Source organism: Pangasianodon hypophthalmus, chromosome 7, assembly GCF_027358585.1.
Source record: "Pangasianodon hypophthalmus isolate fPanHyp1 chromosome 7, fPanHyp1.pri, whole genome shotgun sequence".
Classification (NCBI taxonomy): Eukaryota; Metazoa; Chordata; class Actinopteri; order Siluriformes; family Pangasiidae; genus Pangasianodon; species Pangasianodon hypophthalmus.
In genome coordinates, this window is record NC_069716.1 from 20,916,679 (window position 1) to 21,060,857 (window position 144,179).

At 38.1% G+C, this 144,179-nt stretch overlaps 6 protein-coding genes across 7 annotated transcripts in view; 4 read left to right on the top strand and 2 right to left on the bottom strand.

Moving 5' to 3' along the window:
• Window positions 1-264, bottom strand: part of gm2a (ganglioside GM2 activator) — a 2,989-nt gene extending 2,725 nt beyond the window's left edge. Inside the window, exon 1 of the mRNA XM_026917513.3 lies at window positions 15-264. Within this exon, the coding sequence (XP_026773314.3) occupies window positions 15-116 (102 nt within the window). The 5' untranslated portion in view covers window positions 117-264. The remainder of the gene's footprint in view (window positions 1-14) is intronic.
• A 21,759-nt stretch (window positions 265-22,023) lies between these two features.
• Window positions 22,024-61,547, top strand: fat2 (FAT atypical cadherin 2). 2 transcript variants are annotated; one of them, XM_026918345.3, is made up of 24 exons: window positions 22,024-22,264; window positions 25,126-28,419; window positions 29,123-29,434; window positions 31,174-31,232; window positions 32,106-32,417; window positions 32,608-32,818; window positions 35,352-35,491; window positions 36,393-36,668; window positions 37,633-37,843; window positions 38,624-42,670; window positions 43,393-43,589; window positions 43,741-43,894; window positions 44,378-44,611; window positions 45,213-45,602; window positions 49,137-49,348; window positions 49,854-49,991; window positions 50,209-50,352; window positions 51,710-51,907; window positions 52,047-52,836; window positions 53,418-53,572; window positions 56,313-56,730; window positions 57,535-57,685; window positions 58,156-58,673; window positions 58,834-61,547. In XM_026918345.3, the coding sequence occupies exons 2-24, from the start codon at window positions 25,149-25,151 to the stop codon at window positions 59,307-59,309; spliced, it is 13,014 nt and encodes a 4,337-aa protein (XP_026774146.3). In that variant the 5' UTR covers window positions 22,024-22,264; window positions 25,126-25,148; the 3' UTR covers window positions 59,310-61,547. The 2 variants fall into 2 exon arrangements, with proteins under 2 accessions (XP_026774146.3, XP_026774145.3); XM_026918344.3 differs by having other exon boundaries at window positions 22,024-22,243.
• A 6,996-nt stretch (window positions 61,548-68,543) lies between these two features.
• On the top strand, window positions 68,544-77,175 carry mtnr1al (melatonin receptor type 1A like). The gene is made up of 2 exons (XM_026918264.3): window positions 68,544-69,350; window positions 74,194-77,175. The coding sequence occupies exons 1-2, from the start codon at window positions 69,098-69,100 to the stop codon at window positions 74,961-74,963; spliced, it is 1,023 nt and encodes a 340-aa protein (XP_026774065.3). The 5' UTR covers window positions 68,544-69,097; the 3' UTR covers window positions 74,964-77,175.
• A 1,545-nt stretch (window positions 77,176-78,720) lies between these two features.
• Window positions 78,721-115,131, bottom strand: slc36a1 (solute carrier family 36 member 1). The gene is made up of 12 exons (XM_026917440.3): window positions 114,319-115,131; window positions 111,432-111,540; window positions 111,020-111,137; window positions 110,843-110,933; window positions 110,518-110,606; window positions 109,202-109,291; window positions 107,438-107,522; window positions 106,495-106,713; window positions 103,954-104,052; window positions 103,670-103,836; window positions 101,231-101,400; window positions 78,721-80,804 (listed from the first exon to the last, which is right to left on the bottom strand). Exons 2-12 carry the CDS (start codon window positions 111,457-111,459, stop codon window positions 80,536-80,538), a joined length of 1,425 nt encoding a protein of 474 aa, XP_026773241.3. The 5' UTR covers window positions 111,460-111,540; window positions 114,319-115,131; the 3' UTR covers window positions 78,721-80,535.
• Window positions 115,132-115,546: 415 nt separating this feature from the next.
• On the top strand, window positions 115,547-118,414 carry atox1 (antioxidant 1 copper chaperone). Its single transcript, XM_026918224.3, has 3 exons — window positions 115,547-115,706; window positions 115,911-115,983; window positions 117,743-118,414. The coding sequence occupies exons 1-3, from the start codon at window positions 115,701-115,703 to the stop codon at window positions 117,865-117,867; spliced, it is 204 nt and encodes a 67-aa protein (XP_026774025.1). The 5' UTR covers window positions 115,547-115,700; the 3' UTR covers window positions 117,868-118,414.
• A 10,364-nt stretch (window positions 118,415-128,778) lies between these two features.
• sparc (secreted protein, acidic, cysteine-rich (osteonectin)) lies at window positions 128,779-138,783 on the top strand. The gene is made up of 10 exons (XM_026917857.3): window positions 128,779-128,919; window positions 134,240-134,309; window positions 134,853-134,879; window positions 135,217-135,304; window positions 135,720-135,841; window positions 136,100-136,220; window positions 136,798-136,931; window positions 137,722-137,870; window positions 138,045-138,193; window positions 138,283-138,783. The coding sequence occupies exons 2-10, from the start codon at window positions 134,253-134,255 to the stop codon at window positions 138,309-138,311; spliced, it is 876 nt and encodes a 291-aa protein (XP_026773658.1). The 5' UTR covers window positions 128,779-128,919; window positions 134,240-134,252; the 3' UTR covers window positions 138,312-138,783.
• The last annotated feature ends 5,396 nt before the right edge of the window (window positions 138,784-144,179 follow it).

The window sequence follows — 144,179 nt, forward strand, 5'->3', positions numbered from 1 at the left end:
TGCTCCACTCTCACCTTGGATAATCTCAGGGGTCTGCTGATCTGCACAGCACATGTTCCTTCCTTAAAAAAGACACCAGCCGTCCAGAAAGCAATAAACAGAGGAATGGAGATCATTGTTTTACAATTTAAAATGTAATCTGTATCTAGTTAATGTGTACAATTTCATATAAACTTAAAACCACAGCTGCACGCTTCTCTTAGCCCAGTGCTGTGCACACCCACTGAATGGCACAATATTTACACCAGTTACTCTTTAGCTTCTTCCGGTTATGCTGTGTGGAGTAATGCAGAGCCCTCTGCAGGCTGGTGGAGACCTCAACAACAACAACAAAAAATTAACCAACATAGCTGAAGTGACCCGTTGTGTTTACTCTGCTTCGCCACAAGATGGCGACATTGCACTGATGTGAGCTCTCCTGCCTCAGTGTGGAGAAGCAACTGAACATGCTTCCCAAGTGGAAAAAAAGTGTACTGTAGGAATTATTCAGATTAAACTGTTATTTCACTAGGAAGACTTTTACAGAACAGTCTGTTGGAATATCATTAAAAAAATACTTAATCAAGAAAACTACCATGCACTGTTATAAAACTTTTTCATTTTAACATTGTTTTTCCGTACAAAATCGAACAGAAATCCAATAATCCTCTGTGATTTCCTTCATGGGGCACAGTGGCTTAGTGGTTAGTACTGCTGCCTTGCACCTCCAGGGCTGGGGGTTTGAATCCAGCCTCTGCCCTGTGTGTGCAGTTTGCATGTTCTCCCCATGCTTTGGGGGTTTTCACCACATACTCCGGTTTCCTCCCCAGTCCAAACACATGCACTGGAGGCTGATTGGCTGTTCCAAATTGTCCGTGGTGTGTGTGTGATTGTGTCCTGCAATGGGCTGGCACCACATCCAGGGTGTCCCCCACCTCGTGCCCCGAGTCTCCTGGGATTGGCTCCAGGCTCCCTGCGACCCTGTGTAGAATAAACAGTACAGAGAATGGATTAATGAAATTTCCTTCATATTAGAAACTTAGAAATATTCATATTTAGAAATTAAATGGAAACTTTGTTTCTGAATAAAAAAAATATATATATATAATGAATATAAATGTGTGTTTTCCCATCTAGCAAGCTTACAAGGTTTATAAAAGACAACTGACATGTACTATGGGGTCAAAAAGTCTGAGAGCACTAATGAGTCTGAGAGCACTAATACTAGTGAAAATGCTTGTATTTTGCATTCTTTTCCAATTTAATACACCAATTTTCATTACAAATTAAATTACTGACATCAACTCGAGTGAAAAGTACAATCTTTGAAATATTTATACGAATTTCAGAGTTTGTTAGTATGTGGTATGTCCCTGTTTTGCTTTAATGACTGTATGAACTCGAGCTGGCATGGACTCCACAAGTTTGTGCAAAACCTTATGATCCATTTTAGATCAAATCTCAGTCTCAGACTTTTGGACCCCACTGTATATATAATCATGACACATCTATTGACATATATGTATATCAAGAAGGTTGTTCTATGGGACTATGGGATATATGACATGCCGTGATTGGGCCAGGTGGGCGGGGCTTAAAGCATTCTTCGAAACTGCAAGCTTTCACATAATGAAGAAGACACAAAACGTGAAATAGACATATTTTCGGTTAGTTTTGACAATTTAGTTTTTATTAGTGCGGTTTGAAAGGCGTGTTAAGAATGTAATTTATTTTTTAAAAAAGCTGAAAAATGATTGATATGACCAAAACTGTCGTTTCTACTTGTAGTATCTTGCCTTTCCATTGATGCCCACCGATATTCTAAGTTCAAATCTCCATTATAGCTTCCACCTCTGAAAAACAGAAACCCCACCAAGCTAAACGACAGAAAAAGATCTTATTCATTTACGGATCCTGTGCTGCAACTTTGTCTTAAGGCGGTATAACGGCCATATGATCGCACTGCACGTGCGCATGAGTCACCTTTAATCTCGCCGCGTGAGAGCGCGCAGGTAAATGCCAGCCCATATGGACACAATAATCTCCTCACGTCTACTTTAAAGAGGAGCAGGTCACAAACCACGGAAGGATACTGACAGACACTTTCAAAATGTAGATGTACATTAAATGTAGATTCACATGTAGATTGTTGCAAAATGTAGATGTACATGAGCGACGTTAGCAAAACTGGGGCATCAGGTTATGATAAGATGTAGCTTCCTTTATGTGGGCTATGAGGAAGTAAGAGTGGAAAATGGAACAGGGGTTCTTGATTTGAATATCTACATCTGACAGTTCACATTCAAAAGTCGTGGGCAGGGTTGAATCTGAAAAAGAAATTAGAAGGTGAATAAAACCCACAACACAGTAGCCTGTAGTGCTGTTCTCTCTAAACCCTAATGTTGTCTTTACGTACCCAGTCATATAACCATGACTAAACATTACTTAAAATCTTGCCTTTTGTACCCATAAATCAAAAATCTAAATCAAAATGTAACTTATTTACCTACAAAATACATACACTTAAGATTTCAAGTGTTATGAACTCAAAATCATGATTCATTAAAATACCTCACGCTGGTTTTTCTTTGATGTGATTGGCCATTCAAGGAGTTCTGCCTAGCAACAAGAGAACTAATGCACTGATTGGTAGATAGTTACAAAAGGCGGACCTCTTCATCTTGTCTGTTGCTGGTATTGGTGTAGTGAAGTTCATCATGAGTGGGAGAGACCACTATGTGTGCGTTTAGAAAGAAATGGCAGTCATGTAGAGGATGTTTTGTAAATTAAATTACATTTTGCTAAAAAAAAGTGTTAATTTCCCCTATGTATGGAGATTTTTACAACACCCTATTTTTAAGTACACTTGAAATGAACACCAAGTTAAGTGAACTTAATTATTGCAGTAAACCAGTTCCCCGGTAGGCTAGTGGCTAGCATGCAGCGCTCTCACAGCTGTGGCCTGGGTTTGATTCATGGTCAGTAAGCTATAAAGTACACTATGTGAATACCAAGTTAAATGAACTTAATTATTTAAGTACAGTCTACATGATTACTAAGTTAAGTGAACTTAAATATACAAGTTTTGGGAGACCCCATTACTCAATTAAATTGAGGGAATGAGTTTACTCAATCAGTTGAGTCCTGTCAACATGTTAGGGTTTTCCCACCAAAGAAGTTCATTTCCAACCTTCTGTTGCTCAATATTTCTCATGTAATTTTGGAGATTAACTATAATCTGATTTCAGGTAGAGCAGGAATGACAAGAAAGATTTTTTTTTCTGATGAGAATGCTGACAGCTAACAAGCTAAATGAGGCAGTTTGTAAGGTTACAGTCTGAACCTACTTTTTAATGGCAATTAACATGCTATTTGTCATTCTATTACTTTTCCATTGCTTTTACAAAATATATTCAACAAAAATCCAAAAAAGAGTAAAAGGGTATTAAAAAGGCTAGGTTTGTTCTACTTTTCTCTACTTGACCAAAAAATAGCAAATTGTTCTTTCTGGCTGTAAGATGCAGAAACTCCAACTATACCCAACATGAATGCAAAAATAACCTGACTATCTGACCCAAATACAGAAAATCTGACTATCTGACCTGAATGCAGAAAATCTGACTATCTGACCCAAATACAGAAAATCTGACTATTCATCCTGAATGCAGAAAATCTGACTTTCTGACCGGAATGCAGAAAATCTGCCTATCTGACCCGAATGAAGAAAATTGGACTATTCGTCCTGAATGCAGAAAATCTGACTATTCGCCCTGAATGCAGAAAATCTGCCTATCTGACCCGAATGCAGAAAATCTGCCTATCTGACCTGAATGCAGAAAATCCACCTATCTGACCTGAATGCAGAATATCTGCCTATCTGACCTGAATGCAGAATATCTGCCTATCTGACCTGAATGCAGAAAATCCACCTATCTCACCTGAATGCAGAAAATCTGACTATTCGCTACCCAAACTATCTGACTATCCTGAATGCAGAAAAAACAAATTAAAGTCTAAACAGTGATGAACTGCATTGTCATTACCACATATGAGTCTGTCAGAAGCTTGAAAAACCTATATAAAACAGATTTTATGAAGGTAACACCATAACTGTGACATGAACTGATAGTGATAAAACTACTTGAACTGATAGTGAGAAAAGTCACATCCTAATTGACATAGCCAAATGTTAATCATGAAATGATTTTACTGGATTTTACTTTTATTTTTATTTATATATATTGAGCAACTATAGAAATGGGGTTAAAACATAATGTCAATTTTCACCACATTATTTCACTTCATACATAAACTTTATATTATATTATAGTTGAGTGTGCACCTCATTTATCAAGCTGGATAGGAATGGATTTATTTGTAAAACATTCGTATGAGCAATTACACAAGAAATTTGATATTCATGTAATATATTTGGAAAAATGTTCTTATCCTACTTGTGCTCCTGAATGTGTGTATTTTTACTCATAAGAAGACTAATTAATGTAAACCTCAACTGAGCAGCTTCAACTCTCATCATCTGCAAAGGAGTTACTGCATTTTAATATGCTGATTAATCACTTATTTATTTCAGTTACACACAAATGTCATATTTTTGAGAGATGCCGCTGTATAAAGGAGGGCCAGTCTGTGCATATAGTAGCAGTACGCTGATGCGGTGCAAATGGCAGAATTGATATTCCCATTAGCACATGCTGTGGAAGGACCAGATATTTAGAGCCAGATATGATTTTTTTTTTTTTTTGTCAGTTCTGTTTACCCCAGCATCTTCTATTAATGCAGTGTTGGTGTACCTTACCATTATTGGCCTTTGGTGTTGGTCTACTATACCATTATTGGTCAAAAGTAGAGAGCTCTGTAGTGTATAGTGAACACAATGCCTTGCGCTCTCAGACAGATTTCTTTTGTCCTCATGGAAAAAAAGAGTGTATGGACACTAAATGAGAAAAGAGCAAAATTCGCACAACAGTGTGATATTTTTGAGTCCAGGCATAGCACAAAGGAATTGTGGTCACGCCTTAAACTATTGTGCTCTTGCTTTTTCATAGTAAAATATTATAGTTTGCTGGCCGTCCTTAAACCAGACTGTCTTTTACAGTGAGCAGATGCTATGGCTCCCAGAATCTTCTTCTATAATCTCTTCTTTGTCCTCATTCAAAATCCAAATGAAAACATACCTTTTCTCTCTACACTGTCACTCTACAGTAACCTTAAATGTGAGCTTTATGGTGCTTTAAGGCACTTTATGAATAGAAGAACTTCTTCTTCCTCTTCTTCTTGTAACTGTTAAAATACTACTACTACTACTACTACTACTACTACTAAAAAGTATTATTGTTATTGAAGCAGTAATAGTAGGAGGAGGAGGAGAAGGAGGATGAGTATTGATCTTTAGTAGTTATAGCTAGCAAATAAAGGTTATAAAATTGCATTGTTCTTGTTGCAGTGCTGCTCATGACCTATTGCATTTGTAGCCACATAAGTGACACCAGGACCAATTTCCCTAAAGCAGTATGCTAGCGCTTCCACGGAAAATTGTTCATGTACATATGCAGGCAAATACAGACCTTTTCTTATAAATTTATTTTCACTTACTGTTGATTACTCAAGGCATCTACCCATACATACAAATAAGCACTAATTTGGTACTCGCTTTTATAAGCTTCCTGCAGTCTAACTCTATTGCTTGTGCACCTGGTTATGGGTTAAAAAGTGAAAAGCATGCTACAGAGCTAAGCTCACAGTTGTCCATGATAAATCCATCCATTGTGGTGATTGAGCAATAGCAAGAAATATATATGCCCACATGAGGAAAATGGCTGGGGCCTTCAGAGGGAGCAGATAATCTGATCTCTCATGTTCTTTATGTGAAAAAAGAAGGGAGTGAAGGAAGCCCTCACTTTAAGATACTAATCTATGCTTACATTCCATATTCCCCTAAATCAGGGTGCTCATATATCACCTCTCATGTTAAGCTCTCATGTATACATTTCCATCACAAGAATCTGCACTATTATGATGTTATCACAACTACCACAGAGTGTAGAAAATGAAGGAATGTATTGTACTGTTGTGACACTGACATCTCTGTAATTTGATGTGTACAGTCATTAAAAGGGCACTGTAGATGCCTGCATCCTTGAAAACTGAAAAGAGAAAACTAAAGAGAGGACAAAATTCTATTCTCAAATGAGCTAACATCAAAAAAGAATAAAATTGCAAACTGCACTTTGTATGAGCAAAAAGATATGCAAGAGATGACTTTTACACATTTTCGTGTATGACTTTGCAGAAATGTATTGATATCTGTCAACATGCCACAACTTTATCTTTTCCACAGAGGATACTTCTGTTCCCTCCCTAGAAGGCATTGAATATTTACTGTCAGATCTTTTACCCTGGATGTGTGTGTGTGTAGGCAGATTATGTATGACTGTTGATGCTGGGGTATTTCATGGCCACAGGTGTCTCCAAAGACATCTGCACTGCCGTGTGCATTCCTCCTTATCTGGCTGGTTGACCCCCAAGTAATCACTTTTTTGCCACTATCAGGAAGCAGACATAGCTTAAACACAAAGCCTCTTTATTTTAAATGTTAAACCGTAGCACTTAATCTTATCCAAACCTTACACAAGTCACACTCTGACCGCCTGCCCCTCTGCTACATTGTCATTACCATGCAAAACCGATATCTAGGACCAAGGCTGTTCATCCTCAGCCCAAAACCACAGTGACTGTATTTGAGCATTTCCATGTTCCTAACACTGATGCATGGAAGGAACATTTTATTCTGAAAATGAACAAAAGATGACAAGGGACATCAGTCCTGTTTTGTGATTAATTTTAGTGAGTAATTTGATTATGTTAGTGGTTTAATGAAGTAAAATATAACATTTAAAACAATGGGCCTTATTTATTAAGCTGGATACGAATGGATTTATGCATAAAATGTTCGTACAAGCGTTCACACAAGAAATTTGGCATTCAGAAACATTTGTTATACTTGTGCTCCTGAGTGTGTGGAAATTTATGCATAATACTGCATATAATAATGCATAATACTAACTAATGGAAACCTCTACTTGATCGACTTCAAATCATATAATTTGCATGGTTACTGCGCTTTTAAATATGGAATATACTGTCAAGTTTAAATTGCTTATTTTATTACAGCGGACTCCCTTTTCCTTTCTTAGAGAAGTGCTTTAGAGTCTCTATCAAAAACATATCCTCATGCCAGTTCACTGTGATGTGGACTAAGAATACCATCATGAACATTTTGTGACAGCCAGTAGTTTTATATTATGGGCATTGTATATATATATATATATATATATATATATATATATATATATATATATATATATATATATATATATATATGTATATGTAAACACACACACACATAATTTTATTGGAATAGTAGTGAGTCAAAATCATTTCCACTTCTGCCTGTCAGGCTTTACCCTGACCGTTCATTTCAAATCAAAATAAAGCCCACTTCTGCCTGTCAGGCTTTATCCTGATTGTTCATTTCATGCTCCCACTGTCTGTACACTTGAACATTTACGGAGTTTGGTGGGCATCACTACATGCAAATGAGCTGTGTTGGGAACACCATTTGCACATTACGGGCAATCAACATACACAAATGAGTACGAAGAATGTCAGCCTTTCCGAAACCTTTGTAAATCTGGGAATAGATTCTAGTTCAGTTTGGCTTACACAATCATTTTCACACAACTTTACTAAAAGATGGACAAATGAGGCCCATTGTTAGCACAGGGTGTCAACACAGAGACAAAACAGATTTTAATCTTTGGTGGTACAGGAAATCTTTCTTGAGAATTTGAAACAACAGTTATCAACAGTGAAATACGTTGGCTTATCACCATGTAATGCAAATCCAGAAAGTGGAAGTTCCTGCCTAAACCAGTTTTCAACACTGCCAAGAAACATTGGGGGCTACACGACAGGCAGCATGCAGCCATAACACACACCTGTACACCAGCACACTGTCTTATAATAATCCAGAGATTTAAAGGGGAAATTGTACTGGATAAACTACTCATTGTGCTCTGGTACATTCTCTTTGTCTTTATATAATTCACGGGAATACTGTATTAGTCATTACTTGTATGATGAGAATGTAAATATGATGAGAATGTTCACAGTCACCAGAGCTCAATCCAATGAACACCTTAGACAGCGCTACTGTTCCAGAGTAATGCAAATCGAAGCTTTTCTGCCATCTTGTAGTGGCCAGACACCTAACTAAGACACGTCGTGTTTCTTTTCCTTTAATGTGTCAGCTTCTTTTTGAACACTATCCAAACATAGCAGAACTATTAAAGTTTTCAGTAAATCATTTTAATATTTATCCAGTTGGTCCAAACATTGATTACATGACTTCAGAGTGCTGAGAGTTTCCTTGGTTCCTCAGCAACATGTTTACCGAGAAGCATATGGCAATATTTCCATAAGAGAACAAAGCAATCCTAATGATCTGTAAGCAAGTCATATAGGGAAAGAAAGGGAAGAAATGAGTGTGTGTGTGTGTGTGTGTGTGTGAGAGAGAGAGAGAGAGCGTTTGTGTGTGTGTGTGTGTGTGTATCTGTGTGTGTCAGAGAGAAAGAGAGAGAGAGAGAGAGAGAGAGATAGAGGGAGAGAGAGATAGTGTGTGTGTGTGTGTGAGAGAGAGAGAGAGAGAGAGAGAGAGAGAGAAAGAGATAGAGAGCAGGCTGTAGTGTGTGTGCGTGTGTGTGTGTGTGTGTGAGAGAGAGAGAGAGAGAGAGAGAGAGAGCATTTGTGTGTGTGTGTGTGTGTATCTGTGTGTGTGTCAGAGAGAGAGAGAGAGAGAGAGAGATAGAGAGATAGAGGGAGAGAGAGATAGTGTGTGTGTGTGTGTGTGAGAGAGAGAGAGAGAGAGAGAAAGAGATAGAGAGCAGGCTGTAGTGTATGTGTGTGTGTGTGTGTGTGTGTGTGTGTGTGAGAGAGAGAGAGAGAGAGAGAGAGAGAGCAGGCTGTAGTGTGTGTGTGTGTGTGTGTGTGTGTGTGTGTGAGAGAGAGAGAGAGAGAGAGAGAGAGAGAGAGAGCAGGCTGTAGTGTGTGTGTTAGGCCCAGCAGGTCTGCTGGGTGTTTGATTGTATTTCCTGTGCATGCTGTGTTGGGCTGAATCCTATCCCCTCTCCCCCTACCTTCCTCCATCTGCCTTTCCTTCTCTCTCTCCTCCTCCTGTTCCCTCTTTCGCCCTCATGCTGGCCTACACCCAGCCACAGAGGAGCCTCCCACTCCTTTTGGCTTGCCCAAGCCAGGAGCAGGTGATAGTGTTGTCACGTCAGGCTGAATGCTCTGTCCTGCCCTTCCCCCTTCCCCAGTGTGTTTCTCTCACTACTGGAGTGTTGAATGACAGGAAAATGAAAACATGGATGGGGTTCACGTGTCGAGCGGACGGACATGAAACAAACTGCACACACGTTGATCAACTGAATGACATGTGGATAGAGTAAAAAAAAAAAAACGTATTTTAAAAAAAACAGCGCTTCCAGCTTTGTGACGACAAGAGTGATCACGATTGGGGTGCCATGTAACCCTTGTACTTCTTAAAAACGAAACTTTCATTGACACATCTCAGGCAACTTCTCTCTCTCTCTCTCTCTCTCTGCCTCTCCTTTTACAGGGTTTCTTTTCTGTCAGTGGCTGTATTTTCTCTGAAGTGAGTAAAGGTTTGAAAGAAACAGATTCTGTTTTTTTTAGAATTAACAAATACACTAACATAGTTAACTGACTATTGGTAGTTAACTAACATAATAGCACAAGGACATTGAGGGCATTTTAATAATTTTATTATTGTAAATTTATAATTTACATTCAGTCTATAATTAGGGTAACAGGGACGTACTTTCAAAATAACCTTGCGAGTCAATATCACAATATCACTGAAAATAAAGAAAAAAGAATGAGATAACTTACAGTTTCTGTTCCCATAGTTTTCCACAAAATTCAGATGATGCAAATTCTTATTGACTTGTGGAATATTCCAAATATTTAATAAGGGTGAATGTATTCACAAGGTTTACAACTAACAGGGTTGAGAGCATGCACGTTTAATGTTCAAGCTTAAGACATTTTCTATAACAGCAGCTCAGATGTTGTCAGGCACAACTAAAATGTATATTTTTCATAACTTATAACAGATGCCTCATGGAAAAGGATGGTTCAGGCAAGAAATATTAAAAGAATTCACACTTTAATGCAAAAATAATAGATTTTTGAATATACACATAGGTGGATGTGGACACTTGAGCTTGTCTTTTACCTTATCTTTAAATACATATTTGTAAATTTAACATCAGTGGGACCAAATGGCACCCTGACCATGGAATCATACACAGAATGATCTGTAGAAAAAAAGAATGTACAGAAAGTCTTAAGCTTGAACATTAAACGTGCATGCTCTTTCTCCTCCTCCTTGTTGGAACACATTTTTAATTATGGGCTTAAGTCCTGCATGAATGAGCAGCACTCCTGAGGAGCTCGTTGGTGGATAGTAAGACAGGATCATTGTGAGCAAGTGAGGATAAAATACGGATTATGGAACTCTGTCTCTGTGCTCTTTGGTTTTATCCTAATGGGGGTTTTGGTGAATGAGATTCAGACTCACATCCAATAATTACATCCTATTCAGTTTGCTGCACAGTGCGCGTGTGGAAAGGTCTTTGTATTTTGTTGAGGAAGAGATTTTGCCTTCCCATACACTAATCCGATTAAACATTAAATGATTGTGATGTCAACAAAGAGTAAATATTGTTCATTACAGTGTATTACAGCAATTGCACTTTTGCTGATTGAGCATTATGTTAAAAACAAAATTCTTCTAATCCACAGGTTTATCTTTCTCATGTGACTATTTCCATTTTCAGTCATATAAATTATCTGGCAAGGATTTTCGAGAATAAACCTTCAAATGATCAGTTGTGTCAAATCACAAGTGACAAAGTAGCTGTTTTATAAGTGAAAGTGCAGAATGTGGTTGTGCTGTGAAGACTTGGCTGACAACATTTCTCTGAAGTTTTATCAACAGGCTTAACCCAGTGAAGTTTCATATTTCAACTTCAGCAGTTCAGCTCGATCCAAACACAATCATAAACAACATTACATGCCTTGAGGAGTGCTGAAAAATACATTCCCATTTGATCTACTTTTTTGTGTGTCAGCAAACACGTCACAGTGTTTGACAATAACGAGCTCAATCTATCCACTGTGACAGACAAAAGAGTCCTGTTCACAGAAAATTGCTCTCAGCTTAGACAGAAAAGATTGTCTAGCAGCATTCTCCTGAATAGAAATTGCTTCAGGTGTTCTGTTTCACAGGTTAGTCTACAGTCCCTACACTTTCCTAGTTCTTTGGAACTAAATGTTAAGGAAACCTTTTTTTTCACATGTATTAAAGTATAGCACAGTGCTGCTGCATTCTTGATTCTGATCGTTCAGAAGTTGTTGATTCATTTTCTATAACAGCAGCTCAGATGTTCTAAAACATTATTGTAATGACTTACACTGGGACTTGTATGGTGAACGTCTCCACTTAAATGGATTTAAAATGTGTAATTGGTGATATGCTGAAGTTTTTGGAAGAAGTCTTGAGTGTCAGAGTTTTGCAACAGTCAGAGGTCCAGCTGTAACTTTATATATTCCAACATGGAAAAGTCTTCAGGATAGAGAGCTTTGCAGTTTCTCGGTAACAAGACGAACTGCATTTTTGTCTTATTAACTTCAAGAGGAAGAAAAACAGAAAATGGTGAAAACATTGTTTATAGCTGTTTTGACATAAATGACAACAGGAACTTGTCTTACGGCTGTTCCTCGACATTAAATGTATCTAGTAAACAAAGAAAAAGTGTTACGTGTCATTCTTTAATTAATAAAAAAAAATGTTGGCAATTTGCTGTGGCATAAGAGGAATAAAACTCCACGGTAGTAACAGCATCAAACCATCAGTGATTATTCACCAATAGCAGCAGATCTGTTTTATTCCTTACATGCAGTATCTGTTAATATGGTGTGTTTGATTATGTCATAACTGAGCATTCTTTTTTGAAAATATATACATTAAAATATCTAAATGATTAAATGCGACTGTGACACTATATGCCTCTCTATGTTTACAATTCCAGTAAATGAACTAACTCTTTGAAATAAAATTCGGAATTGAAAAGGTACAAAAGTGATAATCACCATAATCATGAGAAGGAGTCCCTTCAGATTAATCTGCCTATTTAGAAACAGCTCCAAATAAAGATCCAAAATTCCTAATAGTATTTCTCAAAATGATTGTCCAATGTTATTTTCTGCTTAGTTGTTGACAAAACCTTCATTATCATGCACAAACCAGGGGTGGACAAATAATTCATTAAGCTCCAATGTGCTCCAATGTGCTTTATAGCCCAGAATCCTGATTGACTAGGCTAAAAAATGGTAGCTAATGTAATGTAATAAAGGCTGGCCAGTTAATTAGAGAGTTAAGTATAGAAATTCCTGTGTAGTGGACATCTCAGCTATAGTCTTGCTGACTTTATGTCCTTTTCTATCCTTAGAAAAGGATAAGAAAGTGTCTGAGGTAGTACATCATGTTAGCATGCTTGACAAAAAGTCAGCAAGTCACTGCCAAGATTTGGTTATGAACACTCTTCACATCGCACATAAAAGATATTCAAGTCTGGTTAGCGTCTTTATTTTTTCTCAATAGGTTTAACCACAAGGTGACTGTGTGTAGTAAGCAGGAGAGTTATACGATGACTTTATGCTTCACTTTAGTTTGCTTGGTTTTGTCAGTGTTCCACATACCAGCGTGAATGGGATCTATGTCATGCGTAACCTGACTAGTAAAAGCTGATGTGTGTATAGTGAAGTAGGTGGTGGGATTGAGAACAAGTAGCACTAGCTATAGTCACAGCATCGAGGTGAAGCACATTTTGTTTTACAGAATATACATAATAAATCATTTGTTTCGCAAAAGTCAGTAGCAAGTATGTTTTTTTCTCTGGTTGTTGAACACAAGAAAAAAAAAAACTGGTGACCACTAGCCTACTGAACCTATGAATAAAAAAATAATAGCCAGGATATATAATTTTCTTTTTGCAGATGCCCGAGCTACTGATTTATCGTATACTCCTGTATAAACAATTGGATCACTGAGTGACAATGTGACAGTGGATCACTGAGTGACAATGTGACAGTGGATCACTGAGTGACAATGTGACAGTGGATCACTCAATGTCAATGTGACAGTGGATCACTCAATGTCAATGTGACTGTGGATCACTGAGCGACAATGTGACAGTGGATCACTGAGTGACAATGTGACAGTGGATCACTGAGTGACAATGTGACAGTGGATCACTCAATGTCAATGTGACAGTGGATCACTCAATGTCAATGTGACTGTGGATCACTGAGCGACAATGTGACTGTGGATCACTGAGCGACAATGTGACAGTGGATCACTCAATGTCAATGTGACTGTGGATCACTGAGCGACAATGTGACTGTGGATCACTGAGCGACAATGTGACAGTGGATCACTCAATGTCAATGTGACTGTGGATCACTGAGCGACAATGTGACAGTGGATCACTGAGTGACAATGTGACAGTGGATCACTCAATGTCAATGAGACTGTGGATCACTGAGCGACAATGTGACTGTGGATCACTGAGCGACAATGTGACAGTGGATCACTCAATGCAGTGAGACATTATGAGACAATTACCACATCTGTTAAACACGAAGCAAACTGGGTGCATATCTGTCAATTGTTCAAGTGATCAATGAAGAAATGTTACAAAAAGCCTTTTAATTAAGCATATGTGTGTAAATAATATGAGTAGCATTGATTTAGACGTACTATAGTACCTTAATTGTTCTTATACCAGCTTGCTTTTATTTAAATTTATTTTTTAACATTGAGTCAACCAAGTATTTGGATTATAACGTGACTCCTTCAAACACAGAGACAACCTTATTACCTGTGGATTTACTTTCAACAATAGTTTAACAATATTTTGGCATCAGAAACTACAGCCTGTACTTAAAACCTAGGGGCACTTTGTACTAGAAAACCCACCTACTGGCATGTTTTTGGGAGGTGGGAGGAAATAGGAGAACCTGGAGGAATCCCACTTGGACACAGGGAGATCATACCTATACATAAACTCCACACAGACAGTAACCTGAGCTCAGGATTGAACCAGGAACCCTGGAGCAGTGAGACAGCATCAGTAACAGCTGCACCACTGTACTGGCCTACTCAGATATACAGTAGCTATTGGAATATAGTCGTTATTCAATACTCCCATCTACAAATTAGAGATCATTCTGCCTATGAATCTATTTTCAATTCATGATTTTAATTAATGAACCACTAAAGTTACACCAGACATAAATAGGAAATGAGTAATTTTAGCAGGTACTTATGCAATCAGCTGTGATGCGATCTTAAACAGCATTGTCTCGCTACACATTTCTTAATATTCGGCACTGTCCTTTATCCCACTTCAATAAATTCCTCACCGTCTGTTATGTCAAAATGATCTGACTACATGACCTACAGTAGTTGCATTTTGAGGTAACATTTAAGGGTGAGGCCACATGAGGCCACATGAGACTGACATAAGCTCATAAGCTGACATAAACCGACATGCACTTAAAATCTTTATAAATACATAAAGATATACTCTAACAAATATCAGCTGTCATAAAGCCTTTTCAGAAATATTTTCTGTCAAGCCCATATTTATAAATCATAATACCTGTGCTTATAATTCTTTGGATAATTCCTTGTAAGCATCTTTGTAAACACTAATAATGTAGTAGAAAGCTATTAAATAATGCTATAAGTAATTCCTTTATAGCTTATATTAATGTCATAACGCAAATGTCACTATTAAGTATAATGCCATGTGGTGCAATGTATGTTTATTCTTAATTGATCTGGAATTAAGTATTTCTTTATTACATTTGACAAATAAATAAGTTATAAATAAATAGTGTCTTATAACTTGCTTATAGTAAGGACTAATTTAATACATTATTTATTTCACTTTAAGCACTCAGTAATGACATTTAAAATATTTGTAAAGTTTTCATAATTGTTAATAAATATTGCAACTGCTTTAAAAAGACTGAGAGGTCATTATTAGTTATAGTGTTTTTGCAGTATACTGCACATTAGAACATTATACAGTAAGTTAAGGAATTACTCAGAGCACATTATTAGAGCTTTATGAGCCATTATTTAAGTTTATGAAAGCTCTTACAAGGAATCGTTTCCAACTTAAAGAACTGTATGCACATTTATAAAGTGTCTTTTCTTTTTTTTTTAAATCAATTTTGAGATGAAGTTGACATAATACCTGATTAAAGTGACAAAATCTTTGATGATACAGTGTTGTGTTAAGACACTTTCCTAGCTGACTTACATTAGAATGACTGTGGCTCAGTGCACTTCTTGTATATCAGTGTTTCATAATGGTGATGACTAGAGACCACTGGGGGAAAAAAGAACAATATTGAGCACTTTAAAAAGTCTTCTCAGTCAAACTAACACAAAAACATATACAAACTCACAATCATATAACAAATACAAATCATATTACTATTGGCTATTACTCAGTCATTATGGTGTTATGACATAAGTCATAAGTCATAAGTTTTCACAGCAATCTTCTCCAGGGTGAATCTTGAGCTAGGGTTATTCTTGTGTAATGTTTCACATGTCTCCTCTGGTTCTACAGTTTCCTCCCACTATCCAGAAACATGCGGTAGGTCAACTGGCCACTCTAAATTACCCCTGGGTGTGAATGAATGTGTGAATGTGTATTTGCACTGGACTGGTGTCCGATTCAGGGTGTGTCCCTGCCTGGAGCACAATGTTCCCGGGATAGACTCTTCCAAGGATCCACCACAACACTGAGCTGGATAAAGTGGTTACAGAAGAGTAATGAATTAATGAAATGCATTTTATATAATGACCCAAAAAAAGATACTTGAATATGTCATTATAGTATTGTGGGTTTGCATCATGTAGCCATACACATGCATTCATTCACAAGTAGAAATTAGTAGTAGAGAGTAAGAAATCAGATTCAGATTTATTATCACGTCACAGTTTACATAGTTACTAAGTAAAGTAAATTCACAATTTATTTATTTACAGGATGATGAGAGTTAGTGTCAAAACCTTCAGTCTGTTATAGTGCCAAACAGCAGGTTTTCATGTTTTTGTTATCGCCAAGTGCCAGCTTGAGGAGACACTGCAGGGAACCTTCTGGAAAAGCACATCTTGTACATTTTTTCCAAAAAACATCATTCAACAAGGCAAGTCACATCATCATCATAATGTGATTCTGACATGTCAGAAGTTTGCTTAACTAAAAGGTCATAACCTTCTAAAAGAAGTCATGTGTTTTAACACAGAATGTGTCTTAACACCACCTTGCGTTATGGAGAAAACCTGACACAGATGTTCTGTCAATTTGACACAAACATTGACAAGTCTTTATGACATCTGACATCTGTTGAAATAAACCTTAAATTTTTCTCATTTAAAGAAAAATTTCATTTAAAGGATGAATATAGGTGTCATGCTGTCTTTTGAACACTGGCCTGTCTTTTCAACACTCTTACTCTCCCAACTTTCTATTGACAGTTTACAGTTTTTCCTCAAGCAAAAGGACAAAGTTCTTTTTATAAAAACAAATATAGATCACAAATTTGCATATTTTGATTAAATAATGCATTCAGCTTAAATTTTCCAGGTACACTAAAGATAAAGCATTTTTATCATAGAACTGAAGCCTTGAAATGTGTTTTGAAAAATCATTATTTTTTTTAGGTGGATGTGTTAATTCGTTTGAAGGCACTGAACATGGTTTGGAGAAATATTTAATACCAACTGAGAAAAACTGTATTCACTGATGACCCAACCCTTTCTTGGCATTCTCCTTGTTTTATTATGACTTCCATGACTCAATTATGCTTCATTCTTAGGCCCATTTTTGTCACCATCTCTAATAGTGTAGTTTATCTGGCATGTCTGGGTAATATTAGTTAGAACACGCCTGCCAACATATACAATATTAAAAAAAAAAAAAAAACCTGCAGGAAAATGGTTGTTTCTTGTCTGTTGATGCTACTCCCGTCTTGTTGACACCCACACTCTACCTAGCTTATTTTCATATTGCAGTGGAGGAAGGGAAGCAACACAACGACTGGTATGGACACACGCCAGTATGCAGATCATTACTTTTTAGTTGCTGGCATTTTATTTTCAGTTTTAGTGGCAGATTTATTATTAACATTTACAGTGTTTAAATGTTAATGTACAGTGATAGTTTTTCAGCATTATCAAGTATTAATACAATGAAAATGAACATAATGTAAAAGCAAAGTGAACATAATTCCAAAAGCTTTATTAGTTTTACCCAGTTTTAGTTTTTGGGGAGGTAGGATCATATGAGGTCAGTAGTTTATTGGTTTATAGTTACAGACACAGTGAAAAGCATTTTAAAAAGGTGCATTAAAAAGGTACATACTACACTGGTAGAAGAAAAATTATGAACATTTATGAGGAGTGCACTATTGTATCACTAAAAAAAGAGTGTACTATTTGGCAGTTAATATTCTGTATTCCCTTTCCCATTCCCTGTTATCTCTTTATACTGTCTCTCCAGTAGTTTTCTCTGCCTTCAAATGTCAGTTCACTGAAAAAAATTTTTTTGCTTCTTTTTTTGCATTAACTGCATTTTGCATAATGATTTTCTGAATTTATTCTGTCCAGAATGAAACTAATACTTCGACAACATCGACGAAGGGTATGTAAACAATGGATTTTTACCAATCTGTTATCAAAGTATGATCTGCGCTTGTTCCAACCATTCCCTTATTTTCAAGTCACCCTATGTTCACACAAGCAAGCAGCAAGGTGCTCATGTCTCTTGTAGTTTATCTCTCGTGGGTGTGTAGCTAACTAGACTGCTAGTTGTCACTTGTTGGCCTGCACTGCCCAGCATTTAAAAAAAAAATCAGATAAGAAATGGTAGTAACTATATATATCTTCTAGAGCTAACTAGTTAAATACAAATTACATAATGTAGTAATGATTGTGGAAACTGGTTGTTTGATTTACATTTTATGTGCTGGGCTTCATACTAGCTTTTCTGGCAGAGCAAGCAAGCAAAGCAAACTAACTGTGCTAGTTATGTACACTCACCAGAGGCACCAACACTAAAAAAATAAAACCTTGGATCAAAGTAAAGAAAACTGCATTAACTTTGCTTTGCTAATCTGCTAACAAAGCTGAGAAAACAAAACAAAACAAAAAAACACTGTAAAAAGCTGACACAGTTTTTTAAGACTTTGATCTAAAGTATAATTTTTTCTTCCAAACTTCTTGTCTCTATACATATTAAATGAGAGTTTATAAATGAGAGTTTTCTCCGATTTTTGCATGTTAAATAGTAAATGGGACATAATTACAGGTAGGAGCTAAATTCATGACCACAAGTGCCAAAGGACTGATCTGAGGAATCATTCAAGCCAGTCATTTGGATTTGTCGCTTTACCACGTCATATCTGATTTGCACATATGCAGTTGCATGTTGCTTTGTCGCTCGATAGTGTGAATGTACTGTCTGGTGTTATGTCTCTCATCAGTTTCTGACTTTCTCCTCTCAACCTCCTAACTTGTGCTGTCCAGACGCTCATACAATTCAGAGTCTGTCTATAGTTCAATCTGATAGTGTGTTCCTAATGTACCAGCTGTATTTTGGGTAATTATGTGTGGCAGTTTAAAAGTAAATAAGATAGCAATGGGTGAAATCACAATTACAATTCATGATAGCCACAATTCAACTGATGACGGAAGGTGTGAAGGTATGATCTCTGTCTGTTTAGTGAAATAACAAACCTAATAAATGTCTTTTCAGTTTTAACGCTGCAATTCCTTTAGCCCTTAGCGAAAAGATTTTAAATGCTGATTGCAGTTGGATTATACAGTTTTGGAGAAGGAAAAGAGGCAGCTAAGGAGGCATTGAATGCTATTTGAGATAGTCTTGACACTACTAACACACTGCTGTTATTAAGTGTCAACTGTCAGGAGGGCAGTGACTTGCCTATAGCAGCCATGTGGTCAGTGATTGCTGGACACTGTTTATTTGGTGCAGACAGCTGTGACCATCAATTATCTCATCACTCTGACAGACACCTGAAAGCCTAGTACAGATCTAACTAAAACTGATTGAACTAAAAGGGAGAGAAACTATTATATTATGTATTATCTCTCCCCTGCATGCACTGATCATTGTGTTTTCATCCTTTGGTCTTCTAAAGCAATGTTTCTCAACGTGAGGCTCATGAAGCCTTATTTAAAAGCTATTATATTTATTACTATGTTTTTACATAGTTATTACGCCTGATGGTGGCCTGGTTACTTGAATTGAATGCATTTAATCCAAACCTCAATAACTCAAACACAGGTAGGACTATAAATAATGTAGATTTGAGTGTGTTCTGTGAGTGAAAAGTCTGGGAATAAAAAGCTCTATGGCTTCAGTGAATAGCCAGAATAATATTCTACACATTTAAATAATGAGCTTTATTCTAAATGTAACTTTTTCAATGTTCATCAAATAAATTGATACTGAGTCAGTTTAGGGAAATTATTTTACAGTTAAAAGGGGTTTTGACTGTAAAAAGTTTGAGAACCCATTGCAAAAATCTTTTTTATGCCACTGTGGCATTTTTTTCATATGCTGATTAATCATAATAGTCTAGGAGAAGATCTTTCATAAACAAGAAGAACAAATACAGTATTATGTTCAACTGATGATGAATTAATAGTATTAACCAACTGATGTGACAAATCTTATTCAAGTCATAGATCATGCAACGTCTAAGAAAGGAAGAGGCATTATTTGTGGGAAGACATGTCAGGACATCTGACAGAGAATGAGAGTGAGAGTCAAAACATTCAAACTCTTCTTTTAAATCCAAAGAATGACTTCTTTTGATAACTAACAATAAGCCTCTCAGTTATGAGGCGTATTAAAAATGTCTTCTTGTCTAAATAGTGGGTTTAGTGATTCATGGCTCATCTATTAATCAACATCTGAGATTTAAAGCAAACAAGCCAATGCTTTAGGAGATTTAAATCACCAAGAGGCAGCAGAGCACAAGTGAGTATACTGTTGTGCTGGTATGTACTTCAAATGCTGCCATGAAAACAGGCTCTGATCCACTCCAAATATTTTCTTCATTCAAAGCCATTGCATAAACTGAGATGCAAGTTCCTCTCTCTCTAAATTGTCCTATCATGCCCTAAAGGATGCACATTTTTCACTCTGTCTTCAAAGTGCACTTTTGCTAGGTCCACCTGCTGCCAGTGGCCCGATGCCCACCTTCTGTTGAGTCTTATTTGTGGGCCATGCATGCTTGCTTGCTGGGTCCATGTGCTCATCCACATCCACTTCCACTCCATGGTAGGAGTGTAATGCAGTGACACTCTCTGTGTCTGTTTTGTGCTTCAAATATCCATATCTGTATTTGTATACAGATTTAAACCCCGAGTGTGCATGGCCTAACTCACTTGGGGTTTAAAACCGAATGCTGGCCTAACAGGGGTTATTTTTATTATTATTTTTTGGAATTAAACTTGAACCCTATCACTAAATCCCTGGAAACACTAGAAAACACTGGGGAAAAACCCCAAAGGTAGAAGTACCAGCACTGTCTTTTTTTATATTGGCCTGCAATATTTTCTAATGAATATAGTTAGTTCTATTTTTCAAAATATATACAACCTTGTAGTCTGAATGTGGATTGTGGATTGTGTGGAATGTGGATGAACGTGGTCTTTGTGTACCACAAGCTTCGAATCTGACTCCAAGCTTGATAGTAAAAACCTCTTGTTTACACAACATGTTGTGTCCAGGGGGATCCTAGTCCTGATGCACACCTCTACTCTCAATTAAATGCCTTGTGAACTTTTCAGGAAAGCTTTCTAGAAAAAAAAAATGTATGTAAGTGCGTCTCCCATTCATATCTGTATATAACACTTTATCCGTTCATTTCAAATAACGCATTCATATTTTATTACATTCCTACTAAATTTGGCACCATACCCGGTCTGTGATTATATCATCTCATCTTGGATAGACAAATGGGGCTAAAATCTGAGACCACCCCCTAACAAAGCTCTGGGGTTGACTTGACTTTCCAGATTAAAATGGCTGGGAATGAAGCTGCTAAAGGTAAAACAGATCCTATCAGCACATCATTCTCCCTGGGCCATTGTGACTTGAGGTACGATAAACCTGAAGTTTAGAGTTATCTCTTTAGAACCTGCCCAAGTCTTACACACTTCACTCAGCAACTAATCTAACCAGGAGTAGTAGGCTTTGTTTACATAACAATAAAATGAAGATATTTAGCTTTAGGGTGTAAGTGGTAGCAAAGGACCCAATAAAAGCTCACTTTCTAGTACCAGTTGGGACAGCTCTATTTTTAAATGTATTATTAGACTTACAAACTAATTCTGAAATGAATTTAATGCAAACAAACGTTGTATCAGTTGAACATTTTAACCATTCATTGAAAATCCTGAAAGCTTCTATTGGATTTCACAAAACAGTCTCTTGCCTTTAAGGAAATTTAAGCTCTCTGATTGTAATCTTGTAGAGAAAGGAGTAAACTTTTTAAAGGTGTGCATTAAAGTAATAAAAAAGCAGACCGAGAGGCTTAATCCTTACTACCTGCATGGTACTGTTCTAAAAAAGGTTTTGCGTCACACACATCCACCCGTGGCCCAAAGCCAGAATGCAGGAAGGTACAGAGAGAGAGAAAGAAAGAGTGAGAGAAACAGACATGTGCCTGGGTGACTGCTTGGGTGTTGGAGAGTGGAGGAGGGTGGAGGGTAGAGGGAGGGACAGATTGGGGAGGGATGAATGTCCTGGGGGAAGAAGGTGTCTCAGTAGAACGGCGCACTATACCACTTTTCACTTGTGTAAAAACAGATCAGCCGGTGCAAGGAGCCCAACTGTTGGATTTGTTGGGATTCTTTACACCTTATTTTAAACTACATTATGGACAAAAGACAACAACTTGTAACGCCACACTGGAATCTGAAATTACCAAAGCTCTAGGGTGTTGCAGGGAAGGTTCCATGAGGAGTTTCCACTCAGGACCTTGGGTACGTCTACTGTCACAGTAGGTGTGTGTGTGGCTAGCGATTTTCAGTACCTTTATATCTACTTGGTTTTCACTGATTTTCTGACTGGATGGTTCCTCTCTATGGTTAAGTAAAAGACAATAATGGGATAATTTATCTGGTCTACAGTTTTGTGAAGAGAAACTCAACGAATAATTCATTTTTCTTTGTGATATTACAATTTGTGTGAAGGATACAGTGTGTGTGACTTCAGAATTTTGGGAGTTTTAAGAGTACGCTTAGACTCTAAAGCAATCTTATAGAAGAAAATACAAATTATACGTGACTGTTATGTAAACTTGCAGCAGTTGTAATATTTGTAACACGTGTGTCAGTTACATAATACATGCACAAAGAATTTACTCTGGATTAAAATAATTCACCACACAGAGCAGACACCAGTGATCGCTCTATCACTGCAAACCGATCTACATGCAGGGTTGAGCTGACCTGAGATGCACATCGCAGATAGCAGCACTGCAAATGATTTAAACGGCCCACGTCTCTCCGCTTCCAGTCCAGACACATGGTTTATTTAAGCTAATATGGACTCCAGAAAAGATTAGAACAGCTCCTGAGTTAACCAAATACTTGAAAATGTATAACAATGTGCACAACTCGAGTTGTATGTTAGTCTAGAGTAGGGGTGAAGTTAATGTTTGTATGTTTTCTTAACACCTTGTTCATAAGAAATTGAACAATATCCAACAACATCACTCCTGTTTATTCAAATTTGTACACATTTCTCAGATCAGGTTTGTCCTTTTGTACTAAAAGCTAAAGATGACAGGATGGTGTAATTGGTAAGTAAAATCATTGACTGACTTTTTTTTTTTTTTTTTTTTTTTTTTTTTTGATGAAACAGTTTGTCCTAAGTGTCCATTCTGTGGTCTGTTCCTGGTGATATGGTCATTGTGGCACTGGGTGTGGAGACAGGTACTAATCCTGTGTTAGGTGCATTAAGTCGAAGCAACACAATGAAGTCGCTAATGAAGTTGCTCTACACCCATTATGCTACGTAAAATCTTAATCTTGTGATATTTTTTGCTAGTTTCTTTTTATAATTTATTATCACAGCCAGTCAGGTTGAAAATTCCACTTACAAGGTGCATCATGACAATCAGGAACAAGAATCCAGTAGTAGGTCTCTGCTGTAACCACATGGCCTCCTGCTTCTCCTGTAGAACTAGCATGATAAAGCCTGTGAGACCTATAAAATTTATTATGTGTATAACACATAATAAACCAAATAATTAAACCACAATAATTAAAATATAATATATAATATGAAGGCTCAGCTATATTGAAAATAACTAGATGCTAATGGATTCGATTTGAAACTACCATCCCGGAGTTTGATAGATACCACTATTGCTAGTACTAAATTTCATTTTTGCTTTTCATCTTCACTTATAGGTTCTTAGCAAGTTCTGCACTTATACACAGTATATACACAGTGTAAGTGGAATAAAAAGCCTGCTAAGAATTTTAGATTATCCTTAGTGTATAACATGAAGACATGGATATATCAAAAATAATGCTAATGGGCTCAATTTGTAAGAACCATCCCGGAGTTTGACAGATATCAATAGTGCTAATAACAAATGTCTTAAATCTTCACTTATAAATTCTTTTTATATATAGTATAAGTGTAGATAAAAAGCCTATTAAGAATTTGAGTTTTTTCAGTGAATAATATGAAGCTATAATCAAAAATAACTACATTTTTAGCAGGATACACAGTATAAGTGTAGAAACAATTCCTGCTAACATTTATAGATTAGTTCTTAGTATGGCCTACTTTATTTAAAACTCATGATGTGAGCTCTGTAGATCTGGAGCATAAGAGTGGTTATACAGGGTAAGCCTTTTTCTCTCACATACAAATGGTTAACATAATACCAGTATGAAGGAGCAGAGCCAAGATCAGCACTGTGAAACATTTTTATTCATATCTGCCTTCATGGTGAAACACGATCTATGGGGTTAAGATCTGGTCTGAGCATGTGGCTACAGGTAGCTGATACTGTAGACTGTGACTTGGAGCAAGAACACATGACACATCCTGTTACTAACAGATATGTTCACTTGCTCACTCACTCGCTCTCCCACTTTTCTAACCTGAAATTGCCCCCGGGGGGGTTCACAGTTTCACAAATACAGCCCACAGTTTATATTCCAATTATACAGGCAAAGGTAACAAGGAAACACTCAAATGTTATCAGGAACAAACTCAGTTTAAAATGTATTTCGAAGCAGATCTCCATAAGTAATGCATTTATGATGGTAAGGGTATAACTCATGCGAAACATATGGTTCGACTCATATCTTATACAAAGAGAAAAAGAAAACCGAGTGAAAAAAGTAAATGGGGGAAGAACTATAAATATAATTCAGTATTTTTTTTTTTGTTTTTTTTGGGGTTTGGGTGTTTGGGAGGGGGGGCGGCGTTCACAGGGGTGAAACCCCAGGAGACAATATGCCTATATACTTTTTAGGAGTGAAATGATCAGAGCTAAAGAGCGCAGACCTGTCGAGCACACGGTACTTCATAAGTTCACACAATAAAATGTTGCTTTTGTCAAGGCATGTTAGAACAGGAGTGCGAATACCTGCCTGTGGGCTTTTACTTGGTGTGTGTGTGTGTGTGCGTATGAGAGTGTGTGTGGTATGTGTGGGGTGAGCTGAGTATTAAATATTTAATATGTATTTAATAACTATGGTATGAGTGCATTTATACTTAATAAAAATCTAATTATCAAGTCTACAAGCATTTGTGACCCTGATCACAGTGAAATTCTCATTATCACACATGCACACACACACACACACACACACACGCTCACTTTTCTTGTCTTTTTCAGGTCTGAGGGTCCATGAGGAGCCAATGAGAATGGCCTTGACAGACAGGGCTAAACTGCTTAGCCTTATAGCAGTCCTACTGCACATATCCAGATGTCAGGGGAGCCTTGATAAGGACAGCTCTCCTCTGAGGTTCACCCATCACTTATATAATGCCACCATTAATGAGAACTCTGCCCCCCGAACCTACGTGGAGAGCCCAGTACGAATGGGCATTGTAGTTTCTGACCCTTTATGGAACATCAAGTACAGAGTTGTTGCTGGTGATGAAGATGGCCTTTTCAAAGCAGAGGAGTTAACCGTAGGGGATTTCAGCTTTCTGAGGTTAGCAACTGGCAGTGGCAACTCTCTCTCTCCTGTATTGCTCAACAGAGAAGTACGAGATGCCTACACGCTGACTGTTGAAGCTACAGAGAGCACCTATGAGTACCAATCGAGAACAAAAGTACTGATCCAGGTGCTTGATAGAAATGACCTGAAACCCCTTTTCTACCCTGCTTCTTACAATGTGGTAATCAGAGAGGACACTCCGGTGAAGTCCAGTGTGGTGAGAGTAAGCGCAACAGATGCTGATATTGGTAGCAATGCTGAGTTTTATTACTCCTTCACCACTAGATCACATCCATTTGCTGTCGATCCTTTCACGGGCACTGTCACACTTGTTAAAAGGCTTAATACCAGTCTGAAAGAAAGGTATGATCTCACAATTTTGGCTGAGGACAGGACAAAGAAAATCTCTGGGGTCCAGAAGTTTGGAAATGTCGCGACGGTGGTTGTAAATGTTGAAAAGGTCATTGACAATTTTACTCTTATCTCACCTCTCAATTCAGATGCTCCTCAAATGGATGCTGAAAAAATAAATGTGAACATCAAGCTAGAGCCCCATGTGAAGGCACGAGCTGCCTCTCTGAATATAGTTGCAGGGGATCCGGAGAAAAAATTTGAGATTATTCCATCTGCCTTCCAGGGTAGTGACTTTCAAGTGGTCTCAATAAAATGGATTAACTGGGCAGAAAACACACTTGGATTAAATTTTTCCCTTCAGGTGAAAGACAGAAGTATTCCCCCTTTGCTAACACCAATTAAGGAAATTCATATTCCCGCTCCTCAATTTACCTCTCTGACTTTTGATCAGAGAATATATCAAGTAACTCTTAGTGAATTTTCCCCACCAAAAACACATGTACTTAAAGTGTCTGTCCAACCACATTTAGCAAATGTCACCTACCATATCAGAAACAACCCAGATAGCCACAAATTCAAAATTAATCCCAAAACTGGCATTATTGTCACCTCTGAGCATCTCGACTTTGAAAAGAAATCTCATTATGAGTTTGATGTCACAGTCAATCCTGGTGAAACTGAAGCTCACGTCATAGTCAAAGTAACTGATGAGAATGACAACACTCCTACATTTACCTCACCCTCATACCAGGCCACTGTGCAAGAAAATGTTCCGATAGGAACTAGCATTTCAAGAGTCTCTGCTATTGATGTGGACAGGGACTACAATGGTTTTGTCACCTATGCAATTGCAAACACAGCTCCACTACCTTTTGTCATAGATCCATTAACAGGAGTCATTTCTACCTCTGAAGAGCTTGACTATGAGCTAATGAAAAGGTGGCACCATCTCAGGATCTGGGCTTCTGACAGTGGAAGTCCCTTTAGCCGTGTCAGTGAGTGTGCTGTGACCATCACTATGATCAACATCAATGACAACATTCCACTTTTTGAAAGAGTGGAGTGCAATGTCTCCATACCACAAGATTTAAAAGCCGGAAAGAGCATTGTTGATATTTTTGCAGTTGATTATGATGAGCTAGAGCAAATACATTACAGAATCCAGTCAGGAAATGAGGATAAATTATTTGCAATTGACGCTGTTACTGGCAACATTATTCTAGCTCAACCTATCCCCAGTGAGATTCTAGCAACAAAACATCCTTCATTTACCCTACAAATAACAGCAAGTGATGGAAAATATAGCACTGAGTCCACTACTGTCACTGTACATATAACAGACAAAGGAAAGGAAGTTACGAGACACTGTCAGGAAACCGGAGTCTCAAGGCAGCTGACTGAGAAGCTCATTGAAACAATCAAGCCTGTCCTCTCTGCCCAAGAGGAAGAGACCTTCTCTGATGTCCATATAATCAATCATCACTCTCCAAAGTTTGATCATGCCATTCCTAGCTCCATTGATGTCAGGGAAAACTTTGCTCTCAATGTGTCTATATTACAATTTAAGGCCACCGATAATGACAGTGGCTTTAATGGCAGGGTTGTCTATGCAATTTCAAGTGGGAATGAAGATGGATGTTTCACAATTGATATGAACACAGGAGAACTGAAAATCATCTGTCCATTAGACAGAGAAACAAAACAATTCTATATTCTGAACATAACTGTGTATGACTTAGGTACTCCACAAATATCTGCTTGGAAATTGCTTGCTGTCAATGTCCTGGATGTAAATGACAATTCACCATTATTTACTCAACCAAGATATGTTCTGAGCATCCCTGAAAACACAGAGATTGACAAAAGCATCTTTAAAGTGCATGCAGTGGATACTGACCAAGGTGACAATGGAGTGATCAAATATTCCTTGTTAACATTTACTAACTTGTTCAAAGTTGATGAAATCTCTGGGGATGTGAGCGTGAAAGGGAATTTGGACAGAGAGACCTTCCCCAGATATGACTTAAAGATTGAAGCCAGGGATGAAGCGAAAGAGGACCCTCAACTTATCTCAATAGCAGATTTAGTGGTTGTCCTCGAAGATATCAATGATAATCCTCCTGTTTTTGTACCTAAGGTCTACAGGATTAAAGTTCCTGAAGATGCCCCTCCAGGCACAGTTCTGTTATGGGTTGAAAGCTATGACTTAGATTTGGGCAGTGGAGGCACCGTAAGCTATAATCTGAAGAACGGTGAAGGAGGCACCTTTTTCCTGGACACATCCACAGGTTTACTCACTCTTGAGAAAGAATTGGACTTTGAGAGAAAACAATTGTATAATCTAACAGTTCGCGCTGTGGACCATGGAAAACCCAGGTCATTGTCATCCTCATGTTTTATAGAAGTTGAAGTTTTGGATGTCAATGAAAATCTGAATAAGCCAGTTTTCAGCTCATTTGTACACAATGCTACAGTTATGGAAGATGCAAAAATTGGTACTTCAGTCCTGACCCTGACAGCAGTGGATAAAGATCTGGGCAAAGATGGAGTCGTTAGATACCACATTCATGATGGGACAGGACTTGGAGTCTTTATCATTAATGAAGAAACAGGTACACTAGATTACTGCATAATGCCATATTCATAATGATCTATTCCACTCAGCTGATATCTTTCACTGTATTCCTCTTATATCACAGCAACTCACCAATGATTAAAATTTTTATTTATTAATAAACAACCCATCGTATATTTTAACCACATATAGTTACATTTATGTTGTGGAACGTCCACATGACAAGTTAGTTCCTGCTGGTTTTGTCACCCAGAAATTGCAAATCGACAAATTGTCTGTTCTCCAGGAACACTTTCTGAAAAATAAAAGCAACACCCTTACCTCTTACTGTTACAAAGAGCTGACTCAGGACACTCCTTTCACATTACTGTTAAATATTACTGTTAAATATTATATAACTATCTCCAAGCTTCACCATATCAATGAATATATGGTTTTCCACTGTCACTGTCAATTAGTTGTTACTATGGACACAATAATGTATTAGAATGAGTGCATTAATATAAACTCTGAATTACAGCCAGCACTATTGCCAGAGCTGCTACTATAGAAAATTAATCAACACCTTCTAACCAATCAGATTTAAGAATTCAAAAGTGCTGTGGTATAAAACCTGATAATATCAGGCAAAGATAATGCTTGAATGTGATGATCAAAGAGTAGTTACAGTAGTGATCCTACATTATTATGTGTAATACACCACAATTCAGTAACTGAAACTGTACGACTCTCTGTTGCAGGAGTGATTCAGCTGGCAGACACAGTGGACAGGGAGGCTGTAACGCACTACTGGCTGACTGTTTATGCCACTGATCTGGGCACTGTTCCCCTGGTGTCCTGGACCGAAGTCTACATTGAAGTTTTGGATATCAATGACAATCCTCCTGAGCTGTCCCAACCCATCTACTTCGCTTCAATCCAAGAAAATTTGTCCAAAGACAAATTTGTGTTGAAAGTGGCCGCCACAGATGTGGACAAGTCATCTGAGGGGAAGATAACATTCCAAATCCCAGATTCCCAGCGGACATATTTCAACATCAGTTCAAAGACAGGTATTAGATTACTTAAAGGACTTTCATTTTTACTCATCAGCCATTTAGCAAATTTATTGTAACGTAATTGCAGTGATGAGTTGTGCAGAACTTATGTTTTCTGTTTTGCGACAATATATTTTATCGAATGTTCCAAAAACCTATTTGAGTAGAAAAATAACCTACAGTGTTTGACAGTTCAAACAAGTTCAGGCACAAGCTAGGTGTAACCAAGGTGTGCTGAAAGAAGAACATAGACTTAATAATAAATAATTACAGTGTGTAAAACTCTTATTCTATGGAAAACTTTAATGCAAGACCCTAGAGCATGCAAAAAGCTTCTAAAACACCTTATCTCTGGCCTTTGATTACAACAGAGCTTAGTCAGGGTCTTTGAAGTGTGTCTAGAAAATTAGAACAACATTAACCAACAACACAAGCTTGTACTTGTCTGTTCACAGCTTCTCATTTCTTTGTTGCTTCATAAGCTCCACCCCAGGCTAAACAAGACCACGCACAACACACTCCATCCTGCAAAGAGGACATTACAAAAGTCTATTGCACATGGAGGGGAAGCTCCAAATCACAGACTGCGGGTCTGGTTAAGACAGCTTCTTTGTGGGCCGATAATTTTAGAGCAATCTGCATCACTGTACTTTGAAGCATTGTATGGCAGTCTGTACTCTTATTGTCAGGTTGTGAAGTTTAAATGACTAAAGAAAAAGTCAGACAGTTGGTAAACACTGCACGCAAGACCAAAGGATCAAGAATTATAAGTGGCTAATGTAAAGGTGTGATGTCTGAAGCGAAATTGGCACAAAATAGCAAGACATTTAACTGCTTTCTTGTTCAGATCTTTTCCTAAGGCAGATGGGGCTGGATATATCAATAGCTCCATGTTAGAACAAGGCCTAGATGACTCATATCCACAGAGACCAGCGTGACGAAGCTAACCGCCTTAACGGCTTAGTGTAGCAAAATCTTTTCATTTAGGATAAGAATAATAAGTGGAATTGCCAAAGACAAAACGAATCTGGAGTGGATTGGTATTAGATCCTTGTCTTCAACTGACTCAAAGTAACACATTGTACACTAGTGTAAATGGTGTAATTGAAATGTCTGGTGTGTATTAATTTTATATCTAAATTTAGGCAGGAACTTCAAATTTGCTTCCTGTATATTTTATAAGCTTTCCCAAATTGTGGATATAATGAAGTTGCCGTCATTGTCCAGGTGGATGGTAATGCTAAAACCACGCTTTCTAAAATGACACCTGCCTAAATACAGAGTGGTGTAAAAGCCCAGCAGGGTTTGTTTAGAATGCTGTAAAGGCAGAAGCTCCCTGCTGGTATCTGCTTCTCTGTCTTGTAGAATTCACAGCATGAGATGTTTACATATTGCAATGCTGATAAACTACTGTTAACTGTGCATTTTATTTTCTTTTATATTTCTTATGTGAAAAAACTGCCAACTTAGCCAGTGGCACCTCTGTGTTTCTGCCAATGTAGCTCCCTGATAATAATAACAGTTTAATAGTTTAATAGTAATAGTTTCTTTATTGTTACTGGAGAGACTGTGCTTTGCCTTTGACAACTGCAATAACTTTGGACAGCAGATCTAGATAAACACTGAAAACAAAACTGTAGGAAGTGAGAGTGAAACCCTCATTTTGAGGTTTACAAACAGGTGTGCCTTCCTTCCCTGAGCGCCATGCCATTGATTACCCTCTCTGCTTTTTTCCTCTGCCTGTGTTTGCTTAGGTGCGATCAGCACTGTCTCAGCCCTAGATCGTGAACAAAGAGCAGAGCACATTATTGAGGTGAGCTTGCCTGCTTATTCTTTCTAACTTTATTATTTATTTATTATTAATTGGGTCACAAATCTGACCATTTTTCTTGCTGTTCTTATTGTTAAGCTTAATATATGCTTTTACTGATTTAAGGTCTTATTCAGAATTGGCAACTTAATTCTAAAAAGTTTCATTAATATTTATGCTGGGAAAGTTGTACAGACTTTGGTCTAGCATGCAAGAGTCTAATAAATTACCAATATATTGCATATCATATATATCATATTTGTAATTATCACATTAATTATTGAAAATTTGGTTTACTTTAACATCTAAAATGTTAACAGCATCTAAAATTTAGTTGCTGTGATTAATTAAACAAATTAAAGCCATTAACATTGTCACATGCATGTATTTAATATTGGCTTCAAATGGCATTCCATGGTTATTTGAGTGTATTTATAGCTTAAAACATAAATTTCAGCATGTCATATTGTGGTTACATCAAGCTATCAGACAATGGTGCTGAAGTAATAATGCTCCTTGCTCTAGCCAATAATGTGCAAGAAACTCTTGCACATTAAGAAATCCGATGCACACATATCCCTCACAAGTGTCTGAATAGCACTTAAGCCCATAGTTACATCTGAGGTCTGAATACCCATGTGTGCAATTTAAGTATTAAATCTTAAACTTAACTCAACTCTGAATACAGCCCTCATTGCACTCAAAACTGGCTCTAATAAGCAGTTTGGTCTAATTAAGATGTACCTTAATAAACCAAGAATGGCCTTGGAAGCTAATGGGACCTAAGTGGATCATAGAATTCAGCTACATGCTATACATGCAAAATAGCCTTGCTCCTCTGAAACATGATCGCTGGTGTTAATCCTGTTTGTATAGGTGATTGCTTCGGACAATGGAGATCCTCCGCTGCGCTCCACAGCCACAGTGGTCATTCAGGTGCTAGATGAGAATGATAATAGCCCTCAGTTCAGTCACAAGCTCTTCCAGGTCAAGCTGCCTGAGTGCCAGGACAAGGCATCGTCCCAGGAAGTCTACAGGATGATCGCACGTGATAAAGATGAGGGGCCAAACAGCCAGATCACCTACAGTCTGGAAGATAGCGTAGAGGGGCGATATGAAATCCACCCCACCACAGGGGTGGTGACTGCCAGGGGAGTGTTTGCACAAGGCAACTACAACATCCTAACGGTACAAAATAACAGTGAATATAACTAATAATGTTGTTAAGATTTCCTTCTGCATATTTTTTAAAACTCACAGTGTGTTTTATACATTTAGTTAGCATGATTAATAATCTGACATTACAATGAATTGTATTTTTTTAGGAAAGGGGACCCTAATTCAACCTAGTCCCTCTTTATCTTCTCTCATGTCTCAGATAAAAGCCACAGATCATGGCAGTCCTGCGAGAATGTCCAAGACACGTCTGGATGTTGAATGGCTGCCACAACCAGAACCCAGTTCAGAGTCTCTAGCTTTCGACGAGGCCCACTTCACCTTTGCTGTCATGGAGTCAGACCCTGTCACTCAAATGGTGGGAATCATCAGCACTGAGATCACAGTGAGCCTCCTCTTGTTCAACATTGTAGGTGAGTAAACTGATATCATCCTGTCATCCATTTCAGCATGCCTCAAACCACAAACAAGACAACCTGGTGAGAACACAGTCCACTGTTTGTGTCAACATAATCCTGCGTCTGTCACAGCTGCCAGAGCTGGCAAACATAAAACAAATAAAAATGTTGTAGGAGCATTTTGTTCTTTAATAAGAAGAGAGTAATGCTTGATAAGGATTATAATAATCCATATGGGTGTGATCATTGGCTTTAAACAGTACTTCTGTGCTGGTTTAACAATGCTAATCAGTGAAAATAATCATATATTTATAACAGGCTCCAACATTCAGTGGAAAATTAATACAATTCATGGATTGAAATTTGTTCTCCCCATGTCTGTGTGGGTTCTCCGATTTCCTCTATCTCACAAAACATGCCGGTAGGTAAATTGGCTACTCTAAAACCCACACTAGGTGTGAAAGTGTGTGCATGGTGCCTGTGATGGACTGGTGTCACATCAAGGGTATATTTCCCCCTAACACCCAGTGGTAGGCCCGACATCCACTGCAAACCTGACCTGGATAAGTGATTACTGAAGATGAACAAATGAATGAACAAACGAATGAATGAATGAATGAATGACACTTTATGTCATTTTTAAGCATTTCTCTGTTTAAATTGAGACAAGAATTGAAAAACAAGCAGCTCTACATTTACATCAGGATTAAATAATACCTATTTCTCCCTTTTTTCAAAGGAAGTGAAATACATACTGTAGGCTATGTTGCATATGTTGTGTGTATATATGTATATCTAACATTAAAAAATTATATTGTGGGATTTAGTAAATTATTGAACAGCTTTATGAATTGTGAGAAATTGGGCATCTATGTGATAATGAGGAATTGCTCTGCATAGGATTGGTTACTATGCTAAACTTAGAAAAGATTGTAGATGCAGTTTTCTAGTTTTCTATTTTGCAATTAAATAATAGCTAAGCAAATGTTAAAGGCTCATAATAAAGTTTCATTATGCTAATATCTGCTGTTGCTTTCCTTTCCTTAAACACTAGTGATTTTTGTGTTAAGTGCATTATACATAGTATACCAAGGGTTACTGGCCATGTGCTGTTGAGTGCTTAGCTGTAGGTATCCAAACCAGGAGGCAGAGTTAACCATGCCATATTTTCTTAGATGGCAGGCCAAAGTCCCCAGTCTCCCAGCGGCAGGGTGACCAGAGCTATCCAAATGCCAGTGATCAGCATATGATCAGATTCCAACCACCTGCAACTCCTCAGATAGAGATGAGAGTCAGGAAAATAGGCAGCAGCCGGAGAAGGAACTGCCAGGGACAATTTATGATAAAAGATTGCTACTACAGAAAAAAAAAAAAAATTAACAACAAGGCTCCAACCACTGCAAAAGAAAAGTGAAAACCTGAAGTAATTCTCTACATACGGAGGATGTTACACAGTGAAAAAATGCTATGAATATGAATTTTCTACATAGCACACATAGTATGTTGCCTAAAGCTATTCAGTGTCCTTTGAAATATGCTGAAGCCCAATGCATTAATCTCAATGGTCACTTCTGAGTCTATTTAAATGAACTTAGCTTATTAGAAAATATGACAACAAGTAAATATAACCAATTTTCCACAGCTATTTGATAGAAGTGCTCTACTCTACTCTATTTTCTAAAAGTGTGTGCCTTCACGGTGGCACTGTGAAGCCTCGACCCCTGCCTACTGCCTAGGAGAAGACCTACTTATTGGTTAGAAACAGAGACAAGTTCAAACACATTCTTTCCTCAGAAATGCTCTAAAATGAGTCAGCTCAGCAATTAAACAAAATTTGTCAGAGCCACTGAATCGGTAAAAGGAAATTCACTCTACAGAAATCCATTCGGAGTTAATGGAATATTGTGAAATAAATTTGAGGACCACGCAGAAGCTTCAGCCTTTCTAAAATAAGACCAACGATCCTTCATAAGGTGGATTTCTTAATAAACACCATCTGCCAAAGCAGGCATGAGTTTACCCCTACTGGTTAAGATGGCTGGTCTGAGCATTTGCATGCCAAATATTTTCCCTGAATCAATTGTTTTTCTTTTGAATCCTTTTAACTGATGGAGAACATTTTATATAACTTCGTTTGTATATAATGTAGAAGACAGAAGTATTAGTGCTGAAAGTCATAATAGTTGATGAGCTGGACTTTCATGCACATACTCTGGAAAGTGCACTAGTTCATGCATGTAGATGGAATGTGCTTTTAAATGAGGCTCATTGAGGTCTACTATGCTAGAGTGGATGTCAATTAAAGAGGTTGACTGTGGACAAAGAATACGCCAGTGACTCTGTTAAACTGGTTTTGTTTAGTTCAATCTGGATGGCAAATCATCCTGTGCCTTATTGTCATAATATTTTGCGCGCTTCACTCAGCCATACATTAAAGTATGCGGGCTCCTACAGAGCTCTGCTGAGAGACAATGACAATTGCCCTTCATATGCCCTGGGACTCCTTTGCAGTTTCCGGTGCTAACACAAATCTGGTGTCATCTCTTAGGTGGCGATGAAGATCAGGACTTTTACATTGAGAAGAACACTGGGAGTATTGTGATAGCTAGGCAGCTGGATGCTGGCAAAAGATCTAATTACAACCTCACCGTCAGCGTTACGGATGGGTTTCAGACCATAACAACTCAGGTAAGATCATGTGTACAATTGATATGAAGATGTTATGATAACTCACTATACATATCACCCTCACAAAACAGGGAGTCTTTTTTTTTTTTTTTTTTTGCCTCTGGCAAAAAATTTAATCTGACACAAACATACATAAATTTTACCGGTATTTTAAAAGACTGTCATGTATGTCACTGTAGATAGTGGTAAAAAATAGTATTGGGAAAAGAAAGGTAATAGTATCGCTACATTTAAATACAGGACAGCTGGCACAATTGTAACATGGCATATTTCTAATACAATTTTTTTCCTGGTACAATATCTCCTTTTGGTTTCAGTGAAACTGTACAGATAAACAGATATGGGTAAACTTCAACTTCATGAAAAAGCAAACATATGAATAGTGTTATGTGGGAAGTATGAAGTCTGTAATTTAAATCGTAATTGAGTAATTTAACTCAAACCAAAAAATGGTAACGTCTCTCCCATACTTATTTTTAGCCATAAGAAAAGGTTTGCCTAGCTAGCAACGCTTTTGTTAACAAACTTTTTGTTTCCCAAATATCTAGCTTTGGATATGCCCTAAAACCCATTTCACAAGAAGAAGAACTTGAAAAATGAATATTTTCCTGACAAATAGTGAAGAAATTTCACTACACGGGAAAAAAAAAACCTAAAACAAAACACACATGAACAATTTAGTTAGCTAGCTAACAAACCCCCTAATAGCCTAAAGAGAGACAATAAATTTAACAGTAGTCATCACTTTACAGTTTCTGAAGGTTTTTCATAATTTGGTATTGGTATTTTTTTATACTGATAAGTAAATGAAGTCTTGTGAAATACTCCCATCACATTAATATTAGAATTTATTTGAACAAACTTACAAGCATTGCATTTTTTTCCCTCTTATCAAACACAGGCATACATCCGTGTGCTTGACATGAACGAGCATCGACCCATGTTCCTGAAGAGTATGTATGAGGTGAGCGTTCCTGAGGACACAGCTCCATGGAAAGAGATCCTGCAGATCAGTGCCCAGGATGCAGACACCAACAGCAGGATCATTTACTCCATCCACAGCAGTCTCAACCCAGACAGCCTCAAACATTTTCACCTGGATCCAAAGAGTGGAGTTCTTGTCCTTACCGAGGAGCTGGACTACGAGGCCATCTCCACACACAGTCTCCTAGTGATGGTAAAATAGTTTTCATCTCGAAACGTTAAAAATAAGCTGACAGAGCAAATTTGTCAAAGAGCTATTAGATGATAATTGAGCAATTATAATTGAGGAATAAGTGTTGGGTCTGGGCCCAGGCACAGGGAATGTGGCTTGTGTGTGGTGTGTGCAGTGTGTGCATACAAACAAGTTTTAGATCCAACTATAACCAGCACACAAATGAGAGGATACAGGACATGAATTGTCATAGCTGTTTATAAGGGATTGTTTCACTAATGATTTGGAGTCTACACACTATTCAAAATCTTGTCTCTGCATGCCCATCTGTAATGGAGACATAAATGGTAAATGAAATTGAGCTATCTGCTATTCATATGGAAATTTCTGTGGCTCTTTCAGATGTCTTCCTGTTCAGATAGAGAATTGCACACATATAATTGCAATTCGTTTTAATAAAAAAAGTGAATGTGGGCATAAGGGTGAATATGTGTATATATGAATATGACTGAGGAAAGTATTTCCCCCAACATTACTACAGATTTAATTAGAACATTTCTAAATAAATAGAAAGCAATTCTATAAATAGAATTAGAAAACATAGTAGTATGAATGTTTAATCCATAAAAAGGTAATTACACTTAAATTAGTGACTACAAATAACTATACATACAGTAGGTGGTTACTGATATTGTTGTTGTTTATTTCTATCAACAAATTGTAGTCTTTGATCAATAATAGAGTCATTACTTGAATGTGCTCTGACAGATTTGTGAAATTTGTTTAATTATAGTTACCACTTTCTGCCACTAATATTATTGAAATATTTAAGATATATATGGAATTTCTGGAATTTCATGGAATTTTAGCTGATGCATAGCCAGTGTGTGGCTCCCTAAGGGACCTTGGGTGACTTTCCGGATGTTAATCAAGACTCAAAGATGAAAAAAAAGAACTCTATACTTTTTTTTTTTTTTAAATTCAGGTTCGTGATCAAGAGATCCCTGTAAAGAGGAACTTTGTGAAAGCAGTAGTGCATGTGGAGGACTGTAATGACTACACACCTACATTCATGAGCAACCATTATGAGGGAAGCATCAGTAACTTGGCTCCAACTGGGACAGAGGTGCTTCGTGTCAAAGCTTTGGATAAAGACAAAGGCAGTAATGCTGAGATTGTCTATTCTATTCACTCAGGTAAAAACATGTCTGTGGTCTATATTTTGTATATAATATACATTATGTAATAATATATTATATTATTATATTAATCAGCTATGGTAAAGCAATCCATATCTATAACTATAGTGCCTTAATTGCTAGCAAGTGAAATATAATGACTGAATGCTATCTAGTATCATAGATACACTTCAAATGCACTGGAATGAAGTAAATACTTTAAATAAATGCTTTTTGATCTAATCTCTAACATATAATAGAAAACTAAGTCATTGAAATACATTTAAATTACATTTATTTACAATTATGTCATTTGGCAGACACCCTCATTCAGAATGACTTACAGAAGTGCTTTGAAGTCTCTATCAGTAAATATATCCTCATACTGGTTCACTAGGTCAGGGACTAAGAGTACTATCAGTGTGAAAACCCTGTGGGAGAGGTTAGTATAGCATGCAAAAACACAAGATAAGGATTTTTTTTAAATAACAAAATGCTAATTTAAGTACTTCATGAAGATGCAGGTCTTTAGTTGTTTTTTGAAGACAGCCAGTGACTCAGCTGTTCGGAAATCTAAGGGAAGTTCATTCCACCACCTAGGCGCCAGAACAGAGAAGAGCCTTGATGCATGCAATGTACAGTCATCAAGATAAAAGAATTCAAGGATTCAATTTCAAATATGTCCTTGGTATTCGCACATAAGCTACAGATGGAGAAAATATAAATTATGCTGAGAAATTCTGGAATTTTTCTTTAAGAAACTTAGTAAGAATGTATAAAATCAATTCTTTTCTCCAGGAGGGAATGCAGAAGGAGCTTTTGACATCGATCAGGAGACAGGAAGCATCCGTGTGGCTAAGTCATTAGACAGGCTCTCCCAGGAGCAATACCAGCTTGTGGTGAAGGCCACTGACCAGGGCTTTCCCCAGCGCAGTGACCTCTGCCCAGTCAATATCCATCTTAAGCTGTCTCAGCACACAGCACCCAAGTTTACCCAGGATGAGTACTTCACTGAAATAAGTGAAACTAGTGCTTTGGGATTTTCAGTGCTGTCTGTCTCAGCTAGCTGTCCTTCTGCTGTGAACTACAGGATCAAAGATGGTGACCCTAATGGGACTTTCCACATCAATTTAAACTCTGGACTTCTATCAGTCCAAAAAGCCCTCAATTTTGAAGAGTGTATCTCTTACCGACTCCAAATAAGAGCCACAAATACAGCAGGAGTCTCCTCAGATGCAGTTGTTTATGTGTACATCTTAGATGAAAATGACAATGCCCCTGTTTTTCTTCAGGGCAGTTACTACGGGCAGATCAGTGAGTCTGCACAAATAAACAACATGGTAATGGGAGAGAACAACACCCCACTGGTCATCAAGGCCTCAGATGCAGACAAGGACTCTAACGCTCTGCTGATCTTCCAAATCCAAGAGCCTGAAGCAAAGAAAGTATTTAAAATAGATCCAAGCATGGGCACAATCTCTCTGATATCTGCACTTGACTTTGAGACTGCACCTGAATTTAGCTTCACAGTTCAAGTGCGGGACTCGGGAGAGCCCTCTTTAAGTGCTGTCAAACCATGCAAAGTCACCATTCGTGTCCTGGATTTTAATGACTGTCCTCCTAAGTTCACACTACCTGTCTATACAGCTTCCATCATGTCCCCTGTTTTTAAAGACATGAAAGTCATCCAAGTAATGGCCCATGATGCAGATTCATTGGTCTTGTACAGTATTAGTAATCACAACGATGCATTTAAAATACATGAATCAACTGGAGAAATCTCAGTGAATAATGGGTCTGACTTTCAGTCCTATTATGAGCTCAAAGTTATAGCCTCAGATGGTGTATACAAAGACACCACTTTAGTAAATGTCAATGTCACTCAAATGCAAAGGACTAGTCTAAAGTTTGAGGACAGGATCCATGTTGGCACTGTACTTGAAAACACTACATCTATAAAAACTTTAACTGTACTCAGAGCCATGGGCAGCTACCTCAATGAACCATTGATCTACACAGTTCTGAACCCAGCTGATAAGTTTTCAGTGGTGCAGTCTTCAGGCGTACTGCAGACAACTGGAGTTGCCTTTGACCGGGAGGAACAGGATGAGTATGACGTGGCTGTGGAGGTCCGAGACATGAGAAATCCACAACGTATTGATGTGACTTATGTCAAAATCTATGTAGACGATATAAATGACAACACACCCATCATATCAAACCTTCCCCATACTCTTATGATATCTGATGAGACAGAACCAGGGGATGTTCTCTTCCAAGTGCTGGCGACTGATAAAGACACTGGTGAAAATGGATCTATAATATTTACACTAGAGGAGCATTTCAATCTCTTTAGGATTGATCCCTATCTTGGAGATGTGTCTCTTCAACGACCCCTAGACTACGAGACATTGAACAAGTATGTGCTTACTGTAAGAGCTTCAGATGAAGGAGAGCCTTGTCTGTCATCAGTAGCAGAACTATATGTCCAAGTGCAAAACCGTTCCCATCCAATATTTCAAAGTCTGTTTTACCCTTTACGACTGCCTGAAAACATTCCTCCCTTCACAAACATCCTGCATGTGCAAGCAAAAAACCCGGAGGGCTATCGTCTTATCTACAATCTTGAAGATGAAGAAAATGCCACAAAATATTTTCACATTGACTTCAAAACAGGCATGATAAGTGTCACTGACTTTTTGGACTATGAGTCTCAGACAAATCACTTGTTGACCGTTCGGGCCACAGACTCTATAACTGGCTCTTTTAGTGAGTCCAAAGTACAGATAGATGTCGAGGACATCAATGATAATGCTCCTGTTTTTGAGAAGCTTACCTACAAAGCAGAATTGTTAGAAGGTCTTCCAGTTGGCTCATCTGTAATACAGGTCTCAGCTTTTGACAGAGACTCAGGTAGAAACAAAGACTTAACCTATGAAATAGTTGACACAGGAAAAAATGAAACAGAATTTTTCAAAATTGATCCACTCAGTGGTCTTTTGCTAACATCACAGGTCTTGGATTATGAGACTACACAAGAATTCCATCTGAAAATCATAGTCACAGACAATGGTACACCACCTCTCAGCAGTGAAGCTCAAATTATTGTGAATGTTTTAGATGTCAATGACAACCCTCCGAACTTCAGTGAGCCTCAGTATCGAGCCTCACTGGATGAAATGGCCACCTGTGGACATGTTGTGATCAGAATCCAGGCCTCAGATCCTGACAGCAAGGACAATCTCCAGTATAAAATTCTCTCAGGTAATGAAGAAAGGTACTTTGCTATGAATGAATCGTCAGGTCTGATCTCATTTTCCAATGTTTGCAAGAGAAATTTGCATCCTTTTTACAATCTCACTGTTGCTGTTTCGGATGGTGTGTTCCAAACGACTGCTCCGGTAAACATTGAAATGACCAGCAGCAACAGGCATAGCCCATACTTCAGCCAGGATGTTTATGAAGCCGAACTGGCTGAGAATGCAGAGGCAGGAACACGTGTAATTCGCCTGGCTGCTATTGATCCTGACGATGGTCCATATGGCAGTGTAGATTACACCATTATCAACAAGCTAGCAGATGAAAAATTCAACATTGATGGTGAAGGACAAATTGTGACCTCTCAGCCTTTGGACAGAGAGAATCCCTCACAAAGAGTGATTGCCATCAAGGTCATGGCTAAGGATGGTGGGGGAAGAGTAGCTTTTTGCACTGTGAAGATCATTCTTACGGATGAGAATGACAATGCGCCTCAGTTCAAAGCCTCTCAGTACCAGGTGTCTATTAAGTCCACAATAAATAAGGGTTCTCCTGTTATTCAAATAATGGCTTATGATGCTGATGAAGGCAAGAACGCAGATGTCACTTACGCAGTGGATGAAGCTGAGGAAGTGACCGAGGATGTGATTGAGATTAATCCCTTTACTGGTGTGGTTAGTGTCAAAGAGAGCCTGGTTGGCATGGAAAACAAGATCTTTAATTTCAAAGTCCAGGCTCGGGATGGAGGAATTCCGTTTTACAACTCTACCGTGCCAGTCCAGGTCAAAGTAGTCCCTCCAGAGGTCCCTCTGCCAAGGTTTACAGAACCACTGTACACATTCTCAGTGTCTGAGGATTTCCCCATTGGCTATGAAATAGGTACAGTCAAGGCTGATGCTGACACACCACTCATCTATAGCTTAGTAGATGGCAACACTGTGGAAAGCAACAGAGAACAAGTGTTTGCTCTTGATGAAGACAGTGGAACCCTTGTGGTGCAGAAAAATATTGACTATGAGAAGACCAAGTGGTATCAGATTGATGTTATTGCTCAAGGTAGTCACAATGGCACAGAAGTAGCTTCTCTAGTATCTGTTAACATTCAGGTTCAGGATGTGAATGACAACCAGCCTAACTTTGATTCTGACCTGTACAAAGCCATACTGGCTGAAAATATGCCTGCTGCCACCACAGTGATCCAGGTAACAGCTAATGATCCTGATAAAGATGCTAATGGAGAGGTGACATACACTCTGGAGCCAGACATAGATGATATCAGTGAGATCTTCAGCATTGACTCACAAACGGGCTGGATAACCACCATGAAGGAGACAGACTGTGAATCCAAACAATTGTACAGGTTCTATGTGGTGGCCACTGATCATGGAGGCAGTGTCAGGCTTTCCTCATCAGCTCTTGTGGAAGTGAAAATCACTGATGAAAATGATAATCCACCTCAGTTCACAGAGGAAGTCTATCACGGGTCCATCATTGAGAACAGCAGGCCTGGGGAGCTAATAGTCGTTCTGACAACTACAGATAACGATGTGTCACCTGACAACAGACAAGTCACATGCTATATAACAGGTGAGTACCATCATGGTCCTAGGAATCAAGCAAAATAAATGTAGATGTTAGTTATACCTGCACATTCATCCAATCAGTCAATGTCTATGACACAGCACAATGCTTAAACATCATCAAGTGAAGTCAATAGCTTCAGTTCATCTTTACATCAAACATCAGAATGTAGAAAAAATGATATCTCAGTGAGAACCCATATGGCATGGATGTTGGTGGCAGATGGGCTGGTTTGAGTACTTCAGAAATGGCAGATCTATGGTCAGAAATGCCTTGTTGATGACAGAGGTCAGAGGAGAATATTAATAATCTTATTAATAAATCATATCTGCCCAAGGAACTGCTGCTCATTGGAAGTTTTTAAAAAATTTTTTTTTTAACATTCTGTGTAATTACTAGAAACTGTCGTGTATAAAATTCCAGATGTTTTCTAAAATTAGGTTCTGAAATATTCAAACCAGCCGATGCCATGGTCAAAGTCACCAAGATCTCATTTTTCCCCATTCTGAGGTTTGATGTGAACGTTAACTGAAGCTCTTAACCTGTATCTGTGTGATTTTATGCATTGTGCTCCTGGCACATGATTGACTGATTGGATAATTGCATGAAAAAACAGGTGTACAGGTGTTGCTAATAAAGTAATTGCTGTGTTAAATTATTCAGTCAAATATTTTCTGGACACACTTGGTATTCTAAATGTTTATATTTTGTGCCTAAATGCTTTAAAGATGGAGACCCACTGGGACAGTTCTCAGTCACTGTTGTGGGAGAAGAGTGTAGACTTATTTCAAAAGGGTCACTGGATAGGGAAATGAAAGACAAACACACCCTAAAAGTAATAGCCACAGATGGAAAGTTTCAAACTGCTGCCGCAGTAGAAGTTCATGTTCTTGACAGCAATGACAACAGTCCATTGTGTGAACAAGTAAGTCATGCATTATTATTCAAGAAGTACACAAAATTAATCTATGTTACAACTAATCAAACATGAAATGTAGAAAAAAACTGTGGGCTGTTATGAGCTGAATATAGCTAAAGCAATTTAATGTAAAATTTCCTCTTGGTAATTCTTCTAGTTGCTTTACACTGAAGCAGTCATGGAGAATTCCCCACCAGGACTCTTCATCCTGAAGATCTCTGCCTCTGATCCAGACATTGGCACAAACGGACAAGTGTCATTTACTCTTCATGGGCCAAATGCAGACAAGTTTCATCTTAACCCCATAACTGGTAAAATGATTTCTATATATTGTCTGCTTTCTTGAAATTCTCTTGATTTTATACACTAGATGAAAGGCTGGGTATTTAGACCCTCACCTTTTAAAACATTTTTTAAAACGTTTTTTTCATCAGTTATTGTATAGTTTATCTTCATCTGACCTGACCGGTTCCAGTGATTCCTGTTTAAGCCCATTATCTTCCTAGAATGGCATATCAGGTTCCCAAGATCAAATCTAAATAGTTTGGAATTATGTTAAAGGTCATCCTGGGCATGAAGGACTAATCATTGGATGTACATATAGTAGTATTTTGTGTAAATAGGCTGCCAGAAGAACATAAAATATCTGTGTAGAAGGACTTTCCTGGAAAAAAAAAACTAATGTTGAAATTTACTTCTTGAAAACTTCTAAAACTTTGAGGTGTTTATATTCTTTGTTACTGCCTAACTTTTCACAGTAAGTCATGACACAATAATGTCTTTGTCATAAACAGGGGAGCTGTTCACTCTTGCCTTATTGGACCGGGAGAAGGAAACAGAATACGACTTGGTCGTCAAGGCAACTGATGGAGGAGGACGTTCGTGCCAAGCAGACATTATACTTAAGGTGCAGGATATAAATGACAACCCACCACAGTTCTCCAGCGACCACTATGAGATAACAGTGTTCGACAACACCACTGTTAGAACACCTATTACAGTCATCTATGCCAAAGACCCAGACACAGGTATATACACAACTACTGTACATGTGCTTATGAAAAATGGCTGTAAAGCACAATGATTCACACGCAATCCAATTAACTAGCTGTCTCATCAAGCATATCCAAGATGGTTTTCATTGGCATCAACAAAACTGAACAAAAAGTTCATTTAAAGTTAGAGTTTGCTTAATGCTTTTATTTGATGGCTCTATGACAGAGCAGAATGAAGCAGAGTAAAGGTGTGCTGTGTTTGATCTGGGATTGAGAGTTGTACAGAGAAACACTAAGGGAGTGTCAGAACACACCTCGTAATGTGTGGGAACATGCATAGGATACAGGATCTACTATAGCTCCTTGCCCTGGGCTCCTATTTGTTTGTGAACTACCTTGACCTTATTTGCATACAAAGCAATTTTAAAACATTTTAACATTTTTTTTAATGTAATGAAACAATTTCAGATTTTTAACACATTCACAGATTGAAACACAAATTTCAAATGCACTAAGACACACCATCCGACAGTTCTGATTTAATTCATATCTTTTCTACTTCTATTCTGGAAATAGAATAGAAGAAGAACTTTGCATCCTTTATCTAAGATGTCCTCTTCTCACATATTACCAGGTATAAACTCAGAGGTGAGGTACTCCCTGCAAGGAGCAGACAGTGGTTTCTTCTCTCTGGATGAGATTTCGGGTATTTTGCGCTTGGAGCACTCTCTGGCTGATGAGGGTCAAACCACCTTTGAGCTGAGAGTCAAAGCCACGGACAGAGGTCTTCCTAATCATCTCTACTCCTTAGCCAGAGTCACAGTCAATGTACTTGATCTGAATGACTATCAGCCTGTGTTCCTGAGCTCTGAGTACATGGCTGAAATCCCAGAATCCTTGCCTGTGGGGACAGAGGTAATTAGTGTTTCTGCCCAAACAAGAGATGGCACTGGCAGCGAGCCTGTCCGATACTCCATCATCTCTGGCAACGAGGACGGAAGGTTCCAGATGAACTCTGAGACAGGTGAGGCTACTTGATATTTCATATATGTCTGATATTACTCTGCATAGGCTGGTCAACAAAATGAACATAATATGAGAAATAGTTCCCTGCGTGACTACATATTTTTACCAATGAGTATCTCACATTAGAAATGCATGAAAATGATTATTTTGATTATTATTTAATGACTAGCTATACAGTATGTTACATATGTTTTGCTATGAGGATTTTGTAATTTACTTAATTTATTCCTCTAGTCTACAATAATTAGATTTTTAGATTAAATAAGACAGGACATGATGATAATGCAAAACTAGTAATAATTTCATTACATTTTATTAGTCTTTATTGTATTATATGGTGTATAATGTAATCTTCACAAATGTAACATATTCTAATTTATGTGGAATTTACTGCAAACATGTTATTTATTTTATTTTTTTAAATTTATTTTTATTTTGTATTATGTATAACCAGAAGCAAAAGTACAATGTTTCATGCAAGTAAGTAATAATCCATGATTCAACTGCAGAATGTAACATAATTACTATGTTAATTTAAATGTGACCTTTGTGCAAACAGTATTTCATAATCCATAAACAACAAAAACAAAAAATATAGGATTACAAAACACTAAAGAGATAGGGAGCGTAGACTCTTTTGTCTACTTTTGCCCTCACAGGTAAGTTACGCTGCACCTACTGAGCCTGCCAAGCTTCTTGAGGATTAGTAAGGGTAGAGCTGCAGAGCCTGTACTAACATGCTTTTGAACTGTTTGGCTTCTCTTTCATTTTATCTCCGTTCTCTACCACCTCTTAAAGCTCCCCCTCCTCCAAATCTCCCTCTACTCTCTCAGAGGTTTTTTTTTTTTTGACATGACTTTTCTTTCTGGATTTAGACAATTAATTTATGACATTTTTCAGACAATTCAGAATTGTCAATTACCTAAATATTTCCTGCAAAAGTCATAGGATTATTATTATTATTATTATTAAATGTAGAGGACAGAGGAATATTGCTGATTAGTTACAGTTCAATAGGTTTGCTGCTGTTTCAGCAGCACTTGCATTTTTGGGGGGGGGGTAATTTTTTTTTTTTTATGTCAACTGATTTGCAAATAGATATTAGACGTTAATTCATAAGTTCATTGGTTATAGTTTAATCGTCCTCTCTTTTTTTTTTTTTTTTTTTTTTTTTTTACAATATGTAATATATAATTTGCACCATATTATAATCAGTCATGAATAAAATAATCTGATTTTCTGGTAGGTTCCAGACAAATGTTGTCCAATAGTCACATGATAAATATATAATTCAAAAAATTCAAAAATTAAAACCAGATAATGAGTTTTATTAATGATTATTGCAAGTTGGCATCAGCCAGCAGATGTCACAGTTCTACATTTTATCTTTGCTACATTTGATTCCATGCAATGTACACAGATGACACTATGGGTGTGATTTCAACAATAGTATAAGCCTTAAAATGAGCATGAGAACAGACCGAAACCTTATTCATTGTGTGGCTTTGACAATTTGGCTATTACACTTATGGATCTGTCATTTTTCATGAATCATTTGTTCTCATATTGTTATCTAGGAACGACAACACATTTCCGCCACTGACAGGGAATTCACTAAAACAGTTTTAGGGGATTATCCCTTCTAAATGTTGTTTAGAAGCCTAAACTAAATGTACATTGTTCATTCGAATAATCAATAGTTTCTCATATTCATTCTTCCTTATTCAACTGTTCCAAGGCAGGAGCTGCTGCCACTCTAATTCAGTGTATCCCTGGCTGTGCTACTCATTGTGCAAAGCAAGAGTAGAGTTCTATAAAGTTCATTTTGACCACTGAAGTTGTGACAGAATGTTGGCTAAAAGCTTGCTAAGTTAAACAATAGACCTTTTTTGAAATACATGATATAAAGAGTTTAATAGTAAGTAAGAACAGAGTGAAGATACCTAGCTATAATATGAATTTGTCGCAAATTATCGTCAATTATTATTAGCTATCAAGTTTTTACCTTGTTCCTGTTTGTTAGCTAGCTAACTTTAGGTTTATATGAGATAAAGGAAAGGCAATACGCTGTTTAACACTATATAATGTTAACTAGGTGACAAGCTAAGTATTTTATTTCATTTACGTTTAGACAGACAGACAGACAGACAGACAGATAGCTAGTTGTTTACGATAAGTTAATGTCAGTGAAAAGGTCACATAGTGTTGACAATTTTATATCTCTCAATTTCTCAACCCAAAGATCATTTATGTGAGAAGATTTTGTCAGTTCAAACAAAAAAGAGCACATTTCTAATTAAGCCTTGTATTCTTGTAAATCAGATTTAAAAAGAGTACAAATAATGCATTACTCAACACACAAGGAGAGGGAGAATGAAGCTGAAGGACCAGGTCTGAAGGAGGTTAGTGATAGAGAAGAAAGCAAGTGGTAGTTGCTCAAGCTTTTATGCACACATATATAGAAGTAGAGATTTATACATGACTTAAACTTTGTCAACTTTTTATGATATATGTATTGGCTTTTCTTTCTTTTTCTTACATTACTAAAGACGCTTTTCCCACTTAAGAAGAAATGATATGTACATGTGTGATTATCACTTTACAAGACATTTTTGACCCATTTCACTGCAATGTTCAGCTATCCAGAGGAGCCTATTCAGAATCAACATAGCCCTCTGGCAAAAAGAAACTTAAAAAACATTATGTTTATTTAATTGCTAACTGAAGTCAAATTTAGGCCAATATAGTAAATGAGAAGCCAGTAACTGACCTACATTCAATCCAGCCGTTGAAAGTTAAGTAAACCAGTTATTAATGAAAAAGGTAAATCGTGATTCCATCTGTGCTTAGTTTATTTAAATTCCACCAATACTTCTGGTTTTGTAAATACTTTGTAAGTTGCTCGATTCAGTGAGTCTTTTTGACCCTGTGCACGTTTTCATTAAAAAGAGTTAGCATTTAATCCAGAGATCCCAGCTCAAGTCTTGGAAAGTTGGACTACAGCAGAATTTTCCTGCTCAAAGACACCTGATTAAACACACTACATAATGACCAGGTTTAGTACAATGACTATGGTTTAGTAGTTGTTTCTGAGCAAAGAAATCCACAATGATCCTGTCCCTGTAGAACTGATTTAATCAGTAAACAGTTGTACTGACTTGCCCATAAAGACAATTCAGTCTGTATATATCTGAAATCTAGATCTTGCATATTTTCATGCTTGTTTGAAAGCCAAGATCATCCATCACCCAGAAGTTTCTCAAGCTTAGAGCATTCCAGTACTTAACTGGATGTCATTGCTAGGGCACTGATAGGTTTACTGTTTCATGGTAGTACATCTTTGCTTTGAATCAGTCTGCTGCTTTGCTGTGTTAATCCTGATGCGCAATAGTTTTGCATGAACAAACTGTACCGTACACAATGTAGTTTTTAATCCAACAGAGGGAGCAAATGGATCTCTTTCCTCTGATCTTGAAGCAATGCACCATTCTTTTTACTCCACTGGCTGTAATTTTGTTATTCTATGCTGTAGGTGTGTTGTGGGTGAAGGCTCCTATGGACTATGAGCTCCGTCGTGAGTATTACCTGTCAGTGGAGGGGGCACAAGGCAAATCATCACTGACTGACATAGCCATGATTATTGTCAATATCACCGATGTCAACGACAACCCACCAATCTTCAGCCGTGCAGACTACAGTGCAAAAATCGCTGAAGATCTCCTGCCTGGAGACACAGTGATGCAGGTATCTTTGCGAGGCTCCCTCACCTGACACTGCTGCCGAACGATAACGTTATCAAATGAGGCCAGGGTCAGTGGCTTCCCGCTCCAACCTGCCTTTCTCTCATGCCTCTGGATTTAGTGACAGTTACATTCACTTGCTCAACCAGTCAGCCAGTCTCATATTTCTCACTTCTATTGTAGCTGTTATTCCTCATTTCATTTTCCAGAAATAAGAGCTGACATTATTCTAACTAAATGCTAACTTATAGTCATGTTATAGTAATTGATTAAATCCCAATAACATGGTGATTTCATAAAAAGAACTAGTGATTGGGAAGCACAGTGTGTGTATCTCAGAATTCTTAGTGTACTAATATTGTGAAAATGTGGTAATGTGAACTAGACTATAATGTAGCAGAGCTTTAACACAGCTTTAGACACCCACAATAAGGTTTTCGTAGTCATGTCTGCTGACAGCAGATCTCTCTTCCTCTCTGACATCCTGTCTCGCTCTCGGTGCCTTTCAGGTGACAGCTGTTGACCGTGATGGACCACAGAACAACCTCATCCGCTACTCCATCGTGAGTGGCGACCCATGGCAGCAGTTCAGCATTGATCCTCAGACAGGACACATCAAAGTGTGCTCCATGCTGGACAGGGAAGAGGTGAGCTCATTCATGCTACAAATAAAAGAAGGCGGAAGTAATGAGAAATGTCGTATTTGTTGTATCTTTCCACCCCTGACAAGCACAGACTTGTTTCCTTTGGTTTTAGTTGACATATTTTGCTTCTTAAACTGGCTCACTGTACACAGTGGAGCATGTGTGATTGCAATGTCACAAACTGGCTGTGTTAATCCCCTTGACGTCGTGTGTCTTTCAGATCACACACTACTCCTTGACTGTGCAGGCTGCTGATGAGGGGCAGCCTCCTCTCTCCTCGGCTGTCCAGGTGACAGTCACTGTTTCTGATGTCAACGACAACCCACCTGTCTTCTCTCAGACCAGCCACAGCCTTGTGCTACAGGTATGGGGGAAATTCATCTTTGTCTTGTCTTAAAACTGTGGACACAGTGGACTCGACAACAGCCTGAGGAGACAATCAGCCATGCTTAATAAATCAACAGACCTGCTCCTGTGCCATTTTGTCTGCAGTGATATTTGCTCTGGTTGTTCTCATCTAAGCATAGTGACAACTTTGCTGACTTGGAAACCCTTTTCACATCCATCTACCTCCGTCCAAAGTGTCTTCTGTGTATCCAGACTATTTGGCACAGGGGGCTAGTTAGTAATTGTGAGGCTTATCTCTGCCATCTGAGCACTCTGTTTCAATTAGGTGCTCCAGTTGTGTTAGCTCGAGTGGAGCAGGTAGAGGCAAGGTGTGCATATACGGGCTAAATTCCAGCATGTGGACTGACCAGTCCATTTGTACACTTTGATACATATGTCCTTATATTCTTGGAATTTTTTTCTTCAGTGTATTATTTTTGTTTTTAAAGTATGTAGCTTTAGAGAGCAGCCCAGAGACACGTTACTGATCAGGCATTGCTGAAAACAGACAACAAATTGATTATTGTTCACTTTATTTCAAGAATTCTAGCTGTTTGTCACTGTTGGATATGAAATAAGCCACAGGTGTCAAACACAAGACCCGCAGGCCAAACATGGCACCTTGTTTCATTCGATCCAGGCGAGTTTGCAAAAAATATTATTGAAATTGGCTGTAGCAGGTACTACTTAACTTTTGGAGTAGAGTAGTACCTGTTGCGTAACAACTGGCCATGTTCCATATTTGTCTCTTTAAAGCATGCATGGGCTCACATCTAACAAAATTTAAAAGTCCAGGGCTGAGACCTGTGTCTTACAAAAGATTTAAAAACATGGTGCCTTTTGGTGTGATTCAATGATTGACTCCAAATCCTAAAATGTAGAGTAGTGTAGAGACCTATATGTTGAATAAAGAAAAGTTGATGGTGCGTGAAGGAAAGAGAAATTTGAGTGTTGCGAGTTCTTCTTAAATGTCTTTCTTAATATTATGTTGTCAGTATTTGGAAAACAAATATATATATCATAAATATATAATTCACTTAGTCCTAATAGTGCATAAGTTTGATCAGATTCTGTTAGCCCTTCTATTTCGTAAAAACGTAGAATATCCCTATTCTACTTTCATTTATTCATTCATTCTATATTTATAGAATATGGAATAAGTTAAAAATGAATAGCCTTACATTATGACCCTCTAGGGACTCACAACAACACTGATTTGGTCTGGATCTGGATCAAATAACAGTTGGTCTGGATTCTAACAACAGAAAATTGAGGCACAGTTATGTTAGTTTTAGACATAGTTATGTTTTTAATCATGTTTAATTGTGTGGCAGGAAGAGGAGGCTGTGGGCAGTAGCATTCTGCAACTGTTGGTCAGCGACAGGGACACACCTCAGAATGGACCTCCGTTTACTTTCCACATTGTCTCTGGAAATGAAGGCAGACACTTCCATGTAGACCAGGGTGGTCTCCTGTCACTGTCCTCCTCACTTAGGAAGAGAGGAAAGTCTCAGCACGTGCTCAAAATTCAGGTATTAAGACGTTGAGTTAGAACAGAAATCTCACAGATTTCACACCTCAGTAGTTTTACTGAGAAAAAAAATTCCTGTTGCAAAGCTACTAATTCAATGGTGTGTCTTACAATAGCTAATAGTTTGAATATCTTTGTAGGTCACTGACAGTGGACACCCGCCTCTCTCCTCTATATGTGTGGTTAAAATCAACGTTACAGAAGAGAGCAAGTTCCCTCCTGCAGTGGCCCCACTGGATGTGTTCATTACTACAACTGAGCAAACTTTCTCCAGACGGGTAATTGGTAAGCTACACGCCTCTGACCAGGACCCCCAGGATGTTCTGAGTTACAGGCTAGAAACTACACACAATGGTCACTTCTCTATGGACTCTGTGGACGGAAAGATTGTAGCGGAGAAGGCTCTTTGGCCGGGCGTTTATTTTCTCAACGTGAGTGTGACAGATGGCAAATTCACCGTCCGTTCTGGAGTGCGTGTACATATATGGGCTGCGTCTCAGCAGGACCTGGATCAGGGCTTCACCCTGCATTTGGCCGGCCTAAGTGCTGAGGAGTTTGTGTCTGAGTACTGGAGGATGCTCCAGCGCAATCTGGATATACCCAAACTGGAGCTGCACATTGCCAGCCTGCAGCAGGAACAGCTGTCTCACAGCCCGGAGGTACAGGTCCTGCTGGTGTACAAGGCTCAGAACAACTCGGCTTGGCCTGTGGATTCCCAGCACCTAATGACTGCACTGGAACGCATTAACGCCTCTCTCGGACTGAGCATAATCAGAGTAAGGGGCAATGGCTGTGTGGGGGATGGCTGCCCTCAACCAGGCTGCAGGAGTACTGTACTGATGAACGAGGAGAGAGTGAAGCATTACAGCACTGCCCGGGCCAGCTTCTTCACTCCACATCACAGCTGGGAGAGCGTGTGCAGCTGTAATGGTAGGCAAAAAAAAAAAAAAACCCTGAAACAACAAAGGTCACATTATGATGATGATTACCAGAGTGACTAGAATCATCATGGGCAATATTCATTCTGAGTCAGCAATTTAAGTTCAAAAGATACGACAATGTTATCCACATTCCTTGCACTATGATATATGAACAGAAATTGTTGATATATCATAGTGATACAGTTTTGACTAACAAATGATAAGAATTCAAATAAACACCTACTAGTACCCAGAAAAGTATTGTCTCCAAAGCAATGTATTTTAAGTTCCTGCTTGAGCATTAAAAAAAAGTATTATTTGTGTGAACAGTAAATATTAAACATTTTTGTGCTAGTGACATGTAATAGTCATATATAACTTTTGTCTTTTGTTGTATTTAGTCAACATTATAGCCAAAGATTGTCTTTGGAATGACATCACAGCATAATCATGAGATGCATTTTGTCATTTTTTCTGCAAATTTATCATTAGAAGCATTTTCTGCTTAGGCCACTGGTCCATTTGCAAGACTCTCAGCTAATTGATAGCATTTTTGGATTGCACTAACAGTTTACACTCTCTGTATTTCAGACACAGCCATGAGATTTGATGGACATGGTTATCTAAAATACCTTTTTGAGACTGAGGAGGAAAAACACAACTTCCATCTGTCTCTTCGTATCAAAACATCGGATGCTGAAGGCACAGTGATGACGACTAATGCCTCTGACTGGGGAACATTACAGGTATTACAGCTCACCATCAACAGTCATCGTAATACTCAAAGAAATCTCAGATGAGGGAAATCAATACAGACTGCAACAAAGACAAGATAATAACAGGTGGTTTGTAAGAGACACTGGTCTGCTGAATATAGTCTTCAAATTTCTTGTGCCACCTCATGCTGTTAATGGTTGTGTTTAAGGTGGTTAGGTGAATCTTGAGAAAAAGATTAAGATGGAGATTAGCCTGCCGTTGATATGGGCTTCATATCAGTCAGTTCAACCTCCTGGTATATCAGTCAGTTGATGCAGCTTTCCCAGAATCCATGTTATGGCTAAATTGTAATGAATTTTGCTGTCGTTCCATTCTTTCAGAGGCTCAATGTGGGTCCATTTCCTCTATCTAAAGTATTTATCTGGTGGGTCTGACAGTGTTTGGAGACTGTAGGATGAAAAAAAAACTTCCCACAGCAATATGTGTGAGAAAAGATGAACAATACCCAAAGCACTAAACTGTGACCTTCTCTTTAAATAATGTAACCTCAGCCATAGGGGCCCTCATTTACAGATCATAATAGAATATTTAAGTGGCTGGCAGAAGTCTCTGTATTTCCAACCTGTGCTTCACGGTTTTGAATCCTAGCATGCTGGTTTGTATTAACCACCGAGCAATATGATTTTAATGGTTTCTAATTATGGAGACTTGTGATACGTTGCATGTGGTAAAGCTCCGGTGCTTCCTTGCAGATAATTTGCAATTCACAAACAGCATTGGACGACAGAATATTTCAGTTAATTATAATTTCCTATACCCATTCATGACAGAGGGAAGAAAAGGTGAAACTGACACCTAAGATCTAGTATCATTAAAGCAAACATACTTCTGATATCTTATAAAGAAACTGAACTGATGATTTTAAATGTTTCAGACAGCAAAAAAAGTGGACTTCTGCAGATCAGGCATATATCATAGTCATGTGTTCCTACCCAAGCCTTCTAAATAAAAAGGAAGAAACTCAGAATATTTTCAAAGCTCAAATTCTGGCTAATTATCTTCTTCGACTTCATCAATAAGATGTAATCAGATTCTTTTTTTCTCTCGCCTGGTGATTAATAAGTTAGCTACACTGTACATCTGTAGTGGATTTAGAGTCATTTGCATTTATCCACACGTACACCAACAGCAGCAGATTTCTCTGCTGCAACTTGCAAAGCTTTAGCTACAGGCTATTTTGTAGGCAATTCATCTCAGGCCAAGCACTATTATTTTCTCGTTAATGCAGACTCTGGAAATTAAGTAAACATCTTACCTGTCAAATTCAGTAGCACCCACAAAGAGGTTAAACTCTGATCAAACATGCCCATCCTCCATGATGCCTCTGGGGCAAAAGATGCCTCATCCAACTTGGGTCAACATAGTACAAGAGAACTGTAAGAGAGCGACCAATGAAAGCGAACGAAGGACCAATCCCATGAGGCCGAGTGCTGATACATCAAAGCGCATCGCACTCTCACTGAGGATTCTGCTGCAGCAATTAAATGTCTGGCACCAGGATGATCACCATTAATAATACATTGACTAGCACTGAAATCAGTGTTATGCTTACAAATTTCATGCATACTCACAAGGTTTTGCATTTTTAATTAAAGTCAAAGAAGCTGATACATGGTATAAAGCGTATGCATATGCAAGCCTGAGTAATTTTGTTATCTGTCAGTGCAATGGCTGAGGAAGCGAAAAACAGTCAACGTGCATTGTAATACCTGTCCCGGTTTCAGCATGACCTTGGTGTAGCTGAAGTGGGTGGTTTTCTGCACAGTTGTGCTGCTTTTACTTGGCTCCTGAATGGCACAAAAGTGTTTGGATGGCTGAAATTCAGAAATTCCATTGTGTAATAATTTAACCAAACTGCTTTACTTAAAACTTCACGCCTACTTTTTTTTTGGCAGCTGTTGGCCTGAAAACCATCAAACCACTTGGATCATTGGATCACTTTAGCATCCTAGAAGCACATGACAGTTCAAAGTTAGCTGCTTTTGCTGGCTCGGTTTCCTCTGAGCTCTGCATGAGCTGTCATTAACACTCAACATTCAAATTCCATACTGCTAGGGTTGCATGCTATTTAGCATTGTAGCATGTGATATTGAATGAACCCACTTCACTGCACTCACACTTTAAACATGTTTATGTCTTAGTGGTTCTCATAGCTTTAGATCGAGACACAGCTAAACCTCCAGACAAAACCTCTTAACTTTAAAGTGAGCTAGTATGTTTGCAATAAATTCACATATTTTAAACAGATTCATTTAGTCTGTACAATCATGTTGGGTGAATTCTGCATGGGAAATCTCTGTATGTGGTTCAAGGCCATATTATCTGGAAGATAATCTGGAAGTGAAAGCTAAAAGCCCGTATACTGATGGTTGTCAGTGTTTTAAAGGTCATGGCCCAGTGTAATTAATAATTTTAGGATCAAATGTTGTATTGCATTCATTATGCTTGTTTAAAAAATATACCACATGTACTCCTGTTATTGGTGAAGGACGGCTGCTGCGTCGTTGGCCAATTTTCTGGAACAGTTGCTTTAGCAAAAACAGGCCAAGGTTTCTGCGTGTTGTTTTTTCATAGACTAGGACACATATTTCTTGTTTAATACCCATTATTTTTAATGCATGGATAGATGGATGGATGGAACTTCAGTGGGAGCTCAGTAGTGTTGATAAAAAATACAGTATTTTTAAAAACATTTTAATCTCTGTGCAGCTGATGGAGAGGAAGCTCCAGTTCCGGTATAGGTGTGGGAATCTGCATTCTGGTGTCCTGCGTCTGGAAACTCATTTGGTGGCTGACGGCCATTGGCACGACATCTCCCTGGAGGTCAGAGGAACTAACCTGAGGCTCACCATGGACCACATACACTCCATCTCCAGAGACCTGCAGGAGCCTTGCAGGCTGACCCAGGCCCACGGGGTCCTGCTGCTTGCCAACACCAGCCCTAATGCCAACTCGCCAGGCTTTAAGGGCTGTCTGGAGCGACTGTACTTTAACGGGCAAACTGTGAAGACAGACGAGGGCTCTCAGAGAAACCGACTCTTCGGAAAGTTCCAATGCTGCAAAGAGGAAGTCTGTGCCAGTAATCCATGTGAGAATGGAGGTACTTGTCAGGAAAAGTTTAACAAAGGTAAGGATTAATCTCAGTACATGAATACGGTTATTGTGTAGTACTACATGTTTTTAACTGCCAAGAGTTTATCATTTGTAGTTTGACTGATTGCTTATGTCTAATGTTCATTCTTGAACAAACCCACTGTTTGTATTTCGTTGTGGTGGTCAGCCATCTTACACTTGTTTCCTGTCAATTGGTGAGAAGCTTTCTAGCACTTCAGACTCAGAATATTGGCTCTGCAGATGTTCTGCAGTATTCTGCCTCACGTGTATGTCACTTTGGATAAAACTGACAGCCAAATAATTGATATAATATAAATGTAAATGTAGCCTATATGTTGGTCTGTATGCAAATGAAACTCTAATTTACATAATTACAATTGTATTTAAGCAGCACTTTGCATTGCCTTAGCATTATGTAAAATACAATCAAGTAACAGAGTAGGAAATAAATTGGCTTTTTGTTTATATGACCATCAAACATAGGAAAATAAGTATTTTGTTTCTATGTGTGGTATTTCTGAGTATGGTGGTGATTTAAGCCTGATATCTGTGTTTAATGCAAAAGTATTTTCCCCTTTTTCCCTTAAAGAGGTGTATTCTTTTGAAAATTTCTGATCAGCAAATTTCTAAGTATATTTGTATGCAGCGGCACTACTTACTGCAACACTAATATGGTAATGAAGCTTAGGATATAATAACCCTTAACATAACCCCGTACATCAGGCTCAGTGATTTACTTCCATCTTTGCTCTACAGTGAAATAACATCTCGTGGAACTGTGTGGATGATTGTGATTTTTTTTTTTTTTTGTTGGCAGAGTTCAGCTGTAGCTGTCCACCGCAGTTTATGGGCACACACTGTGAGTTGAATAATCCTTGTGCCTCTCAGCCTTGTGGCCATGGCAGCCTGTGTGTGCCAAAGACTGAAGATTACATGTGTAACTGCTCTGAACAAATTCCCGGAAGCAGGTATGATATGCATGTGCATCATAATAAGACTATAATATATATATATATATATATATATATATATATATATATATATATATATATATATATGTGTATGTGTATATATATATATATATATATATGTATATATAATTTAAACTCAATAAAATGTTTACTTAAAAATAAAGTAAGAAACATTAACTAACATTAACTAAAGCTAAACTGAAATTCAGATGAAATCTGAAAATGATTTTAATAAATCTAATGTAATAATAAATAACCAAAACTAATTATTTCGAAAAATTCTAATGAGCAAGAGTGAATTAGTGAGATTACATATGAATAAAGTCATAAGAAAAACTAACTCCATCATTCACACTACACTTAACTGTTCATAACTTTTCATGAGTTGTAATTTGTAGCTTGTATAAATTTTAAATTGTGAGACTATATGGCTCACAGATATATTCTTTGTCTCTGTTAATGTACAGATGTGAGTTACTGAAGGAGGAATGCTATCCAGACTCCTGTCTCAGTGGATTTAGATGTATAATGGAAGACGGCTCCATCCACTGTAACTCTTTGCCTCTGGTATCAAGAAGTATTGGATTTGTAGAGATTGCTGAGATCTGTGCAGGTGTGTTTGGCCTCATCTTTCTTGTCGCTGCTTTTGTGTGCATTCGAAAACGCTACGTCAGTTACAAGAAGCACAAGCCGGTTTGCGTACAAGACTCAAATGGTTACTTCCCTACGGGTCTGACCAAAACCATGCTGCGTGACGGAGGAGACACACCTCCTATGGAGATGAACACACTGATTGGTGGGAACGACCTGGGCAACAGCCCTTTCCGTTCTCTGAAGCCGCAAGAGCAGAGGGAGATGAACTCCCGGGGCCACAAGGCTCAGGGCCCTGTAGTGTGCAGTGTAGCCCCTAACCTTCCTCATCCCCCATCATCCAACTCAGATAATGAGTCCATCAGAAAAAATAACTGGGATCCAGGCTATGAAGGTGAGTATGGAAACGTTTACCCAGTGTCTGGTAAATAAGAGGGTGGGCAAGTTGGTAAAAGTACTTTTTTTCTTCACAACCAAGATGTTGATTTAAACAAATGTATGTATTGGAGCTTTAAAGCAAGTTAAGTACATCTTACTCTCCTCCCTGTTCTCAGTGTACCCCGCTGATCCGGACTATTTCGGGCGACCCAGTGTGCAGGAGTTCCCACAGTTTGACATTGTCGAGAGCACGTACCCCACCATGCCCTCCACAGACTCTCGCCGGAACTCTCGTTTTGGGGGTTTCCCATTCCCACTGGAGCGCAGTGAGCGTCGTGCCCCGTTGCCGCCCTGCTACAGCCACCAAAACCTGGATGACTTCCTCGGACCGGATGGCCTGCCGCTGCCCAGCTCTCAGTGTCCTAATGAATACACGGCCATCAGTTATTACCCCACACATCACACACGCAGCATGGATAATGTCTCAGCTGGGTATAAACGGCTAAGCGTTCGGCTGAGTGTGGCCCAGCCCTCATACGCAGACTGTGGCTCCTCCACACGCTCTGCTATAGCCACTCGCTCTTCTCGAGGTTGTGCTGACTCAGACATGGTGGAGAGTGACTACGGAAGCTGTGAAGAGGTCATGTTCTAGCAAACACATGTATCTGAAAGACTCCTGTCAGGACTGAGATTTAAGAGTAGATGATGATTAGATGATGAATTGTGAATTTCAGGGAGATTCGTGGTAGAGAGAAATGAATGAGTTATTCCTGTCTAAAGCAGTCATATTTGAAGGTAATTCATAATTTTGTAAATCGCAAATCCATGGTACATTTTGTAAATCTGTCATTTGACTCCCTACGCAACGTTTATATGTATGCTCATCATGCAGCATTTGCAAATTGTTATTCACACAATACTCTGTGTCTAACTTTATGGTTTGCAGATATTAACATAAATTCATAGCTGTTAGCTATAGTTGGATTGGGCACATGATCCTTGGAGTCACAATCACAGTAGTAGATTTTTCAAACTGACCTTTGATTCATAAAATTAATCAATTAACATTCACATCGAGGTATTTACTTATGATTAGTTTTTGACAGGAAATAATTCCAAAGAAATACTACAGAGGCACTAGATCTCCCTGTACTGAACAGTATTATTATTTTTAAGATAAATTTACAACTATTGCTTGTAAATGTTCAACCAAGAGCAGCAAATATTGTTCTTTTGTGCTGTTTTGTTAAGAGCTGCAGCAGATCCATCCCTTTAAATGCTTCGTCGTGGTTGGTGTTTACAGTTTCATTCATGTACTGATATGTAATATATGTCGCATGAATTTATAAAGAAATCAAAAATGAGGTTTTAAAGGACATCTAGTGTTTGAGCTGATAAATAATGCTCCTGTGTGTTGCATTTATTTTAGTGCTCTATTTCGCACCAGAAAGAGAGCAATCGCCTATTATGTTCAAATTTGAAAACGTGGCACCAAATGAATGATTTGTTGTTCCTCGTCTTGTTATAAATTGCACGTTTTTTAGGTGAGCCATAAATCTGAGAGCATGTTTGGCTTAATATGTGCTTGCACTAACCAGCAGACTAAATTAATTAGGAATTTGAAAAAAAGTGGCAAGTTATTAAGACATTCTACTGAAAGAAATACAGATATGTACAGATACAGACGATATTAGATAAAAATGAGCTTCGAGTTATCTGAACTTTACCCCATGCTGTGCATAGCTAAAGATTCAGTTAGTAAGAACATCCCCTGTTCTTAAAGCCATATAACTAGTGCTTGATTGCATTATTATCGCATGCTGAAGCACTTGATATGATATTGCTTTGTGATTGATGGATTGAAACAGTGCAGTGTTCGACTTTATGTGTATGTGTCACAACTGTCAGGTGTTTGTTAGCTTTTACCTGTGTAGAAATGGGCCACCTGTTAAATTGACTACAAATTGTGAGGAGCATTTTTTTTTTTTTGTAAAATGTAGATTACATTTATTTAGACTGAAGCTGAGGCTGGTCCTTGGATATTTACATATATTGTAGAAATATGCTATATATCAGAATAGATTCCAAATGCTGAGTCTGTAAGTGACCTATATACATTCTTGCATTCTTCACAAGCATATAAGAAGTGCTTTGTGAATAGTTATCAGTTCGATGCAGTATTTTTGAATGTGAAAACATGCACTGCTTTGTTTCCCCTAATGTTGCCAATGTGAAGAGGTTTATGATCAAATTAAAATTAGACTATAAAACAAATAATATGCAACCTAGTAATGCAACTATGATGCATTCCTGTCTCCTGATCTCTGCTAAGGCATTGGTAGAGAGTGAAAATGTACAATATTGACCCTGCACAACTGGTGTTTCACAATTCTGTTACTTTGTCAATCTTGTCATTGCTGTATATGTCATTTATGGTCCTGTATTTGCCAACTTGTTTACATGTGAAATGTCATCAGTAGGGATTTGCAGCCCAGTACAGAATCATTGGGTTTAGACTCTGTGATATGGACGCGTGGGAATTGTATTAAAGCTGTACACACAGCTACACGCACACTGCATGTGCTATTCTCTCCTACTGATCACTATGTCATTGTGATGGACTGTGCTTAGTCTTTGGACCTAAATAAAATGTTCTAGTCCTGTTGTTTATGGCAGCTCTGTCAGTTCAGTTGGCCACAAAGCCATTGTTGTACATACAGTGAGTGCAGTGGTCCAGTGAGTTCAAGAAAGAATGTATGCTTTTGTATTTTCAATGGGACAAATCCCATGTTTTAAATCTGTTCCTCTGTGAGAGAATAATTTCCTTTTAGTTTCCATCATCACTGGAAATGAAATAGTGCTATATGAATAAATGTCCATGTTTAATGAATGCGTTGTCAAAAGGTGTCATCGATTCCATTTTTTAAAAAAATCCTGTTGATTCCAAGTAATATATCTCATGTATGGTAGCCTGTAAGTGCACACATTACACAAACACATTAACACATCAGAAAGGCAACCACAAAACAGAAACATGACAGCAAAAACAAAACCACCACAGCAAATCAGAAAATGTGGCAGCAAATCAGAAAACACAATAACAAATTAAAAACACAACAAACAAATTCAAAAGCTCAACAGCAAATAAATAAAAATAGCAGCAAATCAGAAAAACCAGCAGAAAAACCAAAAATACAACAGCGAAGCAAAAAACACAACAAATTAAAAAAATGCAAAACACAGCAAATCAAAATCACAACTGCTAATTAGAAAACACAAGAGCAAATCAGAAACATGACAGCAAAACAAAAACAAGACAACAAATCAGAAATGGTCTGTAACACAACAGTGAATCAAAAACACAACTGCAAAACCCAAAACATACTGTAACAGCAAATCAACAACACAACAGCAAACCAGAAGTGGCCTGTAACACAAAAGCAAAATCATAAACACAACAGCAAATCCATAATACAACAGCAAAATAGAAAACACAACAGCAAATCAAAAACATAACAGCAAATCGGAAATGGTCTGTAACACAACAGTAAATCAAAAACACAACAGCAAATCAAAAACATAACAGCAAATTAGAAACATACACTATATGGCCAAACATATATGGAAAATGACCATCTCACACCATATGTGCATCTTCCCCAAACTGTTGCCACAATATTGGAAGCACACAATTTGTATGCTATAGCATTAAGATTTCCCTTCACTGGAACTAAGGGGTCCAAACCTGTTCCAGCATGACAATGCCCCTGTGCACAAAGCAAGCTCCATGAAGACATGGTTTGTCAAGGTTGGAGTAGAAGAGCTCGAATGGCCTGAACAGAGTCCTGATCTCAACCCCACTGAACACCTTTGAGATGAACTAGAATGGCCACTGCACTCCAGGTCCTCTCATCTTTACATCATTGCCTGACTTCACTAATCCACCCAACAACCATGCACAAAAAATCTAGTGGGAAGTCTTCCCAGAAGAGTGGGTGTATTATAAGAGCAAAGGGGTCTAAATAAGGAATGGGATGTTCAGAAAGCACATATGGCTGTGATTGGCCAGGTTCCCACATACTTTTAGATATATAGTGTAACAGCAAATCAAAAAACGTAATAGCAAATCAGGAACATAACAGCAAATAAAAATTACAGCAGCAAATCAGAATGTTCTTCATAAAAATAAACATGAATCAAAGAAACAGTAGATTCATTTAACTTCCTATTTCCTCTTACATCCTCTAGCTCTCCGTTTTCCTTGGACTTTCAGATGGGTTCATGCTGTAGCCAATCAGCAACTAGCATTTGATATTCAGTAAGGACCTACCCTTTCTGTTTTCGAGTTAATGTTGATGTGCTTCTGAGTTTGCTGTTGCTTTTTCACATTTGTTCTGCTATTTTTGGTTTGTTAATGTGTTGTACTTATGCACAACATACTCATGCACAGAGTCTTGGATATACAAAGACATTTTAGTAGCTGTTCTCTGTATTCAAGGTTCAAAGTGCAACCTTTATTGCTGAGCTCATCTACACTTTACAGATCCCTTTACTTCATTGTGTCGTAAACCTAGAAGAGCCGTTAGAATAGTTTTATTTAATTTGTTCATGAATTTATTTCAGCTCAGCACATCTGACACTTTAACTGTGTGGACGTTGGTGATTGGGAGCATGGTGAACAAGTTCCAGGGTCAGACTTCAGCAGTATACGGGATGGGTGGAGAGGAGGAGAGGTCATTAGTTGTCACATGGTGCATCTGCTTTTTCCTCTGCTGGGCATGAAATTGTTTTAAAAATAAAGGCTGAGTATAATAGTGTGGAGTCATGAATCAAACCAGTAACTTTTAGCACATTTATGCACACATCACAGCACTTCCAGAAGTTTATGGTGATTTCCTGATATTCACAGTTTACAGTTGAAATTTACAACGTTGTAACACTCACATTGTGAAGGTATCAGGGAAACTAAAGTGAAAATAAAAGGCTTCTGAGCTCAAGGATGCCATATTGTCATGCTGGAACTGCAAAGCATTTTCAGACATGTTTAATATTACGGTTTTTTTTTCTTTCATCCTGTTTGCCTCCCATCTGCTATGTCTCTTCATCATCATTTGTCCTGATTATACCTACTGTTTACCCGTACACTGTAAAAAAAAATGCTGTTTCTAAAAAATTTGTACAGCAAAGCTTTACAATAATGTCAAAGACTAAAAAGTTACAGTAAATTATGGTTATGTGTAAGTGCGAGGGGAGGATTTTTGTCCATGATAAATTAGCAAATCTTGCACTAGCATTCACAGAAATGTAATTCAGAATCTTAGCTTTTGATGTAGTTCACTAAGCTGACATGCCTAGATACATGCTCTGCATTTTCCTTTAGTTAGCGCACACTTTTACACTGAGGACGCTATTGAGAACATTTCAGGTAGAGTCTCCAGGCCTGTGTTTTATTTATTTATTTCTGATGATTTATTTAACCAGCAGAGATGCAGGCCAGGTGAGAAGTTTTGCTCCGTCTAGGCATAAACTAAATGATTTAATGACATTTTAGATGCTTTTTGACTACTAGCTCAATTATCCCTGGCTGAGGAAGAAAGTGGATATTGATTTCTTCTCTCAAATGTCCCCATGACCTTGTAATTTTTTTCATCTATGTTATTAAACATGTAAGTGCTATACTACAAAGCAAAAATCACACTCCGAATAACTTAATAATTTAGAACCTACACCTGTTGCTACTCTAAAGCTTTACGAGGAACATTCATTTAGAGGCCATAAAAAATTGTGTCCACAGAACCTCCTAGTAAAGGAGAATTTCCTTTAATATAATCTCTTGTGTTCATTTAATCCCAGAGTGAGTTCTAGATGAAGCAAAATGGATAAACGTAAATGGTGGTTCATACGTAGTGTAACATCATGTAACTGTATGCACAAGATTGATCGGCTTCAAATCACATAAACTGCGATTAGCTATTGCACTTTTATATATTGATTATGCTCTCAAGTTTAAATAGCTTGTGTATTTTTATTTACATGCAAATTCAATGACACTTTTGTGAAACCCAGTCAATTCATATTAATTGCATTAACTAAAGAAATCTTAAATAATTAAAAAAAAACAACGAAAGAAAGGCAACATAAATGCACAAATTAAGACAAATAAGACCAGTCATTCAATGAAGTGTACCATTGTAAAAAAAAAAGGACAGACGATGTATAAATCGGTTTGGTTTGCCATGGCATCTACTTTTAATGCTCCGCAACACTTTATTAGAGCCAGCACTAAGTGACCGATAAGTGCAATGTGTTGTACACTTAGTGCCTATGGACTGTCTGCTTCCTGTGGACACATGCCCTTTTGCTTTCCTAACATAGCATCAGGATTTCTGGCTGAGAGTCACCAAGACACTATGTTTCGGGGAAAAAAAACAGTGAAACATAGCAGTTTTATGTGGTTGATGTCCATGCTCACCTGGGTACAGTAGATACACTCATTAGGCACTTTATTAAGAGTTACTGTAGCCTTTCTGTCAGCTCGAACCAGTCTGGCCATTCTCTGTTTACCTCTCCCATCAACAAGGCGTTCCATCAACTGCCGTTCACTGGATGTTTCTTCTTCATTATTCTGAGTAAACTGTAGAGACTGTTGTGAGTGAAAATCCCAGGAGATCAGCAGATATAGAAATACTCAAACCAGCCCGTCTGGCACCAACAATAATGCCACAATCAAAATCACTGAGATCACATTTTTCTCCCGTTCTGATGGTTGATATGCACATTACCTGAAGCTGCTGGCCCGTATCTGCATGATTTTATGCATTGCACTGCTGCCACATGATTGGCTGATTAGATAATTGTTTGAATGTGTAGGTGTACAGGTGTTCCTAATAAAGTGTTCAGTGAGTGTATATTTTTCTGTTTTCATCTCAAACCATTTTCTTTTCACCTCACTTAATTCACATCTAATTCACCTTTTCTGTAATTTGGCTCCAGATTTTGGCCCTTAATATATTTTTCATTGGCATATACATGAGTCAAAATGACTTTCACTTCTACCTCAGAGAAAGTCTGTTTTTTTTTGCTCATCACTTTACCTATGTGAGCTTTGCCTTTTATGGAGTTTTTTGAGTGTCAACAAATTCAATTCAGCTGTGCCAATCAACTGTCTGGTAATTTAAAAGTGATTTTATTAACATATAACATATTCATTAACATATACACTTGAGTATGGAGAAACTCTGTGTTTCCAAGACTTTTGTAAATCCAGCAGAAATTTTTGCTTCTGTTTGGTTTACCAATATATTTACACACAAATATTTACACACAACTTTACTAAAAGACTGACAATTTAGGCCCATTGTCACAAAGCAGCTTTACACTAATGTAGATGTAGATTTAGAAGCCAGTGGTGACGGCTATAAGGAAAAACTGTCTGAGACAACATGAGGAAGAAACCTTGAGTGGAACCAGTTCCTTCTGGTTGACACAATCATTATTCTTCTACAATGGTATACTATAAAGTCAATCAGCACTAAGTGTGTTAAAAGGATGTTCAGTATGAGCAAATGAGCAAAAATGTTTTGGGGGAGGGGAACCATGTGGGATCATCCATTGCAGCAGAAAGCACAAATGCAGCCACAAGTGCAGAAGCCCCAAGCAGAAGTAGACCATCCGGTTGAATAAGAAATAAACAACTTTAACCAGTAAAAAAAAAAAACACTACCACCATTGTTTTTCTTCTAGATTTTACCTCATTTTCTCCTAGCTTTAGTCACTGTCAACTCCCACTAGCTATTCCTCCCCTACTGCATAACAGCTACTCTTTTAGGTGATTGAGGGCTAACATATGCATCTTCTCAGACACACAAAGCCAGCTACCACATCCTTTCGAACTGCTGATCACGCAATATCAGCTGCTGAACATACTTGGAGGAAAGTGCTAACTGCCCGCTTCCACAGCCATGAGCTCACAGGAGGGTTAATGTTGCTCTGATTGACAGGGAAGAGAGAAACACCATCCCAAACAACACAGCCAGTTTTGCTCCCTTGTACTCACAGCCAAGTCAGGAGATTGCAAGCTTGAATCCCACCAGGCACTTCACTTCACTCAGGAGCCCCACTGACTCCATCTTTAACATTAAGAAATTATACCTTGAATTACATTTCAACTCTATTCCATTCCACAGCCAGAATAATGTTTGACAAGCTTCTAATTTAATTTATTTCATTTCATTCATTCTGTCAGTACAGTCATGCAGCAGTTGTTGCAGTAAACGGTATGCAGTGCAGCTCATCAAGTAGACTCAGTGACCTTTGGCATAATTGTGAGTCACTCCAAGGTCATATGCCACATTAAAGCACAACATCTCTCTCCAGCACCTGACCTGCCTCTCAGGGCTTTATAATAAACTCTGTTACTGAACTCTGAGAGTGAAAAATCTGATCTGTCTGAGATTCAGTTTACAAGTAAAATTCTAAAGCAAGGTGACAAGGACAAACTACAACAGTAACATAGAAAAATATGAAAATAACATAAATCATACATGAATGCAAATGTAAACTTAATTTACATTTTAAGTTAAACTAAATAATTTCTTATTTTAATTGTACATGGCTATATAGTATGTTGTTTCCAGGTGTTTATAACATATACCATTTTCTTCTGGTCAGGGTGAAGCAGCCTCATTTTGCATTTCACTAAAGAAGATGTCTCTCTCTCTCTCTCTCTCTCTCTCTTAACCTCTCGCTCTCTCTCACTGCACCTGCAATCCCAATGCAAAATGTGATGGTGTTCAGCCACATCTGGACTCTCAATGCAAGCTGTATTCCTTGTGCATTGCTTTGCATCCATTAGCATTCTGTTTAAATAAGTGGTCATGGTTATCAATGCAACCCTGACCCCAGATCATGATGGAGTGGTGCACAACCTTGTGTACTCACTCATCTGACTGCACCTGTCCTGGATTATAATGCAGAAGGCAAATGGCATCTGTTAATGGCATTAGAGGAAAGGGAGCTTGATTTTCGTTGGAATGCTTTTATTTGGAGATGGAATTTACAGGGAAATGCTCACACAGCTCTATATGATGGGTTTCATGGTGTTAAATTCAGCAGTCTAGTACTATGTGTATGGTACTATCTGGGGCACCAGTTAGACTCTCTGACACATTAATGCACTGTTCTCCATCTCTATCCTCTGCCTGGGTGTTCCCTTAGACCCCCTCCATTTCACACCCTTGAAATCAACAAGAAGTCAAGACGGAAGGGTTGAAATGACTGGTCTTTATAAATCTTTATCAAAATCATGATTTCAGTCTCTCACACATAGCCTCATGCCTGTGCACATACGTGTACCATCAAGATGATGCTCAAGTGCTTTTGTGTGCCTATATCCATCCATCTTGTATATGTAATTGATAACTAAGATAAACATTGAATTGCTATAAAATTGCATAGTGGAATAAAGACCTCTCTGAGAGGTCTCTGAACCACTTATTTCAAGGGTGGCACTGCAGGAACTAGATATTTTTTCGTGGTATACCATATATTTACTTATAATTACCAATATACTGTTTAATCAGTTCATATATAAATGTAAAGCAGCAGTTGTCAATTGCACACTCTGTGTCTAACCACTAGGTGTGTATCCAGTAGTGCATAGTACATTGAAGTAGATGTAAATATTAAATGGTAGGTGTGATTTTCCGTGCACAAACTGCTTATTTAGGTAGGTGCTGCAGGCTGGCATTGCGAGCACGTGCATTATTGGAAGAGTGCGAGTGAGGGGAACTTGCATTACAGGGAGGCTGAGCGGTGAGAGCGCGAGAGCAACACTCAGCGCGCGCACCATCAGCAGCGACTGAGATGGAGCGCGGGCAGCACGTGCGGACACATGGAGCAGACACGCAGAAACCATGACATCTGTTGCTTTTTTCCTGACTCTGATCTGAAATTCTGCAAAAAAAATCCAGCGTTTTGTTAAACACCCTGTCGTGAATGGAAAGCGCGCGGAAGCCCTGAATGAGCAGCACGGCACTTCTGCCAGACTGATGAAGTAAATTAAGTGCACGAGTAACACACTGAACAGTTGCAATCCGTTCACAGCACAGTGGTCTTAAAGAAACTGTAAAGACGATACATGACATCCTTCTCAATAATGACTCTAAAGTGGACATGCACTGTAACTCCTTCGAGCTTCGTGAAATGTTTGGAAATTTTGCAGTTGCAAACTTGCTTGTGGATTAAACAGCTCATCAGTGCTGCTCTTACCGCAGAGATCTCTCTGAATGAGTTTTTCCTGTAGTGACATGACACACGTGGCTTCATGGCTTCAGTGTTCCGGGGCTGTTACAGCTGTGCGCCGCGTGCGCTTTCTGGAGCGCAGTGAGGCGCGCGCGCTGTCCGAGGCCGGTCCCGAGCGGTGCCGCGAGCTCGCCCTGAATGTGCCCGGGGCGCGGAGGGCTGTGGCGCGTGCTGCCGTCCGGGTGCTCGCAGCATGAAGTGAGGATGGTGGAGGAGACAGCCGCCCCTCTCAGGAACGCTTCGTCCTCCCGTGGAAACGACGAGAGTCTCTCCTTCCCCTGGAGGCTCACTCTACTGGCCAGCGTGCTCATCACCACTATAGTCGTAGACGTCCTGGGCAACCTGTTGGTCATAGTGTCGGTTTTCAGAAACAGGAAACTCAGGAAAACAGGTAGTTTATTTGTTTTTCTTTAATTTTTTTACATTTGCTTATTCCATATTTATTCTGCAAATGAGTTATTAATATCAGAAATCAGATTGTTTTCTAAATAATGACCTATGAATAATCTTAGAAAACATGCTTTCATGCTATACCACAGATTCCCATCCATGGTGCCGGAGGACCCCCTCGTCTTGCATAATCAGCTAATTATCAGCTCTTCCTGACTTGAAGTGGGTGTGTTAGAGAAGGGAAATCACTAAAATGTGCAGGACAAGGGGGCAGTCCTAGCCCAAGGTTGGGAACCTGTGCACTATCCAATCCTAAGGAAATGTGTGACTGAAACTGTTACAGATTTCTCATGGGGTCTGTTCAATTTTGTATGAATTTGGAAACTTTCCCCTCAGTATGAATTTGGAAACTTTCCCCTTATGTTTCTAGTATTTTGGCTGTGAATATAATATAAAATATTTACCCATTTCTTGCTTTATATTTTTTGCCTATTGGAGGAAATGTCTTACTATTCTGAAGACTTGTTTAGGGGTCCAAGCACTGAAGGTGCTGGAACATTATTGTAATTGATAGGATTCTTTTCTCTTTCTTTCTTTCTTTCTTTCTTTCTTCTTCCTTGAAACGATTTGTGCAGAGCTGAAAGTGAGATGGGCCCGATCAGCCTAATGGTGGTGCTATAGAGCAGGGTTTTACATGTTGACCCAAATCTCATGAAGTCCTACAAACATTTTTTCCCACTGATTGCTTGGGTCTTCCCAAACAAAATGGCCTCAAGAAACATCTAGCTCAACCCACTCAGATTTTTGCTAGTTTGAACTACTCCTAGGATATTTTGGCCAATCTTTACAATCTTAATATCAAAATTCTCAGGAGACTGTGAAACTCAATAATGATCAAAAATATGTTGACATTTATAAGCAATATGGCCACCCTATGTCTATTACTTCTAAGGTGGTGGACAAACAGCTCTAACTCATGATTGCTTGCATGGATTCACACAAAACTTGAAAGGCGTATGCAGGACAAGTATCTGAGATCATATGCACTATTTGGGGTGTGGTCATACATAGGAGGTGGAGCTAAGGCCAGGGTATTTCTCAAAGATTTCTCAAGGTTTTTTCTCAAAAACCGACCAAGGTGAAATTTTGTACCATATGTGCTAATCTGTAAGGGGATTTTCATTATAATCTAATTATTGAAAAAAAAAAAACATGACCACCATTGGCCTATCAGATTTCAGCAGGCATTTAACAACATTCCCATTATGTTATCATCACAAACCTTAAATAGGGAGGTTCAGGGAATGTCCTACAAGTAACTGATGCAATCTCACTCACATTGGCCACAGGCGGGGTGCTATTCATATTCATAGGGGTCAGAGTTAAGTTCAAGTAGCTGTTTTCAGAAACCAAAAGTCCAACTGAGCTGAAATTTGATATGCAGCATTGATCTGCTAAGCTGTAACTGGATTTTTAATCATCAATGAATTACATCAAAAACATGGCCACCTTCAGCCAATCAACTTTCCGCAGGCATTTTACACAACTAGCATTTTGCTATTATCATAAAACTTGTGTGGTCTCTTTATTGTTCTACGTATTTTGGCAAGAACTGGCCACTGGGGGGAACTATTTGCAAGGAGTGCTTGTACCCTGTAGATCGCCACTTGCAGCTAAATTTGTACTTGTATTTCTTTTTGGATTTCTTAACAGAAATCCAATTTTTTTTTTCCATCTTCAGTTTTTGGAATGTTTTAAAACTTCAGAATTCCAAATATCCTTGAAGCATTCCCTTTTATTTGGATGTACAGTTTTTATTCTTTATTCAGTCCCAAAACTGATCTTGGGGAATATCAGCAACTCCTGAGCTGTTACATTAAACATTGATACTATGGAGACTAGGTCTATAAATAGAGTGATCAGAATTACAGAAGGTGCTGTGGACAGCACTGTTTGTTCTTCAGAATATTCTCACACAGTCCTGCAATCAATACAATAATCCAGGTTGACCTTTACAATTGTGTGCATGTACAGTTAAAATCTATGACTGACTAGTACAGTAACCTTGGATTTCTTGCTCCTTGAACAAATTGTAAAATAGATTTTAAACATCTGGTTTCAATTTACTGTCTACAATGAGAAAACCTGTTTAGTGTGAGATGGTTCCAACCTCTCCATCAATTTCCACCAAATCGATTGACAACAAATGAGTTTATCGATATTCTTACCCTTTCGTTAGTGCATTGCAAGTACAAAAGGATTCTCTATACATTCACTGGCCACTTTATTAGGAACACTGTACTAATACTGGGTAGGACCCCCACTTTGTTCTCAGAACAGCACCACCAGCATGAAATGTTGAAACAACAGGTTGGGTCAGAAGGTTGGGTCGATGGATTCTTGACAACAAATTCTGACCCTGCCAGTTGCATGTCCAGGTTTCATGGGCTTGTGTCCACTGTAGCCTCATGACTTTTTACATTATGCTGCTGCCACATGATTGGCTGATAGTATAATTGTATGAATTATATTGTATATTGGGATTCATTCATGCAATTGTACTCATTCATGTTGTATACCTGCTCATTCATGCAGTTGTTCAGCCAATCATGTGGCAGCAGCGTAATGCATAAAATCATGCAGCTTCATTATTTCAGAAACAGCTGGTCTCCTGGGATTTTCCTGCAAACTTGTCTCTAGAGGTTACACAGAATGGTGAGGAAAAAAAAGAAACATCCAGTAAGAGGTCAGAGGAGAATGGCCAGACTGGGGCGAGCTGGGAAGGCTATGGTAACTTAAATTACCATTCTTTACAACCATAGTGAGCAGAAAATCATCTCAGAACGCACAGGAGGCCGTTTTCCCCCAGACGACTTGCCTTGCATTTCATTTGAAAGCTGCAGCATCTTTTTATGCCTGACTCTCGGCATTTAGAACTTCAATAACGATATATGTATAGCTTTGTTAGTTCCTAAACCTGTTAGTCATATAGCTGAACTAAGACACTCACTCTCATCTCTTCATGTGGAGATTGGACAAACTGCTTAGATGACTATACCTCAAAATGTACAGGCCTAAAACACATCATGTTCTGTTTCAGATCATGTTCTATTTCAATCTAGTGATGTAGTCCATGTAGCAGTCCATCAGGCTTATAATGAAGGATTAACCGTGGCATGGCTAGATGTAAAATATATAGTCAGTAATTCTGAAAATTCAAAGCATGTCCTCCACTGCCACAAATGCAAAAAAGTAAATTATGCCTATATTTTCTTTTTAAATAGGCAACAGGAGCAATACTAGTCTAAGAATGACGAATGGATTTTTTTTAATGGAAAAAGTTTTAATTGACATGAAACACTATGAGATCTAGGGGAACGGGCTCAGCAAGAAAAAAGATATTGAATTTGAGAGTATATTGCAGTCATTAGTGAGTCAGTGATGGTTTTTAGATCTTCTCTTAATTGATTTTCCTGCAATTTTGTAGTGTTGATAGCTCACCTGAGGCAGCCAGTTCCCTCCTGATTGCTCAGCTGGATGCAGACTGGTCCAGTACTGTGTGGGGAAGCTGTTTCTAAAAGCACCATTTTGCTACTTGAGCTGATTTGAGTCACTTTAAATTGTATGGTGTTGAAACATCTGTAATTTCTGTAGCCTGTTCAAGGTCTAATCCAGAGATGTACGAATAGCCACTAGTTTCCCTGGATCCTTCTGCAGGCAATCTGATTTATTTATAGAGCCAGAATCAAAATCTCTTTTATTGACATGGCAATTCATACATACCCAATAAACAACAAATAGTAAAGTTATATATGCCTGTGGCACATACATAAATATAGAGTGGGTGTTGTCTTAGTTAAGAGACGAGGGTAGGCTGAATGAGGCAGAGGTAATGGTAATGGGATTAAAACAGTCCTCTAAGCCCCTATTTTTTGTTATTATAAGCACAGACTTCGAATATGATTTTTTTTTTTAAAATATGGTAGTTAACTAATTAAACTGGTGTAGGCTAGCCTTCCCAAAATTAACTTGGGATTATTTGTTTAATAACATGCTATGTCTATGCAGTGTTATTGAGCACGATAGATGTCTTTGGCACTTGGTCTAATAAGTCAGCACACCTTGTTAAAATTTATTGATTTTATAATATTTTTTTATTGTGTTAATGGGTAATTGGAACTAGAACCTATACACTTAAAGGAAACCTACACCCTGTCATTAAATATGTTAATATTGAAATATTTGTGATGTGCTGCACTGGCATCACAGGCGGATACCACTAGCGCAGTTACAATGGCATTTAATAGGAGAATAATTTCAGTGATCTTAAACATAAGGCACAATGATCAGGTTTCAGTGTAAGCTCTAGTGTTTTCTCCTGCACTCCAGTGTTAGTGAACTACAAAATGACAAGCACAATGATATTGATAGCAGTATTAGCATAAAAGGTGAAGCTTTGGAACCTGATCTGTTTGAGCAGCGTGTATAGATGAGGAGTTGAGACAGGAGTCTGAACAGACTAAAGGATTAAAGCGCTGCTGCATCTCTGCATCAGTCTCAGCAAAGGCTAAATTCCAGTGGTGTCACTATCAGCAGGTAGTCGAACAGAAGTGTGGATAGGGTAGGGAACCTGAAGTAGGGAAAATTAAATAGACCTACATGTTGAAAAAAGACATTTGAACAAAAAAGTCAAATCAGATTTTCATTACAAAAGAAATTTTGGGTGCCACTGAAGAGCACATGTTAATTATAAATATTAATATGCAAATTGATCAGAGTGGATTTTTTATTTTAACAAAGAAGATATGGATGAATTTACAACTGTTTCCTTTTTCCCTCCCTAGGAAATGCCTTTGTGGTGAGTTTGGCTGTAGCAGATCTTGTAGTTGCCATCTACCCATACCCAATGGTCTTAACTGCTATCTTCAACAATGGCTGGATTGCAGGAAACATCCACTGCCAAATCAGTGGCTTCCTGATGGGGCTCAGTGTCATCGGCTCCATCTTTAACATCACAGGCATCGCCATCAACCGCTACTGTTACATCTGCCACAGCATTAACTATGACAAAATCTTCTCCAAAAAGAACACTGTGTGCTACGTGGTGCTTGTGTGGGTCTTCACCATCCTGGCCATCACGCCCAACTGGTTCGTGGAGTCTTTGCAGTACGACGCACGTGTCTATTCGTGCACATTTGCCCAGTCGGTCAGCTCCCTCTACACCATCATGGTGGTGGTGGTACACTTCATCCTGCCCATCAGCATTGTCACCTACTGCTACCTGCGCATCTGGATCCTCGTCATCCAGGTGCGCAAACGCGTCAAGCCCGACAACCGGCTCAAGATCAAGCCACATGACTTTCGCAACTTCCTCACCATGTTTGTGGTGTTTGTGCTGTTTGCTGTGTGCTGGGCGCCTCTGAACTTCATTGGCCTGGCAGTGGCCATCCAGCCCTCGCTGGGCCAGGCTATTCCTGTGTGGCTCTTCACAGCCAGCTACTTTATGGCTTACTTCAACAGCTGCTTGAACGCAGTTATCTACGGCGTACTCAACAACAATTTTCGAAAGGAGTACAAAAGAATTGTGCTCTGTCTTTTTAATTTGCATTGTTAAAGTTTTTTTTTTAATTTTATTTTTTTTTACAAAGAGGAGACGCGCACTGTGAATTTACTAGCATACAAACCATACTCACCCAGACAGAGATGGACTGTTTGTTTTGCATAGGCTCATGGCAAAATGTTTTCCATATCTTTAAAAATTACTTGGACAGAGACTCAGTCATGTATCTTTGAATATATTATGTACAGTAAGCTTAGGTTTGCACTGGATAAGCAACATATGATTCAAATGCCCATTTAAATATAGTTAAATTAATGCATGAAATAACCCATCCTAATGATGAATGATGGTGTCATCTGTGAGAAATGGCAGCTGCATCTCCAAATGACAGTTTTAGTTAGCATACTGTCTCACTTAATTAATCTCGACTTCAAAAATTGACAGCTTGAAGACTGGGATTCCAAACAGAGAACACACGTTTCCAAACAGAGAGTGGCTTCAATCAAATAAATGTTCCATAATTTGACTATAGTTATTCAAATGATTTTTAAAGGACCCAAAAATAATATGTAACAATACTAAAACTTTTATTTGATGATAAAGATCCATTTTTTAGTTTATAAAAAATAAATAAATAAATAAATTAAGCAGACTTAACATTTATGGTTGTCAGAAGTCTTTTCTCTCAGAATGATTAAACAAATCCTCTCAGAAATCTTTCAGATGAGCAAAGCGTGGTGTGTGGGAGACTTTTTACCCCACATCCACCCACTCCTGCAGAAAGCGTGGCCAATCCTGCCCGTTCCTGAAGTTGTTATTTTTTGTTTGTACACATCTACAATATTTTAATGAACTTAGTTAGTTCTATTTACCAAAAATTAACAAAAGAGTAATTTAAACTTCAGTAACCCTGTCCAGGATAAAGCATTTACTAAAGATGAATGACTGAACGCAGTAAACCCATCTGGAACACCTTGCAACATCCAATACACTCTGTTCATTAATATGTCAGTGAATACACCTTTCTTTGTCTCACCAGCTTCATATCTAACTGCCGGCCCACACATGCATGAGAATAAAAACCACCTGCTCCTGTGACTTTTTTGTTGGGTGCCACCTGTTGCATACATTTAGCCCCCACCTTTCACTCCTCTGTCTCTTTTCTCAAGAAGAGAGCATATTTTACAACTTATTCATGACCTATCTCTCTTGACATCTAATCAAGCAATATTCCGCATCTCTGATCAAATCCATCTGCATTGTTCATCTATCTGGTTCACATGTCAGGCTGGTCTCAGGTCAACCTAAACCTATGAAAACACACACATTTTAAAGTCAGAGCTGATTAACAGGACTTTCAGACCAAAGGCAAAAGATTATTGCAGCCATTGTAGGCATAAAGACTACAATTCATCAAGATTAAAGTCATTATAGACATATTACATATCAGACAAGAGAGAAAGTCAGGACTTGAGTTTTATTCAATGATGCATTTATACATAACATTGAGGATGGCGAATATTATAGTAGGGATTTAATATGTTTTCTTACTGTATGAACACTTTGTTAAAGGAACTTTGAAGACTTTAATTCCTCAATTTGAGATAGGATTGTATGCTTTATCTGTAACAATCTTTTATTTACGTTTAAAAATGGTCATAATGAGCTCTTAAAATAGTGTCATGAATGTGTATCAGTCAGCAAGCAAAATTCCCAAAAGCCAATAAGTAGTGAGTTAAGTTAAGTGAGTTTTTCTCCATAAGAAATACAAATATTCTGTGTTTTGAAATGCATAAGCAATGATGAATTATTCTGCATGTCCTTGGTCTTTAATCCTTTTCCTACCTAAATGGACACTGCGTACACTTTGGTGTGTGTGTGAGAGAGAGAAACAAGATTGATGCAGTTACAGAAACTTACAAAGCACTATTTCACTCTCCATCCTTTGCACATGTCTTTATAGTGAAGTGTTTAAAAAGAATTGAGAATCATATTTGTATGTAAGTAATGTCACTTACAGATGTCTGCAGTGTCTATATGTCAGTGACCTCAGTTAAAATGTTAAATAAAGTAAATGGCTATCACTGTGCAATGTTATAATATGCATATTACCTCAGTGTGAAATGTTAATTTGTCACATATAGACACACATCAAGACTTTAACTGAATGTGTAATTTTAGAATGGTACATTGTTGTTTTTTTCTGCAATGAAAACGTAAGATAACTGGTTTTACTGCCAGTTATTATCAACCAGTTATTATTTATTTTAGCCTGAAAACCAACTACTGAGCAAAGAAAAAAATGCAAAAAATGCAGCAAATTCTCATCAAAAAGTTTCTGTATGTTTTGACAGGAACAATTCGGAAGGCATTTCTAAGGTTACATGGGGCCTTTCTGTCATCAGTGCTCCAGGCCAATGCTATTCTGTTAGAGCAGGTGTAGCACACAGAAATAAGCAAATCTCTGACATGACATCTCATGTCAGTGGAGGATCCCTTGGGTGGCAGATTTACACCTCGGGAAAAAGGTGGGAAAAATTCTGAAGTAGCGAGAAAGCTGTAGATCATATATACAGCTAAGGCAGCTAACATATATAACCCCAGTGACTGAAGAGGCATATCCAATTATCTAAACACAAATTAGCAATTGAGGCTTGAGTTCTCAAAGGCGTTATGGTGCAAAGTCTAGAGAATCATTTCTCTGCCATGCCTTTCTACCATATAACCATGAATATTGCACCTGCAAGGTGAAAGTGGATACAGTTGTACTGCTGAGCAACTAATGACCTCCACTACAATCATCCTTCACACAGAGATTTAGCATTACACGCCGACAGACGCACTTAGTGCAGGACAGCTCCGTATAGATGAGGGGAAATACAGCAGCGTCCAAAAGTCTGTTTTTATTTAATAATTAATATGAAGTATTTAGTATTAAATACTAAGTAAGGAATAAAACACAACAAGGCATGTTGTTATAGTAAAACAATCCATGGGAAGGTGGTGAGGGTGATTATTCTCCTATAACAGCACATCCCGAAATCTTTTACTCCTCTTATACTACAGCAATTTGCTGACCATTTTAAAATTTTAATCTATTAATTAAAAAGGAATAAATTCATAAGAGTTTATTACTACATTTAACTTGTAAATTTAATTTAGGAATGTCCATGAGACATTTCTGTTATCACTTACATTATAGCAACTACAAACATTGTTTTCCTCATCCTGTCTTTTTACCTATCTTAATATTAAAACTATTAAAAATATTAAACTTTTATATTCATCATTTCAATGATTATACATTTTTTATGTTAAATAGTATGTTATCTTTAAGAACCTTAAGACAATGGTGCATATTATACTACATACTGACTACACTTGTAGAAGAAGAAAAAATGTTTGGTGGGGTTTTTTTTTTCCTGTGAAAATAAAAATGTGATTTTTTTTTTGGTTGATTTTTGTGATCTTCTGAAAATGCTCCCTAATGGGAAGTTTTTTGTTTTTTTTTAATAGCAGGTCATATCAGTGGTGGCTTGGGTCAGTTGGAGTTCGCCTTCTATCATATCAGTGTACAATAAGGGTAGAACAGATCTGACATGCAATTTCTCAGGTATGATTTTATATATTCCAGTGGATCATGAACAGTGTTTGCATTACAGCACAGTACAGCAGTGGTGCTGAAATGTTATTAACATACTGGTTTAATTCACTATATACAGATATGTTACTAACAGAATCAAGGACCTTGCCCTTTACAAAAAAAAAAATGTATAAATACTTACATTAAAAAAATCCAAGCAGAGAAGTGTTGTATATTTGTAATGCTTTATCATCAGATAAACATTTGTCATCAATAATAAAATAATATTAATCCACTTCATCTGTTGGACATTTTTACCAAAACTGAATCAGAACAGATTGAAGTCACATAATAACCCAGTTATCATGCATCACAGGAGACTGGAATTATATATCACGTGTGTAACTGGAGCTCACTAACAGCACTTCACTACCTATCTGGAGTTGCTGACACTGTTGTAGCTAGTAAACCTGAACACAGGCCTCTACTAAGCACGACATTCAGACACAGCAGACTTCATTCCAGTATCTGGAGTATCGTGGTATTGTCATGCACACAATGATCTCGAACACAGTGCGTTCACTTGCGGCTTTCAGTATTTACAGACAGTAGACAGTATTTGACAGCATCTAAAGAGATATGATGCAGTAAAACCAAACTATCTTGATTTTAAATTTCATCTTACACATTTAGACATAAGCTTTACATGGTTTTATATGTTTTTATGAAACCATAACACTAATTATTTATTCATGATAAACTATTAAGTTTACATTTATCTAGAATGAAGTTTTGTGAATACGAATCCCACAAAACAGCATTAATATATTAAAAATAAACAAACAGTACAGTGGTGCAATAAAAAAGTACAGCAAAACTTGTAAAACAATATTTCTTTTTTTTTTTGTTTGGCACTGACATTGCATGATCAGGAACAGGAAACAGAAAAAGACTATAATGACCTGTAAGGTTTCTCTTCAGGAAAACAGGAAGCTCACTATATCATAATCACTCAAAACGATGTTTACTCTTTCATGTTATATTATTATATAGCGTGCTTGTTTGTAGGAAAAGAAAAAAAAACAAATCTATACAACACATTTTTTTTATAAAATCATCTAAAAAACTTTCCAAGTCAGGTGTGAAGAATCTTTTTTCCTTATCAGTCTTGACTTATCTTTTAAAAAGGAAATTATAACACTGGTAATGATTGGTTTGTTAAAACCAAAAAAAGTTTTAAAAAAAGAGTTAAAAAAACACATTAAAAAATTAATAGATTTTTCCAGCTAATAATGTTTCTAACCATTTTACCTTGTAGTATACTGGCAAAAAAAAAATCCCTGCAAGTAAATAATAAGAATGTTATACAACAAAGCAATTTGGTGCTAATATAATAACTGATGTAAAAACTGATGTTCAATGTAATCATTGAACAAAACAGAAAACATACAGTGAACTTAAAAAGGACATTTCGCTAATATAAAAACATGCCAATGGCTATAAATGGTTAAACGTGACCATTTTAAACAGCACTTTGCATGAAATGATAAAATCTAGCTCAATATTATTCCTCCGGATTTCAGTTTGGATAATTATTCTTAATGAGAAACATACTATAGCAATGAGCAATAAAATTAACATTCAGATTGGATTTAATGGTCTTGAGCACGTTGTAACTTGTGACCTGATCACATAAAAATCTTGTGAACTAAATGAAATAAAAGAAACGTATAAAAAAAACCAAAATAAATAATACCCCAAGGTTAAAACAATGGTATTTCTATGACATTGGCTGTAACTAGTCCATAATAATTCATAAACTTCATCTTTGTGGTTTGTACATATTCCAGTTTTGGAGAATATTCAAATATGAACCACTTAAAGTGCTTCAAGGTGAATTCAAGATGAATAGCTTCACTGTAATAAAGCTGAGGTATTATTTCAACCCAAAATTACCTCAAGTATAAGTTACATTAAAATCAGTGGGCCGTGCAGATAAGAAATGGCCCAACCAGTCTACAAACTATCTGTTTAATAGGACTGTCACCAAAAGACCTGAAAGGCGTCAATGTGCTTAGAATGACTGCGGTGGATGATCTCCACGATGGAGATGTAGGTCCCGGCTACAAAGCCTACCAGGCCCAAAAAGCTGATGACAATGTTCTTAATTAGCACCCAGGCTGAATATCCCTCTGTGTGGAAGGTGAGGATCTGCAGCAGAGGAGGAAATATGAGTGCTAGAGCACTACTGCTGATTGAACCTACCAATGAGATGACCAGGTCCAGCTCTGGAATCAGAATAGCCAATACACCTGCAGAAAAAAATGAAGGCAAGGAAGTTATTTTCTCATACTGATGACAACATGATCTGTTTGATTGCAAAGCAGGGGTTTTTGTCCAGTGAACTCATTATAAGGGCTCAAAATTCTTGTGACCCCAACAAATAATTCCTAGTGGGAAATAGTAGAAATTATATGCCTACTATTTTAAAAATTCACAGCGCATTATTCTGAATCCACAGAATTTTTATTTTAGATTGATATTAATCTTAAAAATATATATAAAAAAACACATAAAAGACAAATCACATTTAATGGTTATACACCAAAGAGGGAAAGACAGCACATGGATTATTTATATTTACACATTTTACAATGCTCTTATTGATCACAGTGTGCAAGAGTCCATAACAGCAGGCAGTCTGCACTCACTGAATTTAATTTGATCTGGGGCACACAGCGGCCCTGTATCCCATAAGGGCAAGCAAATGGTTAGGTTCATCAGGCTACAGACTGAAATATCTCTGATGTGCTGTTTAGATTATGAGTGTACAAATATAGCAAATAAAGCATGAATAATATATTTTGTAGTGCGTCTAATTAGAAACAAGGACTGTACCACAAAAAATATGCCTTTTTTTTATAGCTGCTCTGTGCACTACGGTGTAAAGGTCACTTTAGTAAACATGACAGAATATCGGACGTACTGCTGTGCGAGTCTGTTGTAAAATGAAAGGGCTACAAACTAATAAAATGTTAATAATAATAATAATAATAATAATAATAATAATAATATGAACACGCAAATAACTTCTATATGCATTACAACTGCATTACAAATAAAAGGTTGGTAAAAATCCCCAGAGTTGAGGACCTATGTTATAAAAGTTTGTGGGAGCAATGAATAGTAGCCAATAGCAACCTAACAGGCGTAATGCTGATAGCTGAATGCTTTTCATGTCTGATGTATCTTCATCAACTACTACTGAGGCTGGAGGAAGCACGAACACGTAGCTTTGCTCACAAAAATAATCTGCTCTATGGTCATGCTGCTCTTCTTTGATGAGTTCTTCTTTTGCCCATTAGAAAACCAGCAGCAAATCTTCAAATACTCATTTCTTGCCCTCCGCACTGAAACACGCATAGCTGCTTAGCGCCTTGCTTCCAGTTATAACCTGCTGTTGGAGTGCCTGTAAAAAGACCTGTTGTGCAAACCTGACACATTTAGAGCAACTGATGAAAGACAGGGGGATGGAAGGGTGCCCTTTTATTTGACATACAGGAAGCCACCCTAAGGCCAAATAATCAAATGTAGCAGGCAGCTTTAGGGTTCTGGTGGTGTAAGAAAATCATGAGGCCCTTGGGCTCAGAAAAAAGGAATGGGAAAATGCTCTGCCGGATCAGGGTATCGACCACATTGAAAACTTGTCCACAGTACAGAAAGCATACAGCTAAGCAGAAAACTGATTCCCCATGTGGGCAAGGTAAAGCACAAAAAAACAGAGTTGAAAGGCAGTGAAAAATGAATTCAACTCTATGGCCTGTTCAAGGCCATCAAATGAAACCAATGCATAATGGTTCTCACTTTATACAATGCTTGGAGTGTTTGGAAAAAAAAGACTTGCACATTATTGACCACAAAGGGATGCATATCTGGAGAGCTTCTGCAGCTTTGGAGAGGAGTCATAATAATGCCTTTTCCTCATCAAGGCCTCTAAGCACATGTATAATCAGCACCTGAATTCCTCTTCAGACAAGAGCATCTAAAAGCTCGTTCTGTTGCATCATTAATCAGCTCACAAACTGCTCACAATGGCTCGTTTAACTTGGTGAAATTGAGCTTTCTTACATGCATATCTGTCTACTTGAATTGTATCAGTTCTCTGTGATCTATTCCACTTTCACAGGACCTTCACTGTGATTTGGGCTACTGACAAAACCAGTCTTAACTGCTTCAAGCACAGAACATCCCGAAGAAACCCCTGTAGCAAGACAGAGTTCATTAAAGAGACACCCTCTGATTGGCTGGACTCATCCGTGCTATTCATTTCTGACCCACGTTCCTCTCATCCATTTCACAGCTTCGGCTAACCTTGTAGTATCACACTAACAATGTGTGTGTGTGTGTGTGTGTGTGTGTGTGTGTGTGTGTGTGTCAGCACATTTCCATTCTGTCAGAGAAACAAAGAGAAAGAGAGGGTGCATCTAGATGAATAAAATCTATTCAAGGCTTTTTCATGAAAAAGCAAGCACTTAAGTTGATATTCACTTTACAAGGACCTTGAGTTGAACAGGGAGGTATCATGACTAGTATACACACACACACACACACACACACACACATATGAACAAATATGTATAAGACCTTAGAACTACTCATCAGGAAGAACAGTAGTTAATGTATGCAAGATTATATCATAAATTATACCACAACACTGTTGAATTCTCAAATCTGATTGGTCAGAAGGTGTTGATTAATTTTCTATAACGGCATCTTTGATAGTAGTGTAATCTATAATTCCAATAACAGGTGTGTATATATTAATGCTCTCTTTCTAATACATGATCATTTTTAGTAACAACTCATTCACAGGGATGTGTATGGTGGACATTCCACTCTAAGCTTACTAGTAAACAGTTATTAAAAGGAAAACATATAATCATTGATATGTTGAAACTTTTTGTAAGGAGAGGTTTATTTAACATTTATGTAAGGAGTCTCCAGGGTCAGCGCTTTGTAACTGTGCATTTTCTGCACTTTTCTTTTGCACGGTAACACAACAAGCTGCATTTTTGTCTCATTAACTTGAAAAAAGAGTAAAAAAAAAAAAAGAGGCTGGTGTATAATGTAAGTGATAACAGGACCTAACTCATCTCTTGTACAAATTTGTCTCACGGACCTAACTTGTCTCTCGGACATTAAATCTAACTATAAACAGTTAAAAGTACAATGTGTCTTTCTTTGTTAATATTTCTTTCTTCATTGAATATCATGCTTCATCATGGTTTATTCCTTACATAACACCCTATGTCAAATATTTCAATGTTTCAAAGGCTGTAAAGAAGTCCAAACCACTTTAATACTGTGTGTTTTAATAGTATCTGCAAACCAGTGTAAATGCAACAAATTTAAACCAGGGGTAATGCTGCGTTCGAGGCGAAGTCACAACTTCTCTAATTCCTTTTCTACAATTTTTTCTACAACCCAAATTCCTAGTATGGGTCACCATACTTGGCTTCAAGTCACTTCACTTTCACTGTAAAAACCAATGAAAATAATTTTCTGATATATAAATTAGAAACAAATTATAACTATCTTTTTTTTTTTTTTTTTATAATCAAAAACTGAAATAGTTGCCTTAACCAGCTCAAATCTTGTTATATCCTGTGCTTAAACTATAATCAAGGACAAAAGCTATATGAGGTAATGTTAACATAGCTAGCCCAAAACATTCTAATACTTAGCTAGCCAAATTATGCTGCATTCGAGGCGCTCCTACAAGGAGTATAAAACGCAACTTGAAATTTCAACTTGTCAACTATGGGTAGTCTTCTCAACTACTAGTTCCTTTCCCATTTACTGAGGGACATCAAATCAACATGGCCGCTTACACTGAACAGTGTAAAGTGCCACTTCTTTACCTTTAAATTAGTTTACAGACATAGTATTTGGAAAAATCTATAACACTGACCATACTACTACCTGTTTGAGAAGGTAATCATCAAGTGATATCTATCTGTTCTGTCAGTCTTTTCAGACTTTTATTTATTCAGACAATATAGTCAGACTTTTGTCAGTCTGTCTATTGTATATTCACAATCGATGCTGTAAGGACAAGACCTAAGGTGCAGAGCAGCCAACAGTTTCTGTGGCAGTTTGTTTATAGGATATGGGTCAGTGAACATGCAATTTCACACTGATGATCACTCAACAGTGATGCCACACAGAAACGTAAGAGACAACTTAACAAAGAGGCAACAAATGCAAACCCCACAGCTCACTGAGAGACAGAACTGATGCAATAAAACAGGGTCAAAGCAGAGTATCTGTGTTCAAACTCCTGCCCATACCAATCTCTTCTTTTAAAGGCCGGTCAGCCATAGAGCACAGAAAATTAAAACCGGAGAAAGCCAACTCTAATCTAAGTCCCTGACACTTTGAAAGCTCTCGTGTCACAGGGCCACGGTCATGAGGTAATTGAATAACAAGGTGATTGAAAGGCAGTTCTCACGAGAGCACTTAGCACCATTAATCTTATAACATATGGCCAAAAGTATGTGGACACCTGACCATCACGCTCATATGTACATGATAAACATTCCATTCCAAAACAATGGCTGTTAATATGGAGATGGTTCCCCCTTTGCTGCTATAACAGCCTCCACTCTTCTGGGAAGGCTCTCCTTGTAGAGATTTTCAAATGTTGCTGTGGGCATTTATGCTCATTCAGCCACAAGAGCATTAGTGAAGTCAGGCACTGATGTGAGGCAAAAAGGCCAAGCATGCAATCGGTGTTCCCAAACGTGTTTAGAGGGGCTCTGTGCAGGCCGCTTGAGTTCTTCTACACCAACCTTGGCACACCATGTTTTTATCCTTGCTTTGTCTTCATGGAACAGGGTTGGATCCCTTAGCTCCAGTGAAGAGAAATCTTTCTAGACGATTGTGTGCTTCCAGTGTTGTGGTAACAGTTGGGGGAAGACCCAAAAATGGTGTGTGATGGTCAGGTGTTTTCATAATTTTGGCCATATAGTGTAGCTAAGTTGTTAATTCTCGATTCTGAATAAACAGAAGGTGGGGATTCATTTTTGTGTAGTGTAGCTGCCTCAGAGTTACAGGGTCCTCTGGGTTGTCCGGTTTCCTCCTGGTGGATAAGCTATGCTAAACTGTGAATGAGTGTGCGAACGTGTCTGTGCATGGTGCCCTGCAATGGACTAGTGTCCCATCCAGGGTGCCACCTATTATTTAGATCAGTAATGATCTAAAAAATATATTAATGATCAGTGAGCAAAAGTGCATTATTTAATGTAGCCTAAAAATAAATCAAACAAAAATTATTATTCAACAAAGAAAAATGCATAACACTGACTAGTTGCTGTGGTCAGATTTACAAAGAATGTCTATTTAACATTCATCAGTGGAGACTCCAGTGTTAGTGTTATGCAACAGTCAAATGCAATGCATTTAACATTAAATATTTGGGAGGGATCGATTGCTTATGGCTACTACAACATCAGTTACTGTAGGGACCAACTTGTTTTGTGGCTGTTCTACACCAATTAATTGAATTATAAACATATTAAAATTACAACTGTAAATAAAACACTATGTGCCTCTATAAATAAAATATATGAGACAAAATATTCTACCAGGGATTCACTGTGACCTCCTTGATCTGAAGAAATAATAATCCTCTTAACAACATACAAACATAATTAAAAACATAAATAAAAAAACACCAATTTCTTTGGAAAGTCCTCTGCTGTCTGTATTTTAAAAATCACTCCATTTCTTTCACCCCTTAGTACTCCACCCCATTTACAGAGAAGTAAAAAGAACTAGAGTGCTTTAAAAATGCAGGCAGCGGGAGGACTTTCCAAAAAGCACTTCAACTGGAGGTGGAATAAAACCCTAGACATAGGGCCATTTCAACGGTCAGTCTTGGAGTCAAAAGTGGCTATGCACTGGAAATACTGCTGTCTGAACTAAAGTTCATAACCAGCATTCCATTCTACTCTACTGAATGCCTGCTCTTCCAACAGCCTACTCCACTCCACATTTAGCAACATTAATGAGCCAACTCTCTCATCTCCATCCGCAACAACACTCTCAGCTACACACCAACCCTCTCATTTCCATCCAAACCAACACTCTCATCTCCATCCATACCAACACTCTCAGCTACACACCAACCCTCTCATTTCCATCCAAACCAACACTCTCATCTCCATCCATACCAACACACTCAGCTACACACCAACTCTCTCATCTCCATCCGCAACAACACTCTCAGCTACACAACAACCCTCTCATCTCCATTCACACCAACACTCTCATCTCCATCCATACCAACCCTCTCAGCTGCCAACCAACCCTCTCATCTCCATCCACACCAACACACTCAGCTACACACCAACCCTCTCATCTCCATTCACACCAACACTCACCTCCATCCATACCAACCCTCTCAGCTGCCAACCAACCCTCTCATCTCCATTCACACCAACACTCTCAGCTACACACCAACCCTCTCATCTCCATTCACACCAACACTCTCACCTCCATCCATACCAACCCTCTCAGCTGCCAACCAACCCTCTCATCTCCATCCACACCAACACTCTCAGCTACACACCAAAACTCTCATCTCCATTCACACCAACCCTCTCATCTCCATCCACACCAACACTCTCAGCTACACACCAACCCTCTCATCTCCATTCACACCAACACTCTCAGCTACACACCAACCCTCTCATCTCCATCCAAACCAACCCTCTCATTTCCATCCACACCAACACACTCAGCTACACACCAACACTCTCATCTCCATTCACACCAACCCTCTCATCTCCACCTGCACCAACACTCTCAGCTCCAGCCACACCAACACTCTCTGCTACACACCAACACTCTTGACTCCAGCCACACCACTGCTATCAGCTACATGTACAACACCCCTCACTGTTCCAGCCACACAAACCCTATCAGCTCCAAACACACCAACCCTCTTGGCTCTAGACATCAACACTCTTAGATGCACACCAACACTTTCAGCGACATCCACAACCAAATATCTCAGGTCTAGCCATACCAACCCTCTCAGCTACAACCACACAACACTCTTAACTACATATCAATGTTCTCAGCTATATTCACACCAACTCTATCATCTTCAGCCATACCAACCCTCTCAGCTGTATCCAAACCAACCCTCTCACCTCTAGCCACAACAATCCTCCCTGTACCTGTGACCTTCACCCCTCTCAGCTGTGAAAACAGATGTTAATGTCCAAGAATCATGACAAAACAGAGCCATTAATTCACCACTATTAGCCAAGCAGATGAGCGCTAATGCATCAAGAGAGGATGCAAAAACACTGAAATGCAAATTGTTTAAAGCAGAAATTACAATAAAAACACTTAAAATTCAAGCATAAATTGAGTGAAAGTACATTGAGAAATATTGAATTTACAAGAATTATTACACCATTATGAAAGAGAACTTATTCTCTGGAAGATACATCCTTGTAAAAAAAAAAAAAAAAAAGACTGCAATAATCAAATAAGTTGAGTAAAATAGCTGTATGCATTTGTTTGGTGACAAATAAAGGCTTTCTTCCTTCTTTTCTCCTGAAACCTCAACAGCATTTGTCTGTTGGAGTTTCAGTTGGGGTTTCAAGTTAGCGAGACAGCTAACAATACCTTTCTTTATATACTGTTAATAATCAAGGTGGTGTTCACTTCAGCTTAGCTGACTTGCAGAGTTTACATAAGTACATTATGGAAAATGGAACAATTTGGATTAGTTGTGTCAACTGACAATTGCTCAAGTAGTTTTTCACCAAACGACTTGTTTACTCTTACTTGAGTAATTTTCTTGATGCCTACTTTTACGTAAGTGAATAATGAGACTAGAGTACCAGTACTTTCAATCAAGTCAGTGTGTTTTGTACTCGTTCAATCACTGATTATTATTTAGGGGAACTTTTAAACTTCCCTCCATGTCCTCCAGCTACTGTTCTCTCACTATTTTTTTCCAACCTTTAGAATTCACTATGCAGCACCTCCAGCTGTGAAAGCTAGAAAAATGGACTTTAGTCAGTGAAATGTAAAATTGCCCACATGTACATTAAATCATTCAAAACTAGGACGGTAAATCAAATCTGGATAGAAATTCAAGCTATCATTATCTGCTTTCTATTAAAATTCCATCGTCTGTCAATTATTCCTTTGCTTTATTGTTTCTAGGTCTGTCACATCCTGCTCCAACGTCAGACATGGTTTATAGGACACCCAGAGTCCACGCACGTGCGGGCACATGCACACACACACACACACACGTGCGCAGACACACGTTTGTCTTTCACTGACATTACTATTCATGAAGCTAATTTATGTCATGCCTACACCTACACCTATGCCTAGTCCTAACCCTAACCTCTGAAACCAAATGGAAACTTCATGGCTTCTTTTTATCCAAATGTCCCCCCAGTGTCAAAACTCTCAGCTATTCCTATCATTGTAGGCACATTTGGTTCCCACCAAGATATAAAACATAGCAACCCCAACACACACGTGTGCATCTTGTGACTACTGCATAATCTGATGGAAGATGTACTTCAGCAATGTTCACATGTTCTTATCTGGCATCCTCACCGACTTTCTAGTTTCAGTCATCTGCTTTAGCTCCGCACATAGCTGAATGGCACTAAGCTGTGCTGAATGGAAAAATCTACAGGAGGCCAGTCGAGCAGCTCCAAGGCAGACGACACACCGTGTCCCAGGTGCTCAGATGTCACTGTTCTGCCAGTGGTGACAGTAGAATCCAGGACAAGGTACATGACAAGAAGGGGAACGGGCAATGTCCCCTCTGCTTTCCATCAACAGAATACACATACACACAGGTCTATGTGTGCCAAGACCCCTTCTTTCTGCAGGGAGAATGCATTCTACTACAATAAAAATAGTGTTCATTTTGTCAGCAACAATGCAGATGAAACAAGTTTGTCAACAACATTTTTTCCATGACAGAAATTAAATGGTAACTACAAATATAATTCATCCTTCTACACAAAATATATGATGGAATGTAAGGGCATTTGCCTTACTAAATAATGAGACAGAAAATGCAGAAGCAGCCAACAGAACAAAGGTGAAACCTTTCTCCTCTCATGTTTGCATGCTCACTTTGCAAGCAAAGACAATTACACAAAGGAATTAATTAAGAAACGCATCACACTATGCACTCAGCAAAAGGTGAGGAGAAGGGGCACCGCTGTTGTCGTAAACACAGCTAAACACACTCTGAATAGTCTTCTCTGATCTGTGTATATATGCTAACATTAAACTTCCTGGTTGGAGAAAGATTCTGCCATACGTTACCACTGTGACAATATTTTTAAGTTAATGATAAAACGGTTTATACCACAGCACTGTTGATTGCAGGAATCTGACTGGTCAGCATGGCTCTGAGAGTAGTTTTAACTGTATTTGCTCATTAGCAATTACAGAAACGTTATCTATGTCGTTTCTATAGTAACAGCTCATGCACAGGGGTTCAAGATAGAGGAAAAAAACTGTCTATAGCTATTAACAAGACTGAACTTGCTTTGTGTAACAACAGCCATCTGCTTTGGGCCACATCACACCACCCCATTGTTATTTTCCTATAACAGCATGCCCCATTGTGTGTTATTACTTAATCATACCTTGGGAAAATAATTGCTTTTTTGTAATGCTAATATAAAACTAGTATAACTGATGACACCCTAGCATACTTTTTTGAAGTGTATTCAGCGTAATAAATGTTCTCAATAGAGTAACGTTATTAGATACGTCGATTTTCCTATGATGGAGCTGCTGCTTGTCAGACCCAAATTAGCTGTCAAATTTAACGCTGATTAAAAAAAATCTATTTGCTTTCGCACAAACATGACACGCTGTTCAAAGGTCTAACAGTGGTTCTACAGCAGCCCTGGGATTTCACAACTCTCTATCAGTGGTTCTACAGCAGCCCTGGGATTTCACAACTCTCTATCAGTGGTTCTTCAGCAGCCCTGGGATTTCACAACTCTCTATCAGTGGTTCTTCAGCAGCCCTGGGATTTCACAACTCTCTATCAGTGGTTCTGTAGCAGCCCTGGGATTTCACAACTCTCTATCAGTGGTTCTACAGCAGCCCTGGGATTTCACAACTCTCTATCAGTGGTTCTGTAGCAGCCCTGGGATTTCACAACTCTCTATCAGTGGTTCTGTAGCAGCCCTGGGATTTCACAACTCTCTATCAGTGGTTCTACAGCAGCCCTGGGATTTCACAACTCTCTATCAGTGGTTCTTCAGCAGCCCTGGGATTTCACAACTCTCTATCAGTGGTTCTACAGCAGCCCTGGGATTTCACAACTCTCTATCAGTGGTTCTGTAGCAGCCCTGGGATTTCACAACTCTCTATCAGTGGTTCTGTAGCAGCCCTGGGATTTCACAACTCTCTATCAGTGGTTCTACAGCAGCCCTGGGATTTCACAACTCTCTATCAGTGGTTCTTCAGCAGCCCTGGGATTTCACAACTCTCTAACAGTGGTTCTACAGCAGCCCTGGGATTTCACAACTCTCTAACAGTGGTTCTACAGCAGCCCTGGGAACTCATAACCTTCTACATAACAAAAGACCCCATACTCAACCCTTTTTCTATATCACTCAGAACCTGAGAGATACGCTATACATGGCTCACACCTTCACCTATGAGAAAGCGTACCTGTACTTTAGTACGAATCAACCAAAAAAGCATGACAAATACACAACAGGCCAACAAATTTTTCTCTTCATGTATATACACACATATACAATTAAAATTCCCAGCAAGCATCACTGGAAATCAATCTAAAAATCAGCGGTTCATGACTTTTTCCAAAGACTGTCCTTTCACGTAATGTGCAGTGGGGTCCAAAAGTCCGAGAGCACTAGTGAAAATGCTTCTATTTTGCTTTCTTTTCTAATTTAATACACCAATTTTCATTACAAATTAAAGTATTGACAACAACTCGAATGAAAAGTAGAATCTTTACATGAATTTCAGAGATTCATAGTATTTGGCATGTCCCCTTTTTGCTTTGATGATTGTATGAACTTGAGCTGGCATGGACTCCACAAATTTGTGCAAAATCTTGTGATCAAATTTAGATCAAATCCATCAGAGTGTCGTGTGAACACACACTGCAGTAGAAGAGATTAGGCATGCGGAAAATCAGACCTTTTGTACAAAGCAGTCAACATGATCAATATCACAAATTTACTTCCATTTAAATAGGAATCTAGAAATAGTGCAGAAGATATTGAAAATTTACATTCTTTGTTATAAATATTTCAAAATGGACCCTACTGTATATTTACAAGACACAATATCTGTAGCCACACCTATAGACATGCTGATGAGCAGTAGACCTGCAGCGACCATGGATAGCACCATGCTATCAATATTTCATATTTTCTTATGTCTGAAACAGAAACCATCTAAGCAAAAGTACCTAATTTATCTACAAATTCTTTTCTATTTTTTTTTTTGACTGGCAGTATAGCTACCTAAGAAACGCCCATTTTCAAGACAGTACTAGAATACAGCTATAGTTTTCTGTTTTAATTTCATGATAAAACTGGTTTTGAACTTGAAATCTATATTGCAAATGAGCAACTAAACCAGACTATAAACTTTCTCTTACCCAGAATATTTTTCATCTCAGAAATGGTATTTTGTTCATTGACTCTGTATTTCCGTGTCTTTACATTTCCCAAAAAAAGTTTATGTCTAGGTCTTCCTCTTGCTTCAGGGGTTAGTCTCACTTGGATACTATAGACTTCTAGACTTCTTGGATAATATAGACTTCCTAACTGCTGCTGTAATCATAAATACTGTCCTGCGCTCATGTGACTCTTATCCACAGTATGCTGATACTGAACATCCTTTCAACACATGTAGTACTGTATGCCTGTATAGTACAGTTATATATAGGAGAGTAGTGATTTATAATCCCACTATCCAGTGTCACCTAGAAGAGGATGGGTTTCCTTTTGAGTCTGGTTCCTCTCAATACTTCTGCCTAATGTTGTCTTAGGGAGTTTTTCCTTCCATTACTGTCTCTGGCTTGCTCATTAGGCATTCATCTGGATTTCTGTAAAGTTGCTTTGTGACACTGTATATTATGGTATACAATGCTATACAGCTACAAGTTAATGGACAGTGTAGCTGTATAGGACCCGTCCAAACAAACTCTGTTCTTTGCATATATGGTTTAAAAATCTGGCCACCTAATCAAACAAACGTCCATTTCAGCTCTTCAGCCTAAAAGACAGATCACTGTGTGTGTCAATGCACTGACAAAATATCTCTGCTATCCTACACAGACCATCCAAACATGTGAACACACTAGCTTGTATATAAATGTTCATTGTCTTAAACACATTTTGAAAAAAAAGCTTATCGTTTTTCTGTGGCTTATGTAATTCTAAAACAATTTCCCCCAGTTTTCACTTAAAACAAGTAGTTTTTACTTTTACAATTTTGATTTAGAACTTAATAAATTAGAAGCAGCCAACAACTATTTGGTGTATTTGGGAACAGCATGTTGATTAAAGTGGATTCTGGTTTATAAACAACATAAAAGAACACAGAGAGCAATGTTATTTTCAAAATGCAGTTGATTCTCTGCATGAGAATATACACTGATTCTGTGTGTACAGCCAACACAGAGCTACTGCAATAACCCATTACATGTTCTTCCTCTTCGTCAGAGGACATTGGAGGCAACTGGAGGAACAGGCCAGTGCCGTAGACGTCTGTTAATCTTAAAGCCTTAAACTGGCTCAAATTCAGAGCACTGAAGTGAAAGGAAGAATGAATAAACTCTGCCTTTTGCCCATCCCCTGCTGTATATTTTAAACTTTGGGTTTTATCTGAGTCCAATACTGTATGTAGAGCAGAAGATCGAGATTTATTTGTTCATTCGTCTGTGGTAATACACTTCCATGCTTCCTGTTGATGCACCAATTACAGCTTAGAGTCTCACTACAGACCAGAAAAACAGCAAAAACCTTGAGAAACTTTCATTAGTTATGGCCTGAAAAGTCTTAATGAAATTGTTGGCCCTCTAGCTAACACAAGAGAGCAGCAAATAAAGGGATGTCTGCTCAGCAAGCAATTACTGGTAGCTGTAGATCCCAGTAAAATATGCACTGAAAAAACAAGCTGATCAGAGTGACTCTCATGTGCTGCAATGACTATGACAGCTGGAACATGAAGAAGCTTACACAATCACCTTATTGCAGGCAAAAATGAAAACTCGTGCATTTGACACATACACCTCAGAGCACCATGGAGAACGCCAGTCAACTCTCTGGCCAGGAAAAAGCATCAATTACACAACACTAGGTCTAATAATCAGATAAATTATGTCTCTCTCTCTCTCTTTTTTTTTTTTTTTTAAGCAAAATAATACAGACAGGGGAAATAATTCTGACGCAACATTTTTTCCATTTGTTAAGACCAAATCGCATGTTCTCGTGAGTTTTCAGTGAAAGATATGATGAGTTTAGACTATCAAAATGTATATAAAAAAAGACTGGTCTGCTTTTAGGACACATCTACAAATTACTTCCAACTCTCATAAAGACTCACAGAACAAACACAAACCTTGAGAAATTGAATTACCCTCATTGTTGTGTAGGGGCTTGCTTTGTAGGAGAAAAACTGATTACACTTTTTTTCCTGTTGTGCATTTTCTTGACTGCTAAATTTGCTTTTTTTTGTTGTAATTAACAGATTTTATCCACTTACAGTCAAACAATGTATACATACAAAGTCAAAATGGGTTTGCATTGCATTGTTAGTTTCAGCTGGCAGTGAAATCTGTAAGTCAACTGGCAACCCTACTACCCCTGAACAGTTTATAGAGGTTTTTTTTCTTTCTTTTTTGCTCTGCACAGTATCAGCTTGGCCCAGGCGCTCATTTTCCTTTAGTGTACACTTGGGATCATTTGAGGTGTGAACAGAGCTCCAGCTCCACACACTAGATGAAACCCTGTGGCGTTTTTCAGCAGATCTGAGGATCCTGCACTACATGCCAGCATATTTTCCCTCCTCCCTCTCTCATCTCCCTAAAGAAAAAAAAAGGCAGCTCAAAGCAGCCCTCTCCAATGATTAATGTAGTGGAGAGTCTTCGTGTTTGATGCTGGTTTCAGACTTTGCTGAGCCTGATAAACTTGCAGTGCTGTTATTATACTGTGAATATTCACACATATGATGAGGGATTTTTTTTTATTCTGTGTGGAGGATTTTTAATGACGAACCATTCCTGAGGGTATAAAAGACATTAAAAGTTTAGTTTAATGAATGGAAAAAGTATTTGAAGTGCACAAAATTGGTGTTGTATTAAGTGCAGTCTCTAAGTAACTTTTCTGCTGTTTTGGCTCTATAATTGAGCACATAGTTTATACATTAAGTGATGATGCATGAGAGAAAACACATTCCAGTATTAATTTCTTATACGGACTTATGACTTTCAGTCACTAGTTTGTTTTGGTTCTTGCCAGTAAGTGTGTGCTTCCATGTGTAAGTAACCTCTCTCACTTTTTTATGAGTTTATGTGTTGCCCATAAATAAAACATGTTCAAAATCCACCAGCCAGGCTTGTGTAAAACTTGCTCCCCAAATAACTGGCCAGGAAAGCAACCATGTTAGATAGATAAGAATTGATAATGATAGAGGAAACTAAGCATGGTTTGTTGGAAAGAGTAGTTTGTATATATGAATTAATAATCATGCCTGTAGGTGATGATGCTGTTTTAGATAATGGATTTGTTTGATGTATAAAGCTGTTTCTCCTTTGCACAGTCACCAGATGCTATCACTATCTGACTTGAGCATGAAAATAGTAACAGCGCTTCCATCATAGTGCATATGCATTGTCTGTGAGCTCCTTTCCCATCCTTTAAAAGTTTAAACAGGACCACTTCCAATGAAAATGAATATCTTTACTAACCTTATTGTTAATAATAATTTATTGCTGCTTTTATTTTGTGGGTATTCACAACATCAATATGTATTCATAAAATGATACCACAGGGTAAGTTGTTTCATTTAGTGATGTTCAAATGTTCAATTTAACCCTTCGAAAAGCATTTATGACATACTGAAATACATATGTAGTTCATATAAACTTACCATGTTACATTCAGATCTGCATTTTCATATATTTTTCTGTGGCTGAATATCAAACACTGCGCACCAGGGGTACAAAACAATTCTGTTATTTCTGAGGAAGAGTTTTTAATATAAATATTAGCATTGTTTTTAATATTAAACACTTCAATCAATGTAAGGTAGCCTTATATCAAATCTAACTGATGACCGCTGCTCTAGGCCTAGTCCTGTTGAACAAGGGTTTGGACATGCTTTTTCGGGACCATGGAGATGCACCAATCATGAGTGCAGACTAACAAAACCTGCCCATGATGTGCTGGATTATGTCAGTGCCTTTCAGGAACACCTACATCACATTTGTTCCTTGGCTACAAACGCACTACTATTTTCTCAAAGAAACAAGAAATTCTTTCATCTGAAATTTCAGATGGAACAAAATATTAGCTTTAGTCACTCTTCCATGTTTCAGTATTTGGGGATACATTGGTTAGTTGATATGAAATTATTCAAAAATTGAGTAACTCAGAAGTACATAAATATGAGGAGGCACAGCACCCAGATACAAAATGTGCTCACAGTGTGTCTGAAATAACATTCCGTTAACTAAGGTGCTAGCTGATCATGCAAACTGTATCTGCGACTGCCTACTACATGTGCTCTGCATTAAGCACAAATTGTTTAAAAGCCACTGTGGAAAACGTGGGAATGATCAACCAGAGGTGCCAAAAGCCTCGACGCTTAAGAGGAAGCGCAGTATTGAAGATAATATGCTAAAAAAACATCGTTATAAAATAATTACTCTTGTGTCAGGACAAGTAAGTGGTGTGGAGAGCATTAATATGGCTGATATGCTATTTATTTCAACTGAATTGATTTTAATAAAAAGATGGCTATGCACAGAATAAGCTAGTTACCTTGTATAAAAATGTGCAATTAAACTCTTTTTCTGTTTTTATTGTATATCGACTATAGCTTCGATAACATGAAATATTTGAAATATTGCCCATATGATGAAAGTCTTATTTGATGTGAGGAATTTTTGGTAGATGTGAGGAAAATTGATGTGTTTTCCTGACAGATGTGCTATGAACATGGTTGTCAGATCCACTTGAGAAAAGTGGCCAAATTAAACCCAGGAGATTTTTTTTTTTACCAAGATCTGAAAATGACTTTGTATTATTAAACATTTTATCATATATTTCAAAATTTGAGATGTATCCCAGTTCTGCAAAGCTTCCAGCAACACGCAAACTGACTGCCATGAATTGCCCAAACTATAGTACATGAAACAGAATATGTAATCAGCTGCTCTTTCCATCTCTCCACCCCATGCCGACTTCCCTCTTTATGTGTGATCCTCCCTCAGTGCATGTGTATGAAGTGCACGTTGTGTGTTGAGCTAAATTGCGCATTTGGCTTTGTACACCACTTTCATATATAACATGATGTTTTTCACCCAGAATGCATCCTAATTACATCTAAAAGCAGATGCCATGCCACTTAGCACATCTGGCCCAGAGCGTATTGTATGCTTGTCCAGTCAAAAATGTAAGGTTCATGTGTGCCAAGTTAACATGTCAAAGCCCTTTCTACTGTCTCTATACCTTTCACTGTCTTTACAGAGCGTCTTGAAGTAGATGCAAAGTGCTCTATTTTTTGTAATGCCGGAATATGTGGAGTTGCCGTTGTCATACTTGTCAGTTCAAACATATGCTGCTGATTTAACTGAAATGTATTCTACCTTATTTTCTAACATCCCAATCCACACAGCTATATTTCACAATAGATAACTAGCAACCAATTAAATAAAAATGTGCACTTCGTAGTAAATCTTAGTAAATCTTAGAAACTTCACTATAATGCACCCAAGAGAGGCCAAGTACTCATTAGAAGATTTTAAAAGATGTTGGAATGTTGCTTTAACATATCATACAACAGATTTTCACTTTTGTTACACCTAACGTGTTCTTTCAGTATACAGTGATGCCTTTTGGTCGCGGTAATGCCCCTTCTATAGTTTCGTGAACTGCGACCACGTGTCTTTTGGAATTCATATTTGCAAGGCATACCTGGGCATCTTGGCAATTTAAAAAATCATTAAAAACAATGATGATAAGATGATGGTGAAATCAGTGATGGGGAAAATATAACTCATGTTGATAATGATTAATTCCAGCATTAAAATCCAGCATGTATAAAATTCCAAACAAGTGGGATTTACCAAATTTGATAAGATCTTAATCCATAATCTATCTCATCTGTGGCTATAAATCCCTTGACCTGTGCCACTTGACACATCACCCAGTGCATACTGCCCCCTGATATGGAGAATGTTTCTGGGGCATAGTGGTAGGTTTTATATTTAATATTTAAAAAAACATCTGGTTTAGGCCATGCCAACTTCAGGTTTAAATCTGAATACAGAAACAGATATGAATGTTTGAACTACTAAACAGTTACAGATACAGATACTGGCACTGCATTACACCCTTAATAAACATCCATAAAACTAATGACTCCTGTGCTGTTAGACAGTAATCTGGTACTGTTGCTATTTTGGAGCACATGTGGTGTGCTGTGGCTGCCAGCTCGCTCTCTATTCCACTTACAAATAAATGTATTGTAAAAGTGTGGCAACTTGAGTTACAATGGCTACTGGTGATCTAGTACTAATTTAAACTTTGCAGTAGCTCCAAGTTTTGATTAGACAGGCTAGGTTTGATTAGCCAACTCCTGCAGGTTTCCAATTTATGATTCAGGATACTGACCTACAATCAGTGCCTTTGCACCCTTCAATTTAGCCATTCAATCACAAAAATGACCATGTTTACATTATGGTCTGTTTATGCCGAGTTTGAATATGTTAAAAAATTTACAGCTGAAGTCTGAAATGTACAAGGTCCTAAGATGAAAATAATTTTGCAATGGATTTTTCAATTTCCTTCTTATATACAGATTACAAGAGTCTCATTCTGTAACTCCCACTCAATTTCAAAGTTATTACAAGTGCATGGTACAGCAAAGGCAAAAAAGGTAAAAGCATATACAATTCTGGAGGCTGGAGGCAAAATACTGCCTTCTACTAATGATCTGGACCATGTGAGCTGCCATGGCAAGAGATAGCCTGGTCCAGAGCTCACATGAAGAGTTCACAGCCTCACAGGGATTAAGAAACCCAAAAACCAATTTAACATGAAAATAGGAAAATGTCATGCTTTGGAGCTCCTAAAAATAGGCCACCTATAAAGGGAATGGTCTCATGTGGGTATAGAATGGGCATCACACAGTTACAAAGCACACGTGCCACGTTAATCACAGGCATTAGACAACAATTTCTTGTGTTTTCAGCAGAATTGAATGTGATTCCATTCACCTCAGACAACAGGACTCACACACTCACAGTGCAAACTGCAACTGACAGCACCCTGCTGAGAACACACACATACACACACTCCCATACAGTCACACCACGAACCATCAGCTAAACATCACACAACACTCAGGACACTTCATTTCAGTTGTCCTCCATTTAAAAACTACCCTTATATTTACCCATGGACACACAAAAAAATCTATGGTAGATAAAGATTGAGGGAACTAGATATCTATTGAACCATAAGGTAATTCTTTAAAGATTACAACTGACCCATGCTTTGATACAATATTTCTGAAGGTTAAACCTCCACAGCACAAAGAGTTTCAGAAGGTGATGTTGGCTTGATGGCGTTTTTATTCCTATCCAATTCACATTCCATATGTTTAAGATTCAGGATGCTAGCCTACAATCAGGGCTCTCACACCTGCAATTGTATAGGTTTAATTTTTTTTTTTTCCCCCTCACATGGGTTGTAATTTAACAAGCTGTCTATGAAAATAACCTTTATAAACAATGCACATCCAATTTCCACATGTTTACTGCATTTTTCAAACTCCTGGTACTTTGTGAAAGGTTGTTCAGAATAGAAAATAGCATTTTGACTTTTAAAGTTAGCCTATGGACCTGCATCTTTCATCTTCAGTAACCACTTTATCCTAGTCAGGATGTTGGTGGATCCAGAGTCTACCCAGGGAACACTGGGTGGGGGCAGAAACACAGCCAGGATGGAACTCCAATCCATCACAGGAGCCATGCACACACTTATCCACATGTATCTAGGGGCAATTTGGAGTAGCCAATCCACCTACCAGTTTGTCTTTGGAGGTGGGAAGAAACCGGAGAACCCAGCACACAGGCACACCATTCAAAACTGCACACGAACAGATAACCCAAGCTCAGAATCGAACTGGAGACCTCGGAGCTGTGAGGTGGCAGCACTACCTGCTGTAGCACTGTGCCATCTAACCAAAAGCTGTTCATGCAATTTTCTTTGAAGATACCATGATGTATTACAGACAGGTGGGGCATTCTGCCCTCCTTTTACACAGGCAACTCTAGAATTATTGGCACCCTTTAAGAAAGTAAGCAAAGAGAGTCTATACTGAACTTGTGCAATAACTGATTTGAAGGCTAGATACACTTGTAGAGTATGATGACTCACTTCTCACTACAGAACATTTAAAGCTCCTTCAGCATCAACCTGACAGAGAGATTTAATTTTACCCCAGAAAAGAAAATAGCAAAATATTGATATCTGCTTCAGAATCGCAGAAGATATGTGCAGGGTTTTCAAAGTGGCAGTGTGTGGTGTGGAATGTGGGGGATTTTATGAGATGAGGAATATGCAAGCTTTTGAGAACTGTAATATTTCCAAGGTGTAATACAATGATATTTCCAAGGTGTAATGCAAGGTTTAATGAGGTGTGAAATGATGCAAGATATAGTATATTTCAGGTTTAGTGAAGTGTAATACACTATACGGCCAAAGGTTTGTGGATATCTGACCATCGCACCTATATGTAGTTTTTCCCCCAAAATGTTGCCACAAAGTTGGCAGCACACAATCTTCTCCTCACCCGACATCAGTGCCTAACCTCACTAATGCTCTTGTGGCTGAATGGGCAGAAATTCCCACAGCCACGTTCCAAAATCTAGTGGAAAGCCTTCCCAGAAGAGTGGAGATTGTTGTGGAAGCAAATAGGGGACCAACTTTGGAATGTTCAACAAACATATATGGGTATGATGGTCAGGTGTCCACAAACCTTTGGGCATATAGTGTATATATGAGGTTCAGTTAGGTGTGAATTATGTTGTAATATGTCCGATAAGTAATATAAGATGTGCGGTGACCTGGGAAAACCCCTCATATGGTGGAATTCTGACATTTTCTACTACATAAGAAACTACAGGCTTTCCTGAACTATCACTGGATACCTACCCAATATAATATTTGTAGACAAACAGCCAAGGCAAATTTAGAAAATAAATAAAGTTTACCATATTTCTACAGCATTTCTTTTTTTGTCCATTTCCAGAATTCAGCCACAACATCATCCGACAGGTTTTCACAGGTCAACACACGTATAGATTTTACAAAGTATCATACTTGTGGGGTTTTATGAGGTAGGAATGTGCTAAGCTTTTTGATATGTGTTTTTTTGTATTTTGGCTCACATGTAAGGAGGACGAGGCCCACACGGATGCTGAGGTCCACGAGCAGTGCCCACCTGGGCCTGACCCGCGCCACTGCCGGGGGAATCAGGATTTCGGCTGGCACATAGAACTGCAGTGCATATGTAATGTAGATCCCAAACGAGTACAGCAGCTTCACAATCTGATACATCCTACAGAAGCACACATACAAAAACAGCAGATCCAGAAAATCAGGTTCAGTAAATCACAAAGCTAGTATGCTACTGACCAAAACCCTGGCAACATATGGGACATGCCTTCTTTTGCCCATGCTAGGGGTTGCACAGACTACTCTACTAATCCATTCATTAGTCACCACCGTGGAGAGCTGTATATTAGGCAGTGCAGTGGAAAAAAACAGTAGATGCAGAAGGTAAAGAAATGCAGGCGGACAGTAAAGAAAGCAGGCTAAATGTACTTTGTTAGTCTGAAAATATTTCAGACTAGATGAAGCCAATTCTACAGTCATGTGCACATAATGTAAGACTGCATGAAAAACTTTTTTTTTATTATTTAATTTTGTTTTAATAGACCATTACTACTTTGATATCAAGTATAAAATGTACAGAAATGAGCACGACTTTTTTTAATCCCACTCACACCTGCTCCTGAGCGAATTCTTCATTCCCACAGCTATTTTTGTTGTCCTTTAAAGCTAAATAAAATGTTAATAAAATCCTTGTACTGTGGCACACTGAATTATGTCATGACCAGTGCTGTGTCAAAGCACATCACTATCAAATCCCACTTTTGAGAGTTGCTTCCACAGCTAGGGTACAGCCTGTCAGTGGTGCATAGCATCTGACAAAGGCTGATCCAGGCCATTTCAGACTCTACTGAGGCTGGAGTTGAACATGGCGGTGAAACTCCTGTGTCATTATCAGCCTTGAAAAATCTCCCAGATGCTGCTGTAGACACAGCATCCTCCGTTCAAGGAAGGATGCTCATTAAGCTATAAGTAGGGCACTTTAAAAGGGACATGAGCTTCCGTGCTGCGCGCACTCATTTCCAGAGTTCAGCTGCCATGCGTCCACTCAAGTGCATTTTGAGTACATCTGGTACAACTGGTACATCCATAAATAGTGTAATATGTTACACAGATGTATTATTATGATTTATTGATTTTCATCATTAAAAGTGTAGCCTAAAAAAAGCACTGAAGATGGAATTGGAGTTTGTAGCCTCTGTACTGCTGTTAACTGATCATCATTTATAGCACTAAAAATAGTCTAAAAATAGCCATGCCATAAAAGAGTTTTTGCTTTAACTATGAAAAAGAGGACTTGCTGACTAGTCTACCAGTCAGCTACATTTCTTAATTACTGGTCAGCTAGTAACAATGGTAGTCATGCTACCCCTAGCACATACTGGCCTACTATTGAAGCATGCTACTTATTCTTCACAAGGAATTGACAGTTATGAAGTGTGAAAAAAGTACAAAAAGACGCTCTTAAAACTGCTTTTAACTAAAAACTATGTTAAACCACAAATGAGTGCTATTTCTAACAAATGAGATTTGATTTATTTATTTATTTTTACTCCTTTAGGATGCCCCTCATGTATACAAAGCTCAGCCCCCAGAAGCTACAGTGGTTCTCAGCATTCAGCTATTCGAAAGCCATGTTATAACCCAATAAACATGTGCAGTTCAGCTCATACTGATTTATGAGAATAGTCAAGAGTGCCACTGCTGTCTTGTTTTTCTCTGTAATGAAAAAAAATTCTGAAAATGTAAAATCAAATCTAGCTGACGAACAGGAATATGAATACACAAAGAAACAGACTTATGACCGCTCTTTGACATTATTATAAGTGTATCTGGGCTTTGCTTGATATCTCTGTTTCTGCCTGTGTAATTAACACACAGTTTACATCTTCATCATTCCCTGTAGAGAACAGCACACACACAGGATTGAGAGGTGCGACCGTATTCTAAGCCACGTGCTGAGGTTTTGCAATAGCTATTCTGGACAGCTCCATTCTCAGTGACCTGTTTAGGCCACATGCTGGCACAGCTGGCTGGAGAAAGGCTGAGAGCAACCTCCTGCCTACGCTGTTGAAATCGATTATGGAGAGCAGCAGTTGGAGCACTCCTGCAAATTGAATTGATCAAACAGTCTAAATGTGCTTGCCTTCAACACCTGAAAACTCACTCAGCTGATAGTGCTTTGCTAAAAATAAAGCGTGCCATACAGTGTAATATAATATACAGTAGAGTCTTGAGGAGATTAAACTACAAAGAACACACTTGCTTCATCAGCAGTAAAAGGTGGCATTCTGCCAACTGAATCTCTTTCATTTCAGCATGTGAGAAATGGAACATCGATGGGACACATGACCGCGATGAGACACTGAAGGTCTAGTAAGAGAGCAGAAGGAACAGTTTATTGGAAAAAATGCAGACGTGTGCACGAATCTCACCAGCAGTCGGGTAAATTGAGGGTGATGCTACCCCCTATGCGCCCACCGAAGCAGATGTAGCCGATTGTGCCGAGGGAGATGTACAGCATGGTGACGATACCCATTCCCAAGTACAGCACTTTGCTGAAGTTCTGCGGTTTCTGCATTTTATTCTCTAGTGGCAGGACCTGTGGGTTTAGATGTGAGAATATTAACCTTTAAAACAACATATGCTACTTATGTTGGTGTAATAATTAATAATTCTAGCAAGATACTGGATTAAAAGGCGTAAAATGAACACTCACCACGCCGATTCCTTCAAAGGCAAATATAGCAGTTCCAAAGAATAAAGGGTAGTCAACGGCTTTTCCAACCAATGGAAGGTTAACAGGGTGTGGAATGTTCTGAGAAACAAAAACAACAGCAACAAAGCATATTGACAAAACTAGTCAGGTAAGCATGTGAATTATACAGTAGTTCTGCACGAAACCAAAATAAGAGTGGGTTCTGAGTAGAGACAACGATCAGGCAACTGACTTTTGAGCCCCGTGAGACGTGTCACAAGCTGGGAAAAACAATCTTCATGACAACAACTGAAAGGCAATGAAATGGGGCACATTGTGACATTTAAATGATTGTTACATTATGTAACATTATGTAACAAACTGTGAGGCTTATTCACACATTTAGAGCTTATCTACTAAAAGAACGCATAAGGATGCAGGTCCATGCAATTATGGGCTTTGCTTTGTCACATGCTAGAGTGAAACCTTCACATCTTAGCCATCTGAATACCGAACAAGGAGAAAAGGTCAGTGGTGTGTTGCGGCATGTTGCAGGGAGGAGAAGGAGGAGGAGATGTGCACTGCCTTTGAATCTCAATAAGGGAGAAAATGTCTGTGTTGCAAAATTGCTCCTGGTTGCTCTCTAAGAATCAACCATGGCAGAAAAAAAACATACAGATTACTTCAAAGGGAACGGCTTCACTAACTTCTCACATGTGATACAGTATCGTACAGTATCAGACAGCCATCCAGTGCAGATTAAAGGGAACTTAGATTAGATTAGATTAGATTCAACAAAATTGTGCAAAGTGCAGGTATAGAGCCAGTGAAATGCAGTTTTTCGCATATCCCAGCTTGGTAGGAAGCTGGGGTCAGAGCACAGGGTCAGCCATGATACGGCGTCCCTGGAGCAGATGTGGCCTTGCTCAAGTGCCCAACAGCAGCAGCTTGACAGTGTTGGGGCTTGAACTCTCAACCTTCCGATCAGTAACCCAGAGCCTTAACCGTTCAGCCACCACTACCCTTCCCAAATCCCAAATACTTCCCAAGGAGCTGTTGTTTGCATTAGACTTTTCATCTGTACAATTCCACTTCCTAGTTCAAAACGGTTATTACAGTAGTGTTAGTGACATCATCAGTGGGCATGGCAAATGACGTGAGATGAAGATGAAAAGGAAGAAGGCAAGCCACCTTTAAGAGGAAAGTACAAATCAATTTTAAGCTAGCTAGCAAGCTAGTTGAGGGGCTTATAAAGTGAGCGTAGCTTCTTCAAGATGTATTTCCGCTAGGGGAGCAAAAATAAATAAAACATTTGGCCATGTTGTGTCTGAAATGTCACTTGCTTTATATTAATTTCTTGTTTGTAGAACTGTTGTATAAAAACAGTAATCTCACTCGCAATCATGAAATTATGCTGATCAGCTACGGCACTCAGACTTTGGTTTCGTGCCCATGCCTCATCCCACCCATGCCGATATTCAGTATAACTGCACTCTTGCTAGTGCGGTATTGCTTAATTACACTAAAGCACTGGTGAATTCTCAAATCTGATTGTTCAGGAGGTGTTGATTAATTTTCTATAACAGCAGCTCTGACAATAGTGCCAGCTGCAGTTCGCATCACAGGTTTATATTAATGCTCGTTAACAGCTCATTCACAGGGACTTACATCCACATAATCTAAGGCTAATAATACACAAATAAGAACATGTTATTTAAAAAAGAAAAGTGTATAATTTCTGATATGGTGAAGCTTTCTGTAAGAGCTATTTCTTTAACATTAATGGAAGTGTCCAGTGTCCGCACTTCGTAAAGGTCAGTCATTTTTTCCGGCTCAGGAAAGTCAGAGAGCTTTTTGTGGTGTGTTGGTAACATAACAAGCTGCAATTATTTTTGTCTTATTAATTACATTAAAGAAAAAAAAAAAAGAAGGGCTGGTGAGAGAATGGCCATTTATATAGCATACATTGCTATACTGTAAATGATAACAGAACCGAACTTCCACAATGTTCCACAGCATTAAATGTAACTATAAACAGTCTTTCATTAATAAGTTACTAAATGTTATCACTGGCAAATTGCTGCAGTGTAAGACAATAAAACACTATGGGACATGCTGTTTTTGGAACATATTCAGCCCCAGGGCTGATAGAACATCACGTCCTGTCATGTTTTATTCCTTGCGTAACTAATTTTTAAATCAAGGTATTATACCCAAGTGTATTATAAAACAAAAATAAAAAAGTATTAAGGGAAAAAAAACACTGTAGAAAATGTAAACTGTAATACAGTTAAAATTTCATTAAACCTGAACTGCGATGAGCATAATGTTTACTGCCTTAAGTAAGTAATTCAAGTAGTATGAAAATTATGATATAATATTTTAGGCTTTTGTAGTGAATAAAGATTGACCTAAATCATATTCTCTATGAATACATAGGAACAACATCTCAAAGCTGATAAAAGTGTGCTAATAGCTGGTGCATTTGTACATCACTATTATAACCTTGAAAGCACGTCAGTATGTGTGTGTGTGTGTGTGTGTGTGTGTGTGTGTGTATACCGTTAGGCAGTAGTAGTAGATAAGCATCAAGCTGGCACACATGACCATGTTAGCCACGAAGGAGAAAGGCGCCAAGAACTTTAGGTTGCGGATAAACACCAGTGCGATAATGAAGGGGAGGAAGATAACCATGTAGATGCGAGAGTCAAAGCTTGGAACAATCACTGCAGTCTCATTGGTGTTGCAGTTCATTGTGGTCCCATTGGCTGCCTCAATTACCTGCCCAAAGCATGACTTAATGTGAAATTCTGCATTTTAAACAAATACACTGAAGGTGTGCAACTAAAAGTAATAAGTATTCATGTAAATATTTTACACATTTACATAAACACTTATTTTAATAGGCTGGTCTTAAATATAATACTTTTTGTTCATAAGACAATAGTTTCATTGTGTTTACAGTTGTTACAGAGAAACAGCTGTATTCTGGATCCACACAGGAACTACAGTGCTGTGTACCTACACTATTGACCAGCTTACTTCTTTGAGAAAACCTAAAATGTAAACAAAAGAGCACCAGCACCCTCTTGTGGTAAGAAAAATAACAACATCATAAGAGCCATGAGACTCAACATATAGTATATTCATGACATTGTGCCAAATTTCACACCTCCATACTGCTTAGTAGATGGAATAAGTGCATGATGGAATAAGTGCTATCAATTAATTTGAATTCTTATTCAAGTGTTCACATAATCTACCTGTGTACAATATTACACTGAGGGAATATTAAATGCATTTACACTGAAGGAATAAACTGTGAACATTACATGCACTACTTATCTAAATACAACCACATACACAATGAGCACCTGTAAGTGTTTTTGGAAATTACCACAACATAAAAGTGTATTGTTTATATCATACTGATAAAAAAAAAAAAAAAACACAGCAAAAGCATGGTTATGGCTTTATATACTATAGACTGACTTTAGTCCCTCACCTGTTTGACATTGTCACTCAGGAATACAAAGTACACACAGCAGAAGCCCAGCTGAGTGATGATCAGGAACAAATTCACCACACGTCTAGCAACACAGAAACAATTCAATGATCATTTAGCCATCATTCACATTTTTTAATACTTTTAAAAAATGATTGAGCGAGAAATGGTAACATTAGTAAAAGTCTTCAATATCACATGATATCGATGGGGTTTAGGACACGTTGTCATGTGGTCTGCTAAACTTTTCTGGAATCAGCACCAAACTACTGACAATAGCATGCATCCACAGGATACTTTTGCACAATGCACAGATGATAATTCTCCTTCTATTTTTCAAATCCGCTCGCACCTGCTCCCACTGACACTCTTGACCCATCCCACCTGTTCCAGCAAAAAGGTTGACCAATCCCATTTTTTTGTTTGCACCAGCATTATTCAGTGATGAAATTATTTGGTTCTATTTCCAATAATATGGGACCATGACCAGGATAAAGCAGCTACTAAAGATGAATGAATGAACATAACATGTGAGCAACATGCTGAAACCAATAAGCTGCTATGTTAATAAATAATGGTCTTTCTTTGTCCCGTGAGCTTCATACCTGACCGTCCACATTACATTACACAGTACAGTGCAAGATACATAATTCAGAGGAACCCATTTAAAATCTAGCCATTGTTGATTTTCTCTAATAGGCCACTATGTGTAATTACATAGAGGGTGTGTGCTCTGTCTCAACAAGTGTTAAACCAACAGTCTTTTCGGCACGACTAGATTCCAGTAAGCGTTCAGCCTGTTTATTATTTTGCCGCTTGCAAATTTATTCTAATTGCAAACTTGGTGAAGGTGAAGAAGGTGAAGTTGTTAATACTGAGAGAACTCCTAAACCTGCAAGCTTACTTTATCTTTATTCCTATTCATACTTTGTAATTGACAAAATGATCATATATACTACATTCTATATATATATATATATATATATATATATATATATATATATATATATATATATATATATATATATATATATATATATACACATTCCATATTATATATATATATATTTTTCCCCACAAATAAACAGAGCCTCATTGTGTTGATAAATACTGTAATGTTAAGGGGCAGCCATCTTGGACACTGGAATCACCTTATTTATTAGCACAATATGGTAAGTAGAACTGTATTTATAACAGTTGGAAGTTATGTGTCTGATAAATTGTTTCCATTTTAAACATTCAATCATTCATTAATCTTCAGTAACTGGACCGGGTCATGGTGGATCCAGAGCCAATTCTGGTTACCTGGCCGCATGGCGGGAAAAAGACACCAGTCCATTATATTGCAACATGCACACACATTCACTTTAAACTTAAATTTGTATGTACAAGTTATCCAGATTCTCCAATTTAAAAATGAAGTTGCATTGCTTACGTTTTAAACAGGTTATGCTGCATTGTTTTAAGGAAGTACATACTTGGGCATGTAGTTATAGACAGGATTTCACTGAGATGAACTTCTATTACTTGTAGATCAAGTGCAAAACCAAAGCACTAGACGCCACTGGATCCATTAAAATTGGGCTAAGTGGGAAATTGTGCCCATTTGACTTTTCACCAAACTATTCCTTTAAGGTTCATATGAATTTAAAACTACTTTAGAGCAACACAAAAGAACCAAACAGAAGATTAGAGGATACACACCACCATCATATACTTTCAGTCATGTATCAACTTTAAAATATAAAATAAATGCATAATCACCTTCCCCATACAGAATGCCTTCTTAACCAAGACACATTCTCCATCCCGTATTCCACTGCCTCTCCATAGGACAGAAATGGCTTCCCTAACCTAGAAAATGAAATCGCAAGTCAAACTTTCTTTTAATTTCAGGATTTGTATAAATGTCCCTAAGCACAGATGTTTTAGATACTTCAGTCAAACTTGTTGAACTTGACCATATGACAAGTACAAATTAATATCAAAACAAGCAAAAAATGGAATAAAATGTAAAATAGCTGAGTGAATTTCTCAGAAACCTCTTTGTAGTTCTGTAACTCTATGTCCTAATAAAATTCTTTTTTTTGCCATACTAAGCTTTGGATTTTACTGAATTTTGAAATATGAAATTTTCCATATTTCTAAATATAAGTGATTTAACTTTGTCAAACAGTAGAGTGACAAGCTGCTTTTCTCCCTTTATGTCTAATTTCTTCACACATATTTTAATTTCACGGATATATTTTCCTTGAGCTAGCTGTTCTTCTTTACTGTGTTTACCACAAGCTGCTTTAGTACTTTAGTGCAGCGTCACTGTGGAGATCCTGCCTTCACATCCACCAAGATCAAAGACAAATCAACTGTTATTACATTTATTAAGCCTTCAGGCACACTGCACTAAACACAAAGCTCAATTCACGGCATAAAATATGTCAGTAAATTCAAGTAAGTCGTATCCGATTCACTACTCATCCAGCGTTTCGGTCCATTATCAGCCCTGACAGTGAAACTCAGTGTCATATTGGTGCATTCCTAATGATTCTGACACTTTACTGAAGGGATAAAACTTAGTAATCATGTGTCTTATCTTTAGGTAAATAAAATCCTTTACCTAAATGATCAAATGATACAAACTGAATATGACAAAGCTTTAGATATGCTTGCACCTGATATCATGTTATGCAGAGTTTCTAATGGGAGTATTTTTCACATTCATATGTGAAGTACAGCTCTCACATAGTGCAAAGAGATTCTATACAGAAAACTGCTGATCACTGCACGTGTGAATCACATGACCACATACTGAGCAGTGGTTTGTCCTTTCTCTCTCCCGTCTTTTGAAGAACAAGCCAGGAAAATATGTTTCACATTCTAACATTTATAGCTACTATTATAGCTACTATTTTTATTACAACATTACATTTACATTTTGTTCATTTTAACCTTCCTTTTACAAGACACATGTAAAAGGAAGACACTCATATTACGTGTTAATATGAGTAATTTGACTTAATAAACAAGTTCAACAGGCAACTAATAAACAGCAGGCAGCCTTTCCGGCCAGGGTGCATTCTTACTTTGTGCTCAGATGGTGTGAACATTGCACAAGGATGTGCATGCAATGTACAGCCACAATCCCCATCACCAGCAGACTCAGAGGGCCCATCTGTCAAAAACAATTTAAAGAGATTGATAGAATATTGTCTGAAAAGGTTATGCATTGGTTATATTAACAAGTTGCACATAAATTCTGTATTTCTATTCAACAGAGTGAACATGGCTTAAAGTTTACAGAGTTTACAAGGTAGCACAATCAAACACATGCAAACTACAATGCAGAGGTAAACAGCTGAAAATGCATTTATTAATATAACTGAGTTAAAATGATTTGCTGTATCCTACCAGGAGCCCTGCGTTCTTCACAGCTAGAGGCAAGCCGAGCAGTCCTGTACCGATGTTTCCTTTCAGTAAATGAACTAATGTCTGTAAGAAACTGCAAAGATGGGACCTTAGATGGGTGGTCTACATGAAACACTGTCTAACTGTTCACATAAGAATAATAACCGGAAAGAGTCTTACGAGGATCCAGCTCTGCCCCCAATTCGCTCGTACTCGCTCTGCCTGCGGGAAGGACTGTTCGGGTGGATGGGCTCATCATCATCTGCTGGGCTCTCGTTTATTTGGGGAAACACTGGCCCTATATGACAGGATACAAAAATACATAACTAATAATAAATCTCATGATATGCACATCCCATTTTAGATTTTCTATGGGGAAAAAAATGCATATTCTCAATTAAATTAGATAGGAAGTAAATCTCCTAATAAACACATCAAAGCTAACAGTCACGAATATCCTAAGAATAAAGACATTCTGAAAACCAATAAGAAGAAAATCAAAGCCCAACCCCAACACACCTAAAATCATCATGCATTTAAAATAAGCAGGGCTGTGAAAAGCAGGCTCCTAATGCATATTAAAATCAGTTACCGTCCTGATAGTTGATATCAGAAGCCATGGCTGTGCTGCTTGGCTGTGTTTGCTACAAACTGTCTCAGCGCTCTGAAGCTTCACTGTGGAGATCCTGCATCCACGGTCACTAAGATCAAAGACAAATCAAATATTATTATTTTTATTACCCCATCTGCTACACAGATACAGTGCACGTTAGCTCTGTTGAGCTTCAGTGCACGTGACATTTGCTCAAAGGACAAAAGACAACACTGAGACCATTGTGTATGAGAAATGCAGGAAGATGTATTATTATTATTATTATTATTACATTATTATTTTGCTCTTTGAACTACATGAAAAAAATAATGTGCCTAGTGCTTCACAGTTTCTGAATCAAATTTGATTTAAATACAAAAAAATGAGCAAAAATCTCCAAAATACCAGTGACTAATAATATAAATATGACTATAGGTTTCAAGTCATATTTCAATTAAGATGATTCTTATGGCTATACAAATCCCACTTTTTAAAAAGGTATTAATTCAGAGCTCTAGGTTTCGGCCAACACTCTACAACAGGGGTGTCAAATTATTTTCAGGAAACAGCCACCTTTAGTGTACACTTAGTGTCATGTCAAGTGGCCTGGTCTAAGAAGTCAGTTTAGTGACCTAGTGACATACCAGCAAACCCTCTTAACTGTGTTCATCTGAATTTTTCTGAAAAATACATTCTGAATGTATCATGAATCACATGGACTGAACTTATATCAGCTACAAAACAGATAAACTGACTGCAGTTCATTCTCTGAAAAAAGAAAAATTCCACATTTATGGTTTTATTTAATTGTTATTATATGTCATGAATCTACATAAAATAGATCATAATATTAAAGCATGGGAAAAAATCTATATAGTTTGTCTGTTGCTTTGTGAAACCCCTAAAATAGTTCTGGAAAGAGAGACAGTTACAATGTCAAATATTTAGCTTGCTAATAAAGAATTACACCTCATTAGGACATTTTATAGGTAGTTGAATTCATGGTCATTCTTTTATTGCTCTATTTTTCCTCCTAGTGCAATAACCGAGACCTTACTATTAACTTTCAATTCAATTATGATCCACAAGGTGTCTTTAATTTAGAAAATCTGTTCTAAATTCATATGCTGGGCTGAATTAGATCCTTGATCGGGTTGGCCGTGGGCTGCGGGGTGTTTGTTTCACACCCCTGCTCTATACTAATATGATACTGACATCAACCGTGAGGATCGTTCACAAGCTTCTGTTACCAAGTTCTGCATAAAAATAACATAACTGGAAAGCAGTGGGTTTTATGACAATTTTTGACCTCTATGCATCTGTTCATTACACACCTTTGTTGCATAATGCATTAAAAACATATCAAATCCCATCTGATCCACATTAGAATCAGCACTTCATGGCACTGGAGCTCAGTATCAGATCTTTACATCTCTAATGATTCTGACACTCGATCAACTATCATACGAATATTGATATAGTGAGCTGGATCGGAATATATGATAAATCCGATCCGATCCAGCATTTCAGGACACAAACAGCCCTGTTATTGATTCATGAATGGATTGGTACATCCTTAATGGGTCTAACAGTCTACTGGAGGCAATTCAAACAGGTCCAGTTCACATGCTGCATTAGTCTGAACTATATGATATCCATGATTATACATGACAGTCATGTATTGCTTTGTCAGAGTGTAAAAGACACACCTAAACGATTAAACTGTGCAAATGAAACTGAAAATGACAAAGCTTTAAACTTGCTCTTGCTTAACTTGTGATGTAATGCAACGATTAAAAACCCTGATAATCTTTTGGCATGCATACAAGAAGCCCTGGTCTCACAGAGCACAAGGAGAAGCTGCACAACAAGAAACTGCTGATCACTGTGACTGCTTATTGAGCACGTATTGAGCAGTGGATCGCTCAGATAGGATATAAACAGTAGTTTCTTCCTACACTGGCAAGTTTATGTCCTATGAAGAAACTACTGTTACTCATTCCAGGAATGAGGCAACCTCTTTTTTTTTTTTTTTTATATTTTTTTTTTTATATTAATAAACAGAACAATAACACGTTTCACAATAAAACATTCAGATCATTTATCGGAATATAGTTCGTGTTCATATGAGCTTCAAATCATATATCACAGTACTGGGCAAAAGTCTTATGCACATGCAAAGAAATGCTGTAGAGCAAAAATGCCTTCAAAAATAATGAAACTAAATGTTTCTACATTTTAAAAAAATATACTATAAAGAGCAGTGAACAGTAATAAATGAAACAAAGTCAACATTTGGTATGACGATCCTTCGCTTTTAAAAAAAGTAGTCTCAGGTGTAATTTGTGCAGTTTTATAAGGAAATGAGCTGGAAGTGTTACTGAGCATCTTTGACTTTGACTGTCACACTTGCTTCTTCTTTTTGCAGCAAAACCCAGCAGCCTTCATTATGTGTTTTTGTCTGAAAAGTGTCTCTTATGTAATGTGCTGCTTTCTTTACTAACATACAAACATTTTTCTGTAACATTTAATTTCGTGCTGGAAAACTAATGTTTGGAATTCTAAAAGGTTTTTTTTTCTGAATCAATGATGAAGTCATAAAATAAAAATCTATAACAAAGTTTGTACTTAAAAAAAAATAATAAAAAAAGGGTGCCTAAGACTTTTGCACAGAACTGTATGTGAAATATAATCTGGATTTTAATATATTCTCAGAATAGTGAGTCACATATGATCATTATAACATTTATCCTTTCCTTAAACAAAAACATACATTTTCTCAGTCACATCTTGAGTGCAGTCATAGCTTGGATCAGTCATAGCTTGGATCAGTAAACACACAGGCTGGATCTTACTGTATGAACTGTATTGATTATAACAGACTTACCACAAGATAGAGAGCAGCTGCAGTCAGATATTATTATGCAAATACCTTAAGTTATTACTGAAAATGCACATTTCTAATAGAGTTAACTGGATATTGTGCTATTAAACTGGATTCTGACCATTTCACTCCACTACGAGCCCTCGCCTGTTCCCTCTTCCCTGTTATGCTGCGTTTCCTATTAGTGTGCCTGTGGCTGGTCACATGACCTGCTCAGTCAGCCGGTACCACTTCCAGGGAGCGTCTGTGTAAAATGTGTCAGCTGTGTCAGCGTGCAGCGACCTCAATCTGTATACGATAGCACATTTTAAAAAATCCGATGACGTCTGTGTGGGATCAGAAAAGTAGTGATGGCAAACGGAAGCTTTCTGAAACACTGGAGCTCCGAACTGCTTCAGAAAAGAATTCATTAGTCGAAGCTTTTTCAAGACACTGCACACTAGTGACATCTGGTGGTCAAAACGATGAAGTGCAGATAATAGTCTACTACATGCAGTGGAGGCTCCAGCAGGACTTTTTATTGTGAACCTACAGACAAACACACACCTAAATTAATTAGTTTTTATTAACCAGCTCTAGTCCATCTCTGATTACTTCACATGAAAAGTGTGGGCTTAAAAGTGAATTGTAAAATATGAGGATTTGATTGTGCTTGCTGATTTTGCCAATTAAATTATTATAGTTTCTTATACATAGACAGGTTTAATTTGTTTATATGATTTTTTTTCCTCCCAGAACTTCAGAACGCTCTCATTTCTTTGCTGGCTCCATAACAACAAAATATGTTTATATCAGTAATTCACTCAAACCACTACTTCCGCTATGGTTTGTGTTGCTTTGAACCGTTTTCCAGAGCAGTCACATGGTTGTGTCCCAGAAAACGCAGCTTCGAACGTCATTGGTCACGTGTATATGGCAGAGCCAATGGTTTGTGTAGCTCTGCACCGGGTTCTAGAAAAGTCACGTGGCTGTGTCCACGAAAAAAAAAAAAAAAAAAAAAAAAAAAGGTAGTCATTGGTCACGTGTTTATGGCAGAGCCAATCAAGAATCTATACTGTGTTTCGAAGTAACGTATAATGTTTTATTTTATTTCACAAGGTATATAAAGGATGACATAACTATAGAAATATGCATGTTATAAATGTATTGATTTATACCTTAAAATATCTGAAATTACTGTTCATACACATTAACCAAATAAACATTAACCAAATCAGGTCTATGTTCATTAACGCTTTAGGAAAGTTCGGGAATTTATCGATCATCCCTAAGTCATGTGTTTGCACTCAGCTCAAAGTGCCAGAGTTTGCTGTTCATTTGCTGTTAAAGCGGTGAATTGACCGGTGTCTTATTTTCCCCTTAAACGAGTTAACATATATCGGATAATGACTGTAAGTACGCGTTTATCTCTGAATAGCGAGTTTACCAAAGCCTGCTATTGGCTTGAAGATAAATGGTTGATTTTCATATGGTTTTTAGCTCATTTAGCAGCTAGCTGCTGTGAGCAGTGTGTACAGTAGTGTAACTTCAGATTGCTGAACTCCACTCAGTGTTTCAGCTGTTCTAATGAAGCTTTTCTCTTTTTTTATTCACAGACTCACGAGTTCTTTGTGGATATGACATGTGAGGGATGCTCTGGTGCAGTGACTCGGGTCCTTAACAAAATAGGTACTGCGTCTATATTCATGCAACACAGGCTAAAGTGATATTTTAGACCTTTTAGACCAAATAAGACCTTAAACCTTAAACTAACTGGGTTTACTGTAGCCATAGAATCAGTACAATTGCACAGTGGGAATAAAAAGTTTACACACCCCTGTTAAAATGGCAGGTTTTCGTGATGAAAAAAAATGAACCCAAGATAAATGATGTCAGAACTTTTTCCACCCTCAGTGTGAAATTACAACTTCTAAAAATTAAGTGTAAAACAATCAAACATATTAGGGAAAATAAAGTCACAATACCCTTGTTGTATAAGTGTGAACACCCTTTTATAATTGGGGATTTGGCTGTGTTCAGAATGAACCAATCACATGTTCAAAAGTAATTATCATACAGCTGCCATCAATCAAATTATTCTGATTAACCCCAAATAAAGACCAGGTGATTCTGTAGGATTTTCTTGACATCATCTTGGTTTCATCTGACTGCTGAAGCCATTGTCTGCAAAGAGCTGACAAAGCCTGTACAGGGTCTCACTGTCAAAAGGAATTGATCAGGAGAGGGGTACAAAAAGTTTCCAAAACATTAAATGTACCATGGAAGACCCTGCAGGCCATCATCAACAAGTGGAGAAAATGGGGCACCACAGTGACATCACCAAGAACAGGACGTCCCTCCCAAAGTTACAAAAAGACAAGACAAAAACTTACCAGGGAGGCTGCCAAGAGACCAACGGCAATGTTAAAGGATCTGCAGGAATATCTGACAAGTACTGATTACTCTCTGCATGTGACAACCATCTCTCGTATTCTTCACATGTCTGGGCTGTGGGGTAGGGTGTCTAGACGGAAGACCTTTCTCAAGAAAACATCCATGCCCAACTAAATCACCCCAAACCATGTGGCAAAATGTGTTATGTGTCTGATAGGAAAATTCCAAAAGATATAATAATTCCATAATTCCAAAAAGTATGTTGAGTACCAAAAAAAAAAATCACTAAAAGAACACCATACCCATGGTGAAGCATGGTGGTGGCAGCATCATGCTTTAGGGCTACTTTTCTTCAGCCAGAACTGGGAATTTTTTCAAGGTGGAGGGAATCATGTATAGCTACAAATACCATCCAATTTTAGTGCAAAATTTTCAGGCATCTGCTAGTAAGCTGAAGATGAAAAAGAATTTCACCTTTGAGCACGACAGTGACCCAAAGCATACATCCAAATCAATAAAGGAATAGCTTCACCAAAAGAAGGTCAATGTTTCTGAATGGCCTAGTCAGAGCCCAGACCTGAATCCAACTAAAAATCTGTGGGGTGACCTGAAGCGGGCTGTGCACAGGAGATGAACTCACAATTTGACGGATCTAGAATGTTTGTTTTTGCAAGAAAGAGGCACATGCAACTAGGTTATTGTACAACTAGATTATTGTACATTTTTATTTTTATTTTTTCCCCTAAAAATGTTTCTGATTGTTTTTCACTTTATTTGTATACTTAGCAATTTCACATTAAAGATGGGAAAAGATCTGCAATGACTTCATTTTAGTTTCATTCTTTTACTACACAAAAACCTGCCATTTAACAGGGGAGTGACATTTTATATCCACTGTAGCTAAGGAATGTTCCATATAGCCATATTCAAAATAGCTTAACTATTAACAAATGTATGTTCCATGTAAATGATGACGTTAATGTAACAGTTTACATGATACAGTTTATTTCTGAACATATGCATTTGCCCTGAATGTGTTTTTTCTCATCAATAGATGTCAAGTTTAACATTGATCTTCCTAACAAGAAGGTCTTCATCGAGTCGGACAAAGACACAGAAGTTCTGCTGGAAACCCTGAAGAAAACCGGCAAAACTGTCACGTACATTGGTCCTAAATAGACCAGATGTTAAACATTAACTGCCCATATGGAACAACATGTATTCCTGTCACCCTGTATGCGTAATCTCTGTCTCCATTTCATTAGTATTTGTAACATTTTGTTGGACTTCATTTGCATGTTAAAGTTTCACATTTTCCATATTGTACTAATGAAGGTATGTAATCAAAATGTAACTTGGAATAACTGATTTACTATTCTTCAGCATTAAGGTCAGTCCAATTCAGTCCAATTCATTTGTAATGTTTACTTTGGGGACCGGCAGAAGCTGAGAAAAGCTGGTCATATGTGAAATTAATCATAAGCTGATTAACGGAAGTATTAATTTCTAATGCAAAATTGTCCTATTGTAACTGCTCTATATATTGGTGCATTGTACCAGTTCATTATGTTGACATACACTGCTACTGGATTATGTAATATTTGTGAATTTATGGCTTTTACAGGTTTTCACCCTTTGGCTCCTGCTAGTAGAACATACATTATTACATGTAACCTGAAAATGTATGTAATATATTAAACAGCTAAATGCAGATATTTTAGCAAAATGCTTTACATTGACTTTTTTCCATTTTGGTGTTAATTTTAGCAATATAGTACATATTCTTTGGAGAAGTTGCACACCAGCTCGGCATACGCCCATTTGTAGCCAAGATACCCGACTTTCAGACACAGCAAACACTCCAGTATTCTTAGTTTATTCTTAAACCAATTTATGGTTTTAATCGATTCACCTCAAACTACCCCAAAGTTTTAGTTATTAGATATCTTGATAGTGCAATGGGTTACATTTTATAGTCTAGCGTCCTCAAACTCATGAACAGTATGCCCTGAGTGAATGTAAGAATTCTTGATTAAATATATTTGCTGAGCCTTGGAAGCTTATGCGTATTATAGGATAAATATAATTACCCTCAACTTTCCAGTGGGGGGCAATATTACACTTTCATTACAGAAAACCACACTCAAGGGGAAAATTGGTATAACCCTGTATTTCCTGGCAAAATAAAGTAAAGAACATTTCTATTTTGTATATTATCAGTTTATTGTAATGCAGTGTAATGGACCACACTCAAAATCCACTCTATTTACTGCAAACTAAGGTCATTAATATGTGCAGCAAAACTATCTGACTTGTATACACTTAGTATGTAGGAGTATGTCTAAGGCGATATGGGTGGTGCTGGCGAACCCTGACCTCCATCTGGGTTTACTGGCTCGACACTGGAAGAGCCTTCCACAAACCCCAGTGCCACTGACACCACAGAGGCGTAGACAAGAGTAGCACAGCAGATGTAAAAAGCCCAGCCAAGGAATTTGGCCATCTCGGGCATCTGTTCCTCGATGGACACTATGAAGACGATGAGAGCGCTGACACAAAAAGCAACTGAGAAAACAGAAACACTTTAGTCAGTACACAACATGAATTAGTATACTAATTTCATGGGATGGTGATCATACAAGCCACTAACACATGGTATATGTGATGTGGTGCCATATTGGTGTGTGAATGTTATAGCCTGCTAAGGAATAAAACACAGTAGGGTGTGCTTTTATAATCAGTAATATAATCAGAAACTAATCAGTGATGGGGTAGTGTGATGCAATCTGATGCGAAGCATGGTTAATGTTCCCACCCTTAAGTTGATTATTTACCTACAACAGCATGGGCCAAAGTGTTATTCTTCTTACATTACATTTTTTCTTTTATTAAAGAATGAGACATCATACTTTATAATCATTTATAGTTACATTTAATGATGTGTAACATCCTCAAGATGAGTTAGTTCCTGTTATCATTCGCATTATAGCAGCTATAAACAGTCGTTCCCTCGCCAGCGTCTTTTTTTTCACCTCTCTTGAAATTAATAAGAGCAAAACACACAGATTGTAATGTTACTGAGAAACCGGAAAGCGCAAATGCCTCTGTCCTGAAGATTCTCCTCTATCGCAGAACTTACCGACCGTTACAAAACGCTGACACCCTAGACTTTTTCCATAAATGTTAAATAAACATCCCCTTACAGAAAGCTTCACCATATCAACAATTATTTTTTTCTTTGTTAAATAACAACACAATGTTTAATCCATTTACTATTTGTCTTAGATTATGTGGAGTGTCTACCATACAAGGGAATTAGCTGTTACTATAGAAACACTAGCGTGTTACTGGCCCTACTGTCATAGGTCCTGTTATGTATGGATTTTACAACAGTTAGTTCAAGTGCACTAATTTGATTGGTCAAGCGATATTCCAACAGTGCTTATATTTCCTATAACCATTGTGGGATGTTTCACTGTGTGTATCACTCCACTCATCTGTGTTCACCAGGTAAAATTCCACTAACTAGTTAGAAATGGTCTCTACTGTAGTGTTAGCGGCATCATCAGCTGATCTAGTAAAACGTTATGTTCAGGAATATAACCTTTGGCTTAAAATCTGAAAGTCAGATGAAGATGAAAAGGAAGAAGGGACACAAATTTGACTGGAAACCCCTTTAAGAGGAAAGTACAAGTCAATGTGAGCTATATAGCCAGCTAGCCGATGTGCTATAAAGTGAGTGTGGCTTCTTCAGGATCTATTTTTGCTAGCGGAGCAAAAATAAACAAAACATTTGGCCATATTGTGTCCAAAATGTCACTTACTTAATATTAATTTATTGTTTAAAGAACAGTTGTATAAAAGCAATATTGCACTTGCAGTCATGCAGTTATTCTGAATATCAGCATGGTTGTGATTACCTACAGCACTCGACCTGAGGGGTCGTGCTTGCGGCGAATCACAGCTGTGCTGATATTCAGTTTAACCTCACTCTTGCTCATGTGATATTGCTTAAATAACACATGACAGACCAATGCAACATCTCTCTCTCTCTCTCTCTCTCTCAGCTTGTCATTATACTGAGAAAACAGAAAGAGTAAACTACTCTGTCATGAAGACTTTCCTGAGCTGATAAACTTTGCAAAGCACTATGAATGTTAAAAAGCACTTACAACCGGAACTCCTTCCATAAAAGTTAAATTAACAAAAAACATCACCACATCAACACATTTATTATATTACCCATTTATTATTAGTCTTAGATTACGTTGAGCATCTGCCTTAAAAGTCCCCGTGTATAGAAAACAATAACGTATTAAATTAGTCCATTAATATTAACCTATCATTCCTGTTACAGCCGAAACTCCTTTCCAAGCCGTGCTATTATAAGAAAAATAATGCACACCTTCTGACCAATCATAGTCAAGAATTCTACAGCACTGTGGTATCATTTTAATTAGCTAAGTAGCAGAGTTTTTTCCTGATACGTTCTTCATGAGATGCTTGGAAATAGATTTGTGAGTCCATCATTTATACCTGTATAGCTTAATGGTAATAGTGCGACTATTTCCGATTTACTGTCATACAGGTACCCCATCACACACCCACTTCAGAGTAAATCATAAAGGGCATCTTTAATGAGGAAACTAATCATGTGCGTGACTGCATAGGCACCATTTATGATTGTTGTTTTGTTTTACTAGGCATCAGATTTTGCTAGGTGTGGGAGGAATTCAGCAATGCAACATGAATGCCTTTTGGTTAATTGTATGAATCAGTGAAATTACAAAAGCGAAAGCAGAAGATGTAATGCTTCTTACCTGAAAAAGTGTTTAAAAGAAGACCTACAATGGCCCGTTTTCCAGTGCTAAGAGCTGGTCTAATGGCAATAAGTGTGCACAGGGAAAGTATGGAGGAACTTGCCAGGAACATCCAAGTCAGACTGTACAAGCCTAATCAGGAGAAGTAATGTAAAACATTTTTGCATTTGTTTTTCATATTAACTATAAGGAACAGTAATGATCTGGCAGTACAGATTCCTTGCTGTCAAGGAAGTCTGTTGTCAGGAATGTCTACAGAATAGAAAGATATGATGCAAGACACACTCACCCATCCAGGCTGAAAATGTAGTGCAGCTGGAGAAGCCTTCATAAGTGTTACACATAGCAAAGAGACCTTCACACACTCCCCCCGGCTCCACCAGCCACTGCGGCGCACACAGACACACGACATACAACAGGAACTCCACACAGACCAGAGAACTCATCAAGTTCACTGAATTCCTCATGATCAGCCAATGAGCCAACGTCCAGCTCCTTCTGTTTTGCTCAGGTCTGCAGTATTCAGGTTATATTCAGTATTCAGAATTAAATATCAATCCATCACCATCCTGATCATGTTTATCTCTTAGAGTCTGCTGATTTCAGTATTTTCTTCCTGGACAATCCATGAGGATATGAATTGCTGTTGTCTTGTCTTTTTTTACTGAATAATTCAGATGATGCGGTGATGATGATGATGAAGATGATGATGATGCTCTTCTCACACAGGTTGTAATCCAAAGAGCATGTTGAGGGTAAAGAAGGTGAGATAAAACATGAACCCTGATTGCCTGAAATCGAGCATGTTTGCTTTCATGCTTTTCAGCAAACAGCCCATCAAATTGACACACTGCAAACACATATGTACGCTGCTCCGTAGTCTTTGTGCATTATCTGGCTGAGGATAATAATGTGCGCTATCTAACAGACTATTTATAGCACTTCAACACATTTTAACGTAGTTGAGAGTAGCACATTAATGCACTTTCCTCCATCTGGGAAAAATCTTCAACCAATTATGCACTTTTTATGCAATTTTACTTTAATTATATACTTACGCTACATGGTAAGACAATCAGATCATTAGGTAAAATCATACATTTTTATGCCCAGATACTTCAGGTGAATAGGGTAATTTTTTTATAGGATTATTTTTTTAAATGGTGCTTCATCTAATTAAATATTCATACATTTCCATACTTTATAAAACCAAAAATCTAAGCAAGAAGAACTTTTACTTAACAGTTTGTTGGAATATCATATATTTATCATTTATTCATAATTTATCATTTATCATGGAAAATACTGTGCGCTGTTATAAATTTTTTTTTTTCAGTATGAAATCTATCATAGTCTATCATAAATCTATCATAACATTTATCAACTTGTTCTCAACCAGCTTTTAAATAGGGATAGGAATGTACCCGTAAATTTTCATGACAGTCACCTAGAAACTGAGATTATCTTGGTCCTGACCAAAAAGAGTAAAAAAAAAAAAAAAAAAAAAAAAAAAAAAAAAAAAAAAACAGATTTTGAGAAAAAAAAAAAAGAATCTGATTTCATGCACTTCCACAATAATAAGTGTGGTTTACAAAGTTTATAAACAAAATTGACATATTATATCATAGTGATAGATAACCTGACTTGTATGTTGCAGGGATATATAACATGATGTGATTAGGTCGAGTGGGCAGGGCAAACCTTTAGATAATGCATTGGTGGACAAGTGGACAAAAGCAGTGAAATAAACATTTTTCTATTGAGTTTTGACATTTTTTTTATTGATACAGTTGAATCAATAAAATCAATCAATGCAATTTAACCAGAAATCTGAAAATGACTGATGTGGGCAAAATTGTCATTTCTACCTGTAGTGTCTTGCCTTAACCTGTTTTTCCCCCCTGAGATTCCATATAAAGCAGATGGCTGCTGAAATGATCCATGTTGTCTCACCAGCAGGTAGCAGTGTGTAGCCAAACAGAAAAATTCCACTTATATTCCATGTACTTTGGCAGAATTAAAGGACAGGCTGTACCTGCCCTGATAAGGACAAACATGCAGCACAGCATCATTTCAACCTGCTTTCTAGTTGCTGTACAACTAATCATATCTGCAAGAGATCATTGTATATGATGACTAGATGGCAGAGTGAAAATGCAGAACAAAAAAAGTCAAATGTAAAAAAAAAAAAATCTAATGCTCTACAAGGTAAAAATGTCTGAAGTATGAAGGTTTATTTATTAAGGTGTATTATATATAAAAGGTTTGACAGTGACAATGTGATTAAATCAGTGTACTTCAGTGAGCCAAAGACTCAACAGTTTCTTGTTTAGACTGCCCTCTGTTCCAGAGTAATCAGCTCTCCATCTTTGAAAAGGGAAAGAGTAGCACTCAGAGACATGCGTAACAGTGTTCTCTCTGTTCAATCAGTCTGTCTTTTTAACTGCTATCACGAGATCAGAGTTGGGCCTCAGCATCAGGACAGAGAGAGGACACTTCAAACAACCCCAGTAAACATTAACATTCTTTACTGCTCCATGAAAACAACATTCGCCCCGATATGCAGTATACTGTATTTTAATTACGCTCATTTTTATTGAACCACTTTGTTATTGCTGCTGCAATTTTTGGATGCTAATTTTATGTACATCTGTTCTACCTTGGAGATAGTAAAGGTCAATATTCTCATTTACCAACTGGCAGGATAAATAAAAGTTTATTAACTTCAGTTACATTCAAAAGACAACAACAACACAACCAACAGAAAACTTGTATGAGCTTGACTTGAAGGATATGACATGGCAACCTGGGAGGATTCATCTTTCAGTTTTGGTGTCACAACCTCAGCTTTTCAACTGAAGCCATTTCCATTTTGCTGCTACAGAAAACTGAAATTGTTAGAGAAAGCATTGGCTGATAAGCCTGCTGCTCAGGGGCACAATGAAAAAAATTCCTTCTTCCCTTTTTAAGTGCACAGGACCAAGTGTGTATGCAGACATGCCATACAGGCAGAGGCAAGTGCAATCATGCAATGGAGACTCCACCATGTCCATCACACAGTGCACTTCATTCTCCTCAGCATGCAAAGCTTCAGGCTTTTCCCTCTCCACATCTCACCATTTAGGTTTTAAATGTTTCCTTTTTATACTCACCAGCAGGTCAAAAGTGATTATTTCTCTTTACAGTGTTACACTAATTCATATAATGTTCTTTAAATATCAGTCAGGGTGCAGACTTGCTGGGTCAATAATTAAATGCAGATTAGACCTTTCTAGCAAAACTGATGATGTGGCAATATGACATTTTATACTGTTTATCATTTCTTATCATTATATTCACGAAAACATTTTTAATTTGCTAAATTGAAAACCATTTATTCCTGCCATAACATTTACCCTTGTCAAATCCTCTTGCTGATCTGGAAGAGTGATATATTGAAATTAATTTACTGCTTTTTTTAAGACTACTTATCTCAAATTTTCTGATAAGTTTATAAATAAAAAAAGGCACTAAACAAAACTAATAAGAGAAACAGAAAGCCTCATAAGTCTATAAATTGTTTAGTCATCTAAACTATTATCTAAAATACAAACTTTTAGAGCTCAGTTTATTCTTATCCATAATTGTGAAATATTATCTTATCCATCATTCTTTAAAACCACTGAAGATACCAAAATTGCATTACTTTCATTATACTAGCACTACATTATACTATAATTAATATTTCTTGTTTTCAGACATCCTCTGAACTTTAACTTAGCACAGCTGGCCCATTTGCTAAAACAGAATGTGCAAGTCGTGTCTGCTGTACACGTCACCTCTTCTGCAACAGTGAAGTTCTTGGGTTTACAGTCATCACGCCACTCATCCACTCTTCTTTTTCAACAAAGTGCTGCCCTGCTGCTATTACACCCACTTAACAGCTGCAGGAGAAAGCTACCGACAACGCAAACCCGCCACGCTCACTATTCTGCTCATATCCTCCATCTGGCTCCCAGTCATTATTCTCTGCATTGATGGATTCTCCAGATGTTTTCATTTCGCTGCTGTCAGTCCTCATAGGAAAGTACGCAGGGGAAGGAAAGGATGAGCAGCCCTTGTGTTTCTCTGGGTCTGCTCAAGACTCTTTCTCCATTAACAGCAGACAGACGTCCAGCAAGACAAGCATTGTCCCACCCTTTTTTCATTATTGTACTGTTGCTATAGTTTATGTGGAGAGTTGCCATTTTGGAAGCATGAAGAACATGAGATGATATTTAATATGCCAATCTTAATCGCCTCCTAAACGGCAGTTAAATATTCCTACTCTGATGTGGCCATTTCAGAATGAAAGTCTTTGAGACAGTGAAATTAATCCGTAAATAGATCTTTTGTGGGCTGCTTTTGACGAGATGTAATGGAGGAGAATGTTGAGACTAAGAGTCATCATTTTATAAAGATGAGATGATGTCATAAATGAAGACTCAAGACCCAGCTCTTCACTAAACACTTCAACTAGCACTAAATCTATGCAGCTTATAAAAGAAAGCATATCATTTACTAACTCCTTTTTAACAGGGATTTGTAACGGGGATTTTCATTCTGTGTTTGACTAAAACTCTTAACTCTGAATTTTTGACCTGGGACTAGGAAAAAACAAAGAAAACATCCGCTTAAGTTCAGCAAGTGACGTCAAATAAGCATGACTGCTCACAGCATCAACAGTAAACAAAGTAGCACTTTTTTATTTTTAAACGAGTTATGCTATATATATATATATATACACACAAATATTTGCCTTAAATCAATCAACATACAGATGTTTTCTAATTGAAAACACTGAATATATAGTTTGCTGTTTTGAGCAGAAAAAAATACATCACTCTTTTTGTTGCCAAGAAAAGACGAACTTGGAGCCGTCCATGTTTTTTAACCACTTTGTAACTTGAATGCATGGAGGTTGAAAATGGCATAATCACGAGTTCTGATTTCCCACTTCCAAGTTAAATCAAACGCACTAGTACCAGTGTTTTAGCTAGAGAATTCTGTAAGTCCCTCTAGATAAGAGTGTCTGTTAAATGCTGCAAATGTAAATATAAATGATATTTCTCATGAGACAGGAATGTTTCATATCCCTGAGGAGCTTCATGTTATCTACTAGACTGTCAGTGGAGAATTCTCTCTGAGGCCAAGGTTTACAATTAAGAGTCTCAGCAAAGATCAAGATGAAGCTATATGGTTATTTACCAAACAGAGACACAGTAAGGCTGGTTTATCTACACTATAAGCTCAGGTGCTATGGTTTATTCTACTCCCATGTTAATATTAGGTTATTTGCTATTCCAGGGTTTCAGTGTGCCCAGAGTTTACATAGAGGCAAAAACAGGAACCAGAATGAATAGGAGCCTTGTTCAGCTGAGGTTGTGATCCTTTTAAGAGTCTGGGGAGGAAACAGTGGTCGACATCATACCATTTGCTGCCATGAATCAGAATCTAACTATGTTCACACAAGCCACTAGAGAGGTATTTCCCATAATCTGGCCCTGAAGGGGCTATATTCCAAATAAATCAGGCCCCCACAACGGTGATGCAACAAGCTGATTCCACTAAAACTTCACCTATATAAGGCAATAAAATCTAATTTTGAGTGCATCCAAACAACAGACAGCAAAGGTGTTCCATAATTTATAACCTCACACAGCTCAGGTGCTTGTGCCTGTGATCTGCAGATGGTAGCAAGTATAATTAGGCTTAATTGTAATTAGATGGGGGTGGGGGGTATTGAATGGTTGGGTTCCCCTGAGCCTATGGCCATGTGAAGACTTGTTAGGCTACCGTAGACAATGCCACGTCTGCAGCTTGGGAGAAGTGAGTAATTACATCTTCTCTCTGGTCTGATCTGCTCTGACTCTCTGTGTCTGCTGCAGCCAGAATGGAAAATGCCACGTTGCATAGCTACTACTTTTTTCCAGGCTTTTTCACATCCAGATGTTTCTCTACATACTCAACAAACACTGAGAGGACAGACATTAGCAATCCAGAGCAGATTGTCTCTGAGTGTTGTCTCTAAGGCAGAGAGGCCAAAAGCTGAATGGAACAGCAGATAGGATTACTTTAGCCTGATAAATTCTTAGTAACCCACAGTACTCATAGCCAAACTCCCCACCCCACCCCACTCAGCCACACAACACACACACACACACACACACACACAGAGAGAGAGAGAGGAGGCAGAGAGGGAGGGAGAGACAGACAGAAAGACAGAGAGCATGAAAGTTTACTCTATGAGACATAGAATTACTTCAACTATGTTTTAAATATGTAGTACTAAGATATATTTGCAAGATTAAATGAAGTATAAGGACCATTAATGACCTCAGACTCATATACAAACACCACTAATGTGTTTTCTTGAAAATGAACAAAATGAAGGTATTTTTTCTCTTAAATATCACACCCACTGTCTGTTTTTTTTTCTCTAAATTTTTCATTTTAGAGAAATTAATATAACATCCCTATAGAATTAACACTAATAATGACACTGCAAAAACCTATATCTTAGCAAGAGAAATATCTCGAATATAAGAATACAGGCAATTAACTAACTAACTAACATTAGTTAACATTTCTCTTTACTAGAATGTTTTAAAACAAATACTATAAGATTATTAAGCCTATTTGTAAATACAGACAGTCTTGAATTGGTTGATTCTATTGTTATTCTATTGGAAGATAATTTTGCATATGTTAAGCATTTATTCATGGAAAGAAGCAATTTTAAGCTTTGAAATTTGTAAATATGTCTAGAAGTAGGCTTAATGGTCTTATATTAGTTATATAATAGTCTCATAATGAGACATTTTAAACAACTTTTACTTTATTTGTGATATCTTCCCTTGCAAAGAGATTTTTTGCTGTGTAAACCAATACACAACACACAACAAAGTGACACTTCAACATCATGATTTTAGGCGAAATGTTAATTACAATAAAAATATGACATTTCAGGAGCAATGTCTCATTCAAACGACAAATCTGGTCAGTTCAAGTCTGAAATAAAACACTTGCAATCTAGGAAACCGTACATTTGATGCATTCTCCCAAAAGTGGTTTAGTTTTTCTTGATAAAAAAAAATTGCAAATATTTAAAAAGCAAACATAAAGTATTAAGAGTATCATTTGAAGTCATAAAATCCACTGCTGTACCTGTCTAAACATGACCATCAGACCTGATTTTTATGGCCTGAGCTGGAGCTTCAGCTGGCTACATAGAGTTAAACAGTGGGACGTCCCACTCCGGGGCTGTGAGGGGGGTTCGACTGGGCCTGCCCACTGCAAATGTCTTCTGTGTGAACTTGTGTTGCTGTTAGATAGTTCCAGATCCCTGCTCCAGCTGACTTCTCCCTTGGCTTGCCTGCTTGCTGAAGTGAAGGTAAGATCACTCACTCCATCATTTCCTGACTCCTAAGTTCTTACACTGGCTTTGAACCTTCATTTCTTTTTTAAACATGTGAAAGAGAAATACATCTCTTCTAACATCATCACTGCTTTGATGCTCTGTTTGATGCTTTTATATGTAAATTAAATATATCAGATAAACAATTTTGATATTGTCATAGATTACTTGAGAACTAACAGCTTCAACATTCCAGTGTTGTGTTACATGTCAGTGGGCTTCATTTGTCTATTTTGCATCCAAATGTGATCTCTCAATTTTAAAAAGCACCATTCAAGGACATTTTAATAAAATGTTTGCCAGAACTAAGAACATCTCAATCTATTGTTGACACTCAACTAAGGAGCAAGCGCAGTGTTAAAGTATTGTGTGCCACATAGGCAATGGGAGGGTTGACCACAGATTTGGGGGGAAAGGGGGAGGGGGAAAAGGAGTACAAAGCCTGAGAGAGCCAGAGAAAAACAGACAGAGAGAAAAAAAGCAGGTCAATTTTCACACAGATCCCTCCTCTCCCAGTTACTCCCATCAAATGGAATGTGAGTTGCTATGGCCATTCTCACCAGCTGTTAAAATTGTGCAGATGTCAATTCTCTTGACAAACAACAACGCTGTGAGAACAAACTGAATGTCCACAGCTGGCCAGTGGGATAAAAACCATGGAAGCGGGATAATGTAAAAAAAAAAAAAAAAAGAAAGAAAGAAACTGTTCAAACAGCAGGCATTTTAATCCAAGCAGTATTCATTTATTATTTAATGGGAAACATCAGGCTTACTTTAGACACCTGCACAGATGTTTTTCAAGGTATCATGAGAGAGGGAAAAAATATCACCCAATAACAACATTTTTATCTCAGCTTTTCTTTAGGACTATAAAGAAAGAGAAATGAAAAATCTGAAAATGAAGGTGTGGTACATTTCAAAGCCACTGGATGAAAGGCTAATTTATTTGTCACTACATAATAGTGATGTTTTAAAAGCCACGACCAGGCTGCAGATATGAGAGGACCATGTATGAAACATCTTGGTCTAAACGCCCGCCTAATAAAGCTGTTGTGCAGTGAGGGCAGGGCTTTCCACATGCCATCACCTTTTCAGTAGGGTTACACTGACATGTGAATGGGAATGTTAAGTTTGTTTTTTAGGCTGCAGCAGCAAGTAACAGCTTGGCTTGATGTCTGCTCTGAGTTAAATGAAATTCCAGATGAAGGCAAAGAGGGCTTCTGGTTTATAATCCCCAAAGGGGGATTGACCTATAGAGCAAACTAATCCCATGGCATGGAGCCAGAATGCAAAATGCATATGTCTTGTAATCCAAATTCAACTACTTTGGAAGGTTTTAGCTAGGCATGGGACATAGATGAAACTAGTAAACAATCAGATCAAGGACCAGCACCAACTGGTTTTATTTCTAACTTCATCACCATCACCTCATCACCCTTACTGAGATACACTGAGACAGCTCGTACCATGAATTCCACTGCTAGAGAAAACAATGGAATCCCAAATTTCCTCAATGGAAAAATTTCGCATTTCCACAGATTCCACAGCTGTTCTCTTTGGCATGAGAGAATTTGACCAGGGAGTAAATCACACAGAGTTTAAATGTTCCAGCAGCACTGGGGGAAGGGCGAAAGGGCTCCAAAAGTTCAGCTGACTAGAAACTCAGGTTACATGGATTCCATTGCTCTTCTCTGACTCTCTTTTGTCCAAGTCTGAGCTCCCTGGGCTCAGTATGCTTCATTTCTTTCATCCCATTTAACAGAGTATGGGATTTACTACAAAGACCATTTCATTCTCTTGACTTTTAATTGCAGTAAAATGGAGGTTACCTGAAAGATATTTTTAAAATGCAGGGAAAAGAGGAGAGAGAAGTATCCATTATCTGCAAACTGCAAATCATCACAGCCAAACCAAAACAAGTTTGGTGTTTTTGGATAGATCACTCGCCGTGCTGTCTGTGGTCTTTCTTTGTACCTCATTCAAAAACCTTCCTGGCTTTTGTCAGGTTGGATCTTTTTTGTTTCTGACCAGCTGCCTTGCTGGCAAGTGTTCTGTTCTGTATACTCCGTGGCGATATCAATGCTCAGCACTGAACATCATCCAGACGAAGCACAGTAATTACCTGGTAATGGACAGGTGGCTTGCTCAGTGGTTTCCTGTTCCAAAAATTGAACTCTTATGCCACCCTTTGTGCCCACAGATGCAGGACCAGGCCCAAATTACAGTGATTAACACTTATTGAGGTTCCAGGGTTAAGCATTAGCATGGATGTTTTGAGTCCATGAATGATACAGAATAGGCAAAAATATTCTTTAGTAATTATTTTGGAGTGTCTAATTTGGAGAATAAGCTTGTTTGTTTCACATTTGAACAAATGAGCTTCTTTGGCCAAATTGCTTTGACAGTGGGAAAGAGTGACTCCATTTATTTGTGGATTTGTACAGTGCGTCATCTCCACTGTTTTTCCAGACCACCTGTTTAAGTCATTCTAGAAAAGCAGAAGGAATTTCCTAATTCTGATCCTTTGGAAAAAAAAAAAAAGGTGCCTTTGAAAAAGCAGAGCACTGTGCCTCTGTTTTCGTCTCACAGCTTGCTTACCTAACTAACCTCTAAATCAAATAGTGAGTGCAAAAAAGGCATCCTTTATGCAGCTGCCACCCCTTAATTTCAAGCCTGTTTGAGTATGAGCACTACTTTCCAAATAAAACAGCTTGTTTTGCTCTTACGTAAGTAGGTCCAACGAACTAACAGCGTTATGCCTCATCTGTGAAAATAAACATGCAAATTTATGTACAAATGTCTCTCAAAGGGAAAAGAATGATCTTTCCAAGCTAAACACTACAGATGATGTGAAGTATTTAACTTTCTTATAAGACAGTGTATTCCTAGGGAAATTGTGCTATTTTCCCTCCCCAAGCAACTAGGTGAGAAGAGTCCTTGTTTGCCATGTTTGGAGTCATCAGCCTTTGCAGCACAAACTCTGTGTTTTTCCACGACTAAATCCATCAGAAATGGCTGGCTGACATCAGTTCCTGAGCAGAAGCTCACTTTTATGCTCTCCAATAAAAACAGATGGGGGAAGAGGCCTGGCTTGGGCTTGTTTTGACTTTGGCTGGCCTGACGGGTCAAAATCATAGTGCCATTTGGCAAGTTTTCTTCCTCGGCAGCTGCTTGGAGAAACGTGAGATCGTGCCACATCGACACAAGAGCAAACATCTGCACCTAAAGGACTTGTCGAGGCACATTAGGAGTGTTGAATCTCAGAGTGTTCATCAGATTAAACACTAATGATGGAATACTCCCTGAACATTGCACACTACTGAGTCATTAGGCATAATGTGAATGCTTACTCAGATTTTTTCAGATGATATTGAGATGCCAGATATTCTTTTTTCAGACTCAATGGCTTTATAATGTTTAAGATATAACAAGACAAAGCACACAAAGCTTGATTCACATCTTGAATTTCATTCCACCCTGCTCATTTCCCTAAAGAATGTGTGACATGCTATGAACTCTTTGTTCATGGAACAAGGATTCCTCTGTCCGTGGCAAAGCACCAGAAATGTTTGTTACTTCCCAAGTTAATCAAGGAGCCTGTCCCTAAAGAATGTACAATTATATATGTGTACATAAAGCGAGATACTCCCTCTCCATATTCAATCGTTATAGCACATAATTATAATGCTTTTTCCCAGCATATAATCATCAATACCTTTCTACTGTATAGCCTTTGCATATTCAAAATGAGTTTGAAGAATACATGCTTCTTTTGTTCCCAACGAGAAGCCACCACACAGATCACAGGTACCTCTTAAACACTTGCACCATCTCAGCTTCCATTTGAAAGGGAATGTCTGCCGTGTCATAGCCCTATGAGAAAGCTGCTCAACTGTGCAAGAAAGCTTTCATCTATGCTGGCGTTTAGAACATGTAACCATGATCGTTTCATCCCATTAGCACAGCATAGCAGACTTATGGCCTTTTTTGACCATCCAACCACAAACAAAGTCTCCCTTTATTTATTCGCTTATTTTTACCCCCATTTTTCCCCAGTTTGGTCATTTGCCAGTTCCTGCCTACTACATACCTCATAATTATCACATAACGGCTACCAACCAGAGAGGGTGAGGGCTACCATGCTCCTCCTACTTCTCCACCACCACAGCTTTTGAACCTGCTGCTCATTTTCACAGAGCAGCTGAACACACTCAGAGGAAATTGCTAACTGTCCTCTTCCACATACATGAGCTTACAGACACCCCCGATTGGCTAGGTTGCTTGGATTGACAAGGGGGAGATGCCACCTAGAGAGAACAACCTATTATGGTCTCTTGTACTTGCAGAGACAGATGGCTGTGACATCTTTTGGATTCAAACTCCTGATCTCCTGTACTCACTATCTACCTTTTATATGGTCGGATTGCAAGAGGGAAATGTCTGTATAGCGCTTTTACAATAGACATTGTCACGAAACAGCTTTACAGAAATCCAGATGTAGATTTAGATCCTACTGAGTAAGCAAGATCTGAGAGTGGCAAGGGAAAGCTCCCAGAGATGATGTGAGGAAGAAACATTGAGACAAACCAGCCTCAAAAGGAAATCCATCCTCTTCTGGCTGCCACTGGAGAGTGAGATTACAAACCATTACAGTATAGTCTGATAGAGAAGGGAAACTGTATTAATGTATTAAAACAAAAAAACAGAATGTTCAGCATTACCATACTGTGAATAGGAGTTCTGGGATGAGCATTAGAACACTTTTTTTATTTACAATCAAAGCTCATTTTTTATTTGTATCTTGTGTGTCTGTGCTTTTGTGCATGCATGCATGCGGTTTCATGAGGAGAGCACATCTCTTTTAGGGATCTCCCTGAAAATGAAGCAAACAGAACACAGGCACTCAGTGTTGTGATCGCAAACACCTCCTGGCTATGGACTCCCAGATGTGAGAGTTAAGCAAGCTGACTCATTTGTGTATAATTGACTCTCAGAGAGCATAAAGGGCAGATCTGGTTGGAGAAATCACTTCTAATCTCTCCACTGGAGGCAGGTTTAAGGATTATATAAGAATATAAGTGTGAATGGGAGTAATATTGATCTCACAGCACAGACCTGGGCAGGAATGGCACGAGTCGTGTTTGATGTGTTCAGTCATGACTGTAAATGTGACGAGGTTGAAAAGCACAAAGGTCACGTAAAATACAGGAAACAAGTTCCAGATGATGTAGCCAGATCTTTGATATGTATGTTTGTATTATAGCACTGTGATATAAGTGGGTTTGTTTTACTGCAGGCTGAATCCCAACATGAGGGTGTGGATCGTCTTCCTTTTGTGCCTTGCTGGAAAGGCCCTGGCTGCCCCAGTAAGTTCCCCATCTTTACTGTGTGTGTGTGTGTGTGTGTGTGTGTGTGTATGTGTGTGTACAGTATGCGGGCATGTTTTTATATATTGGTGGGGACCAAGTGTCCTCACAAGGATAGGAATATCTGACAGTTTTGAGCTTGTGGGGACATTTGGCCAGCTACAAAAGCTTAAACATTTATTTATTTATTTGTTTATTTGTTTAGTAAATAAATAAATAAGCCAAATGTTTTCATTTGTTTACTGAGGCTAAGGTTAGGGTTAGCATAGGAAAATTAGCTGCATTAATAAGTTAGTAAGACAGTAAGATAGTAAGACAAATGTGTGTGTGTGTGTGTGTGTGTGTATGCTTGGAGATCATAGTGTCTTCTCTAATAAAAAGTGAAGGTGATGATTCAGTGGTTTTATGAGTTTTATTTGCTTAAGTTAATTAAATTAAGCCCAAGCTTCTGAGGTTAGCAGTAAGGACTTAAACAAAAGTGAGCATCTAATTACACACAAAAAAAAATTTACTCTCATTTTACCGTGTACGTTTATTTTGCAGGCCGAAGAGGAGCCAGTCATTGATGAGGTAAATGCTATTTAATCTGGATATAAAACAGCAATCAGGTTGAGATCCTGCAGCTCATTTTCTCTCCCATAGTTTGTTGGGTTTTAGAGAATGAGCACATCCTCTACATGGGATCAGCCATTTTGTGTATAAGGACATCATCCAATTCTGGTCTCCAAAACAAACTCCTTGCCTTTCCAGTTCACACCTATTATTTTTCTTCAATTATTTCTTTCAGTCCCTATTCAAATAAAACTCAGTGTGCAAATAATAATAGTAACTGAATATTTCTGACAAATACCATGTCACTATCAGTTATACACACTGTTCCAACACTGCTCTTTATCTCATAACCCAGCAGGTAGAAGTAGGATCCAATCCAGTTCAAGTGGAGACCGGCGAGTTCGATGAAGCCATTGAGGTTGTGGAGGATGTTGCTGCAGAGAGTAAGTAATCTGAAAAACCCCTAAAGAACCTCAGGAGCTGGAATTATGAGTACAGGTGCATGTAAGAACACAGGCTCTCCAGTGAATCTTACTTTGTTGGGGATGCGATATTCTTAATTCTTTGCTTTATAAAATTCAGTGTATATTTCTCTATGCCATTTGTGTGATGATAGCATGAGGAAATTATATAGCAGCAAGTTCATGAAAGCTCTGGTAATGACAGGCTGCACTTAAGCCTAAACTAGACTAGCTATAATTATGGAGTGCATTAGACAGTGGCTTTGGAAAATCAGCCTCATGGCATGTCTCAGAGTTATGAAATGTCTTAACCAGAAAAAAGTATTTTAGAACATTTGCTCAAAGTTCAGGGGGAAATGGGCACAAACAAATTCTTCTCTTGCGTTTCCTCTCCCAGACCCCTGCCTCAACCATCACTGCAAGAAGGGCAAGGTGTGTGAGCTTGATGACAACAACGAGCCCCTGTGTGTGTGCCAGGATCCCCTGACATGCCCTGCCCCAGTAGGAGAGTTTGAGCATGTGAGTTTTTACAGAAGTGAGCCTGAGCTACATTTCTTTTCTTTCTATAACTTTAGAAGGCTATAAATGTTGAGTGGCAATGATGCCTAGTAATGCAGACATTTTTCTGACAGAAAAGAATATTTCTGTTTACCACAAATATCCATTCAACAAATTACAAAGGAAACAGCCGATTCTCTTCCAGACATGCCCAAATCTTTGAGGAGCATCAATCCTGCCATGCTCTCCTATTTACTATCACCTCCTTGCATCCAACAGGTCTGTGGCACTGACAACAAGACCTATGACTCCTCCTGCCACTTCTTTGCCACAAAGTGTGCTCTGGAGGGCACCAAGAAGGGCCACAAGCTGCACCTGGACTACATTGGACCCTGCAAATGTAAGTCCATGTCATTGCAGATTTCAGGATAATGCCATCATGCCAAAATCTGGGCCATTTCCTCCAGAGAATGTTTAACATTTAAGCCAGTCACAGCATCATCCATAAAAGTTGTGCAAAGCTGAGTGCTTCGCTGTGATTGATGAGCTCCAGGCTCTAGGCTTCCCTCACAGGGCCCCACACACAGGGCAGGTCCTGACTAGTCTGCGTTACTCCACCCCACAAAGCAAGGAGAATCCGCTTCTAAACATGTGCACCTGAGAGTGTGTGTGCAGAAGCACCTGACTGTCTGGCCTGAAGGGTCCAGATGGAGATACTCCTCTGGCAAAGCCTTGCAACAAAGTGGAGCTGTATAGTCACAGATGAACTGAGGAAAACGTGTTTTGACATTACTTAATAGCATTAATGCGATCCAGAGCCCTAGGGTTGTAAATCATGCTTTAATGATATATTTAGCACCAGAGGTATGGCTGCAGTTCCCTAAAGAATTGATTGGCATACAGTCTGTCAAGATATTTACTATACAGTATGTGTGAAGAAGCATGTTAATTAGTTTGTTTGTCATCATCTAATCCAGACATCCTTCCATGCCTGGAGACCGAGCTGAGTGAGTTCCCCCTGCGTATGAGGGACTGGCTGAAGAACGTCATGGTCACTCTGTACGAGCGTGATGAGGACAACAATCTGCTGAACGAGAAACAGAAGCTGAGGGTTTGTCCAAGTTCTCTCTGTCTCATTAGCCCTTCAGAACCTCATTAGTCCCTACATTATCCCTAATACATTATTGTACTTAATTAGCCAGCATTCACCGAAAAAACCCAAGCTACAATCAATGCAGTCAATAGACTACAAGATTTTATGTTGTTTATTAACAGCATATTTGAATTCCAGTGAGGGTCCTATAGATTTCCTCAACATGCACTATAATCAAACGTTCCAGCTTACAGAGAACGTTTTTCAATATTCAGAAAGGTATTAAGTAGGTTTAAAGGTCAGACCACGATGATGTTTCAGAACGAACACTCCTGCAATGTTCACAAAGCGTATGCTGCAATGAATTCACATTTCACAACATTTTTAGGTTAGCAGAATATTTTCTGAACATTATGGTTCAAAGTTTTAAGACTGTTCAGCATGTCTAGTTTCTGGGAACCTTTTTTCATAATATAAAATGCATGTATAATGTTTGTAAAGAGTCCTACAACTTTGCTGCAGCATTTTTATTTGTATCAATCTTAATTTCAATAATGCTAGTTTTTGAATATGAGTAAATGTATCATCAGAACGCCCAGAAAACATGACAGATTAACCCTAAAATTCTTAGTTGGAATGCATTCAACGCTAAATACAGTTTGGGTTATGATGAATGCAGTTAGGATTATTTAGAAAAATAAAATGCATAGTAATAAAGAATGTAAAGAACTTTTTATGCACATGTTGCATTATAACAATTGACCACAGAAATGCTCTAGGTTTTAAGAAAGGTGTGTTTTGTCTCCAGGTGAAGAAGATCTTTGAGAATGAGAAGCGTCTGCAGGCTGGTGACCACTCTCTGGATCTGCTGGCCCTGGACTTTGAGAAGAACTACAACATGTACATCTTCCCTGTGCACTGGCAGTTCGGCCAGCTTGACCAGCACCCCTCTGACGGGTATGTTCTCACAGGTTTTAGTATCTGCTCTCCAACAAAATAAGTGCTTGTTTCTTTTACAGGTACAATACTCTCAAAATTATTGCATGTTATTGCATACATATTTCTGAATTCTTGGCATTTCCAAAAAAAAAAAACCAATTTCATTACAAATGTGTGAATGATGTGTTTCAGCTTTCTGTCCCACACTGAGCTGGCCCCTCTGCGTGCCCCTCTCATTCCCATGGAGCACTGCACCACCAGCTTCTTCGAGGCATGTGATGCTGACCAGGACAAGTACATCGCTCTGGAGGAGTGGGCCAGCTGCTTTGGCATTAAAGAGCGTGAGTTTCAAACGTTTTTGGAGGTTTCTTCCTTGTGATTTAAAAATGATTTATTGACCTTAATCAATTTTTTTTGTTTCTGTTTGCAGAGGATGTCGACAAGGACCTTATCATCTAAAAACTGGCCACCATTGATGCTTTCTAGTTAGCCTGCTATTGGGACGAGGTGCTAACAATTCACATTAATGGTGCTATTTGCAATTTCCAGTAACCTATGTATACCACTAAAATTAAAAAAAATGTAAAAAGGAAAAATGCACAGTCCACACTAAGAATCACAATAAGTGATAATAGCTTCCCATTTTTCAAAAAAATTATGTTGGCATTATTTTTTCCAAAACGTGCAAATGGTAAAGCTAACTGAATGAATAGAGTGGACGTTTGAAATGTCTGAACAACACGATGGCGGGACAAACGATGGACTTTGTACGTCGGAAGCCTTTTTTGGAAGTGGATGCACAAAGAGTTAAATATTTTTCAAAGCATCAGGGCTTGATTTTAATGTCAATTTAAAGATACTGAGGAGAACTTGTAAAAAAGGAAAAAAAATAAAATTTCCAAATAAATGTCCTTTCTGCTTGCTTTATAAACCTTTTAGTTTTGTTTATTGCACTCTTTTGGTGGGGGATACACTGTTTTTGGTTCTTTGTTAGATTTGATGAGCTTCTTTATATTTGAGCCCCGAATAGAAAAACAGTTGATGTGTATTTTCCTGTTGATTCTTGTCAGGGCAAAATGTTGAGCTTTTTTAAAATTTGGACAAGAAAAGAAAATATTAATTGAACTCAAAGAGGAAAGAATCTCGCAGGATGAGAAATTTCTCCCTCAAACATGTTCACGTGCATTTACAGTATTTGCCACGATGTGCGCACTTTGAACTTCTTTACATGAATAAAGCTATTGAAGTGTCCAAACCAAAACATTGCATGCATTCTCTCAATGTTTCGTCTTTCTGCTCTGGATATCTGGACTGTCTCTTTTCTGCTTCTGCACTTATAATTCCCATATCTTTGTTCATATCCAGCACAGCTTGCAAAACACTATGAAGCTGAGTGTTATATAATGACCCTGTTTTTCTTGCTTATTTTTTGCGACTTGGATGAGTAACTGTATAATTATATGTTAATAGTTCTCATTAAAGCACAGTATTCAAGGGGACAGTATAACTGTGAGAGCTACATAAAAGTAGGCTGCTGTATATAAACAAGGGGAATCAAAAACAAAATTATTTAGAACTGTAGGAACTTGCATTTTAAAAGTCTAGCAAAGATTTTTACATGTGCAAGTTCCTTTGTGAGCAAGGGTGGAGTGAGCTATGTTATCCTTCTCTTGGGCAGAGAGGGTATTTCTGTATCCTATACTTAAGAGATTATTTTTAAAACAGAACTTCCTGCTTGTCCCACAACTCAAACACTGACGTGTAAGGAAACACATATAAAAACAGACATAACTGCTTTTTAGAGGTATATGTTGGGTTCAGTATTGTAATAACTAGTCAAAATCTAAATTCTACCCCTTCTCCCTAGAGCTAAAAACCAAATGCAGGTCTTATTCCTTGTCTTATTCAGTAAACACATGTCTGTTAGACCATATCCTGGGAAATCTGAGCCATGGCTCTGTGTTGAGTTACAGTGCAGCAGCGCAGGCATGAGAATGGCCCCGCTCTACAGAGAACCAATTTCACCCGATCTCCAGTTTTACCCTTCCACCCAGACACGCCGGTCAGGAATCTCAAACAATGGCAGAGCTCCAAACACAAAGAATCAGAGACAGAGAGGCCCGGCCCCTTACACAACAGGGAGGAGAGAGCCTCAGCTTTCCAGCCCTCCTCCTACATGGCAGCAAATGAGCAAAATGCAATTCAGAACAGCTTAAGCCCACAGAAAAAAGTCTGAAAAGTGTATTTGCATGCAAATCTATACAAGAAGAATATATAATCAAAGAACATTGCTAAGAAGCATTTTTAGCTAGTTAGTGTAGACGTGGGCCTAAAAGAATTTTAGTGCGAATACTAATTGAATTCTGGCAAATTAAACATTAAAACTTGCTTCTATTCATTTCAAATGCATACTTTGTCTAATTAGTCCAAGTCATTAACCACTGAGTGAATGGCTGATCTGTCTTATCTAGAATATGCCTCTGAGACTTTTTCATGGCCTCCGGTCACCTGCTGACTGGAAAGTGTCGCCCCCAAGTGGAAGAACACTTTAAATTACAGTTGTGTGATTGTTTGAATAGTACACTCACATACATTTCAGCAAGTACTAGTATACTACTCTGTGTACATGCATTACACAGGACACACATAAACACACAAAACAAATTAGACAAGTGAGTTATTTAAAAATGCAAACAGTATTGTGTAATGCAGCTAATACTGCAAAACTATGGATGTTGACATGTTTCATTTATCTTCAGTGACCACTTCCTGGTCAGGGTTGTCATGTAGCCACTCAATTAGGCAAAATACAATGAACGGTTCTTTTAATAACTTCTTTATTGCTAACCTAATAACCACTTGAAGAATAAGGTTTATACCAAACGATTGCAGTCAAAACGGTAAAGCATCCATTTTAGACGACCCCGAAAAATGACATGCATCACTATTTAACTAGGGCACATCCACCAATCAGTACAGGGGTCAAAGGTTACCCAATAAGTCTTTATATAACAAAAACTTTAATTTGTGTTATACACAAAATATACTTTTAGGTTCTGTGTTCTGTGTTATATACAAGGGTCACTGTGGCTCCGGAACCTAAACCCTGGGAACAGCATGAGAAGAGAATACACCATGGATGGGACGCCAGTCCATCACAGTGCACCTTCCACACACATATTCATACGCTCATACATACAGTACATAGGGACAATTTAGAGTTGTCAGTTCACCCACTGGTGTGTTTTTGGGGCAATGGGAAGAAACTGCAGAACTCACATGGGCATGGGGAAATTCTGCACATACATTAACTCGAGCTCAGGATAGAACCAGGGACCCTGGAACTGTGAGTCAACAACACTATAAGAGTGAGATAGTGATAATTCACACTAAAAAAGTGAAAGTTATGATGAACTCTATACGAGTACAGCCATTTTTTTTTGCAGATATATATTACCATATATTTACAAAAAAACCATGCAGATTTGCACTGAGAAAAAAAGCACTCAGTGTTCAGAGGTGCTTCATTCCTGGATAATGTACTGTATATACTGTGTTTGGAGGATGTTATGAAGTTTGCATCACAAAGATTCAATCAGTTTCTAACAAAAGTCACAGCATATTTGACAACATAAACAGGGGATGAATGATGTCAGGTGAGGAAGTATTTGGACAATGACAGAGTTTTTGTGATTTTGCCTTTATACACCACCACAATGGATTTGAAATAAAACAATCAAGATGTGATCGAAGTGTAGACTTCCAGCTTTATTTTAAGAGGTTTCACAAAAATATGGCATTAACCATTTAGGAATTACAGCCATTTTCAACAAAGTACCTCCATTTTCAGGGGCTCAAAGGTATTTGGACAAAGTGACATAATTGTAAATATAACCATAATTTTAATACTGAAAAAGGATGAAAATCCTTTGCAGTCAATGACTGCCTGAATTCTGGAGCCCATGTTCTCAAAACTCAAATTCTGTGTTTCCTCCTTGGAGATGCATTGCCAGGTCTTTTCACTGCAGCCACCTTCAGTTGCTGCTTGTTTGTGGTTCTTTCTGCCTCCAGTCTTGTCTTCAGTAAGTGAAAATCATGCTCTATTGGGTTGAGATCAGGCGACTGACTTGGCCATTGAAGAATATTCCATTTCTTTGCCTTCAAAAAGTCTCGAGTTGCTTTCACAGTATATTTAGGGTCATTATCCACCTGCACTGTGAAGCGGCGTCCTATCAGTTTTGTAGCATTTGGCTGAATGTGAGCATAGAGTGTAGCCCTATACACCTCAGAATTAATCCTGCTACTTCTGTTAGCAGTCACATCATCAATAAACACCAGTGAGCCCGTTCCATTGGCAGCCATACATGCCCATGCCATAACACTGCCTCCACCATGTTTGACACATGATGTTGTATACTTTGGATCATGTGCTGTTCCTTCCTTTCACCATACTTTTCTCTTCCCATCATTCTGGTACGAGTTAATCTTGGTTTCATCAGTCCAAACAATCTTATTCCAGTACATGGGAGGATTTTTTTAGATGTTTTCTGGCAAAGTCTAATCTGGCTTTCCTGTTCTTGAATGTTACCAGTGGTTTGTACCTTGTTTGAAAACCCTCTGTATTTACATTCATGAAGGTGTCTCTTGTTTGAAAATTTTGACAATGATACCCCTACCTTCTCCAGAGTATTCTTGACTTCTGTTGATGTTGTGAAGGGGTTTTTCTTCACCAAGGAAAGGATTCTGCGATCATCCACTTTAGATGTCTTCCGTGGTCTTCCAGACCTTTCAATGTTGTTGAGCTCACCAGTACTTTTTTCTTTTTAGGAATGCACCCAACCGTTGATTTGGCAACATCTAAGGTTTTTGCTATCTCTCTTATAGATTTATGTTATTTTTTCAGCCTGTTGATGGCCATTCACTTGCATTGAGATCTCCTTGGACTTCATAGTGGTAGCTCCAGTCGAACAGCTGCCAAATGCCAACTCAATACCTGATATCAACATCAGACCTTTTATCTGCTTCTTTTGTCTTGAAGTAAAGAGGGAATGGACCGCACCTGGTCAATTAACTCCTTTCAGTCAAGTGTCCAAATACCTTTGAGTCCCTGAAAATAGAGGTACTTTGTTGAAAATGGCTGTAATTCCTAAATGGTTAATACCATATTCTTGTGGAACCTCTTAAAATAAAGCTGAAAGTCTACACTTCGATCAAATCCTGACTGTTTTATTTCAAATCCATTGTGGTGGTGTATAAAGGCAAAATCACAAAAACTCTGTCATTGTCCAAATACTTCCGGACCTGACTGTATGTCTTTGTAAAGTTCCACATGTGCAATCACCTGTCTCTACATGCAAGCGCTGTGACTTGCACCAAAAAAAAACAACCAAAAATTTGACTTCCTGACATTCCAGAATTCTCCCTTAAATCTAAAATGCTGAAACAAAAAGGACCTACAGTCAATATTTCAGTAAATGATAGGCTTCAACACTAATTTTCTGTGATTCTGTGGTTTTCAAATGTTTTAGTGTCTGGCTCATTTAAATTACACATGGCTTATTTAAATTACATGCACATACACACAGTGGAGAGTTTATGCACAATTTGTCAGTGCCCCTCTACTCTGTCTGTTCATGGATAGTGATCATATTTTTAGATGATGGATCATCCTAAGCACAGCAGTAAGACTGACATTGTATAGTGTTTTGCTGGTATGAGTGTATCAGGTACAACAAACACTACCATCGTGCACGCTATAGGTGTACAGTTAAAGAATAGCTAATCTTTCCCTTTCCACAGTGTGTTAATCGTCCTCTAGCTCTTTATCAGTGTCAGTGTCTGGCCACAGCACTATAGTTGGCTGAATATTTTTGGCATGGTGGACTGTTTCTCAGCCCAGCGCTGCCATGAGGTGTTTACAATATCCCAGCATCACACACAGTATCACTTCTGTGACACATACAGGGGTGGGGGGTCGATTCCCGTCTCCGCCCTCTGTGTGCAGAGTTTGCAGTTTCCTCCCCCAGTCCAAAAACATGCACTGTAGACTGATTGGCATATCTAAATTGTCCTTAGTGTGTGAATGTGTGTGTGTGTTTGTGTGTGTGTGTGTGTGTGATTGTGTCCTGTGATGGGTTGACAACCCGTCCAGGGTGTCCCCTGCCCTGTGTCCCAAGTCCCCTGGGATAGGCTCCGGGCTCCCTGCAACCCTATGTAGGATAAGTGGTACAGAAAACGGATGGATGGATGGATGGATGGTGATCTTATAGTATTTGATCTTTCCACTGATGGAGAGGGTAGAGGAAGGTTAACAAATTATGCATAACA

Excerpts from the sequence above, each read along its gene's own strand:
- mtnr1al (XM_026918264.3), top strand. The coding sequence starts at position 69,098 with ATGTGCCCGGGGCGCGGAGGGCTGTGGCGCGTGCTGCCGTCCGGGTGC. Across the intron at positions 69,351-74,193 it reads CAGGAAACTCAGGAAAACAG|GAAATGCCTTTGTGGTGAGT; the intron begins GTAGTTTATTTG and ends TTCCCTCCCTAG.
- sparc (XM_026917857.3), top strand. The coding sequence starts at position 134,253 with ATGAGGGTGTGGATCGTCTTCCTTTTGTGCCTTGCTGGAAAGGCCCTG. Across the intron at positions 134,880-135,216 it reads AGGAGCCAGTCATTGATGAG|CAGGTAGAAGTAGGATCCAA; the intron begins GTAAATGCTATT and ends CTCATAACCCAG. Across the intron at positions 136,932-137,721 it reads ACGAGAAACAGAAGCTGAGG|GTGAAGAAGATCTTTGAGAA; the intron begins GTTTGTCCAAGT and ends TTTTGTCTCCAG.
- atox1 (XM_026918224.3), top strand. Across the intron at positions 115,984-117,742 it reads TCGGGTCCTTAACAAAATAG|ATGTCAAGTTTAACATTGAT; the intron begins GTACTGCGTCTA and ends TCTCATCAATAG.
- fat2 (XM_026918345.3), top strand. The coding sequence starts at position 25,149 with ATGAGAATGGCCTTGACAGACAGGGCTAAACTGCTTAGCCTTATAGCA. Across the intron at positions 37,844-38,623 it reads TGTCTATTCTATTCACTCAG|GAGGGAATGCAGAAGGAGCT; the intron begins GTAAAAACATGT and ends TCTTTTCTCCAG. Across the intron at positions 51,908-52,046 it reads AGCACGTGCTCAAAATTCAG|GTCACTGACAGTGGACACCC; the intron begins GTATTAAGACGT and ends ATATCTTTGTAG.
- slc36a1 (XM_026917440.3), bottom strand. The coding sequence starts at position 111,459 with ATGGCTTCTGATATCAACTATCAGGACG. Across the intron at positions 111,138-111,431 it reads TGATATCAACTATCAGGACG|GGCCAGTGTTTCCCCAAATA; the intron begins GTAACTGATTTT and ends CCTGTCATATAG. Across the intron at positions 110,934-111,019 it reads GGGGGCAGAGCTGGATCCTC|TTTCTTACAGACATTAGTTC; the intron begins GTAAGACTCTTT and ends CCATCTTTGCAG.